The sequence below is a fragment of the Schistocerca piceifrons genome, chromosome X (genome assembly GCF_021461385.2).
Source record: "Schistocerca piceifrons isolate TAMUIC-IGC-003096 chromosome X, iqSchPice1.1, whole genome shotgun sequence".
Taxonomy (NCBI): domain Eukaryota; kingdom Metazoa; phylum Arthropoda; class Insecta; order Orthoptera; family Acrididae; genus Schistocerca; species Schistocerca piceifrons.
In genome coordinates, this window is record NC_060149.1 from 234490761 (window position 1) to 234634939 (window position 144179).

The 144179-nt window shown below is 41.5% G+C and overlaps 1 protein-coding gene across 2 annotated transcripts; it reads right to left on the minus strand.

Annotated features, from left to right (window-relative positions):
- Positions 1 to 6320: 6320 nt before the first annotated feature.
- LOC124721818 (lipoma-preferred partner homolog) lies at positions 6321 to 100525 on the minus strand. Of its 2 annotated transcripts, none has more exons than XM_047246939.1 (10): positions 100300 to 100525; positions 99224 to 99349; positions 97721 to 97856; positions 74949 to 75089; positions 57059 to 57237; positions 35449 to 35674; positions 32785 to 32954; positions 24008 to 24186; positions 20386 to 20506; positions 6321 to 10073 (listed from the first exon to the last, which is right to left on the minus strand). In XM_047246939.1, the coding sequence occupies exons 2-10, from the start codon at positions 99338 to 99340 to the stop codon at positions 9942 to 9944; spliced, it is 1401 nt and encodes a 466-aa protein (XP_047102895.1). In that variant the 5' UTR covers positions 99341 to 99349; positions 100300 to 100525; the 3' UTR covers positions 6321 to 9941. The 2 variants fall into 2 exon arrangements, with proteins under 2 accessions (XP_047102895.1, XP_047102894.1); XM_047246938.1 differs by having other exon boundaries at positions 6322 to 10073; positions 100309 to 100524.
- Between the last annotated feature and the right edge of the window lie 43654 nt (positions 100526 to 144179).

Sequence of the window (144179 nt, forward strand, 5' to 3'; positions counted from 1 at the left end):
TCTTTTCTTTGAAGATACAATAACGGTGTCTACCACAACCTAGTAATAGTTTTCTCGGAAGTGGTTCTTTTGTTCTGGAAACTTAAATTTTGTTATTTGTTTGCAGAGGTGAGATAATCCACTGAAACATTTTCGATCATTTTTGCAGGTGTCCTTTACCTCTGCTAATGCACATCTTATGTTACTAAGCTCAGCTATTGCAACCTAAACACTTTCAATCCAGTCTCCCATCTTATATCGTACAGTGGTTTCAGAGACAAGTTTACACGATTCTCTAGTGCTTCTAGAGGCAGCAAATAATGTGAGCAGTCTTTGAATCACACCAAAAAAATGTAGCACAGCTATAGATGATTTAACTGCATCACTAACAATCAAATTCAGCTATGAGCACAACAAGGGACATAATGAGCTCTTGGATTTCTTCTATTATAGGAGCTTAGCTATTACTATTTTTCCTCTTCATGTAGTTTGTGTTGTTGTAAGATTGTTCCCAACAATCTACAGGCGGTTTGCCAAGTTTACGTAATACTGTATCTGAAGCAACAATTCTGAGATACCTTTTCCAGTATCACTACTCACTTCAAAAAAAAGAAAAAAAAAAAAAAAAAAAATATTCTTCAGTTGCAACTGGTTTGGAAAACACATCTCTCAGTCTTACAACCACACTTAATTGCCACTCATGACTAAAACTAGTGTGGGTCAACAGTCCAATATTTATTCAATAATATTTATTTTTGAGTACAGTATTATTCATGATAGATACACTCACCAGAAACCATGATAATGATTTCATTTTGTATGGCCTTAAGTAAGAAACCAGTCTGAGCCACATGATCAATAAGTTCATTTAATGCATTGTCGAATTTGGTGATTAATTCTACTTGACTTAGTTTCCATTACCTGGATTTCCCAACATTTCATGGACGCCTCTTCATGGAAGATTTCTTTCTGCAAGGTAACATACTATGGAAAATAAGCTTAACAAAACCAATCACCACCTCTTTTCTTCCTGATCAATTTGATCTTGAGTTGCCTGACCTATTAATTATACAGTATTATCAACTGATGAATCTTTAGCAGCATTCAAAAATTTATTCAATGAACCCTTTTGGGGCAACTGCTGTTTTAAGATGCCATACCTACATTTACTTTTTGTAGTACCTGAAAAGTACTTAAAATCCATTCTACATTCTTGCATAAAATAAATTACAGTCTCCAATAGCACTGGGCATAAACACAAATTGCATTCTTACTTCATGCCTGACTGAGTTGCTCAGCCAGTATACTGAAAACATTACAGCGCATTACTCTAACGCGCTCAGCTTGCAGATTAGCAGTGAAAATTCCAGATCACATGTCAGTTGCAAGGCATGAGGATTTCCACCATGGGCTACCTGTCAGTCTTGGCCTACAAGCTGCACATTGTCTAGAATTGCAGGCAAAAAGGTGTAACATGCTGGTTTGTGACATCCAATGTTTCTGGCATTTCCAAATTAGTCAGTGGCTGATGAGAGACAAATGGAAATCTGTATTGTTGTCAGTTCACATGGAGAATGGCTGCCACAGGATTCATCAAAGCTGTCCAGTTTCAGGAAAAGTAGTATCAACAATGACGGTGCTCTTAATAGTAAGACTAGGGTGAGTGCAGCTTATTAACATTCTGAGTTTGAAGATTTTTTCCTTTTTTTGACAGGAAACCAGACTCTTCTTTAAGGACAAATTCTGACAGGGATCACGGCAGGGCTCCTCGAGCTCAAGGCCCCCTGTAACAGCAGTTGTTGCGGTTATCTCCAAGCATTGCCAATATATCCGTACGTGTCAACTCTGCTTTCACATAAGCACGAAAAACAGGAAATTGTGCCATTGTGCCAGAACTGCTACAAGCAACTCACTGTCTCCCCCCCCCCCCCCCCCCCAACACTCCTCTCACACCAGCAATCCTGACTTGAAGCAGAGCACGTCTCTTGCTGTTCCCGACAGTCACTGTGTGAGGTGTATTACCAGCCTTTGGAAGATCACCAATCCAGAAAGCTTTATTTTTGACTTAAATAAAATTGACACTGGACATAATTCTAGCGTCATGGTGCATCCTTGTCATAAGCAAATATTGCCGCATCAGCTGATTTACTATTTATTTGAGCTATTCAGCAGTGGCACCCGCAGTGGTATCTGAAACTGGATATTGCACCAAAGTTCCGACACTGCTTTTTTATATGAGATGCTTAAAAGGGAGGAAATTGTTTTACCAGCACCTGGCTTCCCAACACTTTTTATGATGTAAACATTCCTAGAATTCATGGTGTATGAAGGTCACAAAATTCAATTTTTAAATCCAATTTACAATCCTGTGAAGAGTGAGGGGTACATCTATGACAGAAGAATAAATGTGGCAAAGAGCATGTTACAGTTTATCAACTGCCTAGAAAAACTTATTATTATGTAATGAGCTACATTGCTGGTAGAACTGAAATAATTTGTCATTTGAAAGACTGGAAATAAGAGACAAATTATACATTATAAGTACACTTATTCTATTTTTCATTGATACAAACTTGTCAGTCACCAGTTGATTGAAGTCTGCAAACTCCATCACGAGATCTCTTTCAATTGAAAGCATCGCCAAGGCTGTCAGTCTTTTGTGGCTCATAGAGCTGCATAAGACTGCTTGAAAAGCACCTTTCTGCTTCGACCAACGTCATGTGAGTTGTGAGAATTAGCTTCAAAAGTTTACAACACTTAGTGAATGTCTTCCCTAGATTGTTACGTTAATACAAACCTGCTAGATTAACAGCACTGGGCAATGACCTAAATTTGTGTGCTAGGTTGGTAGGAGATAGTTCATGATGTACACTGAACACACTAAAATATCTCCAGGAAATGCAGAACAGCACAAGGGGAACTTTCCTGGAAGAAGCAGTGATGAAGCTAAAAGATGAACTGAGAAACTAAAATGATCTTTAGCTTCAGAAATTGTAGCATTGTACACTTCCTTTGCTTATTTTCCATTCAGTCTTGTCCAACTTCATTTTCTTTACTGAGCACTCAGTAGATTCATCACCACTGGGGATACCAAATTCTTCTAGAATCTTGACAGTATTTATTTCAAATGCTGAAATGGCCTTATGTTTAGAGGACACACAAGTGTCTCCATGCTGTAGCTCACCAAAGAGAACTTCGACTAATGGCGTAACATTAATGAAGAATTTCAACCAATAACTAAAGCTACAACTGGAAAGAACTTTTTTTATGAGAAAGAGCCTGGAAAATTGTATTTTCACTCATTACAGTCACCTACCTTCCAATATGTGATTCACACAATAATGTCTCTTGCAGTCATGCATTGTGTTTAAGGATTGAGACTGTAAATTCCACTCAGTAGGACAAGACCAAGGCAAACGCTTTCTCACCACTTCATCAAGGATAGTGGTCCGTTTGAAAACCAAGCAGCGGGGTCAGGGATTTTCTCTGCCTCGTGATGACTGGGTGTTGTGTGATGTCCTTAGGTTAGTTAGGTTTAAGTAGTTCTAAGTTCTAGGGGACTGATGACCATAGATGTTAAGTCCCATAGTGCTCAGAGCCATTTGAACCATTTTGAAAACCAAGCACATTTTCCCTGCAAAAACAAAAAAGTATTTTCGCACACTGTACATATTTTGTGATAGTATAGAATGTTTACACAACAGCTTGTACTCCACCAGAGGAACCACTCATGAAGGATACCCACTATGAGTGAGCAATTAATTTTTGGGGAGTCTCGTTTATTTCTTTTGAATGGCCAATTCTAGCAAATGCACAGATAATTTATGTGCATCAAGTTTGGAAGGAGTCAGGAAACTCCAGAACGTTTCTATTGATTTACCTCTTATACAACAGCCATCTAAAATACATTTGATATATCATAGATTCATCTGATGTAACAGCTAAATATTCCTATTTCCTTATTTTCTTTGAAAATTCTCCTCGGCATACCCCCATCATAATGTGGAAACATTCACTTTGATAGTTTTGGATGTTGCTTTGAAAACAGTTGCAGTATCCGAATGATCTTCAAGAGCCATATCTAATTCAGCACTTAAATTGATTAGTCCTCTGAAAACACTAGGGTCTGATGAGGATTCAGTTTAATCACGACTCCTTAAGGCCAATTCATAGGAATCAAATGAATACAGTTTATTAAAATATTTAACACATACCTACTATGTCTAACTCGATCCTTATACTTTGCAGTTTTCCTCCTAGCTGCACTATCCAGCTGTTCAGCTATGTTGACAGTTTCAAAAAGTGCCAGTTGTAAGCAATTTTGTATGTGAACAGCTGAAGATTCACACTTCTTCACTTTTGTACTCGGATGACGTAAGTCCACAATTTCCATTATGAGTCCAGGAGCGTTCAGTATCAGCCAACAGACATGTGAAACAGAATAATGCACTTTTAACTTTCCAGTCTATAAGCAATCACTGTTTTTATAAATACCAGTTTTAAATGCTATCTTAGACTGTTGATTTCCGCTATTAATATTTTGCATGGTATTTAAAACTGGTAATGGTCATCCTAGTCTCTCTGTAGAAATCTTCTCCTCATCAGATAGTTGGGAAAAATCTGTACCTTGTAAATTATTTACCCATTTTCACTCGCACTCCACAACCTAGAATCCTAACCTCTGCGTCTCCTCCTCTCTCCCTCTTTTTTCCCACCTCCTCGACCCTCCCCCGTGTGCATCATCTCCTCCTCTCTGTCCATTTCCTTCACCTCCCCACTCTGTCCTCTTACTGCTCTCTGACCTTTAGCCTGCTTTTCTGATATTGCAAATGAGACCTTGATTGAGAACTGCAGTCACTTAAAATGAATTGGTAATTTGATTGGGATCAGTGGTATCTGGGGTATGACAGACACCTCTCCAGCTGCTGGATCTGTGAGGATAACAGCTTCAGTGACAGTATTTTGCATAGTTGTAACCTGCAGGTGGATAGGTTTACAAAGTTTTGGATGATTCAGGTTCTGTAGCAGTTATTCTGACCAGTAAAATTTCCTGTAAAAAAACAATGGCAAGGAAGGAAAAAAAATGGCACATTGTTGTATATACAATTTTTGTTTGAAAATTTATATAGGGAAGAAGAATATGGGAAAAACAATTCGTCTAATGGTTTATGTCCCTTCTAGTCTAGTTGAGACTGACTGTAAGAAAGATATAGAAGCTGTACATTTTCACAGCACAGCATTTTCTTCCTCGCAATCTGTTTTAACAGAAAACCTGTATGCTGTAATTTAAAAATAAATTGCAGCCTATGTCCATTTGAATGTTCATTAGAGTATTGTGTAAAAATTGAAGTAAATTGATCAAGAACATTTCAAGATTTTGGTAACAACATTAAATGACTTGTCTTTATATAGCAAAGAGTGTAAAATTATAGATAGTGGCATTTTCTACACCGTGTTATGTGAGCAGCGTCCATACAAGGTTTGTCATGAGATTTTCTTGTATGTCACATTGCTACGACAATAAGTACTCTTCACACACACTAAAGTGAATTCTAGCATCCTACATGGATGGTTCCTTGAAATTCAATAGTTTGTTGATGGCCTACTTACCACAGTGTCTTGATGAGCATAACGCCCTATTTTATTTACTATAGTAATACCTTTTAGCTCATACACAACATTCTCCCCAGGATGTGAAACAATACTTCAAATGATCTCCCAACTTATTCAATCCGTATAATATGGATTTTCTACATTCAGTGTCGATGTGAATCTGTCTTAACTATGATACTATACAGTTAACCAGCAAGGGCAAACTTTCCTCAGATACTGCACGTAATACCCACAATTACTAAATTAAATATAAATATTTAACTATTACCATTCACCTTATACTTTATTTAATACATCTAACCCCCCCCCCCCACACACACACACACACATTCAACATGTTACTGTTCAGTGTATGATAGTGTGTACCTAATATCTTGGTCCCGTCACTAATGGAGTAAGGCTCACTTCAGCTGAAGACAAATATTTTGTCAAAAAAATTACATCTTGTATTTTATCATCTTCAGCAACTGTATTTCTATTTTCTGAAATAAGCGGTAACCAAATGCAGAACAGAAATTTTATTCCACTACCAGTTTCAGGCACACAGTGCCCTTCGTCAGAAGAGTATAATTAATGAATTATTTGCAAGTGTCAGAAGTAAGAAGATGTGTGCAGCATATTGCTGTGGTCTCAGTCACAGCCCTGAAAGCACTAGGTGCTTGAAATCGGTGAAGGAACAAAATCTCTTTTGTGCAACTGGTTGCTGTTTGTTTCAATAAAAATTACATTTACACACTACTAAACTACAGAGTTTTTGTAATAATTTTTTCAAGACAAATTAAGCACTTACAAATCACAGAATCATTACACTCCTTTTCAAATAAAAATCAAGCTCCTTATGTGTGTATATAATATATCTTTTATTCAGAACAAAGAGTATATCACAATTAACGATTCAGTGATATAAACAATGAGTAATTTCAGTTTCCCTTCTTAATTTCACTGAGCTCTAGACTAGACAATTTTATTCTAAGTGAACAACAGTTGGGAAAAAAAAACCTTACACAAAACATACTTGGGAACTATCTGAATATGGCAAACTTCTCAAAGTTTACAATAGATTTAAACATAATAAAAAAGAAAGACTGAGCAACTGTTTCATGCTAAGACCATTATGTCAAATGTAAAATGTCCACTTCCTTAAAAATGAAACCATTGTGGTGAAAAACCTGCTGTATGTGCATCTTTGTCTTACATCTGTTTGCTATTTTTACAATATTTATTTTTTTCATTAGAAAACTCATGAAGTGAACAACCCTTAGAAAATTTTTCAAGTAGTAAATTATCTCTGTATGACATAGAATAATAGAAAATTACATGAAACTATAATTTCTACACAGTTATTAATATACAGTCAACAAGATTACATATAAAAAAGCCTCTACCTATGGAGGGATTATTACAAGGAATGCTGCCCACAGAGGGTAACTCGCATGCTTGCAATGGAAAGCACATTGAAAGCAAGTCGCAAATCCAGTCTAGCAGTTACAAACCAATAACAAATTAGAAAGGAAGTTGTTTTGTGCGACATACAAAAATTGTACCACCTAAATATGTGAAGAATGAACTGAATTAGAGTAACTTCCCTTACAATGTGTGCATGTTTGGAATGATAGCAACTTATACTAATGTCATTTATAAATGACAGTTACGTCTTTATGGAAAAAATATGAATGTAAATGAAACTACAAAAATTAGCATCTTTCTATATCACTGAGTAGTATAAAACATTTTTCTGTCTTTGAGGAATCTCTCTCTCTCTCTCTCCTCTTACACACACACACACACACACACACACACACACACACACACACACACACACACATATTCACATCTAGACCAAAATCTCACATTCCTACAAAAGGCAGTCTAACTATATTGCTGTTTTTCAGGAAAGGTTTGTAGGTTTGTGTCAGTTAAATTTGATGGTACTTGGGGGGGGGGGGGGGCGCCAACTGTATTTATAATTTAATTCTGATTCATGGATCTTGTCATTAGAATCCAGAAGTTCAATCTTAAAACTTGAAATTATGTTCTCATGAGCATTGCAATATTTGTTTAATGGAAGGTAATAATTCACATTCACTGAAGGGCATAGAGAATGATTCTAAAATTTCCATTCACACATAGTACAATATACTGTATTTAAATAATGTGCAGCTATTGCTCACTTTTCAGAATTGTTAGTCATATTTACTGTGTGTTTGCATCTTTGGTATTCCTTTACAGACTCTAACCCCAAAGTAGAACAAATACCACTGGCACAGAGACAATAATATTACTCACTATACTATATATTTTGATCTCTAACACAATATGGGACACAACCAGCATATAAAACAACACACAATTATTAATGCACACATGTTCTGGTCATGTGTCTCTACAATAAAAGTAGGTTTCAAACAATTTAAATTTAAAAACTTTGCACCAAATTTAATTTGTACAATGATTCTAGGGCATGAACAGTTTACATCTTCTACACGACAAGAGACAAATAAGAGAAATTCTGGTGTATACATGTGAGAGTTTTACATTCATAACAATATTCTGGTATATTATAAACTGATACATGATGCAAAAAGATCTTTTAAAGGTAAAATTCAGCTTAATGTCCCTTGTAACAGTTCCAACTCAAAATGTTACAAGCTCTAGTGAATTTTTAAAAGCTGTATAGGTGTTATGAAGCTGAAAATCTGTACGTCAGTATATCCAGCCTTCTCTCTGTTCAGAAACTGCTCAGTATATCAATATGAACACAGAGTAGTTACTATAAAGAAAAGTAAGTGGTCTAGAACTTATATACATAATTACTGTGAGCAGTAGGTAAGCTTACTTTGAAAAAGGCATTGGAAAACGGCACTTGGAAAATAAGCTCCTGTAAAACACAACTTGGGCCTTGCCTTGGTGACAGTAAATACATAATATCTTGCAAGTAAGTCATCTACAATCATAACACAATAAACTGATAACAGATTTTTTAAACTAATGCATATAAAAGATGTTTATATGATAACTATGCTGCAATGGCAAGCAGCAGTTGCCTGAAGATTTCAATGTTTCTCAAAACATGTCCATAAATATTGCAGTTCTAGTCCCTCATCAATATATTAGTACTATCTAGAGGGTGATTCACATGTGACACCAAATTTCATAAACATGTTTAAACTACTCAAACTAACAGTCTTTGTTATATGACTGCAAGAGATCACCATTCATTCTAATATCAAATCATTATGTACCAATAATTATAAATTTATCATCTATACAACACAAAGGAGACAAATACAGTGGAAAAACCATTCACTTATCATCAAGCTTTTGCTGAAATTAGGGGATATTAACTTTTGCTGAAATCACGAACAGAATGCAAATTCTTTATGCAAAGATGTGTCAAATAATGATTATAAACTTAGCTATTGAACCTAATGACCTGTAGAATAATTTGAGTACAATTCTACTTTGTTTGATCTAAATACACTTATATCCCTATGGGTCCACATTAAGAAATTACAAGCGCACATAAAGTCTCAAAATACACACCAAGTTTAATTACAAAACACTAAGATTGCTTGCAAAATCAGTAATGTACATTAGCCATAAAAAAAATCAAATGAAAGCTTGGAGAGAAAATTTTCAGTTTTTTCAACTTGTTAGCCTCCCAATTCACCAACATCTGTACTTTGCTATAATAATGACACACAGGTTTACAATAACAACTTAAAATGAAACTGGGTGCTTTACAACACTATCAGTCAATCATAATATATCACAAATCAGTTATTACTTTCTACAAACAGTGACCTAAACAGAATGAACTGTGAAATACAATGCACCATTGAAACAGTCTGTTGCACATTGTGGCCATATGAAAGTGCCACTTTCATAATTTAATAAGTGTGTTACACAATATTTAACACACATAACTAATCATTAAAAATGGCAGTAATGAAAATTAGATGTTCAATTTGCGAAAAGTGGAGGGAAATCATGAATTAAGATCAGTACGTACTATATGTAGGTCAACAAACATTGCTTAACATTGAAGACTTATCAGATGTGCTATAAATAAAAATTGTTACGTATCCAGCGTTTCATTAATTTCAAAGTTAACAGATTAAAATGGGATTGCTCTTATCTACAAAATAAGTGAAGGTGCTCTCAAAAACTGTGCCACATGTGGATCACCCAGTATGTAAGCAATTTACATTGGTTATTTTTATCACAGACTTAATACAATGAACTAGATATTTGCTCCCCAACACACAAAACTTCCACAAATAAAATGTATGGCTTAACCAAAACCTGACACTCAAATTCAGTTTCTTTGAGCAGTCTAGCATTTAGTTCTACAATTCAGTAGTCATGTGAGATGTAAGAGCCTGCACTCTTTTAGCATTGCAGCTTTTGCATAATACATGATCATCCAGAGGGTAACATCCACGGCCCTCAGCTTCTGAAGACAGTATGAGACCGCAGTCCTACAATCATACCAGTAATTATTACACACAAATTCTACAAACTAAATGGAGTACACAAAATATTTGGTGTTTACTATACACTGCATAAAGTCAACTTGACCTAAGTAGAGTAGAAACACGAGAAAAGTGTGAGTGCAATGTAACAATCTGCACTGAAACAGATAAATTATTGCAGTTAGGTCCATCATGATTAACCCTGTAGTGTACCAATGGGGCACTTCTAAAGATAAATCTTACCCAAATCCTAGAAGTAAAATCTAAGCAGAGGAAAAAATATATATAAAATCCAAGATTCATTACAACTATACAAAGCTAAAATTACAACACCGACAAGCATGCAAAATGTGTGTCTAGGAATCGAAAGAGAATCATTTCCCTTTGAGCTATGTAATATATGGGGTAAATCTTTACAATATGCTCCTGGGTGCACAATGGCAGGGTCTTCACTGTCTGTTTTACATTACAGTGGCAGCTATTTTTAATGTCACTAAAACTGAAGAGATATAAAACATATCAACTCACAACAGGAAATTCTACAGTGATTTGATTCATTTTGATGACTTTTCTTCTGTCATAATGTCACAGGAAACTATTCCTTGCTTGAAGAAAACTAAACAGACAAACTAATCAGGTGATTGGATTGGATTTGTTTCGCTTTAGGGCACAAAAAACAACTAGGGTCATATATACCTAAGTCAAAACTATACAACACGAAGACAGAGAGGAGTTAAAAAAACGACTATATGTCAGTCCAAATTGACGTAAGAGAAGACAGCTAAAAACAGGCACATGGAGAAAGGGATAAAAAAGACACCATACAGAAACGGAGGTCCAAAACTAAAAATTGAATGGCCTTCACCATATTGCTTTGGCGGATAAAAAGTAAAATGCGGTCAACAGCTTGTGCGTCATTTGCTAAAACGGCTGATAATTAAGATGGCAAACCCAAGTGGGAACGTAAATGGAAAAAAATTGGCACTCTATCAGGAAGTGATGGACAGTTAAAACTTGGGCGCAATGTGTAGAAAGTGGTGGGGTAGTGTCACTTCTCAAGTGACGATGGCTAAAAAGGCAGTGCTCAATACACAGCCCAGTTAAAATGACCTCCTCCTGGCAGGAGGGCTGAGAGGTGAACATCCAAGCCGCTGGGAGATGCTTACTAAGCCGAAGTTTATTCCCGTGAAGGGAGAACCATTGACAATGCCAAAGGGATACCACCTCCTGACAGATGGCAACACAGAGATCATCGGAGGGAATATATGAACTAGCAAGCTGAGGTACGAGGACTGCAGCCTTGGCAGCAGCGTCAGCAGCTTCGTTTCCTGTCAGAGTGACATGAACAGGAACCCACAGAAACATCATGATGGTTCCACCAAGAGTGAGCAAGTGACAGTTTTCGTGGACCTGCTGCATGGGAGGGTGTACAGTGTGCATAGACTTTGAAGGACGTTGAGTGAGTCTGAGAAGAGAACACAATTGAAAAGGCTGAGTCCCCAGACGTACTCCGTTGCCTGATACAGGGCGAAGAGCTCTGCTGTAAAGGTGGTGGGAGCAACCAATTGCATCGTCAGGAATTCACGAAGACTGTTATGTCAGTGTAAAAGTGAAAGCCACAGTCGATTCTCCAGGAGTAATGATCAAGACATCGCTGAAGATGTCAGGTCCTTGGAGGACTGCAATCATCAACAAAAAGGGAGCCAGAGATGACCGGCGAGAGACTGGCCATTATAGGGTTAGTGGCAATAGCAAAGAGGACGACACTCAGGATGGAACCCTGAGGCACACAACAGTTTTCCTGGATAAATGTGTCCGACAAGGCAAAACACACACACACACACACACACACACACACACACACACACACACACACACACACACACACACACACACACACACACACACACCATATGTTCCATCACCTTGCAAACACAGCTGGTGAGAGAGATGGGGCGGTAGCTAGAAGGAAGGTTTTTGTCCTTACTGGGCTTAGGTATGGGTATGACAGTGGCTTCACGCCAACATCCGGGAAATGTGCCCTCTGCCCAGATGCAGTTGTACGTGTTAAGCAGAAAGTGTTTGCCCCCCTAGAGAAAAGTGCTGCAACATCTGAATGTTGACAGCGTCTGGCCCTGGGGTGGAGGATCGGGATGTACTGAGAGCATGCTCTAGCTCCCTCATAGTAAAGGCAGCATTTTAACACTCACGATTCAGAGAAGAGAAGGGTATCGCCAGAGCCGTCTCAAATTGGTTTCGATGGAGGAAGGCAAGGCGATAGTGGGAAGAACTCGAAATGTCCACAAAATGGCAGACCAAGGTGTTGGAGATAGCAATAGGGTCCACGACGACATCGTCTACTACTGTCAGGCCGGAAATTGGGGAATGGATCTTGGTCCCAGAGAGCCGTCACAGGTTGGCCCACACAACAGAGGAAGGGGTTCAACTGTTACAAGAACTAGTGAATGAAAGCCAACTAGCTCTTTTGCTATCCCAAAGAAAGTGACGACACTTTGCACACGTGTTTATAAGGAATGCAGTTTGCCATCATAGTATGACAGTTAGAAATGTGGAAAGCTCGTCTCCGTGCACGGACTCCATCGCAGCATGCCTCAGTCCACCAAGAGACTGGGACATGGCATGATAAAGAGGATGTGCGAGGAATGGAAAGTTCTGCAGCAGTAAGGATAACGTTTGTGAGATATTCCACCAGGCCATCACAACAGGCGAAATCTTGTTCTTAGAAGGCTGTTAGGGAAGAGTAAAGCTGCCAGTCAGCCTTAGTAAGCTGCAATTTGGGTGTGCATGCGGATGGGATAGGAGTCAGCAAATAGATAGCACACAGGAAATGGTTGCTCGAGTAAGCATCCGAAAGAACGGACCACTCAAGACAATGGGCAAGCTGGGCAGTGCAAAAGGATAGGTCCAAGTGGGAAAAGTGTGCGAGGAGTCATAAATGGAAGTGGGTGCTCCAGTGTTAAGGCAGAAGAGGTTAAGTTGGTTAAGAGGATCAGCGAAGAGAGGAACCCCTTTGACAGGTCCTGGGATTACTCCAAAGGGGATGATGCACATTAACGTCATCGAGTAGCAAAAATAGGGGAGATAGCTGCACAATAAGCTGAAGGAAGTCTGCCCTGGTGACATCAAACGACAGATGATGATGGGGATGATGTTTGGATTGTGGGGCACTCAACTGCGCGGTCATCAGCACCGATGAAATGATGAGGACAACACAAACACCCAGTCATCTCGAGGCAGGTCAAAATCCCTGACCCCGCTGGGAATTGAACCCGGGACTCCATGCTTGGGAAGCGAGAACACGACCACGACACCCATGAGCTGCGGACATCAAATGACAGAGAACATAAATGGTACAGAGGGAAAAATCAGATGGGGAAGGAAAAGGCGAACTGCAATAGCTTGAAGATGGGCAGTCGAGGAGATGGGTTGACTATGAATTTTGCCCTGTATGAGCAGCATGACGTCCCCATGAGATGGAATGCCCACCTCAAGGGGAAGGTAAAAATGAACCAGTAAGAAATGTGAAAGCTCAAAGAGGTTGTGAGGGTGCAATTTCGTTTCCTGAAGGCAGAGTGCAAGGGGACGCTGTGATGCTAAAAGCAGCTGTAAATCCTCTTTGTGGGACCAAAGGCCAGGAATGTTCCATTGGAGGAGAGTCATGATGAGGAAGAGATGTAGGGGTGTCACCTTGGCGGCTGCAAGTGACAGCCTGTGAAGAGTCACTACTACAGGGCACAGAAGCAGGATGATCCTGCTCCATGGGGTCCACAGAAATATTGGCTTGCTTGTGCAGTTGGTCTGAGGAGTCCAACGCTGCAGAACTGTAGGTTGTATGCACTGGCGACATGGAGGCCGGCCGGGCTAAGGTATCATGTGGCGACACTGTTGAAGAGGATCTGGGAGTCAGCAAAGGAGAAAACCGTTTTCCTTTGGTGGACTTCTTTGAGCCTTTCTGGTTAGAGGAAGACTCTGGTGTTGTTTGGCTGGAGGGACATAGGAAGTCTTCATGGGAGTACTCCTCCTGTCCTTTCCGCCCCTTGAGGTGAGAGTTTGATGGCTTGTTGCACAGCTGGACAGTTGTATGGCGATGCTACCTTGACACTGGGCGATTTCACAACCTCAGAACTGAATTGGAGGTCGCATGTCTGTGTGGCCATGTCCTCCATGGAGCGAGGGGTAACAAGAACACATTATAGGTGTCAGATGGGAGAACACAAGGTCTGTGACTAGCCAATAACTTGCGAGAGACTGGGTAAGGAACCTTTTTCCTTTACCCGGATCTCTTGGACAGCTCGCTCATCGAGATACATGGGACAATCCCAAGAGTAGGCGGCATGGCTGCCATTGCAGTTGATGCAGCGAGGAGGAGGAGGCGGCGGGCAATCGCCCTTGTGCACATCCCTACCACAGATTGCACAATTGGCTGGCTGTCGACAAGACATTCTAGTGTGGTTGAAATGATGGCGTGGGTAGCAATGCATCAGATTCAGAATGTACGGCCAGAGTGTGGGTGGGCACTAACGAGGAATCTACCTTTTCCATTACACAATGGACAGCAATGACACCCTGATCAGAGAGATACAATTGAATTTTGGTCTCAGTCAGACCATCTAGCAGCCTAGTGTAAATAACACCACGGGAAGAATTCAAAGTTCTATGGGCCTCGACATGAACAGGGTAACCATGGAGAAGTGAGGCGGCAAGCACTTGTTGTGCTTGAGAATCAGAAGTAGTCTCCAAAAGCAAAGTGCCTTTCTGTAAATGAGAGCAGGATTTCACAGGGCCAGCAATTGCATTATCACCTTTCTGAATAATAAACGGATTCACCAGGGTGAAGGACTGACCGTCTTCAGTGCGTGAGACCATGAGGACCTGTGGTAAATCATTAGCCTAATTACTTTTACATTTAGTAGATGTTGATTGTGAAGATGATTGGCTCATTGCTAGAAAATCCCCCAGGATTGTCGGCGTCTCCAACGGCACACTCCTGCCAACTGCGGGCCCCTTTCACAAGGGGGTGCACCCGCCTTAGGTGACTTCACACCTCATGTCACACCTCCCGAACACTTGATGGAGGGACCATTCGGCAACTTGGGAAGGTTGCAGCTCAGACAATCACCCCTCCCTGGGCCTCGTTTGTACCAGGGGGTACATGCGAACCCTACCTGTCAACTCAGAGCTGGGAATTACGAGTTACCCAGTCACCTGTTACGTGTCAGACATGTGGCCGACCTTCAGGAGCGCACAGGGAGGAAGAAGAAAAAGAGGAACCATAAACACCGAAGTGGAGGAACGAGAGGAGAAGGGAAACAAACTAAGGAAAAGGGAGTGAAGAACAATGGTGAGACTGTTCTTACGTCAGCAAAATACAATGCAAAACGTTTCCAATAACACCCCAGACATGTTCCCCAAGGGAGGGAAAAAAGAATAGCACGAAGATAGACAGGCAGCATGGAAGAGAAAAAAATGCTGCAAAGGCTGGGGGCCCATGGTAGCCAAGCACGAACCCGCCAAAGAGTGGCAAACCCTCCTGGTGGGCTAATCAGATGGTAACGAGGAGGCTGTCGTCACCTGTTGCATGTGTAGGTTCCCCAGATTTTGTAACATAGGGACTAGAATCTACATGTTCGTGCCAAAGTTTTTCTAATAATTCTTCAACTAAAACCCTTGTACGGCCACAAGAAATGGAAAAATTTCAGTTTCTGGGAACATGTAAACTCTATCCATCCTATTACAAAACATATAGTGTAATGTGAAGAAAAATAGGGGGGAGCTACCTTTCCTTGGGTCAGTTAAGAACAGAGCAGACAGATCTCATGGCCATGGCATGTATAGAATATCCCCCCACACAACAAATTCTGGATCAATGATCATACCGTCTTGCCATCCACTACACAGGAATGTTGTTTTGAGTACTCTGATTCACAGAACTTGCGCAGTGTCAGAGAAGGAGAACCCTGTGAAAAAACTATGACTATGAATGTGCTAAAAATAGGTACTTTGAATGGAAGTTGAGGCCAAAAGCATTGTCTTAGTGGAAAGGCTAGGTACCACAAAAAAAAGCCAAGGGCCATTTATCTGTCCTATGTTGACCTTAGGAAATTTAGCAGGCTTCTACAGAGAATCAGGGTACCTGATACGTACAAGGTATACTTCATAATGTTAAAAGTACCTGCCTGTGCGAACTGACAACGTGAAGAAGATGGATGCTACTTTGAGCAACAAAAGCTCCACAGAAATTGAAAAGTATCAATCTGCCATCAAACTTGATGACAAGAACATTTGATTTATTTTACTTTACCACTCTACACTGTGAAATATCAGACACACCAAACACAAAAGCTGTATAGTCTCTCAAAAATGTACGGGCAGGGAATATTGAGCAGCTGTCAGCAGAATATACATAGGTAAAACACATAGCCTATATGCTAAGTGTCCATATGAGTCAATGCAATCATCATTTAAAAACTCAGGATAATAAGTGAGCATACTAAAGGTAATAACAATAGATCCTTCACCCTTCTGTCGAATTTACATGTCATTTAATTATTCATTTGAATTATTCTCCACAAAAAACTGGCAATACTGGAGAAATGACTAACTTGGAAGATGAGCTTGTTCTGTCACTATTTAACCACTACACGAATTTTAAATGTTGGGAACTAGTTGGGGCAGACTATTGGTTTTCCAATGTGCTTTCTATTATCACCTGTAGCCAAAAATATGTATCCAAGAGAATTTTAAGTTGTCACTGAAATTATACCACATTAACTGAAGTACGTTTGCAGAAGCATACCAACCTCACTGCAGCATGTTTACAGATATGACAACAATATGGTTTTAGTATGGCATCATCACTAAGATACTAAATCTGTTACTTGTCTGTGTTATTATACATCATTATAATATCAGCTGCATTACAGAGTTTGAGCAGAAGAGCTATTGCTTGTTTCAGAATGTTCAAGAGGAAGGACACTGGGATTCGGGGTGAAATGTCGCCTACTCGCAGACTAAAAATGGGGGAGATGTAAAGGCTGGAGGGAGGGGGCAGGAGTGAGATTGGGGGGCAGGGGGCAGATGTGACAATGCTGCTGAATCCGGTAAATGTGTATTCTCTGTTGGGTGAATAAGGCGGTCATCTGCAAATGCTAACAATGGGGATGAATCCATGACAGTGGAACCTTACCTGCCCAGCAACGCTATTAATCAGTAACATCAAAAAACAAATTACTTGTTACACATCCTCCAAATAGTATTTCTACACAGAAGAATGTTAATTTCACTGGCATAAGTGAAGTAGTCATGCAGCATTCTAAAATACAAAGGTTTTGCTGGTAATAAACACAGATAAGGGATCTTTGCTGCATTTCACAAGCAATGCAATGGAAACTGGCCACTTCTGTTTTTCTCAAAAATACCTCACTAAATTAGCACCAAACATTCGAAAATAAATGCCTTTCAATACCCCAATGTGTTTACATTGCAATTGCCATACAAATCACAAACAAGTAACTTGAATGCTATCCTGTAAATAATATGCTGTATTCTCAATGGAATGTGATCCAAATTTAAAAATTGACGCGAGTATTATAGAAAACCTTACCATGAGCTCACTGGACAATATATTAGTCATCTCCTTAAAAGTGTACATAGGTCACTTTGGAGCACTATACACAATGCAAAACTGGTACCAGGCGGTCATGTGACACTCCACATCTGACATGAATCATGGCAGAGAGAGAGAGAGAGAGAGAGAGAGAGAGAGAGAGAGAGAGAGAGAGAGAGAGAGAGTGAGAGTGAGAGTGAGTGAGTGACAGAGTGTGTGTGTGTGTGTGTGTGTGTGTGTGTGTGTGTGTGTGTGTGTGTGTGTGTGTGTGTGGAGGGGGGGAGGGGGGGCAGGAGCGCGGGCGCACACGCACCAGTAAATTGTATGGAATCAGAGCAATAAGACGGGGCAATGAGCAGTCGTACCAGAATGGCAGACAGAAACAATCATGTTTAGACTTGCCCATGTTTCCAGAAGGAATGGTATTGTTATAACGTCAAGTTTAACATATATATTTCAGAACGACACAACACATATAAGTCACAGAGTAAGTTGACAAGCAAGACTTGTACACGGTAGCATTTGAATGAGCACTGAGTCCCAGTCTAGCGGCCGCTGCTCAGCTGGCCGCTTAGGTGGCGCAGCTGCTGCATGGCTGGCAGACAGCGCCGCACGTAGAGGATGCGTGTAATTGCGCGGCGGCGCTTTGAATGCTCGGCGAGTCACAACAGGTATATCATTAGCAGCCATGTAACACAGTTTAAGAACAGTAGCTGTAAAAAGATCCTATCCAACAGAAACTGGATAGAAGTGTCATGCATTTCCAATGGCAATCGTTTTCAAATCTGACAAGAATTGCCATTTTCAGTGAATGCAAATCAATTTCAACCAGTTTATGGGCAAACATTGCCAACAGAATTGCATGCAATGGACATACGAGTGCAGGTACCTCATAGAAGATCATTGCTCACAACAGCACAATTTCTATGGGCCAAACTACTTAGAAACTGGACAAAAAGTGATTGGAGGCATGTAGTGTAAGTGCTGAGTTGCAATGTTGCCTTGTTTTGAATGATTCAAGGTGTCAAATGCACAAATGGTGTCATGATGTGTTGACCACATCATGTGGACTGTGTACTCAAAGTTGGAGGTAGTTCTGCGATGTTTTGGGGTTTTTTTTTTTTTTGTACCCTGACTTGGGCCCACTCATTTCAGTTACCATGAACATGAAATCTGGTGTTTGTTTCAACATTCTTTGCAACCATGTGTTGTCCTTTCATCTGCATCTTCATTACGAGTGTGATGTGGATACCTGTCTTCCAAGATAACAACAGCCATGTTATAGGGCTGCACAGGTACATTCTTGGTTTGAGGATCGTTGGCACCATATCACTCCTTGACAAGTCCACTAAACCATCACTCTTCATCCCATACATTTCGGGGGCTGTATGGAACAGCAAGTAAAACAGAAATCAACAACCCTGCCATGTGGTAGACACACAGGTTCTAATCACTAATGAGTGCCTTCAGCTGGATATGGCACACCTGAAGAAAATTCTGGACACTCTTCTTTGCCAAATTAGGACTGCTATCAACAGAAAAGGCAATGTTACATTGTATTGGTGTGTCATGTCTCCTGAGGGTGACTAATTTTTTATCCAGTGTACAGTACTTTTCTGGATTTTACTGTACGCAGTAACACAGTATTTCTACTGTTATTGTCATTGTTGTCTTCAGTCTGAAGACAGGTTTGTAGTAACTCACCACACTAGTTCGCCCTATGTAAGCCTCTTCATCTTTGTATAACTAATGTAATCTACATTGATTTGAGTTCACTTACAATTGTTCAGCCATGGTCTCCTCCCAAAAATTTTAACCCACACTTCCCTCCATTACCCAACTGAAGATTCCTGGATGCCACAGGATGCATCCTATCAACAGAACCCTTCTTTTAATCAGGTCATGACACATTTCTCTTAAGCTCTGTTCGTTACCCTTCATTATCTGATCTACCAATCTAATTTTCAGCTTTTGTCTGTTAGTACTGTATTTGAAAAACTGCTTTAGCGTGGAAAATTTAACACGGCAGCTGGCTGTGAGCACAACTGAGAACTTAAGACTGCTGTCAGGAGATGAGAAGTGCAGTGGAGAAAGCCCCCATCTCATTTTTGCAGGGCTGGCAGTCTACATCAGTGTACTATGCTTCTATGAAAGCATAAGTGATTCACAAGTCATATGGACTGACAATCCTTTTTGGTGTCATGGGAATCTTTCTTGAATCCCATGATGTACCACGATTAGTCTTTTCACTCATTGCAGAATTATAAATGAAAACGAGCAACGTAAAACACACAGGAAAGCAGAGTAAACAAGAATTTGGTAATGGCTACCGTGCCAACCAGCATCTCACACCACCGTCATTGAAAATATCCCCCACCTAAAACTGCCACAGTGCAATGTCCTCACAATGTTCTCTTCTTGTGTGAATTGTTTATCATTCATGTTTCACTACCACACAAGACAATGTTCCCGACAGATATCTACAGAAAAGGTTTTGTAACATAAATTTACATTCACTGTTAAATTTCTCTGTCTTGGAAAAACTTTTCTTGCTATTGCCAATTTGCATTTTTCATCCTCTATACTTCGGTCACTATCAGTTATTTTGCTGCGCCAACAGCAAAACTTGTTTACTACTTTTGATATTTTATTTTCACAGTCACTGCAAATCAGTTGAGTTTTCATACATACCTCACACTTGTAACAAGCTATATGGAAACTTCGATCCAAAGCAACCACACGAACAGTTTCATCTTGACCAGGTTCAGGCATGATAGGCAGACCACAGACACAGCATCGTGGTGCAAATTTCCTGTATAAATCACAAAAAATTCTTATATGAAAAAATACCAATATTAAATATTTATGTGAACAGGATGTGTAAATCAGTCTATAGTAACTTATGTAACTGGTCATACTTTATGAGTATCACAGGTTTTCACACCTTTCAAACACGGTACTGTAGTACATCATTTTATAGAAATTTATATCCTTATATGTGTAATTACAGCTAAGTGCTACACATGAAAGGAACCTAACAAAAATCGTAACAACACACTTACTTGATGTTTAGATGCATTTGCTGATTAAAAGTTAACAGACATTTTCAGTCAGTTTCCAAATCTGTCCCACCAACTTTAATGTGCTACCTACCTCTCTTTGCAATAGTGAGTATATCTTGTAGCCTTTCTTGTACAAAGTAGCAATGTTCGTATTAGACCACACACTTTCTCTCTCATGTTTACATATGCAAATCTGGCTTTTAACCATATAAATTTGACTTTTAATGCACATAAAGCTAATGACTTGTCTAAAGTCTGGGAATATTTACACACCATGTAGAAATACAGGGTGTTACAAAAAGGTACGGCCAAACTTTCAGGAATCATTCTTCACACACAAAGAAAGAAAATATGTTATGTGGACATGTGTCCGGAAACGCTTACTTTCCATGTTAGAGCTCATTTTATTACTTCTCTTTAAATCACATTAATCATGGAATGGAAACACACAGCAACAGAACATTTGCACTGAAATGAGGATTGACACATTGTTGGATGAACCATTCGCAGAAGTGTACCCGTGGAGGCCAATCAGCTGCTGATAGTGCCTGCACACACTGTACATGGTACGGAAACAACTGGTTCTCCCGTAGCACTCTCCATACAGTGACGTGGTCACTTCCTTCAATTGAGCCAACTGGCGGTGAATCGAGGAAGTACAGTACATACTGACGAAACTAAAATGAGCTCTATCATGGAAATTAAGCGTTTCCGGACACATGTCCACATAACATCTTTTCTTTATTTGTGTGTGAGGAATGTTTCCTGAAAGTTTGGCCGTACCTTTTTGTAACACCCTGTATAGCATGCAAAAAGTAATGACATTTACAAATAACACTTTCTGGTTGGTTGGTTGCTCAAGAGTTAGGCAGCTTCCACTACTGGTGTGCATGTTGTGTGAACTTATTATCTTGACAGTCTGTGCAACTTATTGAGCTAGAAACATAACTGACTGACAATCTGGTCATGTTTTGGGCCAAATGAGGTAATTAATTGCTTAATAAGTGGTGGTACTGTGGGTATGGGAGAAAAATTACACACATTTTCAGTATTAATACTGTGACAGCCTCAGCACCCTATAATTCTGTGCACTGAAACCAGCAACACCATTGCAGGGACTTACCAACATAACCGTGAACAACTACCCACAGAACAGTACTGATTTGGAGCAAACTTTCAACCCATTCAAATGGTAGTGTATGCGCACAAGCTGTTTTGTACATAAAATTATAAATAAACCAGTGTACTCATCAGAACATAGCTGTGTTAGTCTTCTGGATTGGTTTGGTTATTATTATTATTTTTTTTTTTAAATTTACAAGGTTACAGTATGTGCTGAAAGTGTTAAATCACCCACACTGCAGCACAGTGAGATTAGCTACTGTATCTTGCACCCTGAAAACAATGCCAGAGATCATTTGCATTTAGATTGTTTACTTTCAGTGAATATGTATGTGCCTTCATGTAACCCCACAAATCAACTGGCATAGTGTCTAGTGATCTGGGTGAGGAGCCAGTCGTACTTCTTGGATGTACTGCCACTTTGCCATGTGTATCACTGCGTATATATCACGTCACTACATGGCGTCAGTGGCACAGCTTCAAAGAAGTGTAGCACATAGTCATTAAGGAACTGTTGACAGAAACGTCCAGATAACTTTATGAAATGGATCTTCTTCATCCTAGCCTTATCCTGTATCTTCACAGTGTCTGCCTGTTAATGTGGACTTGACAATGTTAGTAGCAGATGGTAGCCTTCCGTTTGCCATCCCTTTTCCCCCTCCAGGAACTGAATTGGTGTACCCAATCTGTTTGCGTCTAGTGTTGTTCCATGTGAAAATGTGAGAACATTTTTTATATGTTTGTGTATCATAACTGAGGTGGGACATGAATACCAGCTGGATATTCATGTAGTCAGATGTTGGAAACCACCTATAATCCACATCAAGGCTGGCTCATTGTTAATCCACTGGGCAGATTTGATTTGGGACTGAAGTGCCTCCCTAAATCCCAGAAGCAGCATTCCTAAAGCATGCAGTTACCTGGGTGGGTAATTGCATAAAAGGAATGTGTGGGCCAAGCAGCATCCTATCAATAACACCTGACCAAATATTGAGAGTGCCTTCAGAGGAGCCACACAGCACGTGACTTAATTGGTGCATTTGAGATTGTGAGAGGTCTTTGTATCAACGTAGTCCGAAACACTGCTCCATGGCTAACATAGGGTGGCTAACTCCATTATGACTTGTATGCGGGATACCTGTTTTATGCAAATATCTATGAACTACAGTAAATGCACAACTAGAAAGCATCAAGTTGGAAACTTTAACATTTCAACAAAGTGCAGCTGATGCATTGTGCATTAGTTCACCATTATATAGGGATGTTAGTTAAGGTAGCAGGTCAGATGATGTGTGTTACAAGCAGTATAGGCAGCCTAAGTCTCAGACAACCTATTGTGAACGCAGGCACTTAATACAAAAACTACCTGTGTATTTCTTTCTGCAGCCTGCTTCCTACCATGTCATGAGAACTTTCTTGAAGTCTATGGTTACTAATTTCTAAGCAGTTTCAGGATGTTAACCCCTGTGTAATGCACGAAAAGGAGTAGTTTCTGCTAGGTTGTGTTGTACGGCAACATGTCAGGTTGAAGTTTCCCCAGTGCCAATTTTTGTTGCCTTTTTGAAACCAGTCTCCATTTTATCATCAGATAATATATTTTAAACTGTAATACATTTTAAGCTACCATCATTCAGAGCAAGCTGCTCTGTCAAAAACTACATTAGGCACTATATTATACATTTGTTTCCCTATTTATAGTCAGTAAACATGTAGCAACAGAGCACTCTGAACTTTAAATATATTTATTATTAAGGAATATAGCACAAACGTTTCATCTCTGAATACACTCAAGTGACAGTGGAAGTGATTGAATGAAAGTCTTGTATGGTATATAAATTCATATACACATGCAAGGCCGAAGTTGCACAGATCCAAAAGTGTGCTCTCCACAGCATGAATGGCTAACAGATGCTGAAACATTCTGGTACATAAAAATAGGATGTTCAGCAGAAAAACAAGTATTTTTGATGCCTGACTAAGGCAGCTTCAACAATTAACTTCCTTATGCCTTTACACAGCAATACGAATGGCTTGGACAAAATGTATCAAAGACCAATCACTCAAGTGAATGGTAGAATTCTTCTAATGTCACTTTATGATTATGTGTGACAACAAATAATATTACTTACCTATGAAAATCTTCAATGCAGTGTATCTGATTTGTTGCATCAACTGTGAAAGGGATACCATCTAGACTTTTCCCACATACTATGCAAGTGAAGCATTGTGGATGGTATGGCTTTCCTGTTGCTCTTAATATACGGTCCAAAATAGGTTTCATGCAAACAGAACATTTTTCGAGTGTGTTCTGAAATATAAAAAGGTCTAGTTTTTAAAAACATTCAGAATGCAAAGAAGTATAAGATAACAAGGGGAAATTAGCCATCAGCACAACAGATGCAAAATATGGACCACCACCACCACCACCACCACCACCACCACCACCACATCTTGACACTTATCACCCTGCCTTTCCGACAGTGTTCTATGTGTGTTTACTTCAGCTGACTACTCAACCCTAAATGTTATGGACATATTTAGACATAGTGCCATGGTGGCACTTGTGTGCTGCGGACATCTTAATATGCACAGTTATATTTCTGTCCTGCTCATCCAGTAGCTTTTTGTAGTGTATATTGCTTATGTGTGGTAGTTTTAGGTGGTTGCTCTTGGGGGTCTACTGTTGATGTTTACCCTTTTTTCTAAGTTTATGGCTGTTTTCAGCAATGGCATTATGATAGTGTTCTCTCCATTGTCCAGTCCTACACCCATGAAGTATATTTCTGTTTTGCCCAAAAATGGTAAATTATTGTAGTTGCACAGAAGAAGACTACCTACATAATTATAAGAATGGCAGAAAGTGATTTTTCAGCAGTGAAAATTTTGATGACTTTTCTACAAGATCTTAACACTCCTGAGCTGTGTATTTCAGCAAGTATAGCACATTACTGTATTCATTCTCCAACAGATGCAGTAGATAGTCCTTCATAAACTGAAGAATCCGAAAGACATCATGAAACTTTTGGGTAGGAGTACAATTTAGAGCAAAGTCTGATTGACAAAAAGCGATTTTCATTCATTTACAAATGTATTTAGTTATTTTGCTTCAGCAGTAAAGAGTCCAACTGATCATTTTTTTCATGACACTACTAGTGATATGTACAGTAAATGAAACCAATGGATTTTAATCATGCACCAAGACAAATGTGCAAGAAACGGCAAGATCTTGGTTCTAAAAACAGAAAGATACAGAATTCGTCAAACTATTGTTTCATTGTTACTTGTCTTTTCATGGCTTGGGTGAAAGTTTGACCTATGTTGGTCCGGAGACGTACTTTCGAATACTTAAATTTTTAATAAAATTATGTTATAGTAACATTTTGGCTTCCTAATCAATGATAACTCTGCCAATACCAGAGAGGGAGGTCTATTCGAAATAAAGAATACTGTCAGTTTGTGCAGCAGCCAGCAGTCAATTTTATCAATATTAAAAGGAAAAAAATATTGTGCGATACATATTACTACTTTGGTTGATATCATCACAGCCACTGAAGTTGGTAATAAAGCTGTCCTAATAGGAAATGGAAGTATTCCTCTATTAGTAGGTATGAACAACTAGCAATACATGTTCACTTCATAGAATACTTCATATAAGAATACTTCATGTAACGACTACCAGTCACTTTTCAGTGAAGAACACGGCAGGGATCTACATCACACAAGCCACTGTGTGGTGTATAGTGGATGTTACTTATGGTACCATTGTTGCTTTCACTACTGTCCTGTATTAATTCTTCTTTTGTTCCCCACACAGTCTTTCCATAAAATACATGAAGGAACAAATAATACAATGGTTCTAGGAATGTATGCTCCCACAATTTTGACAGTAGAACACATTATAATGCATATGCTCTATTGTGGCATCTGAAATTGGAGGTTGGTGAATATCTCTTTGATGCCTTCATGCTTACTGAACGAGTGTTTGATGAAATGGCTGCTCTCTTCCTTGGATCTTCTTTATTTCCCCCATCAATACTATCTGGTAACAGTCTCAATACTGAAGTACTGGTTGAATGATGTTTTTCTAAGCTACTTACTTTTTGGGTGGACTACACTTCCTGATGGTCTTTCCAATTAATCCCAGTCCAGTATCAGCCTATCATACAACTAGTTTTATGTGATCATTCCACTTTGAATCATTCCATATGCATATTCTGGTGACTACTTCTAGAAACCATTTGAAAATTGTGTGATTATGCAATAACATGCCTCTTCCGTACATTTATCTGCAATACATTACAACAGTTTATGCTGTGGGTCAACCGCCAATCGCTGCACAAAGTGTTGAACCTCTGCAGATCTTCCTGAAGTTCCCTACAGTTCTCTAGCAATGCAGCTCCTCTACTACAGCATGATTTAAGAACAGCGTCATGGAGCTTCTGACATTATAAATGACCTAATAGTTAAATATTGTCAATAGCAATGATCCTGTAACACTTCCTTTTGGTACGTCCAAAGTTACTGATTTCTCTCTGTTAAAAATGACATTCATTTGCAAGGAAATCTTCAATCTCATAAGAAAGCTGATATGATTTTCCATATGCACATTTTTGTTCATTAGGTGACAGTGTGGTGGAACTGTAATGAATGCCTTTCAGAAATCAAGGTACACAGCATCATTTTGGGTGCCAGTATCCACTGCTTCTAGGTCTCAAACAGCCTGCATGTATTTACTGTATTCAGGATCATTCATTTTGAATGCTTTGTTCTTCAAGTGACCTACAGTAGACAACTGCCAGAAGGGGTGCAATTTCTTTCGCGCACCCTATGTAGAGTCATATAGGTATCCCATCAGGCCCAGTCACCTTTCCTTTCTTGAGTTATTTTAAATAATTTTCTATCCTGCAGTCACTTCTTTTGACGTTTGCCATTTTGACATTGATACAATGACAAAGGAGGAACCACAGAATGATCTTCCTCAGTGAAACAGGTCTGGAAAAAGAAATTTAGTATTTTGGTCATCTCTGTAATCCTCCATTTAAATGCATTGTGGTCACTGAGCATCTGGAGAGATGGGTTTGATCAGTCTATTGACTGAATGTAAAAATTATTTTATGTCAGATCAGTATACAGAATTTTTCTTTGAATCCACTGCACACACAGCTCTCCTAAGCCTAATTTCAGCTTTGTTCACTTTTTGTTTTTGACATGTCTGTGCCTATATTTAAATCTGCAGTAAAGTTCTCTCTGCTTTTAAACTCAGCTGTCAAAACCACGGCAGGTCCTTCCTATCCCTAACAACATTGCTCAGGACATACCTGTCTAAGGTGTCGAGTATAATACATGAACTACAGCCATTTACCCATAACAATTCCTTGGCACATTTAATAAGCAGAAGTAGCATCCTAAATTCTTGTTGAGACCCATTTCAGTGATGGCCTTATGGTTATTGATTCAATACTCTATGTTAACTGAGTTGAAAAGATCAAGCCTGTTTGTAACCATGAGATCTAAGGTGCTGTACCCACGAGTCAGCTCTACAACTCACTTTTGAATGCAATTTCTGAATAAGGTTTTTATAACAATTTCACACAGATCCCTGTCCTATTACCCACCACGAACAGTTTAGCCTCCCAGTTTACAGATGGTAAGTTGAAATATCACCCTTTTCTTTATCATGCGGTTTTACAAGCACACGAAAGTACCTATGATCACAGAAACCCCACTTCTTCAAGGTGTAACCACACCTCTCTTTAGCAGTCCTAATGTGGTCCAGCCTCGACCCGGTTTGGTGTGGTAGTTGGAATCCCTTAACCTTCTTTGTTGGATCTTGAGCCAGGTGAGCACTGTTATTGGATGTTCATTCAAACATTGTTGACACTTCAAGATCACACTGAAATAACTGATGCTTTCAGAATCAGCCCAGACTGATTTGCGTGGTTTCACATAAGCTGTCAGTGGATCCTGTTAAGCATCGTATGAGGGAGAGTTCTTATGGGAAGTGATCTTCTTGAACAAGTTTATCTTAGCTGTTTTCCTCCTTAGACCTTGTGGAGCAATATTAGCTAGGACAGGTAACCACTGACAGAGTAGATCTAACACTACCAGTGCTAACACACACGGCTTATTGAAGCTGCATATCAATCTTTGTCATGTGGTGCTGTTTTCTCACACAGGAGCACAATATTCACAAGCAGAATACACAAGAATGAGAGCAGCAGAGTGTAGAGTACTGCAACTCAACAGCTTCTGGCAATTATGGAAATGGATATACTGTTGAGCCAACTTTCTTAGATAACTTGATACACTGTCTAAATGTCAAGGAGTGATCCACAGTGATTTTTTTTTATATATATATATATATATATATATATATATATATATATATATATATATATATATATATATATATAAAACAAAGAAGCCAGTTCTAAGGATGCTACATGTAACATTAGATGTTACATGTAGCTTCCTTAGAGCTGGCTTCTTTGTTACTTAGATGGACTGTAGTAACCTCAGTTATATTTGGGTTTGGCTGAAGTCTCCATTCATGAGTATAATCATTCCATTTCATCACATCACTTGTGAGCACATTCTCAGAGTGCGTAAGATCTTTATTCTGGTAGATTAATGCTAGACTCTTAGACACTCTGTATACTGGATTTTAATGGAATCCATGTCTGACATGTGATGAATATACAGGTTAAAGAGAATGAGGGCTAGAACTGATCCGTGAGTTAGGCCATTATTTAGGCACTCCATTTGCTAGCTTGTCAATTCAGGAACACCCTAAGTGCCTATGAGGCAGCATGTTGTTCCAATAGAAATGCCAGCTTTTGACAGGGGATGATTTCAATACACTTTGACATCAATCCCTCCATCCACACATGGTCATAAACTGCCGTAAGATCTACAAAAACGGCAGCTAATTTGAGGCATAATTGAAATACAGCTTCTACTTCAGTTGTCAATATCTAGACCCAATTGGAACAGCTCCAATGTATTCTAAAGCCACCTTGTTCATAGGGGATCGAGGAAGATGCCTACCCATACATTGTGGTTACTGCAATTGGACGATCCCTGGGCAACAGTTTAATACCATCTTATTCTTCCAAGAAGGTGCTGCTATACAGCAGTAAGTATGCTAGAGTACTTATCTATGAATCTCACCCTAAAACTATAGCAAGAATAGGAAAGTTGCACATGACTTTCTCCAGGTTTTCCAAGAAATGCTCCACCACTACTGCTCCTGACCATACTTTTTCACACATGTAACACTTATCACTTACTTATCCCAAATTATACTTCTCTCTCTAATTATTGAGGCTTCTGTTCTTCCCTCTGAAATCAGAACAAATGCATGCCACATATACTCTAGTACTTAGCTGCTACTTCCTGTGTGTGGTGCAACCCTGACCTATTGAGAGAGATCCTACAGTTCTCCACCTGATAGCAGAAATCATTAAATCCACAACCAAAATTGTCACAAAATTGTCTGACACCCTGGTTTAAGTCTTCCACTTAGCTGCAAACCAGAGGAACGTAATGGATTCTGGCAATGAGGCTGCAAAGTGATATTTTAGTTTCCATCCTGCACACAGGGTAGTTGTCTTCAGCACTGCATATAGCTGCCTGTGCGAACCAAAGTTGGCCTCAGACCCAGGCAGCAGGCGTCACTGGCGCTGACATGAGTTATGGAAGGCAGCCATATGCACCGAGTATTCTCCACAGCCACTGGCAGAGTCTTCTCTACATCTACAAGGAACCCCCCCCCCCCCCCCCCACTCAACAAGCATTCAAAGTGGACAATGCCTTTCTGACCTGTCTGCTACTTCCCAAAAGGTTTCCATTACCCATCGAACTCTGGAGCTCTGAACAACCAACAAGCCCACCCTCTCCACTTCTTCTGAACTTTCAGGAAGACTGACTCCTGTTCCAACAGATGCAGCATCCTGTGCTGGTTCAGACGTGCTTTCAGTAACAGGCAAGACCTCAAACCTGCTTTCAAGGTGCAAAGGACGGCCATGCCATCAGCACTCACTTTCGCTTTCACTCCAGAGATTTGTGACCTTGCCACTGTTTGCCATTCATATTAAGTAAATGCGGACCACACGGGACAAGTGAATCTAATGGTGCTGCAATATCAGAGACCCCAGCCAAGTCTGTAGGCACCAGAAGCGCCACAGCTTGTGTCTCAGGTGCCCCAGGGTAGCAGCTTGAATGTGTCAATTGTGGCCAACATGTCTTCCAAATACTTCTGTATCTGTACTCAACAGAGCAGTCCTTACCAGTCATGAAAATACATTCATATATCCAAGAATGAATATAACATACACCAGAAGTTGCTTGATGCAATCTGAGGACTGCTACAAAATTGTTTCTGGCTATCAATATGCCACAAAGTCATCTCACACAAGTTACTGCTCAAGAAATATGCAAATATTTAGAACAGAGTTACTAGAAGCACGAGATAAGACTGAACTGATGCAGTGTGGAAACAGAAACTGCTCTCTCTCTCTCTCTCTCTCTCTCTCTCTCTCTCTCTCTGTGTGTGTGTGTGTGTGTGTGTGTGTGTGTGTGTGTGTGTGTGTGTGTGTGTGTGTGTGTGGGCGCGCGCACAAATATATTCTCTCTCTTTCCAAAAAGATCTCTTCTGTTCAATGTCAAACATTACTGACTGTGTCACAGATGGAAAAGCTGCAGTGAACGACATGTGAGCAAAAAATAAAGAGATTAGTCATCAATTAATAATGCAAGGACTAACACTAACCTCAGTATGTTGAATTTTAATTTACTCAGTGCTGTGTTTCCGGGATGATGTGGATTAATACAATGAAAATATGGTTTTTATGTAAGCACAGTAATAATTAACAATGTGCTTCAAATCACTGTTTCAATTGTTTAACTACTGAATGTATTCCTATACATAGTGAAGTAGTTAAATTCCCTTTAATATTACCATAATTTTTACCATACTTTGCACATTATTTACTCATAATTCAATCAAATCAATGTTAAGAGTAAAATGTACAGAAAATTTAGTTTTCAATGTAGACTAGTTTTCATGCAACCAGTGGTCTTTTCAAGGACTACCAGAAAAGATAATGAAAAAAAAAAATTTCAACTTACGGTACGGTTTTCCAGAAATGGTCACAGATAATTAAGTTTTACTGGAAGATACATCTTGTAAAGAGAAACTCTAAACACACATTTGCTATAATATGTGCAACACACATCAATACGAAAATCTTGATGAACTACTCTTGAAAATTTAACCTAGCTCTTAAAACACACAACTGTTTTGATGTCCAACTTTCATGGAGAGGACTTCATTTCACTTTGTGTTGTGATAACTGCTGGCACACAACATAATGTGAGCGATATTACAGAGACTTAAAATAAGTAACAGAAAACTATTCTCATCATTAACAACATTACACAACGTGACAAAATTCTTGTTTTTCAGCATGTTCCAGTGATGTTAACAGTGTGTGATGCAGGTTGTAACATAAATACTACCTTGTGTGAAAATGGTGTCCTGTATGGGCATATCAAAGCCACACTTAACTCCGAACATTTTGTATAGGAATGCAGCACCATAAGGACTGGACTGTTAGTTTTTTAAGGCTTGGATATTCAGCATATGATACTACTGAGGCATATATTATACCATCATGAATAAGACTAATGTAAGTAGAATTATTTATGACATGCTTCAGCACTGACAGACAATTATTTTATGGTTACCATCTCAAAGCCTTTATTTATCTGCTGTGCAGCTCTTGATACCAGATTTGCTTCCCTCACTAAAGAGACGGTACCCAGTGGCACCTGAAGGAACCTTGACTGGCCTTAAAATATTTTGTCATGCTGGACACCTCTAACACCTCAACATGAATGTCCTGGAAACACACAACTTTCAATGACTACCTGATATTTTGTACAAGAAAACTGTGTATAAATTGTGAATATACAGGGTGGTCAGAAACAGCTCGAAACGCTTTTAAGGTTGCACTGAAAGATAACTATTAATAAAAAAATTCAATATGTTGCGCCATTTCTGAGATAATGAGCACTGAAATTAGCCAATCATGCCACTGTATGCACAAAGTCAAGCGGCTCACCAGTGATGGTGTTGCCAAGCGTGTTCTTCATTTGATTTCCTAAAACCAAACAAGAGAGTTATACAAAACCTATACATGGGACAGTAGTACGGAATGAACCCAAACCAAAAGCTCAGCCGTCTCGTGCGCTATCATCTATGCTATGACAACAACTGACACTAAATCTGGTTGGCTGCTTGAATTTGCACATACAATGGCCTGATTGACTAATTTTGATGCTAATTAACTCAGAAACAGTGCAACATATTGAATTTCTCCTTAACAATTCTCTCTCAGCACAGCCTAATCTGCAACACCTTTACAGATTTTTCCAAATGTTTCTGGCACCCTATATACTTTAGGGCACATAGTTAAACTCCACATAAAGTGGCCACATTTTTGCCTTGTTCTGGTGGTAGAAACCACCAATCCAGTTGACATGATTCCTTGTATTGACAGTACCTCCAATGCACATCAGTGTCTTATTTTTGAGGATGCGATGTTGCCCAATTGGTATATACAATACCCACAAAGTGTGATCAGATTTTGCTCATAATGTTCACCCATTCAGACCACATAATGCATTAAGGCTTGGTTGCTGAGCATGGTGAAATAGAGAGCACTGAGTCACCTGCAATGACTCCTGACTTAATTGACAGAATTTATAAGCTGAACTGAAGGATGTTTGACTTCCATATGAACAGCACATGCCATGTGAGATGGGCTGAGAGATGTTAGTGATGAATAAGGTCATTTCATAAATCTTGTGGCTTCAACATTGAACTAAACCTAGCTGAACTCACCAAATAATCTTCTTCGCAATATGGTTTCCCATCAAGAGCATAAAAAGGTTTTCCTTGTAACTGGATTGCACAGTGCTGACATGTGAAGCATGAAATGTGGTACACTTGGTCCATGGCTGTACATCCAGATCCTTCTCCCACCACCTTTTGTCCACACGCTGTACACACACCTACAAAAACATTTATAACACTATAAAGAAAATTGTAAACAACATGCAAAAGCTATAGTCAACGTTCAGCAGAAATAAAGTGAGCAGTAAGTTTTTAATTACATTTCAAAATAAAAACACAAAATTGTAAATGCTGTGTTATTCATCTCAAAATTACAAAGACGTTTGCAAAACTCTGGGTAGGAAACCAAAAGGAGTTATTACTTACCTATTACACATTCTTTCACTTAACTGACGGTAATTGTGTGTATTTCCTAACAGGCTAAAGAGCTTTTCCTGATTAAATTCTCAAGAGAAAATTGTTATTGCTCCCCCCCCCCCCCCCAATACATTTGGTACCTTTTATTAAACATAGAACCACTTGGGAATGCAGCTGTACCCATAATTACTAGCTTCAACACAAAGAAACAAAAAGGTTTGAGTTAATTGTACTAGAGACTAAATGACACTAGGATTCATTACCATACTGACATACCTAAACAACAGACAATTTATAACTACTTGTGAGAAAATAAATCAAATGTGTTTACATTTTTGGAGACTTAATTATTAAAAATGATCACATGTACTGAAATAAAGGCAGTATACCCATGATCTGGTCCCATGTAAGAAGCGAATGGCCCACTATTCAAGCAATCAACTGTGTCCAATGTTTCAACCAACTTCACAAATTATGTAATTCTTTTCATAAAGTCTTAGATGACCGGCAAAACACAGAACTTTGCTACACTGCTAGCTTTTGAGTTTGAAATAACACAAAGATCCCATAACAACACGACATACTCTGAACATGCAACACAATATGCCTTCAGGTGTAAGCGGAAAAATGGCAAAAGCATACTATAAGCACCCATCTCCACAGCACATCCACTCATGAGAGCATATTACTAGAGAGGGTAGTGGCATCTTAGCTGAAATGTGCGAGACTAAACTATTCACGTTTCAGTAAGTGGAAGAATGCAGTACACGTGATGCCACAGTTATTAGTATCTTTAAAATGGCTGGGACAGAAGGTTGCCAGTGGATCCCCAGTACTATTCTATAAGCAGCATACTTCACCATCAATATGAAATGCAATACAATTGAAATAGTCCTGAAGGGGGGGAAAAGGGAGTCTATTTAAAACTTGTTGTGGACTGTTTAGCAGCTCTCTCTTGCAACAGCTGTCCTAGTCCCTACAGAAAATTTCCAGAAAATACCACCTACCACCAGTTTCTTATGTGTTTCAACATACTTTCTTTCGTGTTTTTTTTTTTGCCTGCACCCCCCCCCTCCCCCAACACACACACCTGGGCACAATGTGGATGCACAGGAAACCTAGCAAAGTTTTCATTCTATTTTTTGTGGGCCTGTCAATAACTCAACACTTCTGCTATTCAGTGAGTCATCTCCTTACTCCTAAGTGTTTACAAATTAACATAAAATTCATATAACTGTGGAATAAAAAAGCTTTACAAGTATCTCAAACTATTTGGCTACACTAACCAAACATTTCACTGTGTGTGCACACGCATGTGTTTGCTGTAAGAACAATAAAAATTTGCAGTGGAATGTGAGGGAACATTGAAGCAGCCTGCTTCTCAAAGATACTTATTAAACCCACTGTCATCAACAAGAATTTTTAGTTTATCACTGATTTTAATGGTTCAAATGGCTCTGAGCACTATGGGACTCAACTGCTGAGGTCATTAGTCCCCTATAACTTAGAACTACTTAAACCTAACTAACCTAAGGACATCACACACATCCATGCCCGAGGCAGGATTCGAAGCTGCGACCATAGCGGTCTCGCGGTTCCAGACTGCAGCGCCTATAACCGCACGGCCACTTCGGCCGGCACTGATTTTAATAATAATAATAATAACAATAACAATAATAAACTTTAAAACAATGATTTCATTACCACAATTACAGTACAATGACAACATCGTTAATAAGGTTTCTGTGTGATAATCTAATCCAAATATTGCACCACCGCTTTAGAACTCTCAATCTGAAACCTGCAGCTCTTTCACACACTAATTTTTACAAGTCCCGCTATTCTGAATACCTACACCATTTTTGAGTATTTGTAGCAGCTATTATCCTCACTCAAATCTCCAGGAGCAAAAGTACAGACACACTGTGTTCTGCTGTTACTAATGATTGGAGAGTTGAGGTTCAGGGTCTGGGTGAAACTAGTAAAAATACCTTACATACAGAGTTATTTGTCATTTCTGACTGCTCCATATTTTATATGCATCTTTTTTCTGCAACTCCAATAATCTTCCATAAAAGAGGAAATCTTTGTATCTGAATGTTCGGAATTACGTAATTCATTAAGTTACAATCAGCATGATAACCCCCTTTCGTGATTACCCCTTTCTGTTTACACAGTCCAATTACAGTATAGTAACATACACTAATATAACTTCTCTCAGATCAGCATCTTCAAATACTCTGTGGCAAAGACAAAAAGTAAGTGTTTAAATAAAAAAAAAAGTATGTAAATTACCATATATGTCATCGGGATCTGAGGAATCGTGCATGGATTGAACTAGTAAATTAGTCAAAGCATCAACTTCTGCTTCCTTTCCTAACGAAGGTGCTGTATTTGCTTCTTCTGATTTGTTTTGTGAGCCACTCATGTAAGGAGCATACAAAGAATAGTTGGAACGAGAGGACATCTGGCTCGGTGGCCGCGGATTAATAGGTTCATATATAGATTCATATGCAGAGCTCTGAAAATAATAAAAATCCTCTGTTATAAAACAAAACAAATTATTTATGGTACAAATGTTACAGTAATTAATAAAGCAAAACTAATCTTTCAAAATAATTTTAATGGGGGCAGTGAATCATATGAAACATCGTGGATGGGCATGTATAACGTGAACAAAATCAATCAAAATATTACAAATACCACTGCAATGAGCACTGTGAACACTTTAAAACTATGTGCTGGAGGAGTACTTGAAACTGGGACTTAAGACTTTCGTGGGCAAGTACTTTACAAACTCACAGTTTTAATCTGTCAGGAAACTTCAAATCAGCACACATTGCACTGCAGAACAAAAATTAATTCTATGGACTGTAAACATAGTTTCTTTATGCTGATTAATAAGAATATGATTCGAACAATTTAACTCACCCTTCTGAGAGAACATTCTAAGATATACAGGGTGTCACATTTAGCTTAAGCACAATAGCTTTTTTCTGTGGAAGAGAAATAAATAAAAAAAAAGTATCAAGCAAATGGTGTTTAGCTATCACGATATTTACCTGCATGATGACAGGAAAGGCCACTTTGTTCATTACACAGATATGAATAGCAGTATGTCTTTTCCAATAGCATCCTATTCTTTTTTATTTTGTAATCCACTTCCTATCCTCGAAACCTGTTCAAAACTGTACTGCAGTACACCAGCCATGTAAACATGAAGTTATTGAAAATGGAACACAGAAGTGACCAACTCTTATCCACTGGCATACAATGAAGGTATCTGGGGTAAAGCAGCTCATCCATTTACTGGAGTTGACAGTGAACTAATTGAAATATAACACAAATGCATATTGGCCACTCAGTCAACTGTCTTTCAGTTCCATTTGTTTACTGTTAACTCCAGCATGTGGGTGAGTTACATTAGCCCCAGGTAACTTCACTATATTCTTGTGCAGGAAAGTAAGTCAATTTGCATTAAATTTTCAATCATGTTTCATTTCTGTGAATGATATGCTGTGTTTTTGAACACGATTTGAGGAAAGGAAGCAGATTACAGAATAACAAATATAGGATGTTATTTAGAAAAGACATAGTGTTCTTCATGTCTATAATGAACAATGTTACAAGAATGGCAATGATATCAGTTAATGTCCACCTGGTAGATAAAAAATATTTGCTCAATATATTTTTTATTTCTCTTCTGAACACATTGTTACTTGAGGTCATCAAGATGAATATGACTTCCTGTGTATGGGAAGTACTACAAAAATGAAGTGAGAAATTGCACAGTTGAACTAGCTTGTAGATCATGTTATACAAATTCTAGATAGAGAGACTCTGTAACGCTAATTCATTGGAGGGGGGGGGGGGGGGGGGAGTTAAAGAAGCAAAACAAAATTTTACACGTGCTAACAAATTTTGAGATTGCAAATACTTAAGAGAACATAATGCTTGTAATAAAAATAATAAACTGTAAGGCTTACATGAGTCACAGATATTAATAATTCTGCTATTAATGTTGCATTTCTGAAAAACCTTTTAATGAAGTCTCTTAAAAATGTTGCAACAGTCAAGGACTTATTTCATAGGTTTATCATATTATCAAATCATTTGATTAATTTTAAGGAAACAGTTCTTTGTTTCAATACTGAAATAAAAAAAATGAAACATAATATTTACAACTATAGTTTACAATAAATCATGATCTTAGAAGAACAAATCTAGAGGTAGAAAGTTTCAGACAGAAGTCAAATGATTTTATACAATAGCATGGAGAGATTGAAGTGTAACTCTCTACACTAAATGCAACATATATACATACATGCTTCTTTTGTCCCTAAGAAGCAAATGTGCTTATTGCACATGTATCAGCATACAGATATTTTCTGCTGGCAAATTCTGTGACCCATTTATTAAACTTTCAATGCATTTCTCTGAGCAATGAATGATGGTTTTATTTTACTGCTTTATCTTTAGACATCTCTGGTAATTAAATATGATTCAAAATACAATATATTTTTCCATTGAATAAGCACTAAATCAACAAACTGAAGTTCTCATGTTTAACAAAAACTTTTTTCTGTGGGCGACATTGAAAATAAGCGACCAACAATTAGTAGTTATCTGAGCTCTGAGCACTATGGGAATTAGCAGTTATCTACAATCATTCATTATGCTTGTGCATCATTATCATTGTCACAATCAGACTCTGTTCACTAAGGTGAAATGTCAATTGCACTGCAGAAATAAGACTATCAACATTGATGTTTTCTGGAACAGCAATACTATGACAGTTTTTAGAAAGAGTTATTGCACTGATGTGCATGGAGACACATGCTGATGAACTCCATGCAGTATTTACAGTGCTAAATTAACACACATTTGTCTGCTGCAGCCAGTTAAAATTAGTGCATGTGAAGAATATTACAGTGCAATGGAGTAACACCCACTTTCCTTAGGAACTGCTACAATGAAAGCCATTTAACATTACTGTAAGGGTGTGGAATAGAAGCCGGGCACTGAAGATGTGTGTAAAAAAACATCCGAGACAGAAAAGAAAGAACTGTTACACAGTTCACTCATGCAGTTTCTAACTTTTTATAGTACAAAGGGCATTCAAAAAGTTTTGCACAGTCGTCTCTAATTTTTTTATTTTTTGCAGGAGAAGAATGAAATTTTTTGTGAACATACTTGGAACATTTAGCTGTAAGTTGGTATATGAAAGTATTTTCCTTTTATTTACAGGCGAGCCATAATGGACCGTGAAGTAGATGTCAGGTTGCAACAATGGTCGGTGATGGAGTTCCTCTTCAAGACCGGTGATGACTCTGCCACATTGATTCAAAGGAAGTTGCTCCCTGTTTATGACGGCACAGTGGATCACAGCAGTATCCAACGGTTGTTGCAGAGCTTTAAAGAAGGTGATTTCTCTCTACTGGACAATCAACGATGCGGTAGACCATCGACGGCAGTGAGTGATGTGAATAAGGAGACCATTGAACAAATCATCCAAACAATTCAGTTTGCTGAAATGACTCGTTTGTCATTTGGTAGTGTGGTATCACTAGTACAGTCACTAGAGTACAGAAAAATCTATGCACGTTGGGTGTCTAGATTACTGACAAGAGAAATGCAAACAATGAGGAAGAATGTGTGCGACGGTCTCATGAAGACCTTTACTGAAGGGTGGAAACAGTGTTCTGACAGCGCAATTACCGAGGATGAAACATGGTGGTTTTTGTCCGAACCTGAGAGCAAAACCCAATCCATGTAGTGGCGTTATCCGGGTTCCCTCAGAAGAAGAAACCAAGGCTTTCATGAACAGCAGGCCAAAAGGTGATGGGCTGCTCCTTCTGGGATCAGGGTTGTATCATTTTCATTGACTTTTTGGAATCTGGCTCCACAATTAACTGGGACCATAAATGTTAGTCACTGGACAAGCTGCGATATGCCGTCAAAACCCACAGAGTACAGCTTCAGGGTCAGCTCATCAGACTACACCATGACAATGTCAAACCCAATACAGGCCTTGCGAGACAGGAGAAAATCAGGAAAATGGGTTGGAAAATTGTTCCTCATCCTCCCTACAGTCCAGACTTGGCTCCGTCTGATTTTTACCTCTTTGGTCATCTGAAGGCCCACCTGCACTTTAAAACATTTGATAATGAGAATGACCGTCTTTCCTGCGTCAAGCGATGGTGTAAAAGTCAATTCCCAGAATTTTAGCAAAGTGCACTTACATCATTGAAGGAACATTGGGCCAGATGCAGCACACCTGATGGAGGCTACATTGAATAGGCTCAATGCTTAGCTAAATGTTCGAAGTACGTTCACAAAAAATTTCATTCTCCTCCCACAAAAAATAAAAAAGACTGTGCAAAACTTTTTGAACGCCCTTTGTACTTCTCACATGGTGTCCTAGTTATCTTTACCACCCAAAATAACTTTTTGTCCAAAAGAAAAATAATAAGTAAAAAATAAATATCAAGCAAGTGTTTCTAGAATGAAATTTTCACTCTACAGTGGCATGTGCGCTGATTTGAAACTTCCTGGTAGATTAAAACTGTGTGCTGGACCGAGACTTGAACTCGGGAAGTTTGGAAGGTAGGAGACAATGCACTGGTGGAATTAAGTCTGTGAGGACAAGGCATGAGTCGTGCTTGGGCAGCTCAGTTGGTAGAGCACTTGCCCGCGAAAGGCAAAGGTCCCGAGTTCGAATCTCGGTACGGCACACAGTTTTAATCTGTCAGGAAGTTTCATTAAATAATACTACTAAATTTAACTCTGAGGAAAATCATATTAATACAAACGGTGATGTTTATAATGCTTTTCTTTTGCTAGCATTTCATATTCTGTTTCTCTCTACCAGCCCAATAATGTTTTGCTTTACTTGGGGATTTTTTTGGTGGGGGTGGGAGGGAGAGGGGGAGTGGGTGGTAGCTCTTGGGTGATGACCAGTTCTTCCATAAATGTCATACACTGTGAGATACATCCAACATGAGGTCAAAGTGAAAGTGTGTGTAGTGAGTATGGATGTAAATGTCGCATGATTTGGCAGTGAAATGGGCACCAGTATATCACAGCCAGTAGTATGGTTCTTTAAGGATGGGAACATCAGCAAAATGAGTCAGTTACAACTTGACACTGGTCATGCAGTACTCGTCAGAAAGGATGCAGGAATTTAAGCATTTGACATAACTCAAAGCGTGCAAAGATTTCATTAATTCATATCACTTTTAGACCATGCATCTGTATGTGAGGATATATGCCACAGAAACTTCTCACTCCAAAATAAATTCCTTTGGATGAATTTACAAAAATTTGAGGATGCATTTTAAGAATGAATGCTGGAAAACTGAGAAGCTTTGCCATTCTCAAGTTCAACAGCTGAGTTACAGTGTTCAAGCATTTGTCTGTGCCCCAACTACTGCTGAACACTTCCTATATATTAGTTTGGTTCTTATTTTACATGTCTAATTTTTTGTGTGTGTGTTACTTTCCACTCTGGTTCTTTAGCAAGAGAAAATAAGTTGTGTGTAATTTGTGCTCAACGGAATAGGGGCAGTGGCGTGGCCTCAACATTTGGGGGAAAATCTCATTTATTGTCTCAAACCATATTGTACATAAATATGTAGCTGATTAACCAATAACTTCAATACTTTCAACTCGATAATTAATATTGCTGTAGTATGTTTCACGATACAATCAATAACAGATATGTACTACATTTGTGGGGTAAAAATGAAAAAAACTTTTTCTGTTAAAAATCCTTATTCTTTAATAAAGTCTGTTTATATATCTTGGAAACCTATGTCAATATTCTCCAAATTATTTCTTCTACTCCTCTATGGGCTTCATGCCTTTTTCAGCCAGATTATTTAACACTTTCATTTTATTAACTCAAATAGTGTACACCTTTGAAATTACCACACAAAGTGTACACCTGTGTCACAGTGACCCTCAATTATTTGCTGGAGAAATTTCCTGACAATAGAATATTTTAATTGAAACTGGACTATCATGTAATAAACTCATTTCATCTCATGTCTCTCATATACTCTTTCAAACAATATTAGTATTAATGCATCCAAAATTCAAGACTAAGTAAAAACGCTCATGGAAACTTTTCAATGAAGAAACTTGAAAGTGATCCAGCTTTAAAGACTTTATTTGCAGTTTAATTAGATGAAGGTGGTATTCATTTAATGAAGTGCACATATTATACAAATAATAACAATGACCATTCTTACTGTTAACTTCATCATTGTCTGAAAATTCTGCAGACTTATTAGTTTCGCCATTGACTTTAATTGCTGTAGGAGCATCAGCTTCAGAATCTCTTTCATCACTAAAGTCACTCATGTCACTTTCACAGTTGAGTTCTGCTAACAATGGTTCCCATGTACCATCTTCTCTCAGTAAAATGTCATTCCTATGTGCCATTTTCATATAAATGAACCACACTCATCAACAGAACAGTTACACAATGTGCACACTAAAGTCAAAATGCCCCTTCAAAAAATATTTCTGTCAAATTAATTAAACAACAATGTCTCAACTTCAAATGTCCACACTCTACCAGGTATCACTCAATGCTGAATTTACATTGGTGGCAGTGAACTGTGTATGTGCAGCAGCACACACAGAGTAACAAACAAAAAAACTCCAGGGTCAGAGTGATGCTGGTGTACATTTCTAGGTTAGCACAGTGTCCGATCATTGCCAAAGTCTTCATTTCCATGGCACTCCAAAGGATCTGTTATAAAGAACAGATCACTCAAGCTAAATCTGGCAAAAACTGGTCTTCTTTTAGAAGTACGGTCCCATTAATTATAATTTCTGGGGAATGATTATTTCTATTAGAGCCATTTTACTATATTAGTCTAATGATTCTGCCTCATGACTCACTGCATTAAAGATTTTCATATTTGATTCAGAAGACAAATTAAGATCAATGACTGCCAAGATAGCATACTCCAGAGACAGATAACACAAATAATCATTCAGTTTTACAGAAGCCACCTGAGAAATATCATGGGTGGTAATATGATATTTATGAAATTTTGAAAAACTGAAATCTAAATACAGTACTCTATGTTGTATAAAACATTTTCATGTTTCCCTTTCTTGGAGGACACTGACTTCATATAACGTGACTCACAGCTGTGCTTTTGGAACACATACTTAAGATCATTAATTTCAGAATCCCAGTTGTCCTCGTCACAAGTAGTTTTTGCTCTGTGTACTGGTGTGTACTTAAAGCTGCTCTCTTCTGTACTGGATGGTGAAAAGTCTGGGCACCAAGATATGAATCAGTGTTCATCAACTTGCGGTTTCTTTAACATTCACGTGATGAGCCACCAATTTTATTTCTTCCCTTCCATGCTGGTACATCCAGCAAAATATGCAGAGTCCTGGGAAGACAAGGTACCAGATCTATTTTCTGACCTCCTAAGGAGATAAAGGAGATGCTATGCCCTCTTAACACTTAGGCGCCGACGCCTATAAAAATACGGGCATGCGCGGCCTGCCCGAAAGTCCGGCAACTGTAATTTTACAGGCGCGTGTTCTCGTTGTTCCCCTTCCTTCCTTTGTGTATTCTTATGGCTCCCACTTGTATGGGAGGCGCCGCATGGACTGTAGTTCAAGTATTGGTCACTAGATGGTGCAGGCATGCTGTGGAAGGATGTGCTTCCCTTTTTATTTGACACGTTTTGCGAGCGGCGATTTTTTCCGGTGCGGTCTCAGTAGCGACTACATGGCGAAGCGTGGCTTGACGGATGAAGAAATTGCTCGTGAGTTATATTGTGATTTAGAAGAAAGTGATGTTGATTTGGCAGAGGAAGATATTGTAGATAACTCTGATGATGATGTGGACTATGCTCAAGAAGAAGTTTCTGGCAGTTCAGGTAAAGAATTCTGACAACAAAACATGTATAATTTTTGTTCAGATTTTCACTGAAAAAACTCAGTACGTAATTATGATTTTATTTGCAAATACCACTCTTCTGATGGATTCAGAAGAGGAGACCAGGTGTCCAAGCACTTCAGCAGCAAGTAATCCCATCGATATTGTGCCTGAAGAACAAGCGAGACTGACTGCGAGGGGGAAGCCGAGACCTGCGATTCTGAGGAAGGTTGGACGACTACTGATCATGCACCAGATATCGATCTATTCTCAGGACAATTTGGAATATGCAATGTTGTCAGTTTAGACCAGAACAGTGCAACCCTAGATTTTTTTTTTTCATGTTTCCTGACAGACAGTATGATGAAAAATATAAAGGAACAAACTAATCTGCATGCTCAACAATGCAGGAAATTACAAAGCACAAATTCCCTTTCACCCACCTGCTCATTATCAAAGTGGAAAGGAGTTACACTTATGGAAATAAGGAAGTTTCTGGCAATTGTAGTCCGTGTGTGTGTGTGTGTGTGTGTGTGTGTGTGTGTGTGTGTGTGTGTGTGTGGTCACGTATACGAGAGCACTGGTCCAAGAACCCTGTTGTGTCATGTAATTTCTGTCCAAAGATCTTGAGCTGTGACAGATTTCTTTCTATTTTGAGAAACTTCCACAATGATAATTCCTTAGCTAAGAGGAAAGGAGAAACTGGCTATGACCAACTGCACAACGTGAGACCCCTCCTAGATAATGTGTGTGCTAATTTCCAGCGTGCGTATACACCATCTCAAAAAATTACAACAGATGAAGGCATGTGTAAATTTCGAGGTCGCGTGTATTTTAAACAGTACATGCCACAAAAACCAAATAAATACGGTACGAAACTGTACATGTTATCCGAATCTGACACAGGTTACATCTGGAATTTCTCTGTTTACGTGGGTGAAAGGTCTGACACAGTGACTCTGGTAAAGATATTGCTTGCAAATCTGTCAGGAAAAGGCTACACTTTGTTTACGGACAGATTCTACACAAGTCCAATACTTGCTTCAGAACTGGAAGGTGCAAAAACTGCTCTTGTGGGAACAAGAAGAAAATCTCGGCAGGGATTGCCTCATGCTATAAAAGATCCGAACCTTCAGTGAGGTGAACTTATTTTTAGGCGTAAAGGAAATATGTTAGCACTGTGTTGGAAGGACAAAAGAAATGTGCATATGATAAGTACAAGGCATACTGCTGAGATGGTCACTTTCACTGATCAGAGAGGAAGAGAGAAGTCAAAGTCAGCCTGTGTAGTGGGCTACAATAAAAACAAGTTTGGTGTTGACTTATCAGACCAGCGATTGTCATACGGCACATTTGAACATCGAACTGTGAAGGGGTGGAGAAAGTTGGCATTCCATGTTATACTAATGGTGACTGTAAATTCCTGCATATTATACAATAAGGTTACTGGAAAACGCCTCAACATCTCACTTCATGACAGGATCTTGCACAAAGCAAAGATCTCGAACCCCGACCCGGTCCATCTGGACTCTCAAGCTATCAACTGGAAATCATTTCCTGGAAAAGATTGAGACAGAAGTAGGTAAGAAACAGAAACAAAAACAGTGTGTAGTGTGTTCTCTGAGAGGAAAAAAACTGACTGGAAAAGTGTGGCGAAAAGACACAAGATACCAGTGTAGTGAATGTAAAGTAGCATTGTGCAAAATGCCGTGCTTCAAAATTTATCACACAAAGAGCAAAACTGCATCCTAAAATAGTTACAGGAGGTTACTGTATATAAGACATACTGTATCCATCATAATTACAATTTCTGTGTAAAATAAAAAAAAAAAAAATTCCTTCTAGAAAATACAGTGAATATACCTTTGACCAATTTTTCCTTTTTTCAAAAACAACGTTATAATAATAACGCTTGTCAAAAGTATGTATTAATTCAAGAGAAAGGTATTATATATGGTTTTAAACACAAAAGTCTAGGTTTTTCAATAAGAGTACTTTTATTGCTATTACTGAAACCTTTCATGAGTTGTAGTTTAAAATACGTTAAAATCAGCCAGTCTTTATGGTAGACACCTGCGCGCAATGGCTCAGGACCCAAAGTTTTTTTTTTTTTGTTTGTGGTTTTAGGGCGCAAAACTTCTATGGTCATTAGCGCCCAGCCCGTGACTTAGGAAACAGGAAAAAACCGAAATTTAAAACCAGCAGCAATGGGAACAAAGTCATAAAATTTGAGAAACTAAAAGCAGAAGGAATGCTTAAACTGGAGAACGCGGTCGGCTGAGCGCGTGTCATCTGCTAAAATCGACGATAGATCAGGCGATAGCTGTAGACGGGAGCGTAACGGATTAAAATAGGGGCATTCAATTAAAAGGTGTCTGACCGTCCACAGCTGAGAGCAGTGGGGACAGAGTGGGGGAGGATCGCCGCTTAAAAGATGTCTATGGCTAAAAAGACAGTGCCCTATCCGGAGTCTAGCTAAAATTACCTCCTCCCGACGACGCGTTCGGGAGGAAGAGGTCCAAGCGCACGGAAGGGTTTTCACTTTCCGCAATTTATTATGGGGAAGTGTTGACCAATGCGCATGCCATAAATGAGGAACTTGGCGACATAAACCGCTCCGTAGATCGGTGAAGGGAAGCGACTGAATAGTTGGCCGAGGAAGAGAGACTGCAGCCTTGGCCGCTATATTGGCCGCCTCATTCCCACAGATACCAGTGTGTCCTGGGAGCCAGAGGAACGCCACCGAGACGCCCCCAAGGTGGAGCAAGCGCAGACAGTCCTGAATCCAGTGGACCAGAGGGTGCACAGGGTAAAGAGCTTGGAGACTGAGGAGAGAGCTGAGAGAATCTGAGCAGATTATGTACTGTATCCGCTGATGGCGGCGGATGTAGTGGACAGCCTGGAGAACAGCGTAAAGCTCCGCAGTATAAACCGAACACTGGTCGGGAAGCCGAAAGTGATTTGGGGTGTCGCCAACAATATAGGCACTCCCTACACCTAACGATGTTTTCGAGCCGTCGGTGTAAATAAATGTGGCGTCCGTCATTTGTGCACATAGAGCAGCAAATGCCCGATGGTAAACAAGTGTAGGGGTACCATCCTTGGGAAATTGACGTAGGTCACGGAGCAAGTTGATCCGGGGACGGAGCCAAGACGGTGCTGTACCCCAAGTTGTCAAGAAGGTTTTAGGAAAGCGGAAGGAAAGAGAATGGAGCAGTTGACGGAAGCGGACTCCCGGGGGTAGTAGGGAGGAGGAGCGGCCTGCATACCCTACATCAAAGGAGGCGTCGAAAAAAAGGTCATGGGCTGGATTAGCAGGCATAGAAGACAGATGGCTAGCATAACGACTCAGAAGGACTGCCCGCCGATTGGACAGCGGAGGTTCAGCAGTCTCAGCATAAAGGCTTTCCACAGGGCTGGTGTAAAAAGCTCCAGACACTAAACGTAATCCACGGTGGTGGATAGAGTCGAGACGCCGAAGAATAGACGGCCGAGCAGAGGAGTAGACTATGCTTCCATAATCCAATTTCGAGCGCACTAAGGTGCGATAGAGGCGGAGAGGGACCACTCGGTCTGCTCCCCAGGAGGTACCATTCAGGACACGGAGGGTGTTAAGGGAACGCAGACAGCGAGCCGAAAGATAGGAAACGTGGGAGGACCTGCACAGTTTTCTGTCAAACATAAGACCCAAGAATTTAGCGACGTCTGAAAACGGAAGGTTGACAGGACCTAGATGTAAGGAGGGCGGAAGAAACTCCTTACGTCGCCAAAAATTAACACAAACGGTCTTACTGGGAGAGAAACGGAAGCCGGTTTCGATGTTCCAAGAGTGGAGGCGATCGAGACATCCTTGAAGACGTCGTTCAAGAAGGCTGGTCCGTTGAGAGCTGTAGTAGATCGCAAAATCATCCACAAAGAGGGAGCCCGAGACATCAGGAAGGAGACAATCCATAATTGGATTTATGGCGATCGCAAACAGTACAACACTCAGCACGGAGCCCTGGGGTACCCCGTTTTCTTGGGAGAAAGTACGGGAGAGAGTAGTGTTCACCCGCACCCTAAATGTGCGCTCTGCCATAAATTTGCGAAGAAAAAGGGGCAGCCGGCCCCGAAAGCCCCAAGAGAACAGTGTGCGGAGGATGCCTGTCCTCCAACAGGTATCGTATGCTCTCTCCAGATCAAAAAATATTGCTACCGTTTGGCGTTTCCGGAGAAAATTGTTCATGATATAAGTGGAGAGAGCAACAAGATGGTCAACAGCAGAACGATGCTTTCGGAATCCGCATTGGGCTGGTGTTAAAAGACTGCGGGATTCCAGCCACCAAGCTAAACGGTAATTCACCATACGCTCCAAAACCTTACAGACACTACTCGTGAGAGAAATGGGGCGATAGCTAGAGGGGAGATGTTTGTCCTTTCCAGGTTTCGGAACGGGAATGACAATAGCTTCCCGCCATCGTCTGGGAAAGGTACTGTCGGTCCAAATTCGATTATAAAGGCGAAGGAGGTAATGCAGACTATGGGTTGATAAATGCAGCAACATTTGGACATGGATACCATCCGGTCCTGGGGCGGAGGAGCGAGAAGAAGAGAGGGCATGTTGGAGTTCCCGCATGGAGGAAACAGTATTGTAGCTTTCGTGATTTTGAGAGGAGAAAGCAAGATTTCGCACTTCCGCTGCACGTTTCTTCGGGAGAAACGCTGGCGGGTAATTTGAAGAGCTCGAAATCTCAGCAAAGTGCTGACCCAATGAGTTAGAAATTGCGACGGGGTCCACTAAGGTATCATGCGCGACAGTGAGCCCAGAGACCGGGGAGAAACTAGGCGCGCCTGAGAACCGTCGAAGCCGACTCCAAACTTCCGAGGAGGGAGTGAAGGTGTTAAATGAGCTAATAAAGAATTTCCAGCTTGCCTTCTTGCTATCGCGGATGACGCGACGGCATCGCGCACGGAGCTGCTTATGTCGGATACAGTTGGCCAAAGTTGGATGGTGACGGAAAATGCGAAGAGCACGTCGCCGCTCACGTATTGCGTCACGGCATGCCTCGTTCCACCAATGAACTGGGGGGCGCCGGGGCAATTCGGAGGTGCGTGGTATTGAACGTTCCGCAGTTGTAAGAATAACGTCGGTAATATGTGTGACCTCATCGTCGACGCTGGGAAAGCGACGGTCATCGAATGTCGCTAGAGACGAAAAAAGTGTCCAATCGGCTTGGGCAAACTTCCAGCGTCGCGAGCGCATATATGGCAGTTGAGGCTGCAGTCTAAGAACTCATGGAAAGTGGTCACTCGAGTGTGTATCATCAAGGGCGAACCATTCGAAGCGCCGAGCTAGCGGAACAGTACCGACCGCAAGGTCCAAATGAGATAAATTTGTCGTGGAGGCAGACAAAAATGTGGGGACCCCAGTGTTGAGGCAAACTAGATCCGCTTGGTGGAAGACGTCTAGCAATAGTGAGCCACGGGGACAAGGATGTGGAGATCCCCAAAGTGGGTGGTGGGCATTTAAGTCCCCAACCAGCAAATAGGGGGGTGGAAGCTGATGAAGGAGATCAGCTCGTGCCATTGGTGTGGATGATGGAATGTATACCGTACAAAGAGAGAACGTGTATCCAGAAAGGGAAAGACGGACGGCGACAGCTTGGAAGGAACTGTTTAAGGGGATTGGGTGATAATGGATAGTATCATGGAGAAGAATCATGAGTCCTTCATGGGCTGGAGTGCCTTCAACAGAGGGGAGGTCATATCGGACGGACTGAAAATGAGGGAGAACAAAGCGGTCATGGGGACGCAGCTTTGTTTCCTGAAGACAGAAGATGACCGGAGAGTAGGATCGTAAGAGGATCGACAATTCATCCCGATTGGCTCGAATGCCGCGGATATTCCAGTGGATAATGGACATAGGGTGAACAGAAAATGGAGGAATGTGACCAAGGGTGCTGTCAACTCAACGACAGCTCAGAGCTTGCAACCGACAGCACGGAATGGCATTCAGTCGAAGGCAGAAGATCCTGATCCATAGGTTGGTCAGGAGCAGCTCCTGCCACCAGCGATCGGCCGCTTGACCGGCCACCAGCAGTGCGCCTCGGCGACACAGAAGACGGCCGAGGGCGATTTCCGCCAGGTGGTGCTGTAGATGGGACACGCCTTGGCGGAGAAGGAGAGGAACTGTGTTTCTTCGTAGCCTTCTTGGAAGTATGATGTTTAGATGAAGGAGGAACCGATGGTTGTGAAGTTGCGGTACGTAAAAACTCTTCACGAGTATGCTCTTTTTTCGAAGACTTGGCGTCTGACTTTTGGGCTCGACATTTAGCAGAACCCGACGAAGGGTGAGCCATAGAGTGGGCAGGCGAAAGTGGTGAGGTTGAACGGGCGATCTTTGCGCTGGCCGATCTGACGACCGTGGTACTAAAGGTGAGGTCGCAAGTCTGCATGGCCGCCTCCTTTGTTGGCCGAGGAGAAGCAAGGACAGTGCTGTATTTTCCTGTCTGAGGCACGGTGGGCTGTTGACTGGCGAATAATTTTCGAGCAGCAAAGGTCGACACCTTTTCCTTCACTCTTATTTCCTGGATGAGCTTTTCGTCCTTAAAAACGGGGCAATCTCGAGAGGAAGCAGCATGGTCACCCATACAGTTGATGCAGCGAGGGGATGGAGGGGGACAAGCACCCTCATGGGCATCCTTGCCACACGTAACACATTTGGCCGGATTGGAACAGGACTGGCTGGTGTGATTGAACCGCTGACATCGATAGCAACGCGTAGGGTTTGGGACGTAAGGGCGAACGGAAATTATCTCATAGCCTGCTTTGATTTTCGATGGGAGTTGAACTTTGTCAAATGTCAAGAAGACAGTGCGGGTTGGAATGATGTTCGTGTCAACCCTTTTCATAACCCGATGAACAGCCGTTACGCCCTGGTCAGACAGGTAGTGCTGAATTTCTTCGTCAGACAATCCATCGAGGGAGCGTGTATAGACGACTCCACGCGAGGAATTTAAGGTACGGTGTGGTTCCACCCGGACAGGGAAGGTGTGGAGCAGAGAAGTACGCAGCAATTTTTGAGCCTGGAGGGCACTGTGGGTTTCTAACAACAGGGTGCCATTCCGTAATCTGGAACAAGACTTTACAGGACCTGCAATTGCGTCGACACCCTTCTGAATAATGAAAGGGTTGACCGTGGAGAAGTCGTGACCTTCGTCAGACCGAGAAACAACAAGGAACTGTGGCAACGATGGAAGAACCGTCTGTGGCTGAGACTCAGTGAACTTACGTTTGTGAGCAGACATAGTGGAAGGTGAGGAAACCATTGCGGAAGAATTCCCCATGATTACCGGCGTCTCCGATGGCGCGCTCCTCCCTTGTGGGGGCCCTCACCGAGGGCACACCCGCCTTAGGTGATTGTTCACACCTCAGGTCACACCTCCCGACAAACGGACGGAGGGACCAATCGGCACTTGCGGAAGGTATCAGCTCGGGTAATCACCCCTCCCTGGGCCTGACCGTTACCAGGGGGTACGTACGTTTCCTACCTGTCTACCCGGGGGCGGGGAATTACGCGTTACCCTGTCACCGGCTACGCATGGAAGTGCGTGGGTCGGCCTTCAGACACGCACAGGGAGGAAAAAAGAGAAAGGGAAAGGAAAGAAGAGGGGGTCTCAAACGCCGCAGCGGAGAAAAGGGCAAGGAGAAGAGGGAAGGAAAAGAGAAGGACAGAGGAAGGACGAGGACTTGCAAGTGTAGAAAGCAAGGAAATTGGAACAGTTTCGGGCGTCCGTCTCCGGACGTAGGCACAAACCATACTCCCAGAGGGGGAGAAAGGGAAGGAAAGAGCCAGAGGTGAGGGGGGGGGGGGGGGCGAAGATGGGGGACGGGGAAGGATGCGGAAAGGGAAGGGAAGGTATGCAACCCGGAAAGGAAGGAGGGCCACATTAGCTCGGGGTCCCGTGCTCGCTACGCACGTGTCCACAAGAGAGTTGTGGACCCCCTGGGGGGAGGGCCCAAAGTGTTAAGGACAGTCTCACCCTCAAGATTCCTGGGACTTACAACATCCATTGTGAGTGCAGAAGCTGTTACATGAGACTGTTCAACCACACCATTTCTGACCACTGTGCAAAACATCAATGGCATATTAAAAGTCAAGAACAGGAGAAATTTGCAGTTGTCTCAAAAACAGCCTCAAAAACAAGTAAAAAATATTGTTTGATGAAACAAAATTTTTGTCCGAATCTCCTACATACTGCGACTCCATAATGAAAGAGGCTGTAATAATAAGAATGTGCAAGAAAATATTCAACTGTGACAGTGGATATAATCTTATCATTGCCTGGAAGCGAGCAGTTGATGCAGAGAAGAGCCAGATATATTCGTCACAATTTTTACACTATGTGTGGAGCGCTGGCACCACAAGCGCAGGAGCTGATATCTGCGACAGCATGACTTAATTACTGACCCATCAGAAGCCGTCTTTGCGGCCACAACAGCATCAGTTTCGACAGTCAGTCGTTCTTGACGAAGACAATGGAGGTAATCGTCGAAAGCTCAAGGTTTTACCCTGAACTAATGTGGCAAGAAGTCAGACTGTTCGGTGCAGTCGCGAAAGACTTCATTCTCAAACAGTACTTTAACTGCAAAATGAGTGCAGAACCTCACTCTTATGTACATGCTGATAGGGAAAATACAAACACAAATTGAATTCCTCTTGTGTTGTGACAATCCATCACAGAAAATAAATTCAAGAAATAAAAATTGCTTTCTTCATCCACTTTGCATGATGAATAATGTTCCAAACACAAAAGGATACTCCACGAGATGATTCTTTGCCAAGAAAGGTCAAAATTAATTGAAAACATTTCAGCATGTCTTTGTAGTTGCTTCTATTCCTGATGCAAGCTTCTAACTGTGGTATGTGGTTTCTCAGCTGCTGTACAGAAATTCACGTTAATGAAAACAATTACACTTTTTGCTTGGAAGATCTGAGAATATAAATTTTCTCCTGTAAAAGAATTGAAGATGAAGTCTTTACACTAATTATGACTGCTACCTTTTTTGAAAGTAGGGTGGTCTGGTTTCAGGGGAAAAAAAAAAGAGGCTTGGTTCATTCCTGCCTTCACTACCTGACTTTGGGTTATTGACCCATTATGTCACCTGACCCATGACGTGTGAAATTAAAACACAATTAAGGACACTGAAATAAGCAACATGTCTATATTAGGCAATGAATTAATTTATCATACACAATTCATATTTTGCGAAATTGAGTGTGTTCTTTTTCCTTCTTGATTTTCCTATTTTCAAGACACAGGGGTACCCTTCACATTATTCTATTTAGCCTAAATTTCATTCATTTTTACATGGAATGGAACAAAGAAAGTGTCATGAGAATGAACCTACTGCTTACTGAATGGTAGTCTTGACTCATACATTGTATGGATTCCATCTAGGATTTTTCCATTATCGTATCTCTTTTATTATTTATCACTGCCTACAATGATGTTCGACCTCAAAACTTCTCTAAATTATTTACACATACATTGCACAGCCCAAATGTAAGGACAAAGTTAAGCTGATTTATGCTGCTACAATGTAAATTTAACCATTCATGTCCTATTAATTTCAAAGAGTTATAAGTTTGATAAAAATTTACATTCTTCCTGAAGTCGCAGTTCCTACAAAGAGAAATTTATATAAATGAGAAAGTAAGTAAAGAAAATGGTTTTACAGTATCGGAGAATAAGCACGATGAAAGACAATAGTCTGGCAGCTATTAGTAAGGCAGTAAATAGGTTGTGGATGACAATTCTTCATCATATAAGCTGTATAATACAAAGGTTCCAATAAAGACAAGGTTTAAACTGTGCTCTGTGACCATCATGATCAGTGTTTCCACATGAATCACAAAGATAGTAACACAATCCTTCCATAAACTTAATTTTGCATGTACAGGTTGTATAAACGGAAAAGAAAAAATAATTCCTGGATTTTCCCAAATAAAAATACACTTTTTCACAGGTGAATAAACACTTTTTTTGCGAGGTCTGTTCAAGAAATTCCAGGACATTCGTAATTTCGCACCCATGGTGTGTTGGAATGAAATGATGTTGGCAGCCCTGCACACGCCTGTGTTTAATGTGTAACTGATGGAAGTTTCATTGTATGTTTGTTAGCTACTGTTCAGAGCTGTACTGGGTAGAACATTGCGTCCCACAGTTTGCGAATTTCCAGATGACACAATTATAGGAGCAATGCGTCTCCACTAAATTCTGCGTGAAACTCTAGAAAACCTTTACAGAGACACACTAAATGATGCAGGAAGCCTACGGCGATGAGTGCTTAAGCGGTACTAGGTGCTCTGAATGGTTCACACAGTTTAAAAATGGCCAGATGGAAGTTAAAGACAACCCTCTTTCAGGAAGCTCTTCTTTGACTTTGAAGGATTGGTTCATCATTAATTCCTGCCACAGGGACAAACTGTTCATCAGGCGTACTATCAGGATGTGTAACAATGACTGCAAGAAAATGTGAGAAGGATACGGGCTGAAATGTGGCGAGACAATTCATGGCTCTTGGATCATGATAACGCACCCGTACATTCATCCCTGTTGGTTCAAAAAAAAAATCTTTGTGCTGCCTTGTCCTCCGTACTCTCCAGATCTCCAGAATGAGATTTTCACTCTGCATCAGAGTGTGCACCGATATGAAACTTCTTGGCAGATTAAAACAGTGTGCCGGACCGAGACTCGAACTCGGGACTGAGTTCGAGTCTCGGTCCGGCATACAGTTTTAATCTGCCAGGAAGTTTCTTCAGACCTCGCCCATGTAGACTTTTTGTTTATTTCCAAAGTTGAAAAACCTGTTGACAGGACAAAAATTTGCAATGATAGATTATAAAGGAAAATTCACAAAAAGCACTTCGCGCAATCTAGCAAGAGGTGTACCAAGACTGCTTCTGGAACTGGAAAAGGCATTGGGAGTGGTGTATCAATTGTGGAGGAGAATATTTTGAAGGAGACGATGCACAATAATTAAAAGGTAAGCATAGAAAAGTTTTATCGACAAAGTTCTGGAAATTTTTGAACGGACCTTGTATACTTTGCCTCTGAGCTGTTTTATACACCAGCATAGAACTTTCCTGCACTTTAGGAAATGGAATCACAGAAAAAAAGAAAAAAAAAACAGTTATGGAAAGATCTCTGATGCATGGCAACATGGACACTGCATATTTTCATATTACCAACATATGAATGTGAATTTCACCAAATGCAGCACGGTAGCTTCTGAAGCACTGAAATCGAGATATCGATGTGCTTTTGTCAGCCAATCATAGTCCACATCGCGTGATCTCTCCAGCCAATGACAGCAAATGTTCAGAGAATAGGATACATGTTGTAGTCAGTCAATAGCAACATCACTGTTAAGTAGTGTGAAAACATGAACAGAAAAAGTTAATGGTTTAAATTTAAAATACATAAAGTATAACCGAGCAAGATGGTGCAGTGGTTAACGCATTCGGGAGGATGACAGTTCAATCCCACGTCTAGCCATCCTGATTTAGGTTTTCAGCGATTTCCCTAAATCGCTTCAGGCAAATGCTGGGATGTAAATCGCTTCAGGCAAATGCTGGGATGGTTCCTTTCAAAGGGCACAGCCAACTTCCATCCCCATTCTTCCCAAATCTGATGAGACCGATGACCTCACTGTTTGGTCTCTTCCCCCGACTCAACTGAACCCAACCATAAAGTGTAACTACAAGAGAAGCTAAGTTCTCATACATAATTCTAGTTTTTTTTAGCATGTGTTACCCTTTAAGGTATATCAAACACAAACGTGCCAGTAAAGTTTTAAATAATGGCATAAATGGCTGGTCTTCTGGACCAGATATTTTTCTATCTGGCTGTTGCTCAAAGTGTTACATTTTGAATAAGAGTCAAATATTTTGTGGTACAAGATGTTCATCCTACATTCTCACACACCACATATTTTGTCTTGTGTAGAATGAAATTTACTTCGAAAGTACCGCATCTCAAATCACCATTTGCAATATTTTCCCATGACTTGTTAGAAATGTAAACACCTGTGATGTGAAGCTCATCAAAAGCAGTTTGTTGTTACACAGTAAGGTATAGTGCATTTTCTTTACAACAGAAGTTTTATTTTGGCGTTATTCTCTTCTTGTGTTTTATACTGCGGTGTAATTCTGCAGTGGTGGTCTAAAGTGAAATCTTTGTTAGAGTACCAGTTCTTACCAGCCAAAATTACATGAATTTAACTGAAAATTAAAACAATGTAAAATATCCAAAATTTTAAAAAAATTGAGCGATTATTCCAGGTTTTCCCAGGATGAAAAAATTTCCACATTTTTCCGATTTCCTGGGGCGTATACACCCTGATCTACATCTGTATCTTACATGACACCTTATGGTGAATGAATAAAGGGTATATAGTGTTTCAGAGTATTTTCTTTCCTTCCTGCTTCATTCATGACTGTAATGTGGAACTAATGATTATTGGATTACCTCTGTACACACCCGAATCCCTTCAATTTTACTACCATGGACAGTATGCAAGATAAATGTCAAAGGATTCCTTGTGTCACACTGAAATGTTGCCTCCATTGAATTTTTAAGATGATTTGAAGAATCTCTAACTGGCATATGATAAGCATTTCTGTGCTACTCTTGCAGTGACTAAAGAAACCCATACCAAATTGAGCTGTTTCTTTGAAGGGATTTTTCTGTTTCACTAATTCAACTTGACAGGAATCTCAGACTGACAAACACCCTCCAACAACTGATCAAATGGATATTTTTCAAGCAGTGTAGTTTGTGGGTGAATTATATTTTCACTGGAACCTTCTGATTAGATTCATGTGGTCTTTCCACCAGCACAATCCAGGATTGCTATCGTTAATAAGTAGCATCAGCAGAAGAGGAGGAGGAGGAGGAGGAGGAGGAGGAGGGAGGGGAATTCTACCTTAATCGGTGGACCCACTACAGATGCTCCATAAATTTATCTTTAATTTAGATGAGGGAAAGAAATCTCTACATTCATCATGGAGATCTTCGCAGCATTGACCCATCATTTACGTGACCCTCAATTTGGAAATATTTAGGTACAAATTACATCTCAGCTTACCAACACGTATCCCGCCAATTTTGTAAATCACTCCAAAGGCACCAAGATAGTTCCTTCAGCATGAGCAAAGCCAAATTGATACTTTAACAAGCACAAATACAATATACTCAGTTCCACAATAAACCCTAACAATGGATACTGAGCAAGCAGAACAATACCAGTTGCATGCTTCCACATGTCTGTCAGTCACTGTGGTGAAAATTGTGATTCAACGTGAAAAACTTACAAAGCCTATTATTGCCCTTCACATGCTAATGAATTTCAGCTATCAGTTATGTCACTTGTGATATCTTAATTTCAGTGGCAAAAACTGATGACACGCAGCCAAAATGTTTTTTAAAGCATCTGCACTTAAGACTGCTGGAAAATACTTTGTGATTAGTAACACAGTCTAAATGCAAATACAGGAAATTGCATAATTTGTTATTTTAAAGTTTTAGAACCATTCTGTTCTTTGCAGATGTTAATCCCTGAAGTTCTGTTCTGTGCTGACATGTATCATCCCAAAGTATTCCCTGCTGACAGTTGCATGTTAACCTGCAAGTGGCTTACCTCTTACCAGTATAATTCGCTCCTCCTTGGATCCCACGAGGCTCAAGGAATGTCACAGCACTTTGTTGTCAGCCAGTTTTGGGGTGATATGAGAAAGATATGATGAAGCCAAAATACTCAAATTGAATAGCCTCTATCCAATTCAAAGCATCACTATTGGGATCCCTATAACGACAGTCAAAGTGCTGATGGAGAGCCAAGTGAGTTAATTATTCCATACGCTACTCTTAAAATGTCATTGACTGTCATAGCTACCTTCCAGTAGTTGCTCTGATGGCAATATTAACATAATTTTTTAAAGACTATCAGTACCTGAGATGAAGGTCCATAGGTCCCAAAGTCAGGTTGGTAATTTGCCCTGCGCAGCTCTGAATAGCTTGAACTAACAGGTGATGGAGGAGGAGGTAAGTCATCAGGCGGTGGTGGGAAGTTTGATGTGTGGCACTGACTGTAATCTGATGGCTCCGGTGGAGGTGGCAGATCATCAGCAGCTGAAAGTAAGTTTGTATCAATTAATAACAGATGTATAATTTGCATCCTAATCACTAACAACTAATAAAGTACAACTATTAAAAGGACATCATAAATGCTGTTTTAAACTTAACATTAATTTTATTTTGCTGCAGTTTTTATTTTTGAAACAACATTAATAGTGATTGCTATTACTTGGTAATCAAAAGCACGACACAATCATCATCATCATTACTGCATAATAAATTCCTGATGGACAAGAGTGTGTGTGTGTGTGTGTGTGTGTGTGTGTGTGTGAGAGAGAGAGAGAGAGAGAGAGAGAGAGAGAGAGAGAGAGAGAGAGAGAGAGAGGGGGGGGGGGGGGGGGGGGCACGTGCGCGCAAGCGGAGGGGTCAAGATAAGTGGGGGGGCTGCGGAATGGTCTAACTTCGTTGTTATGTATCCTGTAGTTGCTTTCAGTGATGTAGTACAGTAGACAGAATGGGAAACTGCCTGCTCATTCTTCATTTTGCAAAACTATGAAAGGGGGAAGAATTTTCAGTATGTTGTTAATGACACTCCCCTCTACCACTGCACAAAAATTTGCGACTACACAAATTTTATTCCCAGCCATCTTTTGGTGTTTGTTGACTGGGCTAATGATCCATGTGAGCAACTTTCCTTCTTCAAGTAAGCTCACAAGGGGGGTGGATTAGCTACACCGTTAAAACAGTAGCCGGGTCACTTGGTAGTGCTTTAGGTGGTGTAGAACTGGTACCAGGTGGTTATATGTTGGAGCCCCCACCCCCTCCACTGAACTAAATTACAGCATGAAAGTAGAGTGTGTGTGCTAGTCAGTTGTACGTGATTAACACAGTAGGACCGACTGATGTGGACACGTGAAATAATTGCAGTTAAGGAAGAAACTTGGAGTCTCTTCCTTGCCAAATTGAGGCAAAGGTCAGAAGCAGAGTTACATGCCATTAGCGTGTGATGAATGTTTTGTACAGGGTCTACTTTCTTCTCAAATATTGATCAAATAGGCCACGGGCGTGTTGCCAGTTCATAGTGTCCAACATGCACAATATTTCGGTGATCATACATGTCATCATCATCATCATCATCATCATCATCATCAGATGCACTGAAAAACTGAGCTCCTAAGCACGCGTGGCCGTCTAATATCCCCTGCCTCCATGGGCTGCTCCCTCCATGGTCCGCATAAGCAGCCACATGCTGGTGGTCACAGAGACGCTAGTGTCAGCATCTGTGATAGTGTTGATGTAAGTTCTCTGTCCGCTCTGGTCGCAAGATCATTTTGCTTGCTGAGAATCGTCTTAATTAAAATCAGTGCTTGTTCCTAAGCCTTGCTAAGATTATACCTGCAATCTCAATTGATAAGATCATCCCTGGTGTGAATTTGTACAGTCTCTCTGACGACACAGTCCCAGTATTTGGATCTGTATGCAAGATCATAGTACATTTCTTTTGTTTTGTTTTAGGGTGCAAAAAACAACTGAGGTCATATGCACCCAAGTCAAAACTATAGAACACAAACACAGAGATGAGGGAAATGACTATATGTCAGTCCCAATGGACAGAATAGGAGACAGCTAAACGAGGCATGTGGAAAAAGGGCTAAAAGAAACAGCACACAAAAATTGAGATCCAAAACTAAAAATTAAATGGCCTTTGCCATATTGCTTTGGTGGATAAAAAGTAAAACGCGGGTGACAACCCGTGTGTCATTCGCTAAAACAGCTGATAATTCAGATGGCAAACCCAAAATTGAACGTAAATTGGTAAAAAAAGGGCATTCCAGCAGGTAGTGGCGGACAGTTAAAATTTGGGCACAATGAGTACAAAGTGGTGGGGCCATGTCACTGACCAAATGACGATGGCTAAAAAGGCAGTGCCCAATACGCAGCCTAGTTAAAATGACAGGAGGGCTGAGAGGAGGTCGCCCAAGCTGCTGGGAGATGCTTAATAAGCCAGAGTTTATTCCTGTAAAGGGACGACCACTGACGATGACAATGGGACACCACCTCCCGACAGACGGCAACACAGAAATCATCGGAGGGAATATAGGAACTAGCGAGCTGAGGTACTAGGACTGCAGCATTGGCAGCAGCGTCAGCAGCATCGTTTCATGGCAGACTGACATGACCAGGGACCCACAGAAACATCACATTGGCTCCACCAAGAGTTAGCAACTGACATTTTCCCTGGACCCGCTGCACTAAGGGATGAGCAGTGTACAGTGCACATAGACTTTGGAGGGCACTGAGTGAGTCTGAGCAGAGGACACACTTGGGAAGGCTGTGTTGCTGGATGTACTCCTTAGCCTGATACAAGGCAAAAAGCTCAGCTGTGAATACTGAGGAGTGGGCCGGAAGCCAATATCCAAAGACATAGGTGCCAATGACGAAGGCACACCCAACCCCACGGTCAGTCCGAGAGCCATCAGTGTATACAAAGGTTCTAGGGCTAAGTTCCACGTGAAGGTCGTGAAACTGAAGGCGATAGACCAAGGATGGAGTAGTGTTCTTAGGAAGCAAATGAAGGCCAAGGTTAAGATGGGCCACATCACGAAGCCAAGGTGATGAAGGGTTCACACCCACGGGGAAAGTTGCAGGTAGTGTGAAGTTAAGCCACCATAGCAAGTGGCAGAAGCGGACTCCAGGAGGTAACACAGAGGAGGGATGAGCCCCATACTGATGATCTAACGAATCATCAAAGAAGGAGGCATAGGAGGGGTGGCCACGCATGGCAGAACAAACGGCATGCATACCTGCTGAGGAGAAAGTCACAGCGGTAGGGCAGTGGCAGTTCAGCAGCTTCAGCATACAGATTCTCAACCGGGCTAGTGTAGAAGCTGCTCAGGGCCAAATGGATGCAATGATGATGGAGAGTTTTGGGATGGCGTAAAAGGGATGGGTGTGCAAATGCATAAACAAAGCACCCATAGTTAAGTTTCGAACGGACAAGGGACTGGTATAAACAGAGGAGGGTGATACAATCGGCACTCCCAAGAAGTACCATTGAGGACACACAGGACATTGAGGGACTGCGTACAGCGAGATGCCAAGTAATAAACATGGGAGGACCAAGAGAGTTTCCTATCTAGGATGAGCCCCAGGAATTTCATACTGCCAATGAATGGAAGAGCAACAAGCCCAAGATGTAGAGATGGTGGGAGAAAACATGTGTGCTGCCAGAAATTCATACAGAGGGTTTTGTCAGTGGAAAAGCGGAAGCCACTGGCGATGCTCCAGGAGTGAAGACGATCAAGACAGCACTGAAGATGCCACTTAGTGAGACAGGTCCGTGAAGAATTGCAATAGACGGCAAAATCATCACCAAAAAGGGAGCTGGAGATGCCCGGTGGGAGACAGGCCATTATAGGGTTAATGGTGATAGCAAAGAGGATGATACTCAGGATGGTTCCCTGAGGCACACCATTTTAATGAATAAAGGTGTCCGACAAGGCAGAACCCACACACACACACACACACACACACGCACACACACACGCACACACACACACACACACACACACACACACACACACACACACACACACACACACACACCTTGAAAACTTGGTCTTTTACAAATTCCTAAAGGAAACAGGGCAGGCGGCCACGGAAGCCCCATGTGTAAAGAGTAAGGAGGACACCAGTTCTCCAGCAGGTGTCTTAGGCCTTATCCAAATTGAGAAACACTGCCACAGTCTGGGTTTTCCACAGGAGACCATTCATGACATGGGTGGACAAAGTAACGAGATGGTCAACTGCAGAATGCCACACTCTAAATCCACACTGTGCAGTCGTGAGTAAATGGCAAGATTCGAGCCACCACACCTGCCGGGCATGAATCATAGGTTCCATCACCTTGCAAACGCAGCTCGTAAGAGAGATGGGGCGGTAGCTAGAAGGAAGGTTTTTGTCCTTACTGGGCTTAGGTAAGGGTATGACAGTGGCTTCACACCTACGTCCGGGAAATGTGCCCTCAGCCCAAATGCAGTTGTATGTGTTAAGCAGAAAGTGCTTGTCCACAATAGAAAAGTGCTGCAACATCTGAATGTGGATGGCATCTGGTCCTGGGGCAGAGGATCGGGATGAACTGAGAGCATGCTCTAGCTCCCTCATAATAAAGGCGGCATTGTAACACTCACGATTCAGAGAAGAGAAGGGTATAGCCAGAGCTGCCTCCAAATGGTTCCGATGGAGGAAGGCAAAGCGATAGTGGGAAGAACTCTAAATGTCTGCAAAATGACGGACCAAGGTGTTGGAGATAGCAACAGGGCCTGCTACTGTCAGGCTGGAAGTTGGGGAGCAGATCTCGGTCCCATAGAGCCATCTGAGGTTGGCCCACACAACAGAGGAAGGGGGTTCAACTGGTACATGAACTAGTGAATGAAAGCCAGCTAGCTCTTTTGCTATCCCAAAGAATGCGACACTTTGCACATGTGTTTATAGTGAATGCAGTTTGCCATCATAGGATGACTGTTAGAAACGTGGAAAGCACGTCTCCGTGCACAGACTCCATCTCAGTATGCCTCAGTCCACCACGGGACTGGGAGATGATGTGGTAAAGAGGTAGTGTGAGGAATGGAACGTTCTGCAGCAGTAAGGACAATGTTGGCGAGATAGTCCACCTCATGATCACAAATGAGGAAATCTTGTTCTGTGAAGATCGCCATGGAGGAGTAAAGCTGCCAGTCAGCCTTAGTAAGCTGCCATTTGGGCATGCATGTGGATGGGGTAGGAGTCAGCAGACAGAGTGCACACAGGAAATGGTCTCAAGTAGGCGTCAGGAAGAACGGACCACTCAAGACAATGAGGAAGCTGGGCAGTGCAAAAGGAGAGGTCCAAATGGGAATAGGTGTGCAAGGAGTCAGAAAGGGAAGTGGGTGCACCAGTGTTAAGGCAGAATAGGTTGACTTGGTTAAGACTGTCAGCCAAGAGGGCACCTCTCTGGCAGGTCCCGGGAGAACCCCAAAGGGGATGATGCGCATTAAAATCACCTAGTAGCAAAAACAGTGGAGGTAGCTGCCCAATAAGCTGAAGGAAGTCTGCCCTGGTGACATCGAAGGACGGAGGTACATAAATGGTACAGAGGGAAAAACCAGGCGGGGAACGAAGAGGTGAACAGCAACAGCTTGAAGATGGGTAGTCAGGGAGATGGGTTGACTATGAAGGTCATCCCGTATAAGCAGCACAACGCCCCCATGAAATGGGATGCCGACCTCCACAGGGATGGTCAAAATGAATTGGTAAGTAATGTGGAAGCTCAAAATGGTCTTGAGAGCGCAATTTCGTTTGCTGAAGGCAGAGTACAAGGGAACGCTGTGAATCTAGAAGCAGCTGTAAATCCTCTTTGTGGGACAAAAGGCCGCAAACGTTTCATTGTAGGACAGTCACGAGGAGGTAGTGATGTAGGGATGTCAACTCGGTGGCCACCGAGGGACTGCCAATGAAGAGTCGCTACTACAGGGCACAGAAGTAGGAGGATCCTGCTCCATGGGGTCCACAGAAGCATCAGCATGCTTATGTGGTCAGTCGGTGGAGTCCAATGCTGCAAGAATGGTTGGTTGTGTGCACTGGCGAGACAGAGGCTAGCCGATCTAAGTGACCACGTGGCGACACTGTCGAGCAGGATCTTCGAGTTGGTGAACGAGAAGACCGTTTGTCCTTAGCAGACTTCTTCAAGCCATTCTGATTAGAGGAAGACTTGGGTGTTGTTTGGTTGGAGGGACAGAGGAAGTCTTCTCAGGAGTACTCCTTCAGTCCTTTCCTGCCTTCCACTTGTGTACTGGGTAGCTTCGCCCCTTTAGGCGAGAGTTTGACAAGTGTTGCACAGTGGGACGAGGGGACGGTGATGCCGGGCGACTTCACAACCTCGGAGCCAAATCTGAGGTCACATGTCTGCATAGCTATGTCCTTCATGGAGTGAGGGGTAACAAGAACCGAAGTATAAGTGCCAGATGGGAGAACACATGGTTTGCGACTAGTCAGTAATTTGCGAGCTACTGGATAAGGCACTTTTTCCTTTACCCAGATCTCTTGAACAGCCCGCTCATCTAGATACAAGGGACAATCCCAGGAGGTGGCATGGCCACCATTGCAATTGATACAATGGGGAGGAGGAGGCAGACATTTGCGCCTGTGTGCATCGCTGCCACAGGTTATGCATTTGGCTGGGTGTCGACAAGATGTTCTAGTGTGATTAAACCGATGACACTGTAAGCAGCACATCTGATTTGGAATGTACGGCCAGACGGTGATGATTTCATAGCCTGCTTTAATCTTGGATGGCAGCACCACCCTATCTAAGCTGAGGAAGAGTGTGGGTGGGCACCAAGGAGTAATCTACTTTTTTCATTACTAGATGGACGGCAATGACATCCTGATCAGAGACGTAAGATTGTATTTTGGCCTCGGTTAGATTGTCGAGCAGCCTCATCTAAATTACACCGCGGGAAGAATTCAAAGTTCTATGTGACTCGACACGAACAAGGTAGCTGTGGAAAAGCAAGGCAGCAAGTATTTGTGCTTGAGAATCAGAAGCCGTCTCCAAAAGCAAAGTGCCATTACATACACAAGAGCAGGATTTCACAGGGCCAGCAATGGCATCAACACCTTTCTGAATAATAAATAGATTGACGGTGGCGACGGGCTGAACATCTTCAGTATGGGATACCACAAGGAACCGTGGTACAATGGGAAGGGTCTTCGTACTAGTAGCCTCATTACGTTTACGTCGATGGAGAGGATGAGTGACTCATCGCAAGGAAATCCCCCATGATTGCCAGCGTCTCTGATGGTGCACTCCTTCCAACTGGGGGACCCCTTCACATAGTGGAGCACCCCCCTTGGTGACTGTTCACACCTCAGGTCACACCTCCCGAACACCTGACGGAGGGACCAATGGGCAATCTGGGTAAGTTACAGCTCAAGCAATCACCTCTCCCTGGGCCTGGCCTGTACCAGGGGGTACGTGCGAACCCTACCTGTCGACCCGGGGCTGGGAATTATGCGTCATCAAGTCACCTTTTATGTGCGAGACAATTGGGCCTGTTTCAGAAGCACACAGGGAGGAAGAAGAAAAAAAGGGGATCCTCAAACACCGAAGCTGAGGAACGAGAGGAGAAGGAAAACAAAGAAAGGAAATGGGAGCTAAAAAGAAAGTTGAGACTGTTCGCAAGTCAGCGACAGAATGCAGAACATTCCCAATAATACCCCAGACATGTTCCCCAAGGGAAGGGAAAAGGAATAGCAAGAGGATAGACATGCAGCACAGAAGGGAAAAAGTGCTGTAAAGGCTGGGGCCCTGTGGTAGCCAAACACAAACCCGCCAAAGAGTGACGAGTCCCCCGGGGGAGGGCAAAGTACATTTTTACTCCATCGGATGATTCTCAGACAAACAGTGCTCTACAACAGCTGACTTGTTGGGAGACATCCGTCGAGCGAGTCTTGGGTATTCTCAGCAACAATCTTCAATGACACGCACTATATGTCTAATATGCATCTTCCCACATTCACATGGAATCTGGTATACACTGGCCTTTCACAAACATATCATCTTTGACACTTCCCAATAATACTCATGTTTTATTGGGTGGGCCAAAAACAGTTTTTACTTGATGCTTCTTCAATATGCATCCAGTTTTTCCCAATAGTGTGCCTATGTACGGTATAAAGGCTGTGACTGCCTCTTCCTCTACAATTTCTTCTGTCTGCATATGTTGTACTGTTGTGATAGGGTGGAGAGAATGCCTAATCTGTCAGTCTGGTTACCCCCCACCCACTTTTTTTTTGGGGGGGGGGGATACATTACTGAGGCATTCTGGCTCCTGTATCCTGTTGCAGACTCTCTGCATCTGAAATGATGTGCACTCTGCCCATTCCTCTGCAAGGGGTGATGGCAGGTGTCTGCATGCAAATACAGGCCACTGTGTGTTTTTTTCCCAATACAAACCATGGCCCAGAGTGCCATTAGGTCTTTTCTTGACCATGATGTCTAGGAGTGGTAATCTTCCTTCTGCTTCAGTGTACATAGTGAATTTGATGTTGGGATATATGGAGTTCATATGCTAAGGAAGTCAAGGAGTTTGCACCTTCCATGGGGCCAGGCAATGAACTTGTCATCCACGTAATGGAAAAAACACTTGTGTTTCCATATAGATGAGGCTAGCATTTCCTCCTTGAAGTTCTCCATATACAAATTAGTGACCACATGTGACTGTGAGCTGCCCATTGTGACTCTTCCTGTTTGTTCATAGTATTCTTCATTAAACAGCAAATATGTGGAGGTCAGCATCTGCCTGAAAAATCCAGTGGTTTTCTCGTCAAATTTCTGACCCATGAGCTCTAGCGACTCTCGTAGAGGTACCCTGGTGAATAATAAGAAAACATCAGAACTCCCCAGGATATATGAGTCCTTCACCCTGAAGCTGTCAAGGCATTTTACAAAATCTACAGCATTGCAGATATGACGACAGCTTTAACCCACATAATGGCTTAGTATTTCTGTTAGGTATTTTGCCCGCAAATATGTAGGTGCCCTAACGTTGCTCACAATGGCGTGCAAAGCCATTCCATCTGTGGTGTCACCGCCAGACACCACACTTGCTAGGTGGTAGTTTAAATCGGCCGCGGTCCATTTAGTACATGTCGGACCCGCGTGTCGCCACTGTGTGATCGCAGACCTAGCGCCACCACAAGGCAGGTCTCAATATACGATAGAGCACTCGTCCCAGTTGTACGGACGACCTAGCTAGCGACTAGATGTACGAAGCCTTTCTCTCTCATTAGCCGAGAGACAGAATAGCCTTCAGCTAAGTTAATGGCTACGAACTAGCAAGGCGCCATTAGCCTTACAGTGATTGTAATTAAAGTCTCCTGTGTATCGTCAAGAGCGACGTACCACAATGATTGATTAAAGATAAGTATTAATCCAGCTACGTACTTTTCTTCATAGCATTAATTACGTAGCCTGTTCCAGACTTGACGCCCGTCGGCGTGTGTGTACGCGTGCCTATCCTACCGGCTACTTCAAGTGGCGTAACAGTCTTGTTACGTCACAACACCATCTTTGTGAACTTTTACTGAGTCAATAAAGTCTTGGCAGTACAGGTCCTTGAGGTAACAGTTTCTTGGTGACCCCTCTGGTAAATCCATGTGCTTGAGAATAGCACCTTCTTTGTGGTTGTCATCAAGCAGGCTCTGCATCTTCTCAATGTTATCCTTGTGGGAAAGAACAACATTAGCATTGTCTTTGTCCGCAGGTAAGACAACAATCTCAGGGCACTCACTCAGGTCTTGAATAGATGCCCTCCCTCTGCTGGCAACGTTGAACTTGGTTCTCATCAGTGCATGGCAGGTTTCACAACATACTCCTTCAGCTGCTTTAGGCAGTAGTCGTGGCACAACTTGTTCAAGTGCGATGATGATGTCTGTGACTGGTATGAATTTTGGCGTGGGAGCAAAGTTAAGTTGCTTCTTCAGAACTGAAACAGCATCATCACTCTGCTCCACATCAGTCAGATTAATGACCATCTTGCATTGGGCCTCCAGTGATGGTTTGTCAGAGACATGTGAGGATTTTGATATTTGAAGTCCCATGGCCTTCCTATGGGCAGAATCAACTGCCATCCAGGTATCATCATCAATCCAATCCCAGGTCAAGAAATTAAAATGATTGGCTACAGATTCCTCGACTTGCGCCATAGGGTGGTGGGGTTTCGGTTTCTGCTGGATAGGCCAGGAGTCGACTACACACAACAGGCAGCTACACAGGTAGCATGGGTTGTGTGGCGTGGACTGGGTGGTTTTTTAGGTTTATGGCCTCGGGCAAGTACGGAAAGCGCAAATGCCTCAAAAGGTGCGGGACAAACATGTGGGGACCAATCAGTGATCGGTATTGTAATTGTAAACTGTCGAAGCTGCATTGTTAAAGTACCGGAACTTCAAGCGCTGATAGAAAGCACCGAAGCTGAAATTTTTATAGGTACGGAAAGCTGGCTGAAACCAAAGATAAATTCTGCCGAAATTTTTCCAAAGGCACAGACGGTGTTTAGAAAGGATAGATTGCATGCAACCAGTGGTGGCATGTTTGTCACTGTTAGTAGTAGTTTATCATGTAGAGAATTAGAAGTGGATAGTTCCTGTGAATTATTATGGGTGGAGGTTATACTCAACAACTGAGCTAGGATAATAATTGGCTCTTTTTACCAACCTCCCGACTCAGCAGCATTAGTGGCAGAACAACTGAGAGAAAATATGGAATACATTTCACATAAATTTCCGCAGCATGTTATAGTCTTAGGTGGAGATTTCAATTTACCAGATATAGAATGGGACACTCAGATGTTTAGGACGGGTGGTAGGGATAGAGCATCGAGTGACATTATACTGAGTGCACTATCCGAAAATTACCTCGAGCAATTAAACAGAGAACCAATTCATGGAGATAACATCTTGGACCTACTGATAACAAACAGACCCGAACTTTTCGCCTCTGTAAGTGCAGAACAGGGAATCAGTGATCATAAGGTCATTGCAGCATTCCTGAATATGGAAGTAAATAAGAATATAAAAAGGGAGAAAGGTATATCTGTTTAGCAAGAGTAATAGGAGGCAGATTTCAGACTACCTAAAAGATCAAAACGAAAATTTCTGTTCCGACACTGACAATGTTGAGTGTTTATGGAAAAAGTTCAAGGCAATCGTAAAATGTGTTTTAGACAGGTACGTGCCGAGTGAAACTGTGAGGGCCAGGAAAAACCCACCATGGTTCAACAACAAAGTTAGGAAACTACTGCGAAAGCAAAGATAGCTTCACTGCAAGTTTAAACGCAAGCTAAACCTCTCAGACAAACAGAAGCTAAACAATGTCAAAGTTAGCATAAGGAGGACTATGTGTGAAGCATTCAGTGAACTCGAAAGTAAAATTCTATGTACCGACTTGACAGAAAATCCTAGGAAGTTCTAGTCTTACATTAAATCAATAAGTGGATCAAAACAGCATATCCAGACACTCTAGGATGATAATGGCATTGAAACAGAGGATGGCATGCGTAAAGCTGAAATACTAAACACCTTTTTCCAAGGTGTTTCACAGAGGAAGACCGCACTGCAGTTCCTTCTCTAAACCTCGCACGAATGAAAAAAATGGCCAACATCAAAATAAGTGTCCAAGGAATAGAAAAGCAACTGAAATCACGCAAGAGAGGTAAGTCCACTGGACCTGACGGGATACCAATTCGATTCTACACAGAGTACGCGAAAGAACTTGCCCCCCTTCTAACAGCCGTGTATCACAAGTCTCTAGACGAACGGAAGGTTCCAAATGATTGGAAAAGAGCACAGGTAGTTCCAGTTTTCAAGAAGGGCTGTCGAGCAGATGCGCAAAACTATAGACCTATATCACTGACATCGATCTGTTGTAGAATTTTAAAACACGTTTTTTGCTCGCGTATCACGTCATTTCTGGAAACCCAGAATCTACTCTGTAGGAATCAACATGGATTCCGGAAACAGCGATCGTGTGAGACCCAACTTGCTTTATTTGTTCATGAGACCCAGAAAATATTACATGCAGGCTCCCAGGTAGATACCATTTTCCTTGACTTCCAGAAGGCGTTTGATACAGTTCCACACTGTCGCCTGATAAAGTAAGAGCCTACAGAATATAAAAAGAGCTGTGTGGCTGGATTGAAGAGTTTTTAGCAAACAGAACACAGCATGTTGTTCTCAACGGAGAGACGTCTACAGATGTTAAAGTAACCTCTGGCGTGCCACAGGGGAGTGTTATGGGACCATTGCTTTTCACAATATATATAAGTGACCTAGTAGATAGTGTCGGAAGTTCCATGCGGCTTTTCGCGGATGATGCTGTAGTATACAGAGAAGTTGCAGCATTAGAAAATTGCAGCGAAATGCAGGAAGATCTGCAGCGGATAGGCACCTGGTGCAGGGAGTGGCAACTGACCCTTAACATAGACAAATGTAATGTATTGTGAATACATAGAAAGAAGGATCCTTTATTGTATGATTAAATGATAGCGGAACAAACACTGGTAGCAGTTACTTCTGTAAAATACCTGGGAGTATGTGTACAGAACAATCAGAAGTGGAATGATCATATAAAATTAATTGTTGGTAAAGCAGGTGCCAGGTTTAGATTCATTGGGAGAGTCCTTAGAAATTTAGTCCATCAACAAAGGGTTCATCAGTGTGGGATCCGTACCAGGTCAGGTTGACAGAGGAGATAGAGAAGATCCGAAGAAGAGCGGCGCGTTTCGTCACAGGGTTATTTGGTAAGCCTTATAGCGTTACGGAGATGTTTAGCGAACTTTAGTGGCAGACTCTGCAAGAGACGCACTCTGCATCACGGTGTAGCTTGCTGTCCAGGTTTCGAGAGGGTGCATTTCTGGATGAGGTATCGAATATATTGCTTCCCCCTACTTATACCTCCTGAGGAGATCACGAATGTAAAATTAGAGAGATTCAAGCGTGCACGGAGGCTTTCCGGCAGTCGTTCTTCCCGTGAACCATACGCGACTGGAACAGGAAAGGGAGGTAATGACAGTGGCACGTAAAGTGCCCTCCGCCACACACCGTTGGGTGGCCTGCGGAGTATAAATGTGGATGTAGATGTAAATGTAGTCTATTTATTTAGTTTGTGGGAGTTGTACTCAAGGCTCCAATGGATAAAGTGCACTCTTTCACATACCACAGCAAGGCTGGCCCTATGTGGGTGAATGCACTCATCATATCTGCAATTCTGTAGATTTTGCAAAATGCCTCGACAACGTCAGGGTTTCGTTATTCACCTGAGTGCCTCTGTGAGTCTCTAGAGCTTTTTGATCAGAAATTTGATGAGAAGACCACTGAGCTTTTCAGGCATGTCCTGACCTCCATGTATTTTCTGTTTAATGGAGAATACTATGAAAAAATGAAAGGAGTCACAATGGCAGCCCGCTCTCGCCTGTGGCCACAAATTTGTGTATGGAGAACTTAGAGGAAGGAGCCCTGACATCATCGAAGTGGAAACTCCCGCCCCCCCCCCCTCTCCGTTATTTGGATGACACGTTCATCACCTGGCTCCATGGAAGGGGCACACTTCTTGACCTCGTTGCACATCTGAACTAGTACATCCCAACATCAAATTCACTATGTAGACCAAAACAGAAGGAATATTACCATTCCCGACATCACGGTCAACAAGAGAGTTGATGGCACTCTGGGCCACGGTGTGTATTGGAAGAAAGCAGACAATGACCTGTATTTGCATGCAGACACCTGCCATTGTCCTTTGCTAAGGAGTGGGGTACTAAAAACACTAGAACACAGAGTGCATATAATTTTGCATGCAAAAAGTCTGCCACAGGAGCTGGAACACCTAAGAACTATACTAAAAAAAAAAAAAAAAAAAACGGGTACCCAGAACGGCAAGTTAGGCACACTTCCTGCCCCACCACAACAGGGCAACCTGTGCAAACGAAAGAGGTCACGGAAGAAGAGGTAGCCACTGCTTTTATACTGAACAGTGGCACACTATTGGAAAAAATTGGATTCATACCGAAGAAGCATTGAGTAAAATCTGTCTTTTACATATACTGGACAGACAGTGTGCACCGTCAAAGATCGTTCCAAGAATACTAGAGGCACAGTCAACTGATTTATCTCAACAAGTCAGTAATTGCAGAGCACTGTTTGTCTGAGAATAGCACGATGGAGTACAAACATACCAGGATCCTGGCACAGACATCCAAATAAAGGGACAGTGTCTTTAGAGAGGCCATAGAAATTTGCACCAGGGATGATCTCATCAAGCAAGATTGTGTCTATAATCTTACCAAGGCATGGGAACCAGTACAGAGTTTAACTAAGAAGCAAACAAATCGATCTGGTGGCCACGGCGGACAGAGAAATTATATCAACGCTATCACAGACACTAATTCTAGTGTGTCCGTGACTTACGATACATGGCTGTGGACTGCAGAGAGAGTAGCTTGTGGGGCAGGGGATATTGGTCAAATGTGCGCCCTGAGCAGCTCAGTTCGTCAGCACATCTGATGATGGCGAGATGTCTGATCACCAAAATATTGTGCCCATTAGATACTATGAACCAGCAGTATACCCATGAGCTTTTTGATCAACAAATATGCTGGGAGCAACTGAAGAATCAATTCTCCAATATTGTTTGTTTATAAAAATTTACTCCATCAGGGCTTCAACAAGGAGTGTCTTTGGGATACTGTTCATGCATCGAAAAAAAGAAAAGAAAGAAACAGGTGCTTCTGTACGCAGTTGGCACTAATTACATTTATATAAGTAAGCTGGAGGTTACGAAAAAATGCTCTTGCATAAAATGGGGTTGCTGATTAAAAACTTTGTGAACCATTGGTTTAATAAACAATGCTCCCAAGAATCTAAAATATATAAACAATTGCTTAACCCAATGTGAATAAGATCCATTATTAAACTTTGCTATTTGACAGAGATGAGAATACGAGACAGGTGTTAAGAAATGACAACTGTATGACACAATTGTAAAGTCAATGGTTGAAAAAGGGACTTTGCACGTAGATTTATATATTTGGTAGAAATACTCTGAAGGTACTTCTTAGGAACATAAGAAACTTTGTGTGAAGGGCATTTAATGAATTAAGACCAGAGTTCGTCTGCTACAGTTTGCTAATACCACATTAAAGAAGAGAATGCTGCTTTTTTCCACTGTATAAACAATGGTGAAAAATTTATTACTTGACGCAAGAAAAACAATTACATGGAAAAAGTGTTGCAAGTCAGAAAGATGCTTAAAACAGTACACCAGTTAAAACATTTTATTCAATATTTAGTTGTTGTGGTCTTTGAAGTTTCTGAACATCCTTTCTATAGAACTGATTCAATGGATGAACATTTTGTATAGACACAGAGTTTCTGTAAAAATGGGGTGATGAATGCATCAAGATTCCAAATTAAACAAGAAATGTTTCTGTAAGAGCTTTTGAAGGATGGACAGAGAGACTGAATGTAGCGGACTAAGTGGGACAGGATTGAGAAATATTCTTGTTACCCTATGCAGTGTAAGCGTCAATGTGCAGGCTACAAAACAGAGACCAAAACAGGGATATATGCACAAGACACCTGCTCAGTATAATTCTTCTCAGCAATGAAGGATATTCATTATTTCCCAATTTGTGTATTCAATGTTCTAGACACGGGAAATTAATGTAAAATGTAATTCTTCTATGTAGGGCATTTAATTACAAAGATAAAGAGCCAGGCCAAATTCATAAAATTCAATTCTTGATAAATCATAATAGGAGACAATCTGTAATATGTAAAGGTCAACATGTATAAATATATAGCTTTGTGGGAACATATGGCCATTAGTCATTTAGTTTTCGACTGCCACACATGAAAAGTGACATACTTGTAAATTTGCATGGAAAGTGACACGCACACACACGCACGCATGCAAGCACATGCGCGCGCGCACACACACACACACACACACACACACACACACAAGCACAATCAGTTGGGGGTGGAGTGGGAGGGGTATGAGTTACCTTAGATTTAGGCCAGGAAGGTTACGTGAGTGAAGAATGTGCTGTAAAGACAGCTCCCATCTGTGCAGCTCCCATTGAAATCTTACATGTTGTGCTCTGCTGCATGTTGTGCCACTGGGTGGTCCACTTTGTTTTTGGCAACAGTTTGGTAGTGTCCATTCATTCTAGTTGACAGCTGCTTGGTTACCATAAAAATGTAAAGCACTGTGCAGTGGCTGCAGCAGAGATGGTATATAACATGGCTGCTTTGACAAGTGGCCCTGCCTCTGATGAGGTAGAATAAGCTTGTGATGGGACTGGAGTAGGCACCACCTACTTCAGTCCCGTCACAGGCTTATCATACCTCGTCAGAGGCCAGGCTGCCTGTCAAAGTAGCCATGTTATACACCAGCACTACTGCAATCACTGCACTGCATTTTACATTAGTACAACCAACCAACTGTCAATTAGAATGAATGGCCACTGTCATACTGTTGCAAACCCAAGTGGATAACTCAGTGGCACAATAGCAGAGCACAATGTCAATGTGCGAGATTTCAATGACTGCTTCACAACCCGTGCTATCTGTCTCCTCACCACCACCACCACCACCACCACCACCACCACCACCACCACCACCACCCCCCCCCCACCCCCCGCCGCCGCCACCACCAGCTTTCCTGAGCTGCGCAGATGGGAGCTATCCTTACAGCACATACAGGGCTATTACAAATGATTGAAGCGATTTCATAAATTCACTGTAGCTCCATTCATTGACATATGGTCACGAGACACTACAGATACGTAGAAAAACTCAAAGTTTTGTTCGGCTGAAGCCGCACTTCAGGTTTCTGCTGCCAGAGCGCTCGAGAGCGTAGTGAGACAAAATGGCGACAGGAGCCCAGAAAGCGTATGTTGTGCTTGAAATGCACTCACATCAGTCAGTCATAACAGTGCAACGACACTTCAGGACGAAGTTCAACAAAGATCCACCAACTGCTAACTCAATTCAGCGATGGTACGCACAGTTTGAAGCTTCTGGATGCCTCTGTAAGGGGAAATGAACAGGTCGGCCTGCAGTGAGCGAAGAAACGGTTGAACACGTGTGGGCAAGTTTCACGCGTAGCCCGCGGAAGTCGACGAATACAGCAAGCAGGGAGCTAAACGTACCACAGCCGACGGTTTGGAAATTCTTACGGAAAAGGCTAAAGCAGAAGCCTCACCGTTTACATTGCTACAAGCCCTGACACCCGATGACAAAGTCAAACGCTTTGAATTTTCGGCGCGGTTGCAACAGCTCATGGAAGAGGATGCGTTCAGTGCGAAACTTGTTTTCAGTGATGAAGCAACATTTTTTCTTAATGGTAAAGTGAACAGACACAATGTGCGAATCTGGGCGGTAGAGAATCCTCACGCATTTGTGCAGCAAATTCGCAGTTCACCAAAAGTTAACGTGTTTTGTGCAATCTCACGGTTTAATGTTTACGGACCCTTTTCCTTCTGTGAAAAAAAACGTTACAGGACACGTGTATCTGGACATGCTGGAAAATTGGCTCATGCCACAACTGGAGACCGACAGCGCCGACTTCATCTTCCAACAGGATGGTGCTCCACCGCACTTCCATCATGATGTTCGGCATTTCTTAAACAGGAGATTGGAAAACCGATGGATCGGTCGTGGTGGAGATCATGATCAGCAATTCATGTCATGGCCTCCACGCTCTCCCGACTTAACCCCATGCAATTTCTTTCTGTGGGGTTATGTGAAAGATTCAGTGTTTAAACCTCCTCTACCAAGAAACGTGCCAGAACTGCGAGCTCCCATCAACGATGCTTACGAACTGATTGATGGGGACATGCTGCGCCGAGTGTGGGAGGAACTTGATTATCGGCTTGATGTCTGCCGAATCACTAAAGGGGCACATATCGAACATTTGTGAATGCCTAAAAAAACTTTTTGAGTTTTTGTATGTGTGTGCAAAGCATTGTGAAAATATCTCAAATAATGAAGTTATTGTAGAGCCATGAAATCGCTTCAATCATTTGTAATAACCCTGTACTTTGCTCCCGTAACCTTCCTGGCCTAAATCGAAGGTAACTCATGCATCCTCCCCCCACTACCAAACAGAGAGAGAGAGAGAGAGAGAGAGAGAGAGAGAGAGAGAGAGAGAGAGAGACTCTTACCATTGCTGTTGGGTTGAGTAAATGCAGGAATGTTTGAATATGTATTCTGATCTTTCCGACTGTGGTCTATATTACTGTATATAACTTGTGCTTCTTTTTCTGCATGTTGCGGTAGTATATTGGAGTATGTTGGAGATTGTGCTGAAAAAGATACCAATATGAAAATTATATTTCAAACAATGATTAGTATAGAACATTCCTGAAGATAATAACATTGACTAGGAAATGAATAAATTAACTTCACAAATTCAATTAAACAAGTGTGCACGTAATTGTGCATATACTCTAAGCTCATTATTTCTGTAGGTGTATGCAACAATGGGAGGTGAAAGGTAGATCAAGCCTAATAACATTCTGTGTACTAATTCAACAGGCCTTATGGCTGAGCTGTATTACAATAGTAGATAGTTATTTGCCTAAACTGTGGAAGTCTTGTTACATTCACCTACATATACATCCATAGTCCCCACCTACATATACACTCATAGTCTGAACTACTGTAAGGTGCATGGCACACCATACATCCCACATTACCAGTTATTAGGTTTTTTTCTGTTCCATTCATGTACGGAACATGGGGCTAATGACTGTTCAAATTCCTCTGTGTGTGTGCTATAATTAATCTAATCTTGTCCTCTTGATCTCTATTGGAGCAATACATGGAGGGTGGTAGTAGATTCCTACATTCATCATTTACAGCTGGTCCTTGAAACCTTGTAAACAGGATTTCTTGGAATAGTTTACATCTATCTTCAAGAGTCTGTCATTTCAGTTCTTTCAACATCACTGTGACACTCCCCTGTGGGTTGAACAAACCTGTGACCATTTGTGCTGTCCTCCTCCGTATACATGCAATACACGCAGTCCTATATAGTAGGGGTCCCAACATACTTGAGCTATTCTCTAGGATAGCTTGCACGAATGATCTGTAAGCAACCTTCTTCATAGACTAACTGCATTTCCTTAGCTCTCCACCAACAAACCAAACTCTGCTACCTGCTTTATCCACAACTGAGCCTATGTGATCAGTCCATTTCATGCCCCAACAATGAGTTACACAGAAATATTTGTATGAGCATGACGATTCCAATTGTGACTCACTGTCATTACGGTCATAGGATAATAGGCTTTTTCCTTCATTTTGTGAAGTGCATAATTTCACATTTCTAAACATTTAAAGAAAGTTGTCAATCTCTGCATCAGTTTGAAATCTTATCAAGATCTGACAATACTTTAGCACCTTCTTTCAGACTGTACTCCATTACAGATACCTGCATCATCTGTGAAAAGTCTGAGGTTACTATTAATATTGTTTGCAAGGTCATTAATGTATAACATGGATAGCAAGGCACTTCACATAAACTCAACACACTTCCACGGAGTCCACCCAAAGCTACTTCTGCATCTGTCTAATACTCTCCATCCGAGATAATTTGCTGCATCCTCCCTACCAAGAAATCCTCAATCCAGTCACAAATTTTGCTTGATATGCCATATGATCATACTTTTGATAATGAGAGGTCCCTCGTTCAAGTCTTCCCTCGAGTGAAAAGTTTACTTTCTTTATTTTCGCAAAGTTATGATCTGTCCGTTCGTTCATTGACGTCTCTGTTCACTGTAATAAGTTTAGTGTCTGTGTTTTGTGACCGCACCGCAAAACCGTGCGATTAGTAGACGAAAGGACGTGCCTCTCCAATGGGAACCGAAAACATTTGATCGCAAGGTCATAGTTCAACCGATTCCTCCACAGGAAAACACGTCTGATATATTCTATACGACACTGGTGATGGCATGTGCGTCACATGACAGTAGTAGTAGTAGTAGTAGTAGTAGTAGAGGGGTTTTTGGGCGCACGACAGCAAGGTCTTCAGCGCCCGTTCAGTAACATAGGGAGACGGGTGTCAAGAAAAATTGCAGAACAGGAATATAAAACAGTACATAAAACACGGGTAACAATCGTTGAAAAATATGTGCTCATCCACACTGAAGCGTGGGATGAAGCAGGGTGTCAACAGTAAAACATGGACAACACAGGAAGAAAATGATAGAGGGAGCTAAAACAATGTAGCAGATGGAAGTGGCTGGCTGACCACAAAGAAAAAAGGGGAGGAGCAGCCACTCTGCAATACACTAAAACCTCCAGCCTAAAAGTTGAGGCCAGAGTCCAGACACGTCACAAAACTTAAAAACCCTAGACACACACGACTCATCATTAGCTAAAACAGAAGGCAGGTCCCCATCAACTTGTGCTTCTGCCCGTGCATCACGGTATAAAATGCAGTCTGTTAAAATGTGCCGGACAGAGATGTGCACACCACAAGCATCACAAAACGGAGGATCCTCCCGCTGTAATAAAAAGCTATGTGTGAGAGGACAGTGCCCGATCCGAAGACGTGTGAGGGCAATCTCTTCCCGCCTGAGCAACCGGCAGGAGGAACGCCACGGCCGAGTGGTTGACTTTACCAACCACAGTTTATTGGCCGTCACCGCCAGCCATTCGTCCTCCCACAACTCCATGCACTTCCTGTGGAGTGCAGCAATGACCGACTGCAAGGGGATAGGACACTGGACCACATCCTGCTCTCTGCAAGCCTCCATGGCAGCCCGATCGGCCTGTTCATTGCCCCATATGCCGACATGACCAGGCACCCAGCAGAAGGATACCCCTTTACCCCGCCATTGGAGCAAGTATAGTTGGTCATATATCAGCTGGACCATCCCCTCAGTCGGGTATAGGTTCTGCAGTGATTGTAAGGCACTAAGAGAATCGGAGCAGAGAAGAAATCGATTGCCCCGAACACGATGCATCAGGACATGATGCACATGACAGGAATATGTTGTCGACCCACCTAACTTGTACACTTGGCGAATGGGTAAAAAGATTCTTCTACCTTGCCCGATTTAGGTTTTCTTGTGGGTGTGATAATCACTCCCAAAAAAGTGATGAAAACATAAGAGTTTGTCACATAAACTGCAACAAATGAATGCAAGAGTTAGTCACATAAACTGCAACAAATGAATGCAACAGTTTGTCACATAACTGCAACAAATGAATGCAACAGTTTGTCACATAAACTGCAACAAATGAATGCAACAGTTTCACAGTCGCACAGTTTTCCCTGTGCTCTGTCAAAACATATGTTTTTAACGTTTTCAAATTTTTCCGTGTGTAGACCGTCAAATCCTGCATATATCCAAGCAAATCTGAACATGTCCTGGAATTCTGAAGAGCGAAGTTGATTATGTGAGAGTGCCTGAACTTTGATAATTGTCTGAAAATAAAAAATTAAGCTTTTCACTCGAGGGAAGACTTGAACCAAGAACCTCTTGCTCCGCAGCTGTTCACACTAACCACGGGACCACGGTGCTCCTGTGCTCCCACTGTCCTTGATGTTGCCTATGTTACTCATGGACTACTCAGTGTGTATATTTTGCTTATTTTTTTCATAGTTCCACACAACTTCTTTCTGTTTTCTCGATTGATCTGTGTTCAGTTTTTCAAGGCCTATCCACTGTGCCAACTTATAACTAAATCTGAGGGGGGTGCGATGGGGAGATTCCCTTGAGAGTCAACTGCTTTTCGGAAATTCAATACTGCATCTACCTGACCGCCTTGATTCAATTGCTTTCACTATGTCATGCCTAAGCAGATGATGATTAATGGGATTGCCGTATTGCTGCCAATACCTCCTTACAAACTGCTTAGTGACTGGATTGGATTGCATTAATCTGGGGGAAAGCGACCAAATAGCAAGGTCATCGGTCTCATTGGATTAGGGAAGTAAGTCGGCCATGCCCTGTCAAAGGAACTATCCCGGCATTTGCCTGAAGTGATTTAGGAAAATCACAGAAAACCTGAATCACGAAGGCCAGACACGGGATTGAACAGTCATCCTCCCAAATATGAGTCCAGTGCGCTAACCACTACGCCACCTCGCTCAGTAAACCGCTTAGTGACTATCAGGTCCCAGATATCAGGGGGCATGTCCCTAGCACCACGTTCGATGATCAGCTTGGTGCTCGTCCCTCAGGCACAGATCTGGATAACTTGTCAGATACTCGATTGCCAAGTCAACCTCTTCTTTCGCATTTACAGAATGTCCTCCAAGAGGTATCCTATCAAGGTGTTATGTTGTTCCCAGTTAGTGAAACAAAGTCTGAGGCTAGTAACAACACTGTCCGCAAGGTCATAAATATGCAACATGAACAGCAGAGCACCCAACACATTTCCCTGGGGCACTTATACATCTACGTGATTACTCTGCTATTTACAATAAAGTGCCTGGCAGAGGGTTCAATGAACCACCTTCAAGCTGTCTCTCTACTATTCCACTCTCTAATGGCGCGTGGGAAAAACCAGCACTTAAATTTTTCTGTGCGAGCCCTGATCTCTTATTTTATCGTCATGATCATTTCTCCCTCTGTAGGTGGGTGCCAACAGAATGTTTTCGCAATTAGAGGAGAAAACTGGTGATTGAAATTTCATGAGAAGATTCCCTCGCAATGAAAAATGCCTTTGTTTTAATGACTGCCACTCCAATTCACGTATCATGTCTGTGGCACTATCTCCCCTACTTCGCGATAATATAAAACAAGCTGCCCTTCTTTGTACTTTTTCGATGTCATCTGTCAGTCCCATCTGATGTGGATTCCACACTGCGCAGCAATATTCCAAAATAGGGTGGACAAGGGTGGTGTAAGCAGTCCCTTTGGCAGACCTGTTGCACCTTCTAAGTGTTCTGCCAATGAATCACACTCTTTGGTTGGCTCTACCCACAACATTATTTATGTGATCGTTCCAATTTAGGGTATTGGTAACTGTAATCCCTAAGTATTTAGTTGAATTCACAGCCTTCAGATTTGTGTAACTTATTGCCTAATCGAAATTTAGTGGATTTCTCTTAGTGCTCATGTGAATAAGCTCACACTTTTCTTTATTCAGGGTCAACTGTCACTTTTCGCACTACACAGATATCTTATCTAAATAATGTTGCAATTCATGTTGGTCATCTGATGACTTTACAAGAAGGTAAATGACAGCATAATCTGCACACAATCTAAGGTGGCTACTGAGATTGTCTCTTATATCGTTAATATAGATATAATTTTACTCAATGACTTTCCATCTATTAATACGAACTGTGACCCTTCTGGCAGGAAATCATGAATCCAGTCACACAAATGAGGTGATATTCCATAGGCACGCAGTTTGGTTAGAAGACTCTTGTGAGTCTTCTAACGGTGTCTACGGTGTCTAAAGCCTTCTGGAAATCTAAAAATATGGAATAAATTTGACATCCCCTGTTGATAGCACTCATTACTTCACAAGTATAAAGAGCTCGTTGTGTTTTGCAAGAATGACATTTTCTGAATCCGTGCTGACTACGTGTTAATAAATAATTTTCTTCAAAGTACCTCATAATGTTCCAAAACCTTACTGCAAATCAACATTAGTGATATGGGCCTGTAATTCAACGGATTACTCTTACTTCCCTTTTTGGGTATTGGTGTGACTTGAGCAATTTTCCAGTCTTTAGGTATGGATCTTTCTGTGAGCGAGCGTATACAATCTGGACTGGAAGCCTTGCTTTTATTAAGTGATTTGAGCTGCTTTGCGACACTGAGGAAATCTATTTCTATGTTTCTCACCCTGGCAGTTGTTCTGGATTGGAATTCAGGAATATTTACTTTGTCTTCTTTGGTGAAGGAGTTTTGGAAAACTGTGTTTAATAACTCTCCTTTGGTGGCACTGTCATCAGTGACTTCACCGTTATTATCACACAGTGAAGGTATTGATTGCGTCTTGCCACTGGTGTGCTTTATGTATGACCAGAATCTCTCTGGGTTTTCTGCCAGATTTCAAGACAGTTTCATTGTGGAAATTATTGAAAGCATCTCACATTGAAGTACGCATTATATTTCGAACTTCTGCTAAACTTTGCCAGTCTTGGGGATTTTGCGTTCTTTTAAATTTTCCATGCTTTTTTCGCTGCTTCTGCAACAGTGATCTGACTCATTTAGTGTACCATGGAGGATCAGTACCATCACTTATTAATTTATGTGCTATATCTCTCTCAATTGCTGTCGATACTATCTCTCTGAAATCATTACACAACTTTTCTAGGCTTACATGACCAGATCGGAAGGAGTGAAGACTGTCTCTTAAAAATGTGTTAAGAGCATTTTTATCAGCTTTTTTAAATAGATATGCTTTGTGTTTCTTTTTGATGATTGTAGGAGCCTAGCAGCTACTGCCTTGTGGTCGCTAATCCCTGTATTCATCATGATACTAACTATCTGTCCAGGATTATTTGTTGCTGATAGGTCAAGTGTGTTTTCGAAACCATTTACGCTTCAAGTGGCCTCATGAACTACTTGTTCAAAATCATTTTCTGAGATAGCATTCAGTACAATTTCGGATGACGTTTTATGCCTGCCACCGGCTTTAAATGTGTAATTTTTCCAGCATATTGAGGGTAGATTAAAGTCATCACTGACTATAATTGTATGAGTGGGGTACCTATTTGAAATGAGACTCGTGTTTTCTTTGAACTGTCCAGCAACTATTTCTTCTGAGTCAGGGGTCAGCAAAATGACCCAATTAATAGTTTAGTCCGATTGTCAAGTACAACCTCTACCCATACTATTTTGCAGGAACTATCTAGTTCAATTTCACTACAAGGCAAACTACTTCTGACACCAATAAATACTCCACCACCAACTGTATTTAATCTAGCCTTTCTGAACACTGTTAGATCGTTAGAAAAATTTCTGCCAAGCTTATTTCTGGCTTTAGCCTGCTTTCTGTACCTATAGCTAATTGAGCTCCAGTGTTTTCTATTAGGGCCTGGCACTCTGGTACTTTTCCAACACAGCTACAACAATTTACAACTACAATACCAAAAATTTCTACAACTCACTTACTGTGTTTTACTTGCCCCTTTCAGATGGACACCCTTTCTGTTGTTCCCTGGGGCCCTCTAACCTAAAAAACCGTCCAGTCCCTTCCATATAGCCCTCGCTACCCATGTAGCCACTTTCTGGGTGTAGTGGACTCCTGACCTGTTAAGCGGAACCCAGAAACCCACCACACGATGGCGCAAGTCAAGGAATCTGCAGCCTACACGGTCACAGAACCACCTGAGCCTCTGATTCAGACACTCCAATCGGCTCTGCACCAAAGGACCACAGTCGGTTCTATTGACGGTGCTTCAAATGGTGAGCTCCACCTTAATCTCGCAAGCAAGACTGGCAGTCTTTACCATTTCCGCTAGCCACCCAAAACCAGAGAGAATCTCCTATGATATATGTCATTGGTATTGACATGAGCCACCACCTGCAGTTGGCTGCACCCTGTACTCTACATGGCTTTTGCAAGCAGTCTTTCCACATCTGAAATGACTCCCCCCGGTATGCACACGGAGTGCACACTTGCTTCCTTCCCCTCCTTGGCAGCAATGTTCCTAAGGGGGCCCATTACGTACCTAACATTGGAGCTCCCAGCTACCAGCAAACCCACCCTCTGAATGCTCAGACCTTGTGGGCCGAGAAGCTTCCTCTGGAACAGGGTGGATGATTGCATCCGGCTGAGAGACATCATCAGCTACAGATAATGCCCGAAACCTGCTCGTCAAACAATCTGGGGAGGCCCTACGATCAGCCCCTTGGAAAATTTTTCATTGCCTACCAGACTTTGGGATGATCTCCCACTCAACCACGGGCGAGGGGTCAACCTCAGAGCAGGCAGCACCTGGGACAGCCACAGCAGTGGACCGAATGGATGACACGTGGGACTTGCTCGATGTCTCTCACACCCCTGTGTCCGACCTCCTCCCCCCCCCCCCCCCCCGACTGAGATGCCCCTTGGCAGCAGCCTCAAGCTGTGTGACGAAAGCCAATGCAGCCTGGAGCTGTGACCGAAGGGTCGCCAACTCTGCTCGCATCTGTCCACAGCAATCACAGTTCCTATCCATTACTGCAGTCGCTTCAATTTGAAGCTCATAAAAATATACAACAAACGAACGGTGTACTCGGCTTATTAGCAGCAGGAATTGGAAATGCTCTCTCACTAACGGTCTATCTGACACTAAGCTACAACAACCAAAACAAACAAAAGCCTGTACAATCCAAGGTTTGACAGCAACAGCGGTATGGTATGCTACACAGTTATTAAAATAAAAGCTTGTGCCTAATAAACACTCTCACACACAAGAAACTACTTCTACATTTACTGATGATTCTTCATCCAAGAGAACTTACTGCATCCTTCCTCTCAAAAAATCCTCAATCCAGTCACAAATTTTACTTGATACCCCATATGATCATACGTTTGATAAGAGCATGTGTGGTACTAAGTCAAATGCTTTCTGGAAGTCATGAAATACTGCATCTACCTGGTTGCCCTGATATAGTGCTTTCTGTATGGTCATGTGATAAAAGAGCAAATCGTGTTTCACATGACTGATATTTTCGAAATCCACACTGGTTGGCATGGAGACAGTTTTCCTGTTTAAGATATCTCTTATGTTTGAGCACAGAATACACTATGCAACAATGAAAATGTAAATTGAATGAAAATAGCCAATTCCTATCAATTCTAATGTGCTGATCGTGAGTATCAGCAAAGACAATTCAAAATTAGCTTTAGTTTTCATTTTACAGTGTTTTATTACGGTGAGACAATTATACATGGATTTTTATGTTAAGTTTAAAATCAAATATTATAATGGTTTGTCAAAGTAATAATAACTAGTAACAATGGATTATATTATTGTCCCTAGTCTTACTTGTGCACAATATTTTGGTTATAAACATTCTGATACCAATTTTGGTGCTCTTTTTGTCTCCCTCCTCTTCAACTTCAGTGACTTTATTAATGCATGTAACAATTTTTGCACATTTGCTTCCAGATTAACTACCAGTTATTAAAGTTGACTGCTATTGAAGTGAACAAAACTGCCACAAGTTTGTGTTAACAGTGTTAACACATTTTGCTATGTGTATGGACAAGTGACACTTGTGTCACAAAAACAGCAACTAACTCCATTGATTAAAAAAGCTTACAGTTGTTATTTTGGGTGCAAAACAGGTGATCAGGATAAACCCTGGGCTCCACATGTGATCTGCAATACTTGTGTCAACAACCTCTGGAATTGGATGCATAGGAAAGGACGTTCAATGCACTTTGCAGTGCCCATGACGTGGTGTGAGCCAACTAACCATGTCGCTGACTGTTACTTTTCTATGGTTTCTCCTATCAAGAAGGGAATATCTAAGAAGAAGAAGAAGAAGAAGAAGACGTGGACCATGATCTATCGCAACATTCCATCTGCCTTATGTCCAGTTCTACACAGGGGAAGGATTGCCAATACCTGAACCAACAACGGAGTACAAGATCACTTCTGATGGGGATTCTGAATGTCCTGAGCCATGTACATCACATGATCCAGTTTCTTCTAAATACATCATCAACTGATGATCCACAAAACTTGTCTGAAAATGAGTTCAGTGATCTCATTAAAGATTTGAAGCTCTCTAAAGCTAAGGCTGAGGCTGAGATTTCAGCCTCAAGATTGCAGCAGTGCAATTTTCTGGAAAGCAATGTAAATGTTTCATTCTACTGCAGAAGAGCCAAAAATTCACTCCTCTTTTTAAAATGCAAGATAGTCTTGTGGCACGTGTAGACATAAATGGTCTAATGATGGCTCTCAGAATTAATGACAACCCTGATGAGTGGAGACTGATTCCTCAAAGTTGAGCTTAAAAGCAGTGCTTTTACATATTGGCAATGAGCTTCCTTCTATTCCAGTTGGGCATAGTGTGCATATGAAAGAGTCATACCAAAACATGAAAATTTTACGAGAAGCCATCAAGTATAATGTCTCTGAATGGCAGATTTGTGGTGACTTGAAAGTGGTTGCACTGCTATTAGGGGCTGGCTAGGGTATACTGAATATTGCTGCTTTGTTTGTGAATGGGATAGGCGAGCTCATGCATCTCATTACAGTAAACATGAATGGCCCACCAGAAAATCTCATCAACCAGGTATAAAGAACATTAAGATTGAACCTCTAGTAGACCCTAAAAAGATTCTGCTTCTGCCCTTACACATCAAGCTGGGTCTCATGAAAAACTTTATAAAGGGAGTGAACAAAGAATGTGACGCATTTAAGTACGTAAGGCAAAAATTCCCTTACTTAAGAGATGCCAAAGTAAAGGACAGCATCTTTGTAGGCCCACAGATTTGACACTTTTGATGGAATAATATAAGGTGATGAGAAGCATGCATGGGAATGTTTTAAGACAGTCTGTTTACACTTCTTAGGGAACAAATGAGCAATAAATTATAAGGAGATTGTAGATAACATGTTGTCATCTTAAGAAAAACTTGGTTGCAACATGTAACTGAAAATGCATTTCTTACATAGTCATCTTGACTTCTTCTCCAAAGATTGTGGTGCAGTAAGTGATGAACATGGGGAGCGATTTCATTGAGATATTGCCACAATTGAGAAGAGGTATGCTGGAAAGTGGAGCCCTACTATTTTAGCAGATTGCTGTTGGACTGTCATAAGGGATGTTCCCGAGTATGTGAATAAACATCAAGCTAAGCGAAAACGGTCATCTCCTGAATTTATCTCTGAACAAAATATGTAGTTGTAGATACTGTACATATGGACATTTAACATTTATAATGCTTTATATACATTTGTGACCAGGTAACTTATATATTTTCTTTTGTGCTTTACATAGTTCTGGTACAAAGTAGACTTAGCAAGTATTTTCATTCCTGTAATATTATCTTCATTTTTTCTTAATATATTATTTTTGTACTTGCAGAATGGCACTGAAATTTATCAATGCATAACACATAACCTAATTCAAGTAATTATTCACTTGAAATTTGTTAGGCTAAATCTTGGAACATGAATGCATATTTAGTTGGTGAGTTATTTATACAAAAATGTAGATTAGGTTTTCAAAAAACTAGAACTAAGAATTTATGAAGATGATTTTGTATCAATTTATACCGAAATAAACATAAATGACTCAAAATCATACGATTTACACACTTTCACTTCAAATTTGTTGTTCAGTGATATTTTCAAAGATCCTACAACAAATAGGTGTCAAGGACACTGGACAGTAGTGTGACTAATGCTTTCTTCCAACAACTGGGCAGAGTTTTTTGTGTGAGGAACCTACAATAGATTACAGTTAACATATGGGCTACTCAACTGAAAACTGGCTATAGAATCTGCAAGGGATTCCACCAGACCTTGGGTCTTCCTCTATTTTAACGATTTCAGCTGCTTCTCAGTGCCACTGACGCTAGTATCTATCCGACTCATCTTTTCAGTGGTGGTGGTGTTGTGGTCTTCAGTCCAAAGACTGGTTTGATGCAGCTCTCCAGGATACTCTATCCTGGGCAAGCTTCTTCACCTCCGGGTAACTACTGATACCTACACCCTTCTCAATCTTCTTACTGTATTTATCTCTTGGTTTTCCTCTACGATTTTTACCCACCACACTTCCCTCCAGAACTAAATTGGTGATCCCTTGATGCCTCAGAACATGTTCCACCAACTGGTCCCTTCTTCTAGTCAGGTTGTACAACAAATCTCTCTTCTCCCAATTCTATTCAGTACCTCCTCATTATTTGCATGATCTAAACATCTAATCTTCACCATTTCAGCATTCTTCTGTAGCACTGCACTTCAACAGCTTCTATTCTTTTCTCGTCTAAACTGTTTCATCCATGTTTCACTTCCATATGTGGCTACACTCCATACAAATACTTTCAGATAGAACTTCCTCACATTTAAATCTGTACTCAGTGTTAACAAATTTCCCTTCTTCAAGAATGCTCTTCATGCCATTACCAGTCCACATTTTATATCCTCCCTACTGCGACCATCATCAGTTATTTTTCTTCTCAAATAGCAAAACCCATCTACTACTTTAACTGTCTCACTTCCTAATCTAATTCCCTCAGCATCACTTGATTTAATTTGACTACATTCCATTATGCTTTTGTTGGTGTTCACCTTGTACACTTTTTTCAAGACACTGTCCATTCCGTTCAACTGCTATTCCAAGTCCTTTGCTGTCTCTGACAGAACTACAATGTCATCGGCAAACCTTTTTATTTCTCCTCCATTGATTTTAATTCCTACTCCAAATTTTTCTTTTGTTTCCTTTACTGCTTGCTCAATATACAGATTGAATAACACCAGGGATAGGCTACAACCTTGTCTCACTCCCTTCTCAACCACTGCTTCCCTTTCATGTCCCTCGACTCTTATGACTGTCATCTGGTTTCTGTACAAATTGTAAATAGCCTTTTGCTCTCTGTATTTTACCCCTGCCACCTTTAGAATTTGAAAGAGAGTATTCTAATCAAGATCGTGAAACACTTTCTCTAAGCCTAAAAATACTATAAACATAGCTTTGCCTTTCCTTAATTTATCCTCTATAAGATGTTTTAGGGCCAGTATTGCCTAGTGTGTTCCAACATTTCTCCAAAATCGAAACTGATCTTCCCTGCGGTTGGCTTCTACCAGCTTTTTCATTCTTCCACAAAGGAGCTGCGTTAGTATTTTGCAACGGTAACTTATTGGACTGATAGTTTGGTAATTTCCACATCTGTCAGCACCTGCTTTCTTTTGAATTGGAATTATTATAGTCTTCTTGAATTCCAGAGATATGCTTCTGCATCCTCACATTTGCCCTCTAGCCAGCCGGCTTAGCCATTTTGCACTTCCTGTTGATCTCATTTGTTAAGACATTTGTATTCCTTTTTGCCTGCTTCATTTATTGTATTTTTATATTTTCTCCTTTCATCAATTAAATTCAATATCTCCTATATTACCCAAGTATTTCTACTAGCCCTCGTCTTTTTACCTACTTGATCCTCTGTTGTCTTCACTATTTCGTCTCTCTGAGGTACCCATTCTTCTTCTACTGTATTCCTTTCCCCTGTTCTTGTCAATTGTTCCCTAATTATCCCTCTGGAACTCTATACGACTTCTGATTCTTTCAGTTCATCCAGGTCCCATCTCCTTAAATCCCTGCTTTTTGCAGTTTCTTCAGTTTTAATCTGAAGTTCATAACCAATAAGTTGTGGTCAGAGTCCACATCTGTCCCTGGAAATGTCTTACAATTTAAAATCTTGTTCCAAAATCTCCGTCTTAACATTATATAATCAATGTGAATCCTTCCGGTGTCTCCAGGTCTCTTCCACATATACAGCCTTCTTTCATAAATCTTAAACTAAGTGTTTGCTATGATTAAATTGTGTTCTGTGCAAAATTCTTCAATGTGGCTTCCTTCTTCATTCCTTTCCCTCAGTCCATATTCACCTACTACTTTTCCTACTATCACATTCCAGTCCACCACGACTATTAAATTTTTGTCTCCCTTGCTTACCTGAATAATTTCTTTTATCTCATCACACATTTCCTCAATCTCTTCCTCATCTGTGGAGCTAGTTGGCATATAAACTTGTACTACTGTGGTGGGTGTGGACTTGGTGTCGATTTTGGCTACAATAATGCATTGACTACGCTATTCATAGTAGCTTATCCACATTCCTATGTTTTGATTCATTATTAAACCTATTCCTGCATTGCCCCTATTTAATTTTGTATTTATAACCCTCCTGTATTCACCTGACAGGTTGGTTGGGTTAAAGATTAAAGGGACCAAACTACAAAGGTCATCGGTCCCTTGTTTCATAAAAACACAGAGCACAGGGAAACTATCCACCAGTCAAGCGAAGCACTAAAAGAAAAACTCCGGGGGAAGAAAAGCCCCATGGTCCAGTGTAAGACAACACGGAAAACAGAGCACAACAACAAAAGCAACATAGAGAACAAAGGCAGAAGGAATTAAAGCTGCACAGCAGAGGACTGTGGCTGGGTGATCACGAAAATAATAGGATGAGCCAGCCACTCTGCAACACGTTAAAACCTCCAGCCTAAAAGTTGAGGGTGGAGTCGAATGACAACACAAAACTAATTAAAAGAGACAGCTCAAAAGAGGGTGATGTTACAAGAGTTAAATGGACCTATAAAAGCCACTTGCGCGAACAAAACTTAAAACCCGATCTGCCATAGAGACATTGTCACCTAAAAGAGCTGATAAAGCACCCTGGAGATTAAAAGTTCGCCTGAGGGCGGTTAAAAGAGGACAGTCCAACAATACATGGGCCACCGTCATATTCGCACCACAGCGACAATGATGGGGGTCCTCTCGACGCAGCAGATGACCATGCGTCAGCCAAGAGTGGCCAATGCGGAGCCTACACAGAACAACAGAATCCCTGCGAGAGGCCCGCATGGAGGAACGCCACACAGTCGTTGTCTCCTTTACCTGCCGCAGCTTGTTGGGTGCAGACAGAGTGCGCCATTCGTCGCCCCACAACCCAAAGACCCGACGGTGCAAAACGGTTCTGAGATCAGTTTCCGGGAGGCCGATCTCCAACGGCAGTTTGCGGGTAGCCTCTTTGGCTAACTTGTCGGGGAGTTCGTTTCCCGCGATCCCAACGTGTCCCGGGGTCCATATGACCACCACTGAACGGCCACGTTGTTCAAGAGCATGAACGGACTCCTGGATGGCAACAACAATGGGATGGCGTGGGTAGCACTGGTCAAGAGCCTGGAGACTACTGAGAGAGTCACTGCAAATGACAAAAGACTCGCCAGTGCTGGTACGAACACGCTCAAGGGCACGAAAAATAGCTGTTAGCTCTGCGGTGTAAACACTGCAGCCGTCCGGCAAGGAGCGCTGGTCGACATAGTCCGCATGAGCGTAAGCGTACCCCACACGGCCATCAACCATCGGTATAGATAACCGCCGAGTCACGGGATGCGTCCAGGAGAGCAAGAAATTGGCGGCACAAGACTGCAGGAGGAACTGAATCCTTTTGCCATTGGGAGAGGTCCAGCTGAAGCTGCGGCCGACGAATACACCAAGGTGGTGTATGTGGGCGGACCTGGAAAGCAGATGGAAGAGGCAAACACTCGAGTTCATTAAGGAGCGACCAAACACGGATCCCAAGTGTATGGCCTCATCGTGGCCGCTGGTGTGGGATATGGACTGCCGCATTTTCGAAAAGGAGACGATAGTTAGGGTGACGGGGCGAACAACGGACGTGGGCAGCATAGTTGGCTAACAGTTGTTGACGCCGAATACGAAGTGGAGGAACCCCAGCCTCAGCAAGGAGGCTATGAACAGGACTGGTGCGAAATGCTCCTGTCGCCTGTCGAACCCCACAGTGGTGAACGGGATCCAGCAGTTGCAACGCTGAGGGCGATGCTGAGCCATACGCCACACTCCCATAATCCAGTCGGGACAGCACAAGGGCGTTGTAGAGCTGCAGCAGCGTGTGACGATCTGCACCCCAAGTTGTGTTGCTTAGGCAGCGGAGGGCATTCAGATGCTGCCAGCACTGACGCTTGAGCTGACGAATATGTGGAAGCCAAGTAAGCCGGGCATCGAACAGCAATCCCAGAAAACGGTAAGTGTCAACAACCCTGAGCATGGCATCCTGAAGATAGAGCTCAGGGTGGGGATGGACAGTACGACGCCGACAAAAGTGCATAACACAAGTCTTCGCAAGAGAAAACTGAAACCCATGGGTTAGGGCCCACGCCTGCGCCTTGCGTATGGCTCCCTGCAACCGACGTTCTGCAACACCAATGGCGGAGGAGCTGAAAAAGATGCAGAAATCGTCAGCATATAACGTGGGGGAGACAGACGACCCGACTGCTGCTGCAAGGCCATTAATGGCCACAAGGAAAAGGGGCACACTCAATACAGAGCCCTGTGGAACGCCGTTCTCCTGGATATGAAGTGAACTATGGGATGTGCCAATTAAAACGCGGAATGTCCGAATAGATAAAAAATTCTGAATAAAAATGGGGAGAGAGCCCCGGAGACCCCACCAGTGCAAACGTGGCGAGAATACGGTGCCGCCACGTCGTGTCATATGCTCTGGAGAGATCGAAAAAGACGGAGACGAGGTGTTGGCGCCTGGAAAAAGCAGTGCGGATTGCAGACTCAAGAAAGACCAAAGTATCGGCAGTGGAACGGCCCTGACGGAAGCCGCTCTGGCAAGGAGCCAGAAGACCCCGAGACTCGAGCAGCCAACACAGCCGTCGACTCACCACGCGTTCCAAGAGCTTACACAGAGTATTTGTCAAGCTGATGGGCCGATAGCTATCCACATTAAGTGGGTCCTTACCAGGCTTCAGCACCGGAATGACGGTACTCTCTCACCACTGCGACGGAAAGACACCATTGCCCCATATGCGGTTGAAGATCGCAAGAACACACCGCTGACAGTCCGGGGAAAGGTGTTTGAGCATCTGATTGTGGACGCCATCTGGCCCAGAGGCTGTATCGGGGCACTGTGCCAGGGCGCTCTGCAGTTCCCACAAACTAAATGGGGCGTTATACGCCTCAGGGTGGCGAGAAGCAAAGGAAAGCCGTTTGCCTTCCTCCCGGCGTTTGAGCGCGCGAAACGCGGGCGGGTAATTCCCCGACGCAGAGGCCCGAACATAGTGCTGAGCGAAATGCTCGGCGATTGCATCAGCATCGGTGGATACCGCCCCGTTGATGGTAAGCCCTGCGACACCTGTAGAGTGCTGCAATCCAAAGAGGCGCCGAATCTTCATCCACACCTGGGAGGGTGAAGTACGGGAACCAATGGTGGAAACGTACCTCTCCCAGCACTCCTGTTTCCGCCGTTTGATGAGCCGCCGTGCCTGAGCACGGAGACGTTTGAAAAAAATGAGGTTCTCCAAAGACGGGTGCCGCTTATGTCGCTGAAGAGCCCGCCGACGTTCTTTAATGGCTTCAGCGACCTCTGGAGACCACCAAGGCACCGACTTTCGCCGGGGGCACCCTAATGAACGAGGAATGGTACGTTCCGCAGCGGAAGCAATCGCTGCAGTCAGTGTCTCAACCGCCACATCGATGGTACCGTGGGGGAGAGAGTCAACAGTGGCAGCAGAGGAGAACGTGCCCCAGTTTGCCTTGCTAAATGCCCATCGAGGCAAACGTTCATGGGAGCGACGCTGGGGTAGTGAAAGGAAGATGGGAAAATGGTCACTACCACACAAGTCGGCATGGACTCTCCAGTGGACAGATGGTACAAGCCCTGGGCTGCACAATGACAGATCTATGGCCGAGAACGTGCCATGCGCCACACTGAAATGTGTGGCGGCGCCAGTGTTTAAGAGGCAGAGGTCGAGTTGGGAGATGAGATTCTCGACCTCTCTGCTTCGGCCAGTAACCTTCATTCCACCCCACAGGGGATTGTGGGCGTTAAAATCCCCCAGGAGAAGAAAAGGCGTGGGGAGTTGGGCGACAAGTGCAGCCAAGTCGGTCAGGGAGACTGTACCACCTGGAGGGAGATAGACACTGCAGACGGTTATGTCCTGGGTAGTCCTTACACGTACAGCCACAGCTTCCAATGATGTTTGAAGGGGCACAGGAGCACTATATACAGAGGTAAGGACATACACGCAGGCTCCACCTGACACACAATGGTAAGTGCTACGGTTGCAGTAATAACCCCGGTATCCACGAAGGACAAGGGTCCGCATTGCCGGGAACCAGGTTTCCTGGAGGGCAATGCAGAATGCAGGGGTCAGGCTTAGAAGCTGTCATAGCTCAGGGAGATGGCTAAAATAACCGCCACAATTCCACTGGAGGATTGTACAAAGCGGGTCCTGTAGGGGCATTCAGGTACTGAAAAGGCAAATTACTTTGCAGGGTCACATGCTGCCACCGACTGAGTGACGGACGTCACTACGGGCATCGCGTCTGAGGAGACGGTGAGATCCAGGTCATCAGGGGACGCAAAGAGCTCGACCTCGTCATCAGAGGCTGAGCTGATAGGGAGCGTTGGTGCGGGAACCATTGGGTCCTTATCCTTCTTGGAGAGCTTCCTCTTCTCTCTCTTGTCTTTGGGAGGAGGGTTGTCATGCTGGGAGGGCTTTCCTGACGCATTGTCAGGAACAGAGGAAGAGCGTGAAGCCCTTCGACCAGCAGCTGGTGGCTTCTTCAGCCACTGGCTAGTGTCTTGTGAGACACTGGGGAAGTCCTTGGAAGGGACGCCCCCAAGGGATCCCTTCCGAACAAGTGAGGCCGGAGGAGGCTGTTGCGTCCCCGGCTGAGCAGCCGGAGGGAGCTGTCGCTTCCCCGGCTGAGGAGCCGGAGAGGGCTGTCGCCGCTCCGGCTGAGAGTTGGGGACCAACATCCCCGGTTGTTTGGGGCGCACTGCTCCCAAACTCGGTGTTTTGGGAGCAGTGGAAGAGAGAGCGGCCTGTCCCAGCGGTGGGGCAGACGTTACCTGATTTCTCTGTGGGCCAACAGAGAAGGGAGTCTGTGCAGGAGCTGGTGGCGGCAGTGTGACAGTAGCATAACTCCTCAACATAGGTGTGGGGTTGAGTCGTTCTAATTTCTTCTTTGCCTCTTGGTAACTTAAACGGTCCAAGGTCTTAATTTCTTGTATCTTCCGCTCTCGTTGATAGACTGCACAGTCTGGTGAGCAGGGAGAATGATGCTCCCCACAGTTAACGCAGGTGGGAGGCGGAGCACATGGAGCATTAGGATGTGGAGGTCGTCCACAATCACGACACGTGGGGCTGGAAGTGCACCTGGAGGACATGTGTCCGAATTTCCAGCACTGGAAGCATCGCATAGGGGGCGGGACATAAGGCTTGACATCGCACCGGTATATCATGACCTTGACTTTCTCAGGCAAGCAGTCGCCCTCAAAGGCCAGGATGAAAGCACCGGTAGCGACCCTATTATCCTTCGGCCCCCTAAAGACACGACGGACAAAGTGTACACCTCGTCGTGCCAGGTTCTCACGTAGCTCGTCATCAGACTGTAGCAGAAGATCTTTATGAAAAATAATCCCCTGGACTAAATTTAAGGACTTATGGGGAGTGACAGTAACGGGGATGTCACCGAGCTTCTCACAGGCGAGTAATGCCTGGGACTGCGCAGATGAAGCTGCTTGTATCAAAATGGCCCCGCTCCTCATTTTGGAAAGAGACGCCACTTCCCCAAACTTATCTTCGAGATTGTGCACGAAGAAAAGAGGCTTAGTCCCCAAAAACGAATCCCCATCAGTTCTGCTGCATACAAGGTATCGTGGCGAATACGGCTCCTGTCTGTCTGCAGCCCTACGTTCCTCCCATGGTGTGGCTAGGGAAGGGAACGACTTCGGGTTATACATCACAGCGTTAAATTCCACCTTACCACGCTTAGAGACATTGGCGGTCGGACGACCACCAGATTGAGATTTCACCCACTTCATTGCGGGGCATCCGCCCCGATGCCACCCACTCCAACCAGGGGCTCTCCCCACGGGCGCCACCCAGCCACAGCAAAGGCCACCTGGCAGGATGGCCGTTGCCGGGAGTCCCGATGCCCCAGAGAGACGAGCATCTACTCCTTGGCTTACGTGGGGAGGTGTCAGCTCAGGCATCGGCAGTACGATCCCTGTGTTGTCAGGGGGCTACAACCTAGAGGGTACATGACGACCCCACCACAACGGGCTGGCTACCGTGCTGGATTTTGGGTGCCATAGGTAGTCCATAGTGATCGTGGGTGCTGGTGGTAACGCACTAAGGGCGGTACTTACACAATACATCAGGTATCTATGCCCAAAATGAGGGATGGAGGGTGCAGGTACGACGCCAAGACGATCAAGAGTGCCAAGGTCGTAGGGCACAGAGGACTGATGGTGCACCACGTAAGGTGTCCTTCCCCAAAAGGCTCGTACTTCTGTGGAATTTGGAAAAATGGAGGTCAAACCCTAATGGGGACCATCACATTAAGGTCAAAACGTTTGAGACTCCTTTTAGTCGCCTCTTACGACAGGCAGGAATACCGCGGGCCTATTCTTACCCCCAAACCCGCAGGGGGGCACCTGACAGGAAGTCCAGTTCCTCCTGCCACAGAAGTTCACTAATTCCCACTATATCTAACTTTAACCTATCCATTTCCCTTTTTCAATTTTCTAACCTACCTGCCCGACTCAGGGATCTGACATTCCATGTTCTGATACGTAGCACGCCAGTTTTGTTTCTCCTGATAATGAAGTCCTTTTGAGTACTCCCTGCCCAGAGATCCAAATGGGGGCTATTTTACTTCCAGAATGTTTTACCCTAAAGGATGCCATCGTCATTTAACCATAAAGTAGTTGAACACAGAAGGGTAGTTGGAGCTAGATGCATGGAACATTCCATTTTGGAAATGGTTAGGGAATTCAACATTCCTACATCTACAGTGTCAAAAGAGTGCCAAGAATACCAAGTTTCAAGAATTACATCACACCATGGACAACACAGTGGCCAACGACCTTCACTTAACGACCAAGAGAGTGGTGTTTGCATGGAGTTGTTAGTGCTAACAGACAAGCAACACTGCATAAAGTAACTGCAGAAATCAATGAGGGATGTATGAAAAAAGTATCTGTGTGGCAAAATCTGGCATTAATGGGCTATGGCAGCAGACAACCAACATGGGTATGTTTGCTAACAGCAAATCATCACCTGCAGCACCTGTCTTGGACTCGTTATCATATCTGTTGGACCCTAGACGACTGGTAAACTGTGGCCAGGCCAGATGAGTCCTGATTTCAGTTGGTAAGAGGTGATGGCATGGTGCGAGTGTGGTGCAGATCCCATGAAGCCATGGATCCAACATGTCAACAAGGCACTGTGTAAGCTCATGGTGGTCCCAAAAATGACGCTGAATACGTCCTCTGGTCCAACTGAACTGATCACTGACTGGAAATGGGTATGTTCAGCTACTTGGGGGATCATTTACAGCCATTCATGGACTTCATGTTCCCATACAATGATGTGTGTTCTATGGCAAAGTACCAGATCACCGGACCACAATTGTTCACAACTGGTCTGAAGAACATTCTGAAGAGTTCGAGTGAATGATTTGGCCACCAAAATGCCCAATATGAATCCCATCAAACATATATGGGGCATAATTGAAAGGTTAGTTCATGCACAAAATCCTACACCGGCAACACTTTGGCAGTTATAGGTAGCTATAGAAGCAGCAGGTCTCAATACTTCTGCAGAGGACATCCTGTGACTTGTTGGGTCTATGTCACATCGAGTTGCTGTGCAAAGAAGGTCCGACAAGATAGTAGGAGGTATCCCATGAATTATCACTCTTTCCCATTATGAACTGTCCTACTGCATACTGAAAGTTTTAAGTTCCTTAATGAGATATGACACTACTCTTTCTGTATCTGGTTTGCTGAACATATAAATCTTTCTACTTTTTTGTTGTTCATTGAGTGAAATAAAAACAAGTAAAAATATTCTACGCAAAATGTACTTAACTTTGTCTCTTAGATAAAATGTTTTCTTGAAGTTTTAAACAAAAAACACAAAATAATAAAATATGGAAAAATAATTAATAATAATAATAATAATAATGTTTATAGACTGTGCCATCACTCTTGCATGAGCTTTAGAAAAGCAGCAAATAAATATGAGCAGAATATTGTGCACAGCACATAGCAACACATTTCAATATTTTAAAAGCTCCCACTTTGTACATATTGTCTTTTATAAGCTTTTAGCAAATAACTTTACACTGATTTACTACATTTAGTTTCTTCAGAAGTGTAATTCATATCAATATTCAGATTATTTACTGATTTTTATAAATGAATTTCATATCTTTTGCTGCCATTTGTTTAATTTATGTCCTCAGAAACACAAGATCAATTCATACCTTGTGGTGAGCTGCAGCAACACTTACAATAATCTCTGTTACTATTTGGTCCATGTAACTTTAACAATCTTTGTCATTACGTAAGGATATACAGGCAAAAGGAAGTAACAAAATTTACACACAGTAGTAAAAATAATCAGAAACAGCAAAAAATACAATACAACCTGTCAGCTTTTGCCAGTGACACAATACACAGGACGGCACTACTTAGCGACTATGATGACAATGACACAATAGAATCATATTTTAACTACCGAAGTAGCGTACGAGATCTTGACAATAAAATGGAGTTTACGGGTTAATATATTTTGTTATTAATGCATTCACATGTATTAAAAATCTGACAACATCGGACCACAGCGGGGAGGAAATTTTTTTTTATATTTTTACTTTCCTCTCTTTCTGTTTTAAATATCCCGTCAGAATATTGGCTCTGAAAAACTCACCCTCTGCCCCTAAACCTTGAAAATGATGTATTAATGCTTATTCATTGCTTATGGCAGGAATCAGCTTTCCAACTCCCCCCCCCCCCCCCCCACCCACCCATGGTTTTAACTACCTGTCAACAACAAAACAATTAGAAATTGAGAACATGGGACAATGTTACATTTTCTGACAATGCTGAAAACTGATAACTAACCCTTTTTAACAAACCATTCCAGCGTTTCACACTATTAATTTTGTTGAACCCAGTATATCAAAATGGGTAGCCTAAAACTTGAATTGACCTCTACATTCCACATAGAACCACTACGGTCAACCTTCTAGTTCCATTTTCTACAGTTTGGTAAGAAAAGAAAATTCTACATATAAAACACCATGAGAATGGCGAGAAAAATAATGGAACATTGGAATTAAAACAATATAATGGGGGATAGATATAGTGGCATGTTGCTTAAGAAAATAAACTGCTGTCCCCCACCCCTCCTTATGTGGTGATGCATGAACCATTTATAAATGAATAGGTAATTTTGAAATACACTTACCACTCTTATTTGGTCCCAGATTTGAATACAGTCTATTTTTGTCATCTGATGAACTTGTTGGACCACCACCTGCATTTTGCAGGAGAGTACTGTAGGATGGTTCACTTGGTTTCTTTAAAGAGTAACTTTTTGGAACCTAAAACAATAAACAGTAACATGATTAGCAAATAACAATTAACACTACAAAGTTCTAACAAAAGCCCAAGCTTCTGATAATAAGGAGTTTTGTTTTATGGGAAAATTAATTTCCTGGATCCTTGGCAGGTCTTCTAATGTCAGGGATACGGACAAAAGCATCCATACTTTCTGCATTGTTCAACTGGAAAGTGTTTCTCTGTTTTACAGACTTGCAGCTTGCTTTGATAAGGCACACTAAGCTTATATTATCTTACAATAGCATAACTGCAGCTTCTGTGCTAAAGGTTGATAGGTATGTCTTGACCACTCCCTTGCTAATTTGTTCCGACTCCACAAACCCTCCCTACTTCACATGAGAGAGAGAGAGAGAGAGAGAGAGAGAGAGAGAGATATTTAGCATAACACACATGATATGCTACCTGGTGTCCCACGAAAGTAGTACAGTATGGAGGAGGAGGATATTAGTGTTTAACGTCCCGTCGACAACGAGGTCATTAAAGACGGAGCGCAAGCTCGGGTGAGCGAAGGATGGGGAAGGAAATCGGCCATACCCTTTCAAAGGAACCATCCCGGCATTTGCCTGAAGCGATTTAGGGAAATCATGGAAAACCTAAATCAGGATGGTCGGAGACGGGATTGAACCGTCGTCCTCCCGAATGCGAGTCCAGTGTGCTAACCACTGCGCCACCTCGCTTGGTCTAGTACAGTATGCAATGTGTGTTAGTGATACACAGATTATTATGTCTGAGAATAAACTTTAACACTGACTACTGCAATAGAAACAGAAATCATTGTTATCCAATTTACGTAAGAGTTGGTGGTAGCTACTCCTTGCATTTTTCATAGCTGATGATCAATATATGTAGCAAAATATATGTCAGTGATTTGTCAGTGGAGCAACTAATAAATGTACCCTGCTGGTTTAGTTTTTACAACAAGGTATGTTAAATGTTGCACTAACATAGACATCAGAACAAGCTATAGATCAATGAGTAACCACAGTCTTTATCTCAGAATCACACTCATTGGATTTGTTAACTTGCAACGAGATTATCACCTTTCAACCCGACTTAGACCGTGGACTATGCTATGGATCAGTCTGTACAACAAGTAACATATCAGGGGGGAGATGAAAGACAGCAATATCACACACTAGCCTCAATTTAGTTTAGGATCTATTAAATAAATTACTGTTTTTAAATCTTAGGCGATAGACCAAATGAAATATTACTTGCAGCTGTTGTACCTACAATGGACATAAAGATTATTATTTTACTTGTGATAGTACAGCCTGAAAGGTTTTATTGATTTATTCTGATTATTCATAAGTCTGGCTCATTTCAGATTGAAAAATGTAACATTTACCTGTGGCTGTGGCTTCTTTGGTTTCGGTGGCACTGCCGGCCCAACTTTTCTATTTGTATTCAGATCACTTTCAGTGATTTTTAGGTTAGCAATCTGTTGGTCCAAGTTACTAGTCATTTTGTACACCTGTGGAAACACATATACATATAATTATAATAAAGACAATTACAATTTGTTTGGCTGTAAAAATGATTATTCTTGATTTCTGCAAGAGAAAAGCTACACAAAGTACTGAATTCGGAAAACTGCACTACAGTCCTTTGAACAAATGGAAGTAACATTCAAAACTTAACTATTAAATCACACAGAACCTGACACACATGATAATTTACGAATAACAACAGGCACACAGTGAAGAAAGAACAGAGCCTGAGTGGCAGTAGAGGAAACACGAACTGAAAAGTAACTAGATGGCACATCAAACGGGAAAATCTTGTTTTCCACTTCGAAAATTTTTTTACTGTGTAAAAAGTTGTATATACCCATAAAGCAACAGGAATGAGGTTTGTTGGCCGGAACTTATTTCCAACCGTGAAGACGATGATTACAAACGACGTTCTAATAAAATAAGTTTCAATAATGCTGACTCCTTAATATACTATCAAAAATATGGGAAACTTAGATTTCGCCAGTTCTAAAAATATAGTATTCTTGAAGACCAAGATCTGGTATCTTACGGAATTCAATGCATTTAAATCTCAACAAAACAATGATGATTACTGGGACAACAATTGTTGAACAGTTTTTATCTCACACTTGCAAGATAGAGATATTTCAACACTGCCATTCAAGTTCCTTCGTAAACACGTTAAATTAATAGTCACTATAAATAATTTCCCATGATTCTGCAAGTATTTCATCGAAACAAAACTTGAACAATTTATGTCGCGGCATAAATCTGAATTCAGTTCAACAATCCGCAATCGATGACTGCAATCTGTTTACAATTAGGCCACTGGTTCAGAAACTGTACGGAATCAACAGTAACAACCACCACAGAAATTCTATTATAATTCACACATAAGAAAACGATCCGTAATACAGTATTATTACACTTAAGACGACTACAATGCTACCTAAATTACCCCTGAATATCCAACAGGTCTCTTTCATCCAAAACCTTTCTTTCACTGCAGCGCACTGCCACTACACCTCCTACCAAACACTGCTGTCACTGTCGTGAGTCAGAGTTGCAGTCTGTGACACGGTTGAGATAATAGAAGTCTCACTGTGATTGGTCAATATGTTGATGACATCATGTATTTGAATGAGCAAGACGAGTGACGGAGTGACGAAGAGTTAGGAGTGCAGTGTGTGTGTCAGCTGTAAACGTAACAAAACAAACGGGTGGCTCATTTGTTTCGAAATTGCATTGAGGGTTGGTTGTGTTTTTCGAATCGACGTACAAATCAATATAAGCAATGTGACTGACAATTTGGACCAAACAGTTTTGCTATCACAATATTTACAATAGTTTTATAGGGGTAACACGATAAAGATCATAATAATAATAATAATTTAGTTGTGGTTAGGCGATAGTAGCAGTAGCTATCGTCAGACGGATAGTACATTAGTTGAACTAATACATACAAAAATACTGTGGGTTGGTTTACAAATAACAAAATGAAATTGCTATTATTGTATTTGTTCATCTCAAGGAATGGGTGGACAACTAGCGACTCATATTCTGTCTTTAAATTGAAGTTCTGAAAGATCTTACGCAACTAGGCGGCAGTTTATTGAATATTTTATGCCTTATAAGCTCATAGCTGTTAATGTATTGTGGTAAGTTTATTGTACAGTGACCATAGAATTTTCTCGCGTTTTAATTCTGGTAACTTCTTCGTAGACAGTCAAACGTAGAATATATATAAGTTAATTGCTGTCATGATTGCTCCGATCGGCCCATGTGGCCTAGCGGTTCTAGGCGCTTCAGTCCGAAACCGCGCGCGGCTGCTACGTTCGCAGGTTCGAATCCTGCCTCGGGCATGGATATGTGTGATGTCCTTAGGTTAGTTCGGTTTAAATAGATCTAAGTCTAGGGGACTAATGACCTGAGATGATAAGTCCCATAGTGCTTAGAGCCATTTAGACCGTTATTTTGTTTACTCGGTGCACAGAGATTTATAGTATGCCCAATAATTAGTAATTATTCTAATGGTCTTTTTCTCCAATAACAGGATGCCGTGAACGTCACTGCAAGACAATACTTTAATGCCTGACATAATGCTTTGCAAAATGAGGCATTGTAAGATAGACTTCAGATACACGGGTCATTAGACTCCTTAAGAGATAAATACTGGGCTCTAGGCATCTTATCATTTATATATTATATATACATATTGTGTACAATAATTAATCATACACCCAAGAATTTGACAGCACTAGTGTCATAGCAAGGAAGTTTGCTTTTTAAACTAAAAATCATCTGTTATGTTTTGTTTTCACTAACCAAAAGTCCATCTGCTTTAGAGCAACAAGATGTGATGTGCAATTGTATCTTCAACACAATTTCGAAGACCTTTGGGATCGTTTTTAATCTGAAGGAAAGTTGTGTCTTCTGCATATAATACAGTAGTCAAATTTATGAAACGAAAGTAGGTCATTAATCATTATCAGAAACAAAATAGGTCCAAACACAGAGTTCTCTGGAACACCAATGTTGATTTGTTCTGCACTACATCTTTCATTACATATACAAACAGCTATTTCACATTTCTGTAGGTTAGATATTTTATAAGTTGTAGGCTGTTGTCTCTGATAGTGCCAACTTTTATGATACATATTCTACACAATGAAAGGTCTAGCTTAGATCAGAAAATGTAATCTGAGTAAAGCCTGTGCCCATGAACATTCAAAGGGCATTTATTTATTTAGATTTATATTCAGATTTCGTTCTATAGACCCAAAAAATGAGATGATTATTGTGGGTGTGGGACATTTATTTATTGTATTGAGAGTGCCATTGATCCTGATAGCAATTGAGTTGCAATAATATGGAACAAGTCAGTATTTTTTCAATGTTAACAATACAGCAGCACACTACATGGTTAATTCATGACAAGACTCATAGTAACAACATGGAACACTAGAAGACATAAAAACATATTACATACATCAGAATTAATACTTATATGTACACATTTAAATTAACAATATCAAAGTATTTAAGCAGCAATATAACACTACAGCAACAAATAGTTTACATTTATGATTACATTGAATGCCCAACTCAGTTGTATAATAGAAACTTGCTCCTATGCACTAAAAATTCATTAATTGAATAGAATGACTTTTGTATTATATATTCTTTCAGTTTGCTCTTGAACTTTGGTGTTTCAGGAGCAAGACCTTTGATGTCACTGGGTAGAGCATGGTAAATTTTGATGCCTGTATAATTTAGTCCTTTCTGTACAAGTGTATAGTTTTACTGGTTGCTATGAGAGTCCTCTTTTGACCTTTTATTGTGACCATGATATTAACTAGTGGTTTTGAAGAGAGAATGGTTTTTATTAATGATACATACAAGAGTATATGTACTGAGATATCACTGTAAATATCTGTCGTTTCCTAAACAGATTCCTGCGTGAATGCCTTGGTTCCACATCACTCGTGACGTGTATAGCTCTCTTCTGTGCAATAAAAACTTTTTTTACCAAGGGCTAGTTGCCCCAAAAGATGATTCTGTAAGACAAAAGTGCATGGAAGTATCCTAAATAAGCAGGTCTTATGCCATCCTTATGTGTGGTTGATGCAATTATATGTAAGGCAAATGTTGCAGGATGTAGCCTTTTTTCTAGATCTAGGATATGGTGGGAAAAAAAATAGCACAACATGCTATGCCTTACGAATATCAGTCACTGTGTGCAATAGTTCATGCCAGAGAATGACATACTTTGCACACATACATTTTATAATAAGTTATTGCATAACATTCTGGGGTGCTCAAAATGTGAAATATGGGTTCAGATTGGAAAAACGAGGTATCAGAATAATGAGCAAGAGTCACAAAAGAGCACATTTCAGTGAGCTATTTAAAAAATGGGGTAGTCTGACAATCCCAAGTGAATATATCTTGCAAACTACAGTTTTTATTCACAAAAATATTGAGCAATATCTAGCAAACAGCTGCATAGATGGTCACCAAACCAGAAACAGTAATTGCTTGTACCTAGACAGAATGAATAAAACTAAAACACAAACCACTATGTTTTAGCAGGGTGTCAAGATATTCAATAAATTGCCAAAAGAAATCAAAAACATAAATGAACTCTATAAATTTAAAGCATTCCTTAAAGAATATTTATTAAAAAATAGTTTTTACTTGATTAGAGAATTCATGCAGCACAAAATTGTCTTAAATAAATAATGAGGTTAATCAATTATAAACTGGACATTCTGGATTGTAATTTACCCATACAAGTATTAGAGGAGTCTTGTGTTCTATTTCTTTTGATTGAAGCAGGTTCTTCTGCATTATGTAATTCAATGATAAATTGTGTGTGTAATATACATATATATATTATGAATTTATTATACATAGCTTGTATTTCATTATCTTATGTGACAAAATAATGTACATATGTATGCACAACGAAATTTGTACAAAGAAATTTGTTTATGGATGAATGAATAAATAAATAAATAGTTTTCAATCTATGTACACACCCAGGAACTTAGCTGAGTCGACATGCTTTATTTGTTGTCCATTACAGGCTATATTTATATCCCTGGTAAATTAATTATGGAGTAAATGATAACTTCGAATGATTTAGAAAAAGCTTCAGCTAGAGAAACTGGTCTGAATCTTGAAGCCAAATCTCTGACTCCTTTCTTCATATCAAAATTATCCTAGTCCTTTTAAATTTCTCAGGAAAATATCTACAATTTAAGGAGTAAACTACCCACTGAATAGTTGAGGCACTAGTTATTGATGAGTGCATAAACAAGGTTGTGAAAGTTGCTTGCTTGTGGAATAATCCTTCTCCAGAGTTTCCAATAGCTAGTTACTTTCTCAGTCATATTTATGTGCCTATCCACAAATAAATGCCTCAGCTATTTGGTGAGTTGTTACATTTACTCTTTATATTATTTATATTCTGTCACAGAATTTCCAGTACCAGGAAATGCCCCTGAGATATACACTGATTTGTACAATGTGGTGAGTTGTAAATAATTCAGTATATTATGCCCTTAATTCTTTACTACATTTAAGATGAAACTTGGTTAAATCTCAGAGAGGGTGAATGTACTCATATTGTGAAATGACCTATAATAGTTTTCTGGCGGTAGCTGTGAACAGCTGATATCCAACTTGATGGTAGCACTGTCTACTTTATCCACGTACATAATAATAATAATAATTGAATTTTTGTGGAGAGGTATCTATTTTTCCATTACCATTCATTAGCTTCCGTGCAACTTTGCATTTGTTGGTGCAGTTCTCATTATTACTGAAATTATGTTTTTTGCTTCCAGTATGTCCTTTATAATCACTCCTGCATCTGATGCAAGTGTCTTACGCAGAATCGATCTTCGCTCTGTTATATACATTGCAATTTGTTCTTTATTTTCCACATTAGTCAGATATGTAGAATCATTATTATTATTATATGATACCTGATTTTCAAAACCATTGTCTATGACTTTACATTCTCTTATTTGAACAGTATCATTAAATATTGTCCAAATTACCAGAAAATACTTTCAAATATTACTGTGGCCAGTAGTATGTCAACTGAAGTACAACATATATCAGTATGACAGCGACAAAAGCGTCCAGTGCTCAGGCAGAAACAATTAATGTGTACCCAGTTGTTAATGGGCTATCTGATCATGATGCACAGTTAACGGAAATAACACATATGGCACCTTACAGGACTCAGGCAGGTTCATACAAGGCAGGGAAACTTATTAATGCGAACAGGATACAGAGCTTTAAGTGCAGCCTAGAAGGGGTAGAATGGGATGAAGTATACACAGAAAATGATGCTGATGCCAAATTCAATTTATTCCACCGTAAATTTGTCTCGATATTTGAAAGTTGCTTTCCTGAAACGTTATCCAAAAAAAGCCATTACCAAGTCAAGTAAGCCATGGATTATTAAGGGAGTTAAGATATCATGTAAGAGGAAGAGGTAAATACATGGACAGGCCAGAATAAGTCAGGATCCGACATTACTTGCTTACTACAAAAGATACTGTAATATTTTAAGGAAAGTCATTAAGCAGTGGAGAAGCATATGTGTTCTAACAGAAATTAATAATACCGATAATAAGATTAAAACTATATGGAATATTGTCAAACGGGAGTCGGGGCAGCCTGACAGTGCACAGCATACCATAGCAATAAAGCTAAATGATGATGTTGTGGGTGATAATTCACAAGTTGCAAGTATTTTTAACAATCACTTTCTGAATGTAGCAGCAAAATAGGGTTAAAGGCTTCAATTGAAGAAGCAAAAAAGTATGTTAAAAATGTCATTCCTCAGGACTTTAGGCCTTTAGAAATAGCACCAACATCCTCGATTGAAATTAAAGGAATTATAAATACACTGAAAAACAAGAGCTCATGTGGTTTGATGGAGTCTCTAACAGAATTTTGAAGTATTGTTCTAATTTAATAAGTGGAGTCCTTAGTGATATATGTAATGCTTCGCTGGCACAGGGAATTTTTCCAGACAGATTGAAATACACAATTGTCAAACCTCTTCATAAGAAAGGGGACAAGAGTGACTCAAATAATTATAGACCAATCTCATTGCTGACTTCATTTTCTAAAATATTGGAAAAAGTTATGTATTCAAGAGTAGTCTCACATTTAAGTGAAAATAATTTACTCAGCATGTCTCAGTTCAGATTCCGGAAGGGTTACTCGACTGAGAATGCTATCTACACATTTACCCATCAAATAGTATAAGCCCTAAATAACAAATTATCACCAGTTGTTATTTTTAGTGTTCTCTCCAAGGTGTTTGAACGTATGGATCATGTCACACTTTCAGAAAAACTCAGGTTTTATGGAATCGAAGGCTATACACACAGCTGGTTTGAATCATACTTAATGAACAGAAAGCAAAAAGTTGTGCTGAGTAGCACAAATAATGTTGGGAAGGTGAAAAATTCTAGCGAATGGGGAGTTATCACAGAGGGAGGCCCCCCCCCCCCTCCCCCCCACACACACACGGTTCAATTTTAGGTCCTCTGCTGTTTCTTATTCATGTGAATGACCTGCCACTTAACGTCCAGGAAGCGGAACTAGTACTTTTTGCAGATGACACGAGTATTATAATAAATCCCATTCCAGAAAAAGCAACTGAAGATATTGTTAAGGATGTCTTTCAAAGAATTATTAAGTGGTTCTCAGAAAATGGACTCTCCTTTAATTTTGAAAAAACTCACTATATCCAGTTCTGTACACCAAATAGAGTCATACCGACAACTGATGCAGCATATGAACAGGGCTCAGTTAACAGGGTAGAGTTCTCCAAATTTTTGGGTGTTCACATTGATGACAACTTGAACTGGAAGAAGCATATTACTGAGCTTCTCAAACAACTAAGTCCAGTTTCTTCCGCTCTTTGTATAATCACTATTCTTGGTAATAAACAGATCAGCCTCCTAATATACTTTGCATATTTCCACTCAAGAGTGTCTTATGAAAGAGTTTTATGGGGTGACTCACCATTTAGACATAAGGTATTAATTACACAAAAGAGAGCAGTGAGTGGTGTTCACCCAAGGACATCATGTAGGCACCTTTTCAAGGAGTTAGGTATTTTAACTGCACCATCAGAGTACATATATTCGCTAATGAAATTCGTTAGAAATAATCCATCTCAATTCATAAAGAACAGTGATGTTCATACGTACAACACTAGAGGGAAAAATGACTTTTCCTATCCGTTATTGAAGCTGTTGGGTGCTCAAAAATGAGTGCATTATTCAGCAACAAAAATCTTGATCATTTGCCCAACAATATAAAGTGTCTGGCAGGTAGCAGATCAAATTTTAAATGTAGCTTAAAATCATTTCTTTTGGGCAACTCCTTCTACTCCATGGACAAGTTTTGGTTTCAGAAATGGTAAAAAAAAAAAAAAAAAAAAAAAAAAGTACCTCTAAATGTAGTTGCATGTGTAAAACTAAAAATTTCAGTAATATTAATATTAGCAATATTCATGTGTGTGTATATATCTTTTAATCTGACGTGTTCCACATCATATCGATAAAATAATCGGGAAAATTATTTACGGAACATGACATAACTAAAACTAAAACACACCACGATCACAAACCACACAAAACGACGACATAAAAACACCACCAAATTCCCCAGCTCCACTACACTTACAATATTAACAGGAATCAGTCACTTCCCTTCACCTACATAGCTCAACCGTAATTGTCAATACCACAAAACAAAAACCAACTACTCCAAAAATTATAACCACACCGCAACTATTGTTACCACAAAACCAACACCTAAAACAAAAATAGGAATCGGACACTTCCCTTGACCTATATAGGTCAACAGCAGCTCACGATACCAAAACACACATAGCTACGACAACAAATTGCAATCGGTCACTTCGCATGACCTGTACAGCTCAGATACAACTGACGATACCAAATAAATTGAAATCCCCCTAAGATACATAAATTAACCACAAGTGCTGATACCAAAACATCAACCACCAACACATGCAATAAATAACACCGAACCAACAACACAAAAACCCCACCGAACATCATAACACGTAAACAATAGACCCAAAAAAACGACTATGTGCCATAAAAAAGTTCCGGCGCTACACACTAACCCCCAACTCGCATATTCTGCTCGCATATACCGCATTTCACTATTTCTGTCACAAGCCCAAAAAAGTTGCAGAAACTTAATGTCTGACAACATGTTGTCCTCCATTTTAGCATGCAGACACGCACTATTAAACTTAGAAGTCATATCCATACATAACAAAAGAAGCCATAAATTGAATTAAATGACAGCTTGTGACAAACAGCAAACCAATAACATCAAACGACACCACAATAACATAAACACAACGGAAACTTAATTCTTAACTCGCTGAAACTAATTTCCGTTCTTCTATAACAGCCACGACCAATAAATGCCCACTTCAAGCATCTACATCCAAATGAACGCAATACACCACCAGAGGACACCACAAACTGCAACAAGACGACATCTACAAACACATCACATTCATAAACTGAACTCCGTGCCATCATGACTTCACACAACACACCTTTACATGACGGGTCAAAGCCGACGGGTGGGATCGGACGCCTCCATTGATCCCCAGTCTCTATTAGTAAAGGCATGTTGGAAGTTGACAATTTGGCCAGAACTTAACAGGCCTGTTAATTATGAGCTTGGAGATGTCCTTATTGATTCTTCCCCATTTCTCTTTCTACCCATACTTGAGGCTAATGGTGTAGCTACAGTCATCACCCGTGGTGTATCAATTAAGTTAATCAGAAGATAGCATTTCTACATAAATAATTGCCATTCCATCTTAAATTACGTGCCAAGTGATGGACACTTCTGCAAATGTTTTCATCTGTGTGTGGATGCTAGATGCACTTATTAGTTCTACATAATTTTGTTACCTAAATAAAACAAAATTGGATTAATTTGCTTTAAGAAAGTAATACATTTTTTTTATATTATCTATTTAGTTTTTAGTATTCCTAGAAATGTGCAAGATAATTTTAGCACTTTCTGTGTTGCAGTATGTTAGTTTCTGTGTTGTCAGTACTGTGTCAGAAACAGTCAAATGCCTTTGAAAGGTCCAGGAACAAACCACAAATTTGTCTCCTATCATTAGGTGCCTCTGTTACATGAGCTACAGAGTTCATTTTTTCTGTGCTAACAGAGCTATGTTTTCCATATCAATACTGCTTGTAATTCAGCATGTGATTTTTCTTTGTTATTTTCTGAATTCTGTCTTTTATAACTGTTCCCGTGATTTTGGGTAAGACTGGATTATTACTGTCACAATCCCTATAAATGGGTTCAGCCATGCTTTTTTAAAGGCATTGAAGAACTACTCATTTCTGCGTGAATTTTTCTATATGAAGTAGAAACAGTAAAAACAAAAACTCAAAAATTAATTAATTATATTGTGTGAAGAAAACTCACGTTAAAGTGACACGTTCCAGATCATTACGAAACGTCATGTTCATTATCTATGTAACAAGTATTAATGTAATGTGTCCTTTTTTTTCATTAGAGAATGTATTGTTTTTGTCACTTCTGATTAATTTATTGGCAATCAGAAAAGTCACTGTCACGTCATACTTTTTAGTTTTGAAAACTGCTGACTTTTGAGTTCATCCACTACCTCAGTATATTGTTGATTACAATATTACTGATCTCAGTTGTGGTCCTCCGGTCCTGCCTTGCCTTCTTCAGTATTAGATTGCAAAAATCTCTTTTTGTTAGAACCATACCAATTTGTATTTGGCCAAGGGGTCTTCTCAGTAATATTTGAAACTGCAAATCCATTAACCGAGCGAGGTGGCGCAGTGGTTAGCACACTGGACTCGCATTCGGGAGGACGACGGTTCAATCCCGTCTTCAGCCATCCTGATTTAGGTTTTCCGTGATTTCCCTAAATAGTTTCAGGCAAATGCCGGGATGGTTCCTTTGAAAGGGCACGTCCGATTTCGTTCTCCATCCTTCCCTAACCCGAGCTTGCGCTCCGTCTCTAATGACCTCGTTGTCGATGGGACGTTAAACAACACTAACCTAACCTAACCTGCAAATCCATTTCTGTAGAAGATAAATTAATATGTACTTTCTTCTTATCTCTGAAAATGTAAAATTGCCCAATATTTCATTTATATGGCAGTTTTAATATGATATTTTACATTCTTCCTTTGGTATGATTATATTTCTTGTGCATGTATTTCTGTGTGCAATGGGCACTGTAATGTTTATATAGCGATCTGTTAATCAGTAGCAGGCTTTCTATTGCCTTTCTGAATTTTGTCTCCAGTCATCTGACTGAAGTAACTTTTTTTAAATTTTCAAATTTTTATTGGCTCTGTGTACTTTTCTCCCCACAAACTTTTTTCTCCGAGCTCACTTTCTTACATCTTATTTCAGCCATCTGACCATAATGACCTGAGAATCGTATGTTTATCACTTGCCCATTTTGTCTATCCTGAGATATATTAGTAAATTCTTGATCTGTTCATGTCTCTGTGATCTTTCATCGCACATTAGTGTGTAGTGTGTAGTTCTTGCTAGTGTGAGATGATCTTCCAGGCAACAGGCTGTATTGTTGGGTATGTCCCATCATTCACTTCATTGCATGCTATATGATGATCTCTAGTTTCACCCATACAGCATAATGATTGACATGTGGAATAATCGGGTCTACTGCCGGATGCTTGTGTTGCTCTGGCACAATATTTTGGCTATGTAACTCGTTGCTTTCTTCAGGTGCTAACTGAGACTGCCGTATTGGAGTATCTTGTCCCGTATTTATGCCCAGAGGGGGCTAGGCACTCTGTTTGCCGTCCGCGCCCACCTGGCGCTGCTTGTAAGGTGTTGTCTCTTCCCTGGTGCTCCTTCAGACGTCCACGTGCTCCTTCAGACGTCCGCACCCGACTTGGTCGCCATCTATGACAGCTCTCTGAGGTCCGTCCTGTGTCGGGTGCTCCGTTCATGTTCTGCACCCGCCTGGTGCTGCTCCTGAGGTTTTGACACTTCCCTGGTGCTCCCACAGACGTCCACACCCAGCTTGTCCACCATCTGTGGTCGTGGCAGCTGTCTGTGGCCAGACCTGCGTTAGGGCAGTGCCAAGCGGGTGCGGTCCACGAACAGAATGCCAAACTCGGGTCCGGCCCCAGACACGAACGGTGCGCCTGACGCAGGACGGGCTGCAGAGGACTGCCAGAAATGGCAACCAAGTCGGGCGCAGACATCCGAGGGAGCACCGGGGAAGAGACAACACCTTACAAGCAGCCCCAGGTGGCTGCGGACGGCAAACAGCAGTCTTAGGTAGCACCTGAAGAAGTCAACAAGTTACGTGGCTGAAATATTGTGCCAGAGTGACACAAACATCTGGCAGTATACCCGATTATTCCACATGTCAAGATCTCGCCGGGAAAGCCTGAAGAGCTACAACATAATGATTGTTGAGCAGCTAAGTGGAATGGATTTTGTGCAGCACAGAGAATTTTGTGGTATAATGGACTCTCTTCTTGCGGAAGATGCTGATGTCCCAGTATTCATGAGTGATGTAGCCCATTTCCAAGTGGATGGTTTTGTTAATGTACATGATCCACACCATAAACCTTTGCACAGCTCAAAAGTGACAGTATGCTGCGGTATCTCTGAGATAACTATTGCGATTGTTGGACTTAACTTTCTTGAAGAGGGTGTAACTGTAGTTACTGTGACATAAGCACACTGAATCAAAATGTTGAACAACTTTTTTCAACTAGAACTTGAAAGGTGTTGAGTGAACATGAGCTCTGTCAGGTTCTAGCAGGATGGTGCCACAGCTCACATGGCGAGAGCATCCGTGGAAGTGGTTCGACAAATGTTCCCAGGACATGTCATTTTATGATACAGTGATGTTCTTTGTTCCCCATGCTCACCCGACCTGTTAATCTTTGACTTCTTGTTGTGGGGCTACCTTAAATCAAGACCCACACAACTGATGACCTCAAGATATCCATTCGTCAGGAAATTGAAGCTGTGCCAAACGAATGAAATGTTGAAGAGAGCAGTTCGCAACTTTCAGGAGAGGATCCAAACTTTTGTCCAGCAAGAAGTACATCATCTCAGTGACATTATTTTCCAAACTTAGTTGAGGTTTGTGGATTCTGAAAATGCAATAAAGGTCTATTACTGGTTGCAGTTTTTTGTAATAAAACAAAGTTTCAGTTATTCAGTAGCGAAAAATGTGCATTTCCTCTGCTCTACCCAGTGTTAGATTACTTACTGTTACTATATTTTGGAATTCCTTAACAGTTCTGTATAGAAGTACTTATTTGCCCTTCAGAAAACTTTACATTAGACCTATTGTAAAACATTTACCTCCCTGGAATGTTATCTGTAGTGTTGCTTCTTACAAAAAATTCTAAACTGTTTCTTGCTGTTCATGAAGACTACTTACTGAAATAAACTTAACATAATGTGTACTTATCTGAGTGGTGGTGCCAGTTTCCATATACAGAAAATACTGAAAATTCAGAAGGGATATATTGGATGTAGTGTGAAAATATTCTGTAGACGATCACACAGAGATAAATTTGAAGACCTCAAGATATTAACTGAGCCAGCACTTCATAAACATGTTTTTGTTATTGTGACCTTCTGTGCAAAGACTGTTCTGATACAGCTCTCTGTGCATGTCCCTCAACAACAACAACAACAACAACAACAACATATGTCCACTTGAACCTACTTACTGTAGTGAAGCCTTCCCATTCAGAATTTATATATTTCTGTTGACTCCCATTTTATCCCTAACACATTCATAATTTCAGAGAGTCTGTTCCATTCCACATTATGAAAGCTCTTTATTTATGCTACAAATGTAGGTTTATCTTTTTTCAACCTACCTTCTGAGGTAAGTTGTAGAATCTGTATTGACCCATGGTTCCCACATTTCTCTTGAATCCAAACTGATCTGAGAAAGGAGGTGTTTTTCTGCAGGGTACCAGGGCACATGGGAATTGCAGGGAATGAAAGAGCGGATGTAGTAGCCAAGGAGGTGTGTGATGATCCTCAGGTATTTCAGTGTGCTATCACCCTGCATGCTATAACCTCACTGTTGAGCTCCAGAATCTTGCATTGGTGGGAGGATGAGTGGCTGGAAATGACAGACAATAAGCTCCATCTAGTTAAGCTTATAATGCACCCGTTGTGTACTTCCTTTCAGCTATGTAGATGGGACGAGGTTCCCCTCACTTGTATTTGCATAGGCCACAGCTCTATGACACATGGCTCCTTGCTGTGGCAAGAGGACCCTCCAATGTGTGTTGTGCTTGTGGTGTACAGATCACTGTTTGCCATTATTTATTGGACTGCATTTTATTTTCCAACCAGAGGACCATGGCTGATTTATTGACAGGTCTGCAATCTATTTTAGGTAACGTTCAAACAAATGTGACAAGAGCTTTAAAGTTTTGTGAGCTGTCCAACATTTTTCCAAGATTTTAGGGAGATGGTTTTAATATGTCAATAGGGTGACAGGCTTATCCATATTTTACGTAAGTGGCTAGTCAGTGACATTTTCCTGTGCCTTCCCTTTAGCTCCTTTGTCATGTTACTTGTGTTTTAGTCTCCTATATAGCATCTTTTATTCATTCCTGTTGTCTTAGTGTGTATGATCATGTTTTAGTAATTCCACATGTTCTTAAAGGTGGAGAGAGAAATGCATAATTATAATGCTAGATGGTCGAATTACTGTACACAAAGCAAACACAGAAAATTAATGGATAATGGCCCAGTAGGAGCAGGCAGCAGTTTCCCCAAGCAGGTCCCAGACATCAGAAGAGTATAAAAGTAAAGTCAGTTTTCAAAAATTGATTAAAACTGTTTGATGCTGGCTTACTCATACAACAGTACTGAGTACTTGCATTCATACAAAGCTAGCAGAAAACACTAACAGCTTGTAATTAAATGTTTGCATGCATAAAGTTTGTTTATGCATATTATAAATGAAACTTTTCCTTGATATATAAAACACACTTATACTTGGCTAAAAAAAGATTATGGTAAAATTCAATTCCTACTTCTATACTGCTACTACTAATACTAACATGTGTATATAGAAAGCAGGTGTACTGATTTTACTTTCTGTCTTTGGTTGAGAATTTGTCCCTTTATTTTTTCTTGCTTTGTTCAGATACATTTCAGAAACTTGTTGAAGTGTCCCTGTGGAGGAAGAAGAGACATGAAGTTGAGATGGTGTTCATAAGTATATGCCAATGTGTTTCACAGAATTTTTACTGAAAATGTAAATATAAATCTGTCATTGTAATTTAGGATATATGCTCCCCAAATTTTTGCAGGCCTAATATCTGTAACATCTGTCCTCATATAAACATAAATGATTTTCCAAATTGTAGCTAATAGTCCAATATCATTATATGAAATAACCTATTAGCTCACAGAATTTGAACATGATACAGGTTCTCATAAAATGTTATGCTTATTACTAACCTGTGGTGCCAAGTTTCTGTGTATTCAAACCTTTTTAATGTTAGCAGTTCATCAGTACATTGTAATATGGTCCAAAATCAAATAATGGAAATTCTAGGTTGGGATATCAGCACTGTAAGGAAAAGATAGGTTGCTACTTACCATAAAGATGACAAATTGCAGGCAGGCACAATTAAAAGACAGTTACACATTAGCTTTTGGCCACACACACACACACCAGGTGGTCCGAGAACTGGTGATGCTGATGTGAGTTTGCTGGCGTGTGTGTGTGTGAGAGTAGAATAATGAATCACATGCACTTTATCTGATATTACAATGGAACATTTGCACTATCACAGTGATTAGTAATGTGTACATTAATTACAGGCTCAGGTATGTTGCAAGAACACAAACCATTTGCTGTTAATGCTGCCACTGATATTTCCATCATTTGCTGCACACTCTACATGAGAAATTTGTCTAATATGATCCAATAAACTGACAGACAGCATTGCATTCTTATTCTAAAAGCTTCTTGCATGAAATATTCACATAGAGTGAATCAGTACCAACAGTCCATTTACAGATAAGTTTTTAGAATAATGAAAAATACATTTGGTTGTCTGATCTTTGTCATTTGGCAGCAACAAAAGTTTCTTTTGAATGCAATAAATACTAAACAGAATTAAAAATGTTTCTGTCATAGCATAAAAATAGAATATATCCTGGGCAGAGTTAGGGATGCAAAAGTAGGAAACTAGTTTTTTGACTTACCTGGCAGCTTCAGAGACATTTATATGAAAGCATCTTAACATATTCACACTTTTTTAGTTGTTAGTATTAGCATCTATGTGTTGTAATATAATGTATTGTGCCAAGTAAAGTAACATGATATATGATATCATGTTGTACAGCATGACACATACCATCATGTCATTCAATGTGACATTTAGCATTGTCCTGCAGTATGACACAGCATGTCATTAAAGTTTAGGACGCATGCATCACCACTGTGGGATACTTCCTATTATACACTCCTGGAAATTGAAATAAGAACACCGTGAATTCATTGTCCCAGGAAGGGGAAACTTTATTGACACATTCCTGGGGTCAGATACATCACATGATCACACTGACAGAACCACAGGCACATAGACACAGGCAACAGAGCATGCACAATGTCGGCACTAGTACAGTGTATATCCACCTTTCGCAGCAATGCAGGCTGCTATTCTCCCATGGAGGCGATCGTAGAGATGCTGGATGTAGTCCTGTGGAACGGCTTGCCATGCCATTTCCACCTGGCGCCTCAGTTGGACCAGCGTTTGTGCTGGACGTGCAGACCGCGTGAGACGACGCTTCATCCAGTCCCAAACATGCTCAATGGGGGACAGATCCGGAGATCTTGCTGGCCAGGGTAGTTGACTTACACCTTCTAGAGCACGTTGGGTGGCACGGGATACATGCGGACGTGCATTGTCCTGTTGGAACAGCAAGTTCCCTTGCCGGTCTAGGAATGGTAGAACGATGGGTTCGATGACGGTTTGGATGTACCATGCACTATTCAGTGTCCCCTCGACGATCACCAGTGGTGTACGGCCAGTGTAGGAGATCGCTCCCCACACCATGATGCCGGGTGTTGGCCCTGTGTGCCTCGGTCGTATGCAGTCCTGATTGTGGCGCTCACCTGCACGGCGCCAAACACGCATACGACCATCATTGGCACCAAGGCAGAAGCGACTCTCATCGCTGAAGACGACACGTCTCCATTCGTCCCTCCATTCACGCGTGTCGCGACACCACTGGAGGCGGGCTGCACGATGTTGGGGCGTGAGCGGAAGACGGCCTAACGGTGTGCGGGACCGTAGCCCAGCTTCATGGAGACGGTTGTGAATGGTCCTCGCCGATACCCCAGGAGCAACAGTGTCCCTAATTTGCTGGGAAGTGGCGGTGCGGTCCCCTACGGCACTGCGTAGGATCCTACGGTCTTGGCGTGCATCCGTGCGTCGCTGCGGTCCGGTCCCAGGTCGACGGGCACGTGCACCTTCCGCCGACCACTGGCGACAACATCGATGTACTGTGGAGACCTCACGCCCCACGTGTTGAGCAATTCGGCGGTACGTCCACCCGGCCTCCCGCATGCCCACTATACGCCCTCGCTCAAAGTCCGTCAACTGCACATACGGTTCACGTCCACGCTGTCGCGGCATGCTACCAGTGTTAAAGACTGTGATGGAGCTCCGTATGCCACGGCAAACTGGCTGACACTGACGGCGGCGGTGCACAAATGCTGCGCAGCTAGCGCCATTCGACGGCCAACACCGCGGTTCCTGGTGTGTCCGCTGTGCCGTGCGTGTGATCATTGCTTGTACAGCCCTCTCGCAGTGTCCGGAGCAAGTATGGTGGGTCTGACACACCGGTGTTAATGTGTTCTTTTTTCCATTTCCAGGAGTGTAGATGCACTCCCATTTTTGGATGCTTCCTAATGCAGATGCACTTCTCCCTATTTGTGTCTGTCTGTTCTTATAACCCCCCCACCATCACAGATGCAACAGGGGATGGGTTTGAGGGAGAAATGGTTCACTCGGAGGGGGTGGGGGTGGGGAAATCAACCCTCCCCACCCAGAAATATAAAAATTGTTTTAGCGTCCCTCCAGGAACAAGGTCATCCCCAAAATTTTATCCCCCCAGCCATATGATATTATGTATCATTCACTATGGCTGGTGAATCTTCTGGATTTTAAGCACAGGATCAGGGACTTTAGCCAATAAATTGCAAGGTGCACGTGTGCAACACCTTGCAGCCTATAGAGCGCGCTGTGGTGGGGGAGTAGGATTAACTCGTAAAAAAGTGCGAATGTGTCACAGTGTTTTGATTTAAATGTCTTCAAAGCTGCCACATAAGTTGAAAAGCTAGTTCCATTCTCTTAATCCCCAGCTCTGCCCAGGACATATTTGCCTTTTTTGTGCTAGAATAGGAGCATTATTCATTCTGGTTCTCAATTTTTACTCTACCATAATTTTGACACAAGGCTGCCATAGCTTGGCAACCAATGTAGACTTTTGTTGACTCGGGCAACAACAGATCTTGTATCATGTTACTTGAGTTGGTCGTCATTAATTAGTTTTGCTCCTCTTCAGTTACCTGCCTTGTATGCTTGAACCTATGCAGTAGACTGAAGTGAAAAAAGTCATTGGATACCTCCTAATATCATGTTGGACCTCCTTTTGCCCAGCATAGTGCAGCAGCTCGATGTGCTATGGGCTCAGCTAGTCATCTTAAGTTGTCTGCAGCAATATTGAGCCATGATGCTTCAATAGCTATCCATAATTACGTAATTCAGTCGTTAAGTGAGGGTTGTCGGCCACTTCATTCTCAGTGGTGAGGAGTAATGCCTGAAATTTGGTATTCTCGACACACTCGTGACACAGTGGATCTCAGAATATTGAATTCCATAATGTATTCCGATTTTGTGCATGGACTGACTTCTCGATTAGCTCCCATAAATGTTCAGTGTGATTCATTTCGGGTGATATGGGTGGCCTAATCATTCGCTTGAATGGACTAGAATGTTCTTCAGACCAGTTGCGAACAAATGTGGCCTGGTGACATGGTGCATTGTCATCCATAAAAATTCCATCACTGATTGCGAACATGAAGTTCATAAATTTCTGCAAACGGCCTGCAAGTAGCCAACCATAACCATTTCCAGACAATAATCGATTCAGGTGGACCAGAGGACCCAGTCCATTTCATTTAAACACAGCCCACTCCATTATGGAACCACCACCAGCTTGCACAGTGTCTTGTTGACAACTTAGTTCCATGGTTTCGTGGGGTCTGTGCCACACTCGAACCCTACCATCAGCTCTTACCAACTGAAACGGGGACTCGTCTGAGCAGGCCATGGTTTTACAGTCATCTAGGGTCCAGATATGGTCATAATCTCTGAGAGGCTCTGCAGTCCATATTGTTCTGTTAGAAAAGGCACCCGCATTGGTCGTTTGCTGCTATAGCCCATTAGCGCCAAATTCGCTACACTGTCCTAACAGATACATTTGTCGTACGTCCCACATTCATTTTTGTGGTTATTTCACTGACTGTTGCGTGTTGTTAGGACTGATAACTCTACACAAATGCCGCCGCTCTCACTTATTAAGTGAAGGATGTTGGCCACTGCATTGTCCATGGTGAGAGGTAATGCCTGAAATTTGGTATTCTCGGCACATTCTTGGCACTGTTGATCTCAGAATATTGAATTCCTTAATGTATTCCGAAATCAGGCCTGACGAGAGGGGTAGGAGCAATATCAATGGGGCCCAAGTATCTCAAGGTTTCGGATAACTGTGGGCACTCAGCTGCAAATATCAGACTGCTATTGTAAAATAAATTGTGTATCATACAATAAATTAAAAAAAAAAAAACATTACCGGACAGCAAAATAACCAATATAGCTCTCGCTTTTCACCTCAGATATTCACTTTTTTGTGTCTTACAGGCCAGTATCACACAGTTATATTGTGTGGTTAATCTTGAGTGCACAAAATTTTGTTTAGACATCAAACACTAAAACCACTTTCTCATGGAGTCAAAACTGCGCTGTCCTTATTGGATGTAGGAAATTCTACCAAAACATTTCCCCAACAAATGTATACAGCAACAACAGTGGAACATAGTTGTTATTTGGTATGTGTGCCAATAGCGTTCAAAGACGAGGCACTTCTAATTCCATCACAGGTTGATGTCACACTAAATATACAGTAAATATTTTGTGTTCAAGAGTAAACACAAAATAATATACGCTCTAAGAAGGGAAAAATACACCTACCATGAAGTAATTATCCGAATGGGATGGAATCGGTTGATGTGATGTACATGTACAGACAAACAAACGATTATAATTTCAGAGAAAATTGGTAATTTATTTAGGAGAAATAGCTTCACACATTGAGCAAATGAATGAAGCATTGGTCCACCTCTGGCTCTTATTCACGCAGTTACTCGGCTTAGCACTGACCGATAGCATTTGAATGTCCTCCTGAGGGATATTGTGCCAAATTCTGTCCAATTGACGGGTTAGATTGTCTAAATCCCCAGCTGGTTGGAGTGTCCTGCCCCTAATGCTCCAAAGTTCTCAACTAGGGACAGATCTGGCTACCTTCCTAGCCGAAGTAGGGTTTGGCCAGCATGAAGACAAGCTGTAGAAACTCTCGTCGTGTACGGTCAGGCATTTTGCTGAAATGTAAACCCAGGATGGCTTGCCATCAAGGCCATCAAGAGCAATAAAACGGGGCGTAGAATATCGTCGACGTACCGCTGTGCTGTGAGGGTGCCATGGATGACAACCGAAGGGACCGTGTTATGAAAAAGGAATCACACCCCAAACCATAACTCATAATTTTCGGGCTGTATGACGGGCGACAGTCAGGTTAGTATCTCACCGCTGTCCAAGGTGTCTCCAGAAACATCTTCAGCCTGGAATCTCATTGACTCTAATAGAATTGTCTTCAGTGATGAGAACCGCTTCAAACTGAGCCCTAATGACCAGTGAAGACGTGTCTGGAGACACCCCAAACAGCGGTGGGATACCAAACTGACTGTCGCTCGACAGCCAGGAGTGATGGTCTGGGCTGCCATTTATTTTCATAGCAGGACCCCATCGGTCGTCATCTACGGCATCTGTACAGCACTGCGGTTACGTCGATGATATTCTACGCCGCGTTAGGTAGCCGTTCATTGCAAGCCGCCTTTGGCTTACATTTCAGCAATATAAAGGCCTCCCACAAACGACGAGAGTGTCTACAGCTTGTCTTCGTGCTTGCGAAATCCTACCTTAGCCAGCAAGGTCGCCGGAACTCTCCATAATTGAGAACATGAAGAGCATAATGGACAGGGTCCTCCAAGCATCTCGGGATTTACACGATCCATCACGTCAATTGGACAGAATTCAGCACGATATCCCTGAGGACGACGTCCAACAACTTTATAAATCAATGTTAAGACGAATAACTGCGTGCATAAGGGCCAGAGGTGGACCAGTGATTTATCGACTTCCTTAATGTGTGAAACTCTTTCTTTTGATTAAATCAGCAAATTTTTCTGAAATTGTAATCATTTGTGTATCTGTACATTTACATCACATCTACCTATTTCAGTCTCATTCGGATAATTCCTTCCTGGTGCGTCGTTTCTTCTTGTCTTGTGTGTATAGTTGTCCTTGAGGAATCGTAAAATTGAAGAAATGAAATGACGTGAAATATATACACTGGTCACGCTAACGCGCGGAAGTAAACAGGTAATGTTCTTTTTCTGAAAACTGAAGATCCAAATAATGGAAATTTTACTCTGAATATAGAGTTCTTGAATCAGTACGATCCAGTTCTTGCAAAACGCATATGCAAGGTCAGTGACGGACAAGAAACTGTATAGCGGACAAGTGCATTATCTGTCCAGTAATACTCAGAATGTATTTATTTCTAGTTGTGCGTATCATGTCTGGAGTGCCATCGTGGAACAGAGAGAAAATGAGACATATTACTCAATTGCTGCTGATGCAACACCTGATTCAAATCATGTCGAAAAGGAACCATTCATCCTGCGTTATATTTACTTCAATAAGGAAATTGATAAAAAGAAATAAATGAACAGCTTTGGAATTCGTAGATTATAATCAGGAAACAGGAGTTTGCTATTGCACATTTAAGTCGACCAATACTTCTGAAACGCTCAGTTCCTATCCGTGAATGCCGCAAGTAATACGAGAGGGTGTTATGAAGGAGTTTGGACACATTCTTCGGAGTGATTCAATTTCCTTACAACCTGTTCGGTTGCAGTTCTCAACGGTGGGAAATTCTGAAACAAGGTGTTGAAAGTTCTTCATATTACATGTTTAATACCCGTTGCATTCTTCATGTTGACGCTGCAAGAACAGTTGCAACTCACTTGGATAAGATTGTCATTGCTTTTGAAACTCTCTGTATGTTAAATTTGTCAGCTGAAAAAGTTCTGTAGTACAGGTTTTTTTTTTTATTATGGGAGATCTTTAAAAGTGTTTAATCATGTCGTCAGTTTGGATAAAGTTGTTTGTGCCAGTTGACTACAGAATCAAATTACAACCACCTCAAAATACTACTATTGGTATTGAGGTAAGACACCTTGAGAGCTTATTTAATAACTTAAAATATCTTCACGAAAATTGGGACACCATTCTCCCTGAACCTGAAGTTGTTGCCAGTGTAGTAAATACCGATTAGGAATTTCCGGAGGCGCGAACTAAGAAGAGGAAATCATTTCATAATGAAACGAGGTATGAAGTGATAGACGAAATTCAGATTATTTATTCAAGATTTTTTTTAATAACATCACTAACAGTCTGGTGTCTAAGTTGAAAACCTGATGTGAAACAGTGAAGATTAGGCATACATACGAACCCTTTGGATTTACATGGAAATACTCAAAGACTGACAATCAGGTCGCTCAGGCATGTATATTATGTATCAATGAATACCATAATGATGTCACAACAGATTTAGAAGAAGAAACAAATATTTGAAAACGATTAGTAATTCAAACTTTGGGTACATTGCTTTGGAACAGTTAACCTCTTGAATAAAATGCACAGACATAAAATCTCAGGCTTATTTCCGAATGTATTTGTAGCTATGCGCATCTTTTACTCTCTTCTGTGGCTGTAGCTGCAGCAGAAATGTCATTCGTCACACTGGCTCATGTTAAAAACTATCTTGTATCAACTATGTGTTTAGAACGTGTCATAGATTGGCAACTGAATATAATTTGATATGACCAACTTTGCTGTTATGATTCAAACTTTTGCAGTACGAAAAGCTCGCGAGGCCCCATTTACAGTTTTATAGGCAAGTAGGGTACAATATGCTACCCTTTGCACCCCTTATTGCGGTACACTTGCGAGTGCACTGGTACCCGTTTACTGAAATATATAGGCATACCAAGGAACAAGGGGACAGAGCGTAACTGGCACCAGAAATTCGTCGGTGTACAAAACAGTATAATACTTTTTTCAAAGTAAATTGAACCAATCCAAAAAGAAAATTAAATGGAACTACATACTTCATACAATAATTCATTATTGAGTAGCATATGAAACCAAATTCGTAATTTCTTCAATCGTATGAGTTTTCGTTCTCGGTCAAGCTATCACCCAGTTCCCTAGCTGTGGTGGTCTTGGGCTCCTGGCAATTTGTCTTCGTCACTAATTTATAAACCAATATTTATTAGTATTTTTTCAGTCCCCTTCTCCATGAAAGCGTCATGGGGCTGGTATTCTTTCTGGATATACTCCAATTTAACCTTTGCACATTCATTATTGAGTTACCTGATTAGTATGTTCTGTCAAAGCCGCAGTGGAAACTAGGAGACATGGTTTACGACTATTTTCTGTTTTACTATATTTCAAATAATTTTGACTGTGATAGAACATTATACAAGGTGTATTATGATAACTATTTCTAGTTTTCTGAAATAGAAGAGGGCATGAAATTAAACATTTTTCTTAATAAAGCAATGTCCAGTAACGCACTGGTTTGATCTTGTACTGGAATAAAGGAAACTATATATTGCAGAAGTAGTGCTGGTAGGACTTCAATGCAAAATGAGTGCGAAATTTAGAACATGATCGTAGCAATGGCACATCATGCAAATGTGCTATAAAATGTTTTCTTTCTGCGAAATTATTACAGTGAAATATAATGAAAGTTGCAGACACATTTATAAATATTATTTAAATTGGTAGCTTCGGCAATCTACTCTAGTTCTGATTGATAATCTGTGTGGAAATCGGAAATGTGAACGCAGAATCCGGCCGTTGTGGCCGAGCTGTTCTAGGCGCTTCAGTCCGGAACCGCGCTGCTGCTACGGTCGCAGGTTCGAATCCTGCCTCGGTCATGGATGTGTGTGATGTCCTTAGATTAGTTAGGTTTAACTAGTTCTAAGTATAGGGAACTGATGACCTCAGATGCTAAATCCCATAGTGCTTAGAGCCATTTGAACCATTTTTTTGAACACAGAAAATGTGCTTGGAACAAAAGTTATATACAGGAGACAGGAAATTTAACTTTCAGTGTCGTTCATGTAACTAGGAAGCCTCTCTTTCCGCACTTTCGTAGAGAAACAATGTTTCAGTTTTAATACCCGAAAGCAACTAAAGACGTTTCACAGAAGATATTGTCAGCCAAATTGTGCGATCCTTCTTGTTTTGCCAGAAGGTGAACAGACAGTTGGTCAATCTGTTTGGAGGCAATCTTGCAACATGACTATAGAAAGCTACCCCTTTTCTTTTCTTGCACAGTCAGAGAGCCTCTCGATATGTTCGTAGGGCTCCGAGTTATGTTACCTTCTGAATTCCCCATCTTCTACTGGGCGTATGATCTTCCTGAGGATTTTCCTCTCTCTGGCTTCCAATTTCTCCACCAGACCTCTCCGGTTCACGGAAAGACCTTCCATATCATACAGGGCTTCTGGTTATATGACTGATGTGTAGTGCTTAAGATTCAGGTTGCGTGACAGGCACTTCTTGTTGTAGATGTTCATAGTCAGTCGATAGGCTAGTTACAACTTGTTGATCCTCATGGATAATGACGTTACTTCTGATAAGTTGGGTTCAATCCATTTGCCGAGATACTTAAACTTCTCAGTTGTTTTAATGTTTCCCTTGTCTACTAACATCTCTGTTAGCGTCTTTGACGTTGGTGAAGAACTCTGTTTTCTCCAGCGACACTTGAAGATCCACTTTGGCTGCCTGTTTTCTGAGGCAGTTTACCTGCATTGTTGCCTTTTCAAGAGAATCAGCAATCAGTGCCACGTCATCTACAAAAGCCAGGCAATCTACAATCAGTCCTTCGTTCTTACGACCCAGGTAGACGCCACTCTGAACACCCAAATTGGTCAGTTCCTTGCGCCATTCTCTCACAACCTTATCAAGGACACAATTGAAGAGAAGTAGGTAGAGTCCATACCCTTGTCTCACTCCAGTTTTTATCTCGAAACTTTCTGAGATCTCGTCTCTAAATTTGGTCTGGGAATGGGTGTTGGACAAGGTTTCTAGAATGAGTCTGCAGGTTTTGTTGTCTAGTCCCAGTTCCTGGAGTGTTTTGTTAAGTGTTTCTTTATCAACAGAGTCATAGGCCTTCCTGAAATCAACAAAGGTTACGATCACCTTGCGGTTTCGTATCTTGGAGTATGCCAGTAGTTTTAAGGTTGAGGATCTGTTCAGTACAAGATCGGGTCTTCCTGAAGCCTCCATGATATTCTCCCATTTGAGTGTCTAGTTGATCTTCTTCCCTTGTTAGTGACGCCTTGGAGCGAAATTTGTATGTTACTAGAGAAGAGAAATTCGATGGTAGTTGTTCAGATCAGTAAAATCTCCCTTTTTGTGAAGCGTATGGATGAGAGCTGTGCTACAATTGGGTGATAATTTCTCTGTTTCGCAGATGTCCTGGATGATCTCGGTGAGCTTGCCCCGGTATTGCTTCCAGCACATTTCCAGAGTTCAGCAACGATAGAGTCCTCTCCAGCTGCCGTATTATTCTTTAGAAGTTGAGTGATTTGTCCAGCTTCTTCCAATGAAGGAGGGAGTGAGTTCGGGTTTGGCGTGATTTGTTTGTAATCGAAGTCTTCATTGGGAGGATCACAGTTGAGTAGGTTTTCGAAGTACTGAGCTAAGAGGCTGCAGTTGTCCTTGTCGTTAAAAATTAGTTTGCCCTGCGAGTCTCTGAAGTGGAGGCTTGGCGGATTGTATTTTTTGAGTGTCTGCTTGAAGGTTCTGTAGAAATCTCTGGAGTTATTCTTAGCAAAGCTCTCTTCTGCTTGGGTTAGTTGGTTTTGTGTGAAGGTCCGTTTGGTTCCTCTAATTCTTTTAGCTGTAAGCTTTCTTTGTTCCAAAAAGTTATACCAATTTTTCTTGGTTTTCTTACGGTTTCACTTCCCCAGGGTGTCTGTCTTTGGGCTATTGCATTGTCACAGTCTTCTTCTCGTGAGGGGGTCGATTTCATTGGCCACCTTCACAAGAGTCTCCTTCAGTTGGTCCCAGCTGTTGAAATCTTTACTCTTCCGCCTCTAGCTTCCTTCTTGTCTGTTCGTAAGTCGCTCTACGTCAAATCTTACCATCTTGGAGGTTCTGTGTACACTAGTGCTTCTAGGCTGGAGTCTCATTTTGATCTTTGAGAGGTAGTGGCCTGCATTCAGATTGACACTTCTTAATACCTTCACGTTTCGTACTTCCCTTGAAGAGTTTCTTGAAATGGCCACATCATCTATCTGGAATTCACTCAAGTTGATGTTAGATGAAATCCAAGTCTTCTGCTTCGTTGGCAGGTGTTTGAAGGCTGTAGACTTCATGACCAACCCAAAAGTCCTACACAGATCCAACAATCGCTCCCCATTACGGTTGGTTCTTGTATGTGCCTGATAGTTACCCGCTATATTTCTGTACTTTTTCTCTCTTCCCAGTTGGGCCCTGAAGTCACCGAGCAGTATGACGGTGTGTGTCTCTGGAACTGTACAGAGGATATCTTTTAAATCTTCCCAAAATTTGTGTCAGTTCTGTCTGGATCGCGTCTGTTGTCCTGTGGCTTATAACACCAACCTAATTTCATTAATTTAGTGTTTCCACGGTAAATATAACAGCTGAAACAAAATCATCAAAAATGTGAGTGATGAACACTGATTTTTGGACAGAAAAAAATGGCTCTGAGCACTATGGGACTTAACATCCGAGGTCATCAGTCCCCCAGAACTTAGAACTACTTAAACCTAACTAACCTAAGGACATCACACACATCCATGCCCGAGGCAGGATTCGAACCTGCGACCGTAGCGTGTACAGAAAATAAAGCATTTGGAGACACTGTATTATTGTTAAGTGATGTTTATGTTCATGCTGTCTACTGCATCAGAAAATTAGGAACTGTTTGTTTGATACACGTGGACATAATTTTTCAGATCTGCGTCGGAACAATTCCCCGGCATCTGCTATCTAAATACGAAACAATGATATGTCCCAGTCTGTATAATTTCTTCGAATTTTACAGACACTATAATACAGAATAACACTGCATTCAACATGCAACCAAACTTAGTACTGTTAATAGTGGCTCTATGATACGTGTGTGTATACTACTACGCGTTCTGATTTAATTTATAAAGCCACGAACAACTGTTAGTTTGCTCGAATTTCAGTGGCATATCTCGTGCAACGTAAAGTGCCATTATGTACCTCACATTCTTGAACACATGTTTAGTGTTTAATAAGAAATTATGTCTATTATACATTTCATTCCGGAAAGTATTTTTTGTCTATTTCGAATGTTCTCCAAATTGTGTAATGTTTATGTCAAACCTTCTTTAAAATAACGATAAAACTGAACTACTACATTTGGAGATGGGGCCCAATCATACATCCTTCCCAGGCCGCAGTTCTGGCTCTCAGCGGCCCTGTCCATGCTTTCCGTTAATCGCTTCAGGCAAATGCTCGGGTGTTTCCTTTGAAGGGCACGGCCGACTTCCTTGTCCATCCTTCCCATCCTTCCCCAATCCGTTGACACCGATGATCTCGCTGTTTGGTCACCTTCCCTGAATCAACCAACCATCCAAAACTGAAAATTAAGAAACTGCCGCTGAAGAAACTCACGTGAATAATTTTGGAGCGGAATGTTGCCAGAACAGATCCGAATTAAGTCTGATTGGGTGAAATAAACAGAACTGTGAAACGATGTATGCAAGACAAAATACCACCAACTTTTCAGTCCTGTACGAAAATTAACGAACTTGAGCTTATTTTGTTTGAGAATAAAATATCTACAAGACAGCATAGTACTTTCTGAAGAGAACACAGTAGAAAATTATCTGTTGGCTAGAAGTAAGTTGACCTTCCTCTGACAATTATTTTTATAGCAATTTTCGGGTTAGTTTAATTTTCTGCGTGGTCATCGATAAATCTTTAAATGTCCGATCAAATAGTGTATATTTTGTACAGGGCTGGACATAATACTGACTTGTATAAAACTATACGTTGTCGTGTTGGCAGTCAGATCAGGAAGCTGGAGAGATCTCTAGAGGTTGAATGAGAGTCACTAACTGTTCTTTCCACCAACCTGTCGTCTTCTGAAGTTGGGTCCCCAGCACAGAAGACAGCTCGGCGGTCGTCGGTTGTTGTTCTGCGGAGGCTGCTATGCTGTCATCTCGAACTTGAACCTGCGTTTGTGCTTTTTTTTTTTGTGGGATGCCATTTCCCCAGGTTAGTCTCTGTATCTACAGAGGGCAAGACCTGTAGTACTGACAATGATGGTAGGTGACACCTCTCATTAATATATCCTGTTTGTTTACATTTTAAAAATGGTTCAAATGGCTCTGAGCGCTATGGGACTTAACATCTGAGGTTATCAGTCCCCTAGAACTTAGAACTACTTAAACCTAACTAACCTAAGGACATCACACACATCCATGCCCGAGGCAGGATAAGAACCTGGGACCGCAGCAGCAGCGCGGTTCCGGACTGAAGCGCCTAGAACAGCTCGGCCATAGCGGCCGGCTACATTTTAAAATATCACTTTTTACACTGTCTTCTACAACACTCGGCATAGCTTTCTTAATAGTACGGAAACTTTTCTCACAACTTTCGATATAGAGTAAGACATGTCCGTCCGAAACAGAGATACACGTCCGGCTCTGAAGAACACCCAAAACAGAGTGACTAGCGCAACCGAAGTACTTCATCTCTCCGGTGCACCAAAGCGACCTGAAGGTGTCCGAAGTACTTCAGTTGTAATATCATTACTCTCATGTTTCTCAAAACTTGTGAGATTTAATAAACAAAATGGTAGACTCTTAGGGTAATCTCGAGAGATTGTCATACGGAAAACTGTGTTAAATACAATGAAAAGTATACAGGGTGTTACAAAAAGGTACGGCCAAACTTTCAGGAAACATTCCTCACACACAAAGAAAGAAAATATGTTATGTGGACATGTGTCCGGAAACGCTTACTTTCCATGTTAGAGCTCACTTTATTACTTCTCTTCAAACCACATTAATCATGGAATGGAAACACACAGCAACAGAACGTACCAGCGTGACTTCAAACACTTTGTTACAGGAAATGTTCAAAATGTCCTCCGTTAGCGAGGAAACGTGCATCCACCCTCCGTCGCATGGAATCCCTGATGCGCTGATGCAACCCTGGAGAATGGCGTATTGTATCACAGCCGTCCACAATACCAACACGAAGAGTCTCTACATTTGGTACCGGGGTTGCGTAGACAAGAGCTTTCAAATGCCCCCATAAATGAAAGTCAAGAGGGTTGAGGTCATGAGAGCGTGGAGGCCATGGAATTGGTCCGCCTCTATCAATCAATCGGTCACCGAATCTGTTGTTGAGAATCGTACGAACACTTCGACTGAAATGTACAGGAGCTCCATCGTGCATGAACCACATGTTGTGTCGTACTTTTAAAGGCACATGTTCTAGCAGCACAGGTAGAGTATCCCGTATGAAATCATGATAACGTGCTCCATTGAGCGTAGGTGGAAGAACATGGGGCCCAGTCAAGACATCACCAACAATGCGTGCCCAATCGTTCACAGAAAATCTGTGTTGATGACGTGATTGCACAATTGCGTGCGGATTCTCGTCAGCCCATACATGTTGATTGTGAAAATTTACAATTTGATCACGTTGGAATGAAGCCTCATCCGTAAAGAGAACATTTGCACTGAAATGAGGATTGACACATTGTTGGATGAACCATTCGCAGAAGTGTACCCGTGGAGGCCAATCAGCTGCTGATAGTGCCTGCACACGCTGTACATGGTACGGAAACAACTGGTTCTCCCGTAGCACTCTCCATACAGTGACGTGGTCAACGTTGCCTTGTACAGCAGCAGCTTCTCTGACGCTGACATTAGGGTTATCGTCAACTGCATGAAGAATTGCCTCGTCCATTGCAGGTGTCCTCGTCGTTCTAGGTCTTCGCCAGTCGCGAGTCATAGGCTGGAATGTTCCGTGCTCCCTAAGACGCCGTTCAATTGCTTCGAATGTCTTTCTGTCGGGACACCTTCGTTCTGGAAATCTGTCTCGATACAAACGTACCGCGCCACGGCTATTGCCCCGTGCTAATCCATACATCAAATGGGCATCTGCCAACTCCGCATTTGTAAACATTGCACTGACTGCAAAACCGCGTTCGTGATGAACACTAACCTGTTGATGCTACGTACTGATGTGCTTGATGCTAGTACTGTAGAGCAATGAGTCGCATGTCAACACAAGCACCGAAGTCAACATTACCTTCCTTCAACTGGGCCAACTGGCGATGAATCGAGGAAGTACAGTACATACTGACGAAACTAAAATGAGCTCTAACATGGAAATTAAGCGTTTCCGTACACATGTCCACATAACATCTTTTCTTTATCTGTGTGTGAGGAATGTTTCCTGAAAGTTTGGCCGTACCTATTTGTAACACCCTGTATAAATAATTAATAAGAGAAGTTAGGCGTTTTGGCGCCTAACACCAGAATGTGCCGACCAATCAGAAGCAAATTCAGTGCAATTGGTGGACTCTCCCATGGGAATGGTAGGTACTGTACTATTTGCTGCTTGCACCTCACTCCAGTTTTGTACCATATGCTACTTCACGTGTATCATGCTACATCAAGGCGAGCTTCTAGCAAGGTAAAATACTGGCGGCCACAGCCAGGAATATCACACAATCCCTTCCTTCTTTGATTTCCAAAATTGACTTGTTCTCGAAGACAACTAACAAGTTTGGAAATGAGAAAATTTTGCCCCAAATTAAAAAAAAAATAGTTTCCAATCTCTCAGTAGCCCCCCCCCCCACGCACTTATTCATGGAAATTCTTTAAAAAAAAAAACCAGGAAAATGTTGTCCGTAAAATATCATCCCAGTTAACCAATACCATTGACTTACTAATGCTAAACATATACTTTCTCCTCTTAATTCTACCAAGAAACCCTAACTAAGCACATATTACAACATGAACTACTACTTACTACAAAATATCATTTATTACTTTCATCACATAGCTGTCCTTTAAATTTTCCGTCGTCTTGTTATTCAGCAGTAAAGATCGGTTCCTGGTCCATTAAATCTCATGAACACTCGCTACACTTATTGATGTTTGTATAGGATAGGAACTAAACATTATATGTTGTCGGCGCAGTGCCGTCCATCTTTACACAACTCAAGTTTTTCGTCTAACATCAGCGCAGTGCCGTCCACTTTTACCTAAGAAAACTCACATTTTATTTTTTACTTATGCCAGCACCAAGCCGTCTATATATATTGTTTTCTATCACATAATTCATAAATACTCTAAATTATATCAGCGTATAAGCGTCCATACATAAAATTCATACATAGATGTTACATAGTTTTACAATATACTCAATGTTGCATTGAACATAATACAATAATATTGCCGTCTTTGTTACTACTGTGGTGACTACAGGGCTTTCATTTGAATTCTCTCCTCACTCGGCTAATGTTCCTAACCTTGACTCATTGGTCAGTCCACTCTTGCACCACCTGATAATATTTTACCGTTACGCATCATGCGTGACTCAACCCAGTCAGCGTTCGCTTTCATACAAGTTAACAACGGCGCTCGACGCACCACTGTCTTACGTCTACGTATTGAAAATGGAAATATATGAGAATAGCTCCAATTTTACATTTCAGGTTTTATTTTCATTTCGTTCGATAACTTAACTAGGCATTAAAACAAGATTCATAGGTCTTTTGAGAGAACTGAAGATACCCTAGATTGTGATAACAGACAAAGATAGCGTAACAGATCCTGTTGCTTTAATTCGCTTGTAGCTCATTATGGACTTCGCTGCTCAAACATGGAAACACTATGAATATAACAAACATTTATCATGTGCCTTACGCATTTGTACCTTAGTACTTATTATTCTGTGTGTCCTCTGTGAGATTAATGTTTTGTGTTCATTAGCTGCGTGGGTAACATTTCTGCGTCATGATACAATTAATAATGATGCTTCGGCGGAAATACCTCGCCTACTAATCCCTAAATGTGTGGGCGACTCTCACGTCGCCTATTACCTTCCTATTCCCTATCATCATATACGAATGGTCGACTTCTGTGGTCGATCCGAAACTCTTTCATTATCATTTCCACAATCAAAAAAAGTTTTGCATCACCTCGGTTCCGAGAGTTTCGAAACCTGTACACAAAATTCGAATAGAGATCAACATAAACATCATTTCCGCCCTTTTTATTGCTCATGAGAACCACACATTGCATGTTGTATCACCATATAGCGAGACCTTTAGAGGTGGTGGTCCAGATTGCTGTACACACCGGTACCTCTAATACCTAGTAGTACGTCAAAAATGGTTCAAATGGCTCTGAGCACTATGGGACTTAACTTCTGAGGTCATCAGTCCCCTAGAACTTAGAACTACTTAAACCCAACTAACCTAAGGACATCACACACACACCCATGCCCGAGGCAGGATTCGAACCTGCGACCGTAGCGGTCGCGCGGTTGCAGACTTGTGAAGAGGGAAGAACTCACAACGTGAAAAGAAAGGAAGTAAACTATTAGTTAACCCGGCTACCTGGTAGGCGTCAGCTACCTAGCAATGCAAAGAGTGCTAATGCCCCCTGAGGTTAGTATTCGTAAATTTTATTCGTGTCATTGATTGACAAATCATCTAATAATTGTTGTGGCGGTATTTTCGCGGTAGAATGTGGCACTTCAAACACAACTTTCTCAAATTTAACCACGTAATCTACCCCCATAAGATGAGTTTTTGAACTGAACTGATAGCTTTACCTGCCATAGAAGAATGCATTATGCATTTGACCAATTTTTGTTAGTGGCCTCTGACGTAAGCTGGCTGTCAAGGCTATGTTTATCAACATCTTGACGCCACTGAACTTCTGTACAGGGCCTTCTAGCGCCTTACTCCTATCCATTTGCAGTATAATGACTTTTTCGCCTTCAAATTTTCTGTCCACGAATACTTCACCTCTCGCTTTGATTTGTATGCTGCACGAGCAGTCTTGATTCAAGAATATTTGGACAAATTCTTTGTGTTTTACTTGTGTTACTGACCCCTGTTCCCCCCCCCCCCCCCCCCCCTCCGATATTGCTTCTCCTTCTAACCTACTGGCCGCAAATTTGATTTTTTGCTGTTTTGTCATGCTGTCAGATATGATGCCCTCAAACTGACGAATGAAAGCAACAGGATGCATACTACCTTTGCTAGAAAAGTTATGAAATTTGTAAGCATTGGCATTACTGAATACTTCACTGATATGAACAATATCCCTAACGTTTTTCCCATTCAATCCACTTTTCGAGGTTCTGTTTTAAGGCAGCTTCCACATTACCTACGTTTTTACTCATCTCTCTTAGTTGAGATATGTTTTCTAACTTCTGTTCTATGTGTCTCAAACAACCATGAATCGTATTTGTATTACCATTACAAACAGATTCTATTGGTGATACTTTATGGCTAAGGACTGCGTTTTCGTCCTTTAAGTCTATGACCTGTTTGTTTTGCCTTCCATGGGTATCTTTGCAAGTTTTGTTTATTTTACACTGACCATTACTTAATTTAATGACTTCATCCCTAGTTGACCACATAAAAGTGTCTTGAGCTTGCATGAGATCATTTATTTTTGCTACTTCATCATCAATCTTATGATTAACCTCTTGCTTACACTTATCTTATTTTTGACCCCATTCTTTACTGTCATGTTCAATTCTTTTCTCACAAGCCACTGTTCAAGTTTCATGAGAATCAACCCTGGTCTCTAAATGTTTTAGCTAACAATTAATTTTTGCCATCTCCTCGTTTGTTGGTTCTGTTTTGTCAGCAAGCAGTTTTGCCCTTTCTTTAATTCATTTTGCCCCTGTTCTGTCTTTTCTTCTAGCCTTACTTTTATTTTTTTTTGCCCAGGTACTAACTCCATTAATATTTCAACTATAGTTCTATTATTATCTTGTGTAGACAATGTATCAGCTGATGCTGTTCCATAGCTTAATCCACTTGTTCTATTTGCTGACTCGTTAGCAATGGCAGTGTCAAGGTCATCACCTCTGACATCATGATTCACCTTATTTAACTTATCATTAACACTGATGTCAGCTACATCAGAGTCCACCTCTCCAAATTCAGTATTTCTACTATTTGAAATTATGTTTTCTTGGAAAACTTCGGTTTCTACATCAGATGACTCTAGAAAATAGCTGTCATCCATTTGATTTTGTACACTTTACTATTTACTTATATTACTAATGTCATCCTCCATGTTTTATCTCAAGTACAGATAATGTTGAGGATCAGTGGACAAAGTTCAAAACCATCGTACAATATGCATTAGATGAGCATGTGCCAAGCAAGATCATAAGAGATGGAAAAGAGCCACTGTGGTACAACAACCGAGTTAGAAAACTGCTACGGAAACAAAGGGAACTTCACAGCAAACATAAACAAAGCTAAAGCCTTGCAGACAAAAAAAAAAAAATTACACGAAGCGAAATGTACTGTGAGGAGGGCAATGCGAGAGGCGTTCAACGAATTCGAAGGTAAAGTTCTATGTACTGACTTGGCAGAAAATCATAAGACATTTTGGTCTTACGTCAAAGCGGTAGGTGGATCAACACAAAATATCCAGACACTCTGTGACCAAAATGGTACTGAAACAGAGGATGACAGACTAAGGCCGAAATACTAAATGTCTTTTTCCAAAGCTATTTCACAGAGGAAGACTGCACTGCAGTTCCTTCTCTAGATTGTCGCACAGATGACAACATGTTAGATATCGAAATAGATGACAGAGGGATAGAAGAACAATTAAAATCGCTCAAAAGAGGAAAGGCCGCTGGACCTGATGGGATACCAGTTCCAATTTAGAGTACACGAAGGAACTTGCGCCCCTTCTTGCAGCGGTTTACCGTAGGTCTCTAGAAGAGCGTAGCGTTCCAAAAGATTGGAAAAGGGCACAGGTCATCACCGTTTTCAAGAAGGGACATCGGACAGATGTGCAGAGCTATAGACCTATATCTCTACCGTCGATCAGTTGTAGAATTTTGGAACACGTATTATGTTCGAGTATAACAACTTTTCTGGAGGATACAAATCTACTCTGTAGGAATCAGCATGGGTTTCGAAAACGACGATCGTGTGAAACCCAGTTCGCGCTATTCGTCCACGAGACTCAGAGGGCCATAGACACTGGTTCCCAGCTAGATGCCGTGTTTCTTGACTTCCGCAAGGCGTTCGATACAGTTCCCCGCAGTCGTTTAATGAACAGAGTAAGAGCATATGGACTATCAGACCAACTGTGTGATTGGATTGAAGAGTTCCTAGATAACAGAATGCAGCATGTCATTCTCAATCGAGAGAAGACTTCCGAAGTAAGAGTGATTTCAGGTGTGCCGCAGGGGAGTGTCGTAGGACCGTTGCTATATATATGTATATATATATGACTTTGTGGATATATATGACTTTGTGGATAACATCGGGAGTTCATTGAGACTTTTTGGGGATGATGCCGTAGTATATCGAGACGTTGTAACAATAGAAAATTGTACTGAGCTGCAGGAGGATCTGCAACGAATTGACGCATGGTGCAGGGAATGGCAATTGAATCTACAATGTAGACAAGTATAATGGGCTGTGAATACATAGAAAGAAATATCCTTAATCATTTAGCTACAGTATAGCAGCTCAGCAACTGGTAGCAGTTAATTTCATAAATTATGTGGGAGTAGGCATTAGGAGTGATTTAAAATGGAATGACCATATAAATCTAATAGTCGGTAAAGCAGATGCCAGACTGAGATCCAATGGAAGAATCCGAAGGAAATACAGTCCGAAAACAAAGGAAGTAGGTTACAGTACACTTGTTCGCCCACTGCTTGAATACTGCTCACTGGTGTGGGATCCGTATCAGATAGGGTTGATAGAAGAGAGAGAGAAGATCCAACGGAGAGCAGCGCGCTTCATTACAGGATCAGTTAGTAATCGCGAAAGCGTTGCGGAGCTGATAGATAAACTCTAGTGGAAGACTCTGCAAGAGAGACGCTCAGTAGCTCGGTACGGGCTCTTGTTGAAGTTTCGAGAACATACTTTCACCGAGGAGTCTAGCAGTGTATTGCTCCCTCCTACGTATACCTCGCGAAGAGGCCATGAGGATAAAATCGGAGAGATTAGAGCCCACACAGAGGCATACCGACAATCTTTCTTTCCATGAACAATGCGAGACTGGAATAGTACTCAAGGTACCCTCCGCCACACACCGTCCGATGGCTTGTGGAGTATGGATGTAGATGTAGATTGGCTTGCCTCTTCAGTTTCATTATCCTGAGGCTGCACTGCCTCTCAACTTTTAAGATTGTACCACGTTTCGCTTTCCCCCAACATTTTGTTATTAAGGAAACCATCACGAAATAATTTAATAATTTTCTTAAAAATCCCTATGGTTGTTAATACTAGCTTCCTCTCGCTAGCTGTAAAGTGTTTAGCGTACACGCTTCCTTCTCCGGTGCAGTGCTACTGCTCGCCGCATTGTCTTCGTTGTGTTCTGTGTCTGCGGCTGCCGTTGTCGACCACAGACGCCTATTCCTTGCCTTTCGCCGCTCTCTGACACTGGAATGTAGCTGATGTAGGCGACAGGTGTTGCTTCCAAGTCATTCGCCTCGCCTGCTGTACGTTGCTCTGCTAAGTGCTCCCCGAAGCGTTGTTTATTGTACCGGTGAAATAAAACGTGATTCGTTTTGACCGCGAAACCACTAATAACTTTACACTTCCATTTGCGTTTTTGGGTTTTCACTTTCAACTACGCGACGCGGATTAATTAGCGGCATTTATCGATTTTGTTGCCTAGCATTTCAAAGAAACTTAAAAAAGTTCAAACGTGATATAATTTCACAGTGTCACTTTTTATCTTTTTCACTGTTCGTACACTATTGATTCGGGCGATTTATGATAATCATTCCAGTTCACTGTTTTCACGATGAGTTTCACATCTCATTCGGTTCACAGTTCTCGTTAATGAATATGTGCCTCTACTTTAAATACATGTTCCTTGCAAGGGGTGCCTTGTAGAAAATTATACGTTGTCGTGTTGGAAGTCAGATCTGGAAGGTGGAGAGATCTGTAGAGATTGAATACGAGTCCCCAACTGTTCTTTCCACCAACCTGTCATTGTCTAAACTTATGTCCCCGGCGGAGAAGACAGCTCGTCGGTCGTGGAATCTTCTTCGGCGGAGGCTGCTATGGTGTCATCTCGAACTTGAACCTGAGTTTGCGCCTTTTATTTGTGGGATGCCACCTGCCAAGGTTAGTTTCTGTATCTACAGAGGGCAAGGTCTGTAGCACTGGCAATGATGGTATGCGACACCTCTCATTAACGTATCCTGTTTATTTATATTTTAAAGTATCACTTTTTACACTGTCTTCTACAACACTCGACATAGCTTTCTTAATAGTACGGTAACTTTTCTGACAACTTCCAATATAGAGTACGACATGTCCGTCCGAAACAGAGATACGCCTCCAGCTCTGCAGGACACCCAAAACAGATTGAAAAGCGCAATCGAACTACTTCGTCTCCCCGGTGCGCCAATGAGACCCGAAGGCATCAGAAGCACTTCGGTTGTAATATCGTTACTCTTATGTTTCTCAAAACTAGTGAAATTTATAAATAAAAACGGTAGACTCGAAGGGTAAAAATGAGAGAGTTTCATACTGAAAACTGGGTTAAATACAATGAAGAGTATATAAGTGAAGTTAGGCTCTTAGGCGCCTAACACCCGAATGTGCCGACCAATCAGAAGCAAATTCAGTACAATTGGCGAACTCTCCCATGGGAATGGTACATACTGTACCATTTGCTGCTTGCACCTCACTCCTGTTTTGTACCATATGCCACTTCATGTGTATCAAGCTGCATCAAGGCGAGCTTCTAGCAAGATAAAATACTGGCGGCTACTGCCAGGAATATCACACTTGGTACATGCAGTGTTTTGCACGTCCAAAGAGTTTAAGCCACTCGTGAATCAAATCTTTAACGTATAAATAAGGAAATGATAATCAGTTGTAACAATCAGTTTTTTAATGATATCCTGATCCAGCACTTAAAATGCAACACATTTCTACGAAACATAGTTTCATGTGTGGAAGCGTGATTTTTCGCACGTAAAACCCGAATAATGAGAGTTTTGCAAACGGTTCTTATAATTGCGATACAAATATATATTTTTTTAGTATTCATCCGTATCACGTTAAACCGTCTGACCACATACAGGTCGTATAAAACCGGCCACATATATTTTATCATTGTACTTACAATTAAATATTATGATTGGACAACATTCATTAATGAGCGAAGTACCTGAAATAGCCTCTCCTGACGCCTGTGACTGTGGAATAAGAAGTTCAAGCAGACCATCCCTCTCTGGCGGGATGCTGTACCTCATCCGCCATTGTGGATTTAGAGCATCTTCAGACCAGCAGCTGTAGTACACCGGAAATTCCAGCCATTTTTCTAGTCTGCAGGACAGTGCATCGAATTCTGTTTGCTTTGTTGTTCTGATTTTCCCGTCCGTGCTTAGACACTGCTTCGAGAAGTGAGGAAAAAATAATGTGCCTGTCTCCAGCAGCAGCAATTATAAACTAAGTCCACTCACTGTTTCAGAAATGTGATGAACGCTACAGCAGCTGTAGGACCCAGAAAGTTTTCTCTCTCTCTGGCGGTGCCTCCAAACAAGCAGCTAAAACTCGAAAAGTGATGAACGTCCTGTTTTTAGTGTTACAGAGTTATTTATTTCGACTTCCCAATATCATCGTTTTGATGTGTAAAATCAGATATTGCAGCTGGTATAGGGTTCGTGATCTGTTTCCCACAAAAGCGTGTGAAGTGTCTCAGGGAGGTTTCACAAGTGTGCCACGATCTTTTTAGAGTCCATATTCGAGTGTGGCAGTATACATCGCAAAATTGAAGCAAACTACTGTACATCGATCTTGTTGAAAGTTTAGAGACATATTCAGTTGGATTTAGTAACTCCTGGAGCAGTTCGTGCTCAAAGACATGTATATGTCCCACCAAAGCGCGCGAAGCGTCTTAGGAACGGTTTCACAAATGCGTTGCGATCTGTTTTTAGACTCCATGTTCGAATGTTGCGGTATACATCGAAAAACTGAGGCAAACTACTATTTTAGATCTTTTTGAAGCGTATTTATAGGTGTATTCAGTTCGATTTAGTAACTCCTGAAGCAGTTCATGCTCAAAGACAAGTGTACTTCCCACAAATGTGCATGCAGTGTCTCTGGGATGGTTTCACAACTGTGTCGCGATCTTTCTAGAGTCCGTGTTCAAGTGTGGCAGTGACGTTATTCCTCGGGATAAAACGTGTAATTGTTTAAATATTCTCGCATCATCTGCAAAGCTCTCTCTCTCTCTCTCTCTCTCTCTCTCTCTCTCTTTGTGCAGTGGTACATTCAGTTCCTGTGATATCTTCAACATATCTATGTGACAATATTTCTCCAAACCCGATGTAATAACTCTTGAAGCAGTTGGTGTTCAACGTCAAAGGGTATCCGTGCTCCGGGGAATGGGGGAGGCCTCGGGTATTTCCAATGCGACAGGAAATGCTTAGCAGCTACCGCGTGAGTGTGGCGTAAGCCAGTAATATCACAAATTGAGTCCACCTTAATGCAAAACACCGTGTTATTTGTATATTTCTTTATTATCCCAAACTAGTTTCGGCGGCAAGTATCACCATCGTCAGTGAGTTTTTTTTAACTTATTTATTGTATGCTACAGCATGTTTTAAGCTATTATTGGCGCTGTTTGTGACATATTTTCTGTGCTCTTTTTTCTGTTGCCGTCTTTATTACTTAGCGAACATCATGTCATGTTCGTTGGATGGTGTGTCGCTGCTGTTTACACAGAAAAACTTGCTGTTAGCAAGATGGCGTAATATTCTGGTCAGAAAAAGAGTGCAAAAGTTTTGTTTTTCTGTGTAAAAAGGAGCCACACAAATGGTTCCAATGGCTCTGAGCACTATGGGACTTAACATCTAAGGTCATCAGTCCGCTAGAACTTAGAACTACTTAAACCTAACTAACCTAAGGACATCACACACATCCATGCCCGAGGCAGGATTCGAACCTGCGACCGTAGCGGTCGCGCGATTCCAGACTGAAGCGCCTAGAACCGCTCGGTCACACCGGCCGGCGGCAGCCACACACCATCCAACGAACATGACATGATGTTCACTAAGTAATAAAGACGACAGCAGAAAAAAGAGCACAGAAAATATGTGACAAACAGCGCCAATATTAGCTTAAAACATGCTGTAGCATACAATAAATAAGATTAAAAAAAACGCACTGATGATGGTGATATTTGTCGCCGAAACTAGTTTGGTATAATAAAGAAATAAACAAATAACACGGTGTTTTGCATCAAGGCGGACTCAGTTTGTGGTATTACTGTTTTTCTATGCAAACACGGACGAAATGGAAGAGTTCCAAGATAATATTATTGTGGCGTAAGCCGGCGCGCTCCCTGGCCGCTCCACACGCCGGCGCGTTGCCTGTCCGAGTCTCTGGGCCCGTTGGTAGAGGCCGCGCACCGGAGTGGGTGAACGTCTTGCCTCTTGTGCTTCGGAAGACTGACTGACTGGACTTTTATCGAATTATCAACTTTTACAGCACACGCATTTATCAGTATGAGTTACGAAGCGTATCTTAGCCCATATTCGTTATTTCGTCATGAAGCGTATTTGTCTTCACCAAATATCACTGCTATCGACTCTGTCCTCAGATGCTAATATACTCATCCTTCTCCAGCACGGACATCTCGTCCATTGAACACAATACACAATTACGCCCGTCCTCCCAGTCCAGTAGCTAGACACATAGTCCTTTTCCTGCCATTTTTTCCCAGACCGCCGTTTTGGATTACATCATGGGAGGGGTGAGGAGGAGGAGGAGGAGGAGGAGGAGGAGGGACGACAATACCCTCTGGTGGCGGTACTGTGAACTAGTTCAGTTGGAGTCTGGACCTTATGCTGAACACAATGGATGGCGCTATTGCCTATGACAACTAAAATCGTTTAAGTAAACGATGCATACAAAATAAAGACTTACGTCCATCCTATCCAGCAGCTCAGCACAGAATGAGTCCTTTTCCCGCCAATTACCTGTTGGGTGAGTGGAGGGGAGGGAAGCAATGCATGCAAAATAATAAAAACGATCTTGGTTAAACTTGGTGGGTGTGAAGAGGGAGCAAAATAAATGCGTTTTTGTTTGTGCCCAACTTCACTTTTAAGGGGTAAAACACACCCTGAAAAGTATTTTGGCGTATTAGGTTTGGAGGGAATATCTGCAAAACGATGATATATATATAAATGTTTGCCATATAAAAGATGGATGTTATTAACGTTCTTGTAAACTGTGTAGTCGAATTTTGTAATAATTTGAAATTTTGTAAAATATCCCAGCACCATAAATTAATTTTCAAAAAGGAAAACTTTTGTTACAACATAAATCAATGAAGCTTTCAAGCTACATCCACATCTACATCTACACTCTGATAGCCACCTGACGGTTTTCCCTTCTATTCCAGTCTCGTATTGTTCGTGGAAAGAAAGATTGTCAGTATGCCTCCGTGTGGGCTCCAATCTCTCTGATTTTATCCTCATGGTCTCTTAACGAGATATACGTAGGAGGGAGCAACATACTGCTTGACTCCTCGGTGAACGTATGTTCTCGAAACTTCAACAAAAGCTCGTGCCGAGCTACTGAGCGTCTCTCTTGCAGAGTCTTCCACTGGAGTCTATGTATCATCTCCGTAACGCTTTCGCGATTACTAAATGATCCTGTAACGAAGCGCGCTGCTCTCCGTTGGATCTTCTCTATCTCTTCTATCAACCCTATCTGGTACGGATCCCACACTGCTGAGCAGCATTCAAGCAGTGGGCGAACAAGTGTACTGCAACCTACTTCCTTTGTTTTCGGACTGCGTTTCCTTAGGATTCTCCCAATGAATCTCAATCTGGCATCTGATTTACCGACGATTAATTTTTTTTGGTCATCCCATTTTGGATCACTCCTAATGCCTACTCCCAGATAATTTATGGAATTAACTGCTTCCAGTTGCTGCCCTGCTATATACATCCATGTGTGACAAAGTTGGTTTCTGAAATACCATTTTTGGAAAATAAGCTGTACACAATGTGCTGCCAGAGTGTTCTCAATGTACCTAACTAAAATATCTAAACATTCATTATTAGTTTAGTCATTTATTTTACTTATATTTATTTCATGTTTTAATTTTTTTTACGTTTTACACTCATTTTTTTAGTTTATCATTTCATATACATGTATTTTGTTAGTTGAAAATAATAAGTAGCCAATTATTATGATACAACATCATTACAGTAATGGTAATCTGTAAATAAATGTTTAAAACATAGCGTTTTTTAACCATTTACGTAAAATGAACGAAATTTCTTCGTTTTATTTATTTATTTATCGAGTCCATGACATAAAATAATTACAAGAACTAATAAGTATTGATTCACATAACAAATTTGCAAAATTAAATAGGTACGGTAGTATTTATGACACAGATTCAATAATATATACAAACAAGCAGCAAGATGATTTTATTTTTTGACGGGCCCAGTTTGACGGGCGGTTATCACAGCAGTTTCGCTGGCTGCAGCAAGATCACAGATAGTGCATGGTTCCTGCAGACTAGCAGATGTTGTTCGTCCTGTACGTCACCACACTGACAAGTTTCCTCCTCATTACTGAAGCCCCACTTCTTGAGGTAGGCTTTGCACCTTGACACCCCAACTCGCAGTCTGTTCACAGTCTTCCAGGTCACGTATAACAGGTGTGAACCTTCGGCTATTTCGTTTAGTATACATGACAGTGAACACAATATAAAACAGAACTTAGCAGGATTTCAAATCGTCTCAGATGACGCTCTGAATATCCTGATTTGTATAATGCATATTTCAATAAATTGGCAAGCCTTGACGAAGGGAATTGATTATGTACTAATGAATGCAGCTTGACCGTATTGTTCTTCAAGTGAAGATGACATGACAATCAATCAACATAACTATATCAGAAAATCTTCTCAAAAAGTTCTTCCGACATCGACAGCCGTTGTATAGATCTCACGACTGTACCTGTGTTACTGAGCCCTTTGGGATCACCAGAAGGACAAGTTGCCTGTCCTCAGGTACTTGCTCTATGCGATTCTTTCACATTGACAGCCGCAGGAAGCTAACAATAATATGGACTTTTCTCCTTCACTGGGAAACAAAACAGCTTTCAAATATCTTTCGACCTGGTCAGACATTTGTTTACCAGATATCAATGCTGTCACAAGGACATTTGGGGCTTCAAAAACAGATTCTCGAATTCTTGATCGAAACTCACCATTAGTTCCTTTTAAAACTATGCCCATGTACGGGTGGGCATTACCTTGGTGAAATGTAAGCCCGTGGTGGCTTGTATGAAGGGCAACAAAAGGCAATGTAGAATATCGTCGACGTTCCAGATGGCAACCAAAGGGTCCAGCTATAAAAAGAAATGGCTCTCCAGACAGCCACAGCTGGCTGTCGGTCGGATGGCGGGCGACAGCCTCGTTGGTATCCCACGCTGTCTGGGGCGTCTCCAGATACGTCTTCACTGGTCATCGGAGCTCAGTTAGAATCGAGACCCATCACTGAATACAATTCTACTCCCATCAATGCGATTCCAGACCGAAAAGTGTTCACAATTCATGTATCTTTTAGTTTTTAATTAAACTTCATTTCTGGAAATGTACCGGAAGGTGTGACTGCTTATTAGAGCTAAAGCTACGACTATTTTGCACACCACAGTGCTAGAGCTTGGTCTTAGCCAAAGGAAAATACAGGGTGATTCAAAAAGAATACCACAACTTTAAAAATGTGTATTTAATGAAAGAAACATAATATAACCTTCTGTTATACATCGTTACAAAGAATATTTAAAAAGGTTTTTTTTGACTCAAAAACAAGTTCAGAGATGTTCAATATGGCCCCCTCCAGACACACGAGCAATATCAACCCGATACTCCAACTCGTTCCACACTCTCTGTAGCATATCAAGCGTAACAGTTTGGATAGCTGCTGTTATTTCTCGTTTCAAATCATCAATGGTGGCTGGGAGAGGTGGCCGAAACACCATATCCTTAACATACCCCCATAAGAAAAAATCGCAGGGGGTAAGATCAGGGCTTCTTGGAGGCCAGTGATGAAGTGCTCTGTCACGGGCTGCCTGGCGGCCGATCCATCGCCTCGGGTAGTTGACGCTCAGGTAGTTACGGACAGATAAGTGCCAATGTGGTGGCGCTCCATCCTGCTGAAATATGAATTGTTGTGCTTCTTGTTCGAGCTGAGGGAACAGCCAATTCTCTAACATCTCCAGATACTGTAGTCCAGTTACAGTAGCACCTTCGAAGGAAAAGGGACCAAAAACTTTATTGGCTGAAATGGCACAGAAAACGTTCACCTTAGGCGAGTCACGTTCATACTGAGTTGTTTCCCGCGGATTCTCAGTGCCCCATATACAGACATTGTGACGGTTGACTTTCCCGTTAGTGTGGAAAGTTGCTTCATCACTAAACACAATCTTTGAAACGAAAGATTCATCTGTTTCCATTTGAGCAAGGATAAAATCACA

What these genes read in the sequence shown, in the direction of transcription:
- LOC124721818 (XM_047246939.1), bottom strand. Translation starts at nt 99,340, where the DNA reads ATGACTAGTAACTTGGACCAACAGATTGCTAACCTAAAAATCACTGAA. An exon ending in CCTATGGACCTTCATCTCAG is followed by an intron (nt 35,675 to 57,058) that starts GTACTGATAGTC and finishes TATTATTTTCAG; the next exon opens with AGCTCTGCATATGAATCTAT. An exon ending in TGCATTGAAGATTTTCATAG is followed by an intron (nt 20,507 to 24,007) that starts GTAAGTAATATT and finishes TGATTTATACAG; the next exon opens with GAAATTTGCACCACGATGCT.